The sequence below is a fragment of the Phoca vitulina genome, unplaced genomic scaffold (genome assembly GCF_004348235.1).
Source record: "Phoca vitulina isolate PV1807 unplaced genomic scaffold, GSC_HSeal_1.0 scaffold138, whole genome shotgun sequence".
Taxonomy (NCBI): domain Eukaryota; kingdom Metazoa; phylum Chordata; class Mammalia; order Carnivora; family Phocidae; genus Phoca; species Phoca vitulina.
The window spans coordinates 195,592-339,770 of record NW_022589841.1 but is presented as its reverse complement, the minus strand read 5'-3'; the positions used below and the strand labels follow the sequence as shown (position 1 = coordinate 339,770).

General features: G+C 39.9%; 3 protein-coding genes across 8 annotated transcripts in view; 2 read left to right on the top strand and 1 right to left on the bottom strand.

The window, feature by feature from the left end:
- The window catches only part of LDLRAD4 (low density lipoprotein receptor class A domain containing 4), a 130,962-nt gene extending 109,247 nt beyond the window's left edge, over nucleotides 1-21,715 (top strand). For all 6 annotated transcript variants that reach the window (XM_032399192.1, XM_032399190.1, XM_032399193.1 and 3 more), the window contains exons 2-4: nucleotides 262-416; nucleotides 18,415-18,468; nucleotides 19,928-21,715. In XM_032399192.1, coding sequence (XP_032255083.1) covers nucleotides 312-416; nucleotides 18,415-18,468; nucleotides 19,928-20,458 — 690 coding nt within the window. In that variant the 5' untranslated portion in view covers nucleotides 262-311 and the 3' untranslated portion in view covers nucleotides 20,459-21,715. The remainder of the gene's footprint in view (nucleotides 1-261; nucleotides 417-18,414; nucleotides 18,469-19,927) is intronic.
- A 23,495-nt stretch (nucleotides 21,716-45,210) lies between these two features.
- FAM210A (family with sequence similarity 210 member A) lies at nucleotides 45,211-85,419 on the bottom strand. Its single transcript, XM_032399187.1, has 4 exons — nucleotides 85,185-85,419; nucleotides 57,859-58,375; nucleotides 52,222-52,333; nucleotides 45,211-48,117 (listed from the first exon to the last, which is right to left on the bottom strand). The coding sequence occupies exons 2-4, from the start codon at nucleotides 58,332-58,334 to the stop codon at nucleotides 47,884-47,886; spliced, it is 822 nt and encodes a 273-aa protein (XP_032255078.1). The 5' UTR covers nucleotides 58,335-58,375; nucleotides 85,185-85,419; the 3' UTR covers nucleotides 45,211-47,883.
- Nucleotides 85,420-85,512: 93 nt separating this feature from the next.
- On the top strand, nucleotides 85,513-125,353 carry RNMT (RNA guanine-7 methyltransferase). Its single transcript, XM_032399186.1, has 11 exons — nucleotides 85,513-85,590; nucleotides 87,955-88,416; nucleotides 89,777-89,912; nucleotides 93,819-93,944; nucleotides 96,456-96,571; nucleotides 97,822-98,003; nucleotides 98,521-98,685; nucleotides 102,158-102,275; nucleotides 116,632-116,733; nucleotides 118,076-118,109; nucleotides 121,348-125,353. The coding sequence occupies exons 2-11, from the start codon at nucleotides 87,997-87,999 to the stop codon at nucleotides 121,383-121,385; spliced, it is 1,437 nt and encodes a 478-aa protein (XP_032255077.1). The 5' UTR covers nucleotides 85,513-85,590; nucleotides 87,955-87,996; the 3' UTR covers nucleotides 121,386-125,353.
- Nucleotides 125,354-144,179: the final 18,826 nt, after the last annotated feature.

Below are 144,179 nucleotides of genomic sequence, written 5' to 3'. Positions count from 1 at the left end.
CTGTGCATGGGCTGACCACCAGAGGTCTTCTGGAAAGAGCCCCATGCCAGGGGTTCTCTTTCTTCAGATGTTCTTCAACTTGCCTAAGTCTGGCAATGGCCTTGGGCAGCAGACCTGGGGAAAAATAGTTTCTCTTTCTTGAAGTCCTTGAGAGGACCAGGGGCTTGCCAGAAGCCCTGAGCACCTGGTAGTTGTGTTGCTCAGAGGGCTGGGATGGCACAAAGGGGCACATGGCTAACGGGCTTTCCCTTTCCATCACAGCGGAGCTGGAGTTTGCCCAGATCATCATTATCGTCGTGGTGGTCACGGTGATGGTCGTGGTCATCGTCTGCCTGCTAAATCACTACAAAGTCTCCACACGGTCCTTCATCAACCGCCCGAATCAGAGCAGAAGGCAGGAGGACGGGCTACAGCCGGTAAGTGTGGGCCTGAGCCTCTTGGTGCTGCCCAGGCCTCTGTCTCGGGCTCCAGAAGTGAGGCTTGGTGCCCACAAGGGCCACAAAGCAGGACACCCTCTTGAGTCAGCCCGCTGTGGCCCATCGGTATCGAAAACTCTATCGAAGGTTCCTATACTTCAAGAAAAGCCTGTGCATCATGAGCGTAAGGCTCAGTGAGTTCTCACAAACCGAAGACACCTGTGTCACCCCTACCCAGTCAGACAAGAGACGCGACCAGCCCCCAGAAGCCCACTTGGGCCTCCCTCCTAGCCATGCCGCTACAAGGTCGCCACTGCCTGGACCGCTGTCAGCACAGATTACTTGCACTTGCTTTTGAACAATATTTTTAACAAAAGAGTCCGCTGGTAGGTGCTCCTTTGTGTCAGGCTTCTTTCACTAAATCCCCCCATGCTGTTACATGGAGATGGTTTTTAAAAGCAGCCCTGGAGGTGTTGCGGTGACAGGAATGCACTTGTGCAGCCCCCCCCTGCATCCATGACAGGCTGCGGGGTTCGGCAGCACGGTGGGTGTGGGCGAGCTAGAAGGGCAGTGGGGGGGATAGCAGGAGCTCGGGGCCTCCTTAGGTGGATCAGGGTGAGTTGGGTTGTGTAGGGGGCTCACAAAACAGCCCATAGTAAGGCTCTTCATCGCACTCCTCTGGAAAATAAAACATGCTTTCAGTTAAACTGCTCTATGATCTGTACTTAGGGGACCAAAGGCCACTGGCACTTCCTGTTCTGAGCCCTTTTACAATCTGTGATTCTGGTGGCCTTAAGTGAGAGGCTTGGGAATGCGAGTTTCGGCAATTACAAATTCTTGGGTTTGGTGGTGGGCAAAAGAGGCAGAACTGCCTCGTGATACTTAGCCCCTCAGAGCATGTGTCAGGACCAGGGCGGTCTGGTAACTGGCTTCGGGAGGCCGTCACAGGTGTGGGGGTGCAGCTGTCCTGGCAGGTGTGGTGGAGTGGCTGCTGGGCCCAGGGCCCTGGGACCCCTAGGGAGGGCTGGGTCACACTTCATCAGGGCTGCAGAATTGCTCAGTGGCCCATTAGCTCTGCTGTCCGCATGGGCAACACTAAGGTTTGCTGGGTGCAGGCGGGGGGCGGGGAGAGGGAAGGGATGGGGCTGCTGGGAGCAGTCCTGAGAAAGAACCCCGTTCTCCTTCTTGCTTTCCCTCATCCTTGCAGTCCCCTACCTTTATCTCTCTGGGTCCCGGGTTGGGCACCTGAGCCTCCTCCAGCCCTGTTAACATGATTTTCATCACGCCACAGCAGTTTCCGTGTGGGCCCCGGGCCCTTGGTCGTCCCCGCAGTCTGGTACCCGAGGGGTCCAGGCTCACCGAACGCTGGCGTCTGGGCGCCTGTGGATTCCCCGCTGTTGTATAAGGACAGTTCTGTTACCTAAAGGAGAGAGCCAGTTCTTGCGAAGTTCTGAACACAGAATACACATAATTCCCCTGAGTTTAAAGAGAGAGGACAGAGAGAAAATCATATTCATAGCAACAGTTTCAGAACTGCGAAAGGATCAGCCATCACTGCTTTGCCTAAGCCTAATGCAAAGACCATAAGTGCTGACCCCCAGTCTTGGGGGAAAGAGGTAAAACCATCCTCACTCCTTGTCGTCAATAGGCAGCTCTCAAGTTTCCATGAAGTGCCTGCCATGAATTTACCCAAGTTCCCTGCCTTAGGCTTTCTGTTCCAATCCCCAGAGGATCTGGAGTCACTGCACACAGGGACTCAGACTGCTTTCTTATGTTTGGCCTGGGTCCCCACCTACCTCAGATTTCATTTGGGGATCACCTTGCTTCTACGTGACTCGCCTCGCATTGATGAGGTGGCTCCTTCCTCCACTCCTCAGTGCACACCTGGCCACGTCTGCTGTCACGCCTCCGTCCACTGTGGCCTAAGCACCGGCCCATGGGTCTGCTCCCCAGACTGGGAGCTCCATGACTCAGTCAGGTGATGGGACACATACACACACACAGTCACACACTTACCAGCAGGATAACAATTTTACAAAGGCAGAAAAGTGAAAATTTAAGTTTGTTTTTATGTAGAATGTGTCTTCTATTTCATTTGGGAATGGGTCTGTGTGGAGCCATCTTCCGGGGGGGGGGGCGGGGTGCTCGCCTGTGTCTCCCCTGCTCCAGGGGCTGCTGGGGAGCAGAGCCTCCATTTCTTGAAATTGAAACAGTAATTAGTAATTTTTGGATGTCTCTTCAGGGCAACACAGCAAATGAAGATAATCAATATCTAGTGATTATGTCCACAGAGGTCTTTATCCCACTATGTGCCTAATTTTGTTAATAAATGTCTGAAAGTTTTAGCTCTGAGAGCTGGACCGAGACGCAGGCTGCACACAGCTTGGGGTTTAATTCCTTTGCTGCTACTATACTACTTTTGTTTTCTTTGCGTGACCCAGTACTGAGTGCCGTTGCTTCTCAAAGCTTGAATTTTCCTTCTCAATAAAATGGGAATGGGGATATTGCACAGCTTAGCAATAGGCTCTGTTCAGTGTTTCACAAACTCAAGATGTATTTTTACACAGTGACTAGAGACGATTCAGGCCCAGACCGTAGCCCCATTTCATGACTAGGACAGCTGACCTGTGTATAATCCAAAGAGGGAAGAGAGAGGGTGAGAAAGAAACTTAACTTCTCTTCTAGACACAAATATGAATATAGCCAGCACTGTGGGCCACTTACAGTGTTCCTGGCTACCCAGGAGTGTGCTCCCAACCAGACTTCTTGCCTCCTTTTTGCCTACCTCTCCTCCCTAACGCCTTTCAAGAAATGCTGCTTCCCTTAGTACAGTACTAGGAGAGCAATTGATTAATTTACACTCATGGTTCCCCGATGGGGCGATTTTGCCCCCCTAGGGGACATTTGACAATGTTGGGAGACATTTTTAGTTGTTATAACTTGGGGATGCTACAGCGATGCTCTAAACACCCTGCAGTGCACAGGGCAGCCCCCACGACAAAAAAAAAAAAAAAACAACGATCTGACTCTAAATGTCAGTAGTGCCGAAGTGGAGAACCCCTGATCTCAGCAGGTGTTGAATGCCACCCTTTCTAGAGGCACTTCGCTGTTTGAAGAGGGGGCCTGTTAGTGTAAGTGGGTCTCTCATGACTGGCTCTGAGGCTTCAACAGAGTGAAGAGAACACTTCCCCACAGCATGGTGGAAAGTATTGGGGGTCCCTTGCATGATCAGAGGGTCCTGGCCTGAGACTCTGCCTCAGAATAGTTTCCCCCACCCGTTTCTGCCTTCTTTTGTTCATTCAGTCGTTCGCTGAGCAAAATAATGAAGAAACAGTGTGATGTTTCCTTGCCCCTGACCGTCCCTGCTACCATCAGCAACATCCAGCTGGCTAATTCTGTTTGGCATTTTAGCAGTCGTACTGGGACAGGCCAGGGGTCCCCAGTGGCCATTTGTGTAAACGGTAGGAGGGGTTTGGGATGGGGCATGAGGACTCAGAGTGAAAGTTTCAAGTTGCCCATCCAGGTGGCCCTCCCAACATCCCAAACTGACCGCCTGTGCCAACCAGCCTCCGCCCCTGAGGGGCGTAGATGGAACTTGACGTTGAGGATGGCCGGGCTCTTACTGACAGGGCCTGTTGCTGGTAGCCTCCCAGGTTCCCTGTGGTGTTGTGCATATTTGCGCTCCTTGGGGGAAAGGTGACTGGTGAAGCTGGGTGCACTTGTGGTTGCTGCTGTCCCTGTGGTTTCAGAGCCCCCCTGTCATCAGAGCACCTGAGGGGATCTGCTGCTGAAGCACCTGTCCGGACGTCAGCATCGAAATCCTGCCTTCCCTGGAGCCTGAGTGGCGGGGCTGCAGGAGCCAGCTAGCTGGCAGCTTGTGGGTGCAGGATGGCCCTGTCAGCCTCACCCTGGGTGAGCGTCTCATGGTTCTAAGCCTGTGCGCTGCTGAGAGACCCCCTCACTTCTGAGAGCCTTTTAGCCCATCTATTCTAGAACCACGTGAGGCCTGCTGCGCATGTTAGGAAAGATGTATTTATTTTAAACTTGTGTGAAAAGGGCTGTGCAATGCACAGGGCAGCCCCCACAACAAAAAAAGCGATCAGACCCTAAATGTAGTGCCAAAGTGGAGAACCCCTGATTTCAGCAGGTGAGACAGTAGTTGGGTTTTATTTTCAAGGAGGAGGTTGAACATGTAGATGTTCTGTTTTGACTGAGGAAACTTCACTGCCCTGATGTGAGCTGCCCCCTCTCCTCACTTAAGGGCTTTCCACTTGGACCAAAGGGAAGAGCAGAACTAAGGTTCATAAGATAGAGCCTTAATAGCTGTGAATATCCCTGGTTCTCAGGGACAGTCTTCTTCTGGAAAATGGTTGGTTGGACCAGTTGCCCCTTTGGGCCAAGTGTCAGGCTCACCCTGATTCCGGGAGGTTTGCTTTGTAAAGTCAAAGGTACCTTCCTCCATGACTCCACCACACACCTCCTTCCGCACATGGCCCCCCCTCCCAGGGACTCCCTCCCCAGCTCTAACAGTGTCTTTTGGAAGCACACACTTTCTGTGCCGGCTCCCTCTGGCGAAGGAAGCAATGGATGGCAATCTGCTTTGGCCTCGGCCAGTCAGCTTCCATCAGCACGGTATCTCTGAGACACCGGTCCATGGGAACCCAGGGACAGGACAGTCCTGGCCATGAATGTGGTGGAAGCCGCCATTTCTGGATGAAAATGAAAAATAGCAGCCTAGGCTTAAATTACAAGAAAAGTAAACGCTTAACTAATGGCAAAGAGCCGTGAGTGGCTTTGTGACAGAAACCTGTATGTATTCTTCCTGAGGTAGCCTCGGCTTATTTTTCAGAGCCTGGGTTTATGCGATTTCAGGGCTTTGAGACTGTCTAGATCTCTTTCCATCACCTTAGACTGCCAAGTAACAGGAAAACAATAAAGGGGCATAAATATTCCAGACACAGGCCTGAGAGGTATTTGCACACGTCACTGGAGCCTCTCTCACCAGGGCTCGCGGGGGGTGATGGGGGCACAAGCACCCTTCTCCGACAGCCTGTAGGGAACCCACCGGGACAGCCCAAGGTGCAGTGGACAGAGGAAAGAGGCGAGGTCCTCAGCCACTTACTGAGGAACAGCAGAGGGACAGAAACATTTGACTTAGTTTGAACTATATGAAATTGGGGCTCTTCAGCCATTCTGACCTATAAAAACAGCAATTTCAATTAAAAAATTAACAGAAGGAGGCCTGTCAAGCATTTCTTCCTTGCTAAGTGCTGCCGGGATTAAATCCCTTGTGAAAACACGGGTGCCTCGGCCTCCCCGAGGAGATGGACGGGGGAGGTGCAGGTGGGATGCTGGGAAGGACGCCGTTTGTTTTGTCTCCCATCTGTTGGGAGGGAGGACATGACTGCAGCGACGGGCTGTGTCAGTACAGAAATGTGGGTTCTGGAGCTGCAAAGTGTCCCGGGGTGCGGGAAGTCCACAGCCAAAGTCCCTTCCTGCAGATGCTGCAGCCTTGGCCTAAGGTGTGGCCAGGGCGTATGGCTTGCCCCACAGGGTGTTTTGACAAAACTTGATGGAGCGATAAACATTGGGAGATTTCACATAAAAACTAGAATTTACCTCTTCTCTTGAAAAGTCAGCATATCAGGCCACACTGGCCCCTAGTCTTGCCTGGCAGCCCCAAGATGGGGCCACTCTGAATGGACTAGTGCTCACCTTTTGACTGTGGACCCACCTTTCTATGGGGAACCCTCAGTTGTGGGTAGGGTGCCGTGGCCGTCTATTGCTTTGCACAGTGGTGGTTGTTTTTAGAGAAAATATATCCTGCACTCATGCCTCTATCACAAGGGTGAAAACAAAAGATAGACCAAGAGAGCCACTGGTTTCCAAAGAAATGGGAGAGAACGTCCTTATAGAAGCAGCTCAGGAATCCACCACACTGGGCTCAGAGCTCACGGTGCTTGCAAAGCCCACAGGCTGTATCCTGGGCCCAGTGAAGGGTGCGGGGAGTTGGGGTGTCACCACACACACAGCTCATTCCCACTCTGACTGGAGAGGTGGACTGCTGTGTACCTGCCTTTTCTCATTTCTACTAGGTTTAGAAAAGCATTTCGAAAAACATTTCTAAAATTATAGAAATGAACTATTTTAGTTAAGGTGCAAAAAAAAAAAGAACTAAAGAGCTTGATGGTGTAGTTATAATAGGCACGTCTCTAACGCCCCAGACTAAAGAGAAGAGAGCCACTGGCTTTATTCAGCATCAGACTGAGATGAAAGATGGCAGGGGACAGTTTCTCTGTGGGTGAGGCAGATTCTTGCTGCGCCGTAAGACCAGGGGTACTTGTTGTCAACTTTGTCCCAGAACAATTCATTATTTGATGAGCCTCTGAAACTACATTTCCTAACATCACAGGGATGGCAAGGGGCAGGTCAAACTGTTTCTCTCTGAATGAGTGAAGATGCAGTCCAGCCGCCAGACTGGTCATTTCAAAGGTTTTACACTTTGGTCTGTCTGAAGCATTAGAAGATAATTTTAACAGCTTCGGAATGAGGATGTCTCCCTTCAAGTAAGAGAAACAGGAGGTGAAGTTGCTAGCAAAAATTGGATAAGGTTGCTGGGACACACCATTACACAGCAGATTCTCATCTGAACAAAAGTAGAAAGGCCTTTTTAATAGCCAAGATTTGTCTTTAGAGCAATGTGAGTAGTGCAGATTGTCCGTCCACTGATGTTGCCAATGCTCAGAACAGTTTTGGAATTACCTTCAGAGCTTGCAGGTCATATTTTGGAGGTTTTTCAAGGGAAAAATATTTTTTTAGTATCTCAGTGATGGCAAATCTTCCTTTTTCTTATTTGTTCCCTGAGGATGGATTTGATTTTTGGTACCAGCCAAAATCCATTTAGAGCTAAATCTTACAAATGATGTGACTGATTAGGCTAAATGATCCAAGTTTGGTGCAAAACCAAGTGTGGCTCAATTAGTTAAGACTGATGTTGTCTGAGTTACAAACCGATGCTGTAGAGAAAGGGGAAAAACTCACAGCAAACCTGTGGCTTCCTCTGGGGAAGAGCTGGGATGGGAGAAGGTAGACAAAGAGAACCTGGTTTGTGGGTTAAAACTTTTTTGATAAGAATGTATTCATATGTTACTTTTGCAATTAAAAAACATCCTCTGCTCACATAAACTGATGATGAAGACAAGTCCAATAATGTTCTGAGCACCTATAGACTCCCAAGGTAACTCATCTGAGTTGAAGTATGGTTTGTATTATGACAAAAGCATCCTAAAATCAGATTTTTAAGTAAAATTGATGAAAATTTTAATAAAGTTTTAGTGATGTTTTAGATAGACCCTGGAGCATTAATAATCTAATGGTAAAGCCTGTTTTGTTTATTTTTAATTAGTCCTTAGAAATTGGTGTAAATTTGTTCTGGGGAAAGAAAAGTTCTCTAAATTATTCTCATTCTGTGGCCCTAGTTGAGTAGGCTCTCCAGGGCTATCAAAAGACGCCAAGGGAGGTAGCTGGGTTCGGGCTCTGTGTTAATCCCCTACCAGCTCTATGACCTTGGGAAAAGCACTGGCCCTGTCCCTAGGCTTAATCTCACAAAAGAGGAGGTGATTGTGCCTGCCTGGGCTGACAGCATGCAGTTCCACGTTTCTCTGTTGCCCTGAGCTTTCTAATTCCCAGGCTGGTTTGTCTCCAGATCTGATTGCTCACTCCTCCCCCAGCACCAAGCACAGGAGGGGCACCTTCGTGGTTCCTTTTCTGCTTGCTCCTCAGAGCCTATAGACCTCCCTGATCCCATTGCATTGTTCTGGAAATATAGAGGATTCCCTTTTCCTCCCAACGGATCTTCCTGGATGATTTGTCTTTCTCTTAAGGGATGTGCCCTAGATTGAGTAGAGTTGGGAAGGACATTTTAAGTCTTGAGAGTAAGTCTGATGGTGGATTCCTGAAGAGGAATAAAGGGGGAAGTGCTGGAGAAAACAGTCACTGATACCTGGAGGTCTCGCCTTTGCATCTAAGCTGTTACTGCCATCTAGGGTGGAAAGACAGTAATACTAAAGCATTTGGATGGTGAGAGACTGTGTGAGGAAAAGGAAGAAATGAAAGAAAATATGTTTTACCAGATGGTAAAGGTGTTGCTGAATATCCAAAGATGAGTTTTACCTGTGCTTTGAAGTTCTCGCCCTGACGTGGAGAGAAAATAGAGTTCCATATATTTGATGCCATACAATACATTTATTCACTGGGAGGTACCTTTGAAGGGTAGAAGACAAAATATCCAGCAACAGCCTTGCTTTACCACAAACTGGCTATCACTTCCAATGAGCAGTGTACCTTCTTTGGGCTCACCTTTCTCCCATCTAAAATGAGGGATAATTGGCTTTTAGATCAGAGGCCTTCAGATTGTTTTTGACCCTGAAGAACAGTAAAAAACACATTTTACATCATAATCCACAATACTCATTTACACAACTAAGGCAGAAGTTTTGCAAAACAATACTTACAGACAATGTACTCAGTCATTATCTGTTCTGTTTCAGTTTTTTGGAATGCTGGTTGTGACCCATTTAAATCGATTTTCCAGTTCTCTAAGAGGCTGCAACTCACAGTTTGAAAAACACCATATTAGGTGTTTACAGTCTCGCAGAGATCTGGTTGTTTACAGTCCTCAAATATGCTTCCTGTGGTCCTCTGTCTATGGAAAGGAGAGTTGAACTGAGAGCATAAAACAGAGAAGATTCAGGGCATGGGAGTGGCCTTACACATGGATACAGTGCACGTGGATGCAAGGCTTCAGCTGCAGGTCACAGCAGAAGCCCCAGTAAATCATGGTCATATATTACTCTCTTTTAATGCTATAAATGTTGTATACTTTAGATGGAAGAAGATCCAAAAGATACAGAAATAAAAAAGATTATAAGAGAGTACTATGAACAAGTCAAAATGGACAGATTCCTAGAAACACACCCTACTAAGGTTGACTCATAAAGAAATAGAAAATCTGAATAGATCTGTAAGTAGTAAGGAGATTGAATCAATATTCAAAAACCTCACAACAAAGAAAATAACCTAGACCAGATGCCTTCATTGTGAATTCTACCAAACATTTAAAGAAGAATTAATCCAATCCTTCTCAAACTCTTCCAAAAAATTTGAAGAGGGAACACTTTCTAACTCATTCTGTGAGGCTAGCATTTCCCGCAACCCAGACAAAGACACAACAGTAAAAGAAAACCAGTATCCCTTTGAATAGTGATATAAAAATCCTCAACAAAATACTTCAAACCGAATTCGGTAGCATACTAAAAGGATTATACACTATGACCAAATGAGGTTTATTTCTCTCATGCAAGGATGGTTCTACATATGAAAATCAATCTACTGTTCATTAATGTTCATAAAAACTAAATGATCATCTCATTGATGCAGAGAAAGAATTTGAAATTATTTAGTACTTTTTCATGATTAAAAACATTCAAGAATCCAGAATAGAATGAAACTACCTCAACATAATAAAAGGCCATTTATGAAAAGCCCATAGCTAACATATGCAGTGGTGAAGGACTGAAAACTTTTCCTCTAAGATCAGGAACAAGACAAGGATGCATGCTTTTACCATTTCTATTTCAACATAGTATTTATTGGAAGTTTTGGCCAGAGCAACTTGGCAAGAAGAAGAAATAAAAGGCATTCCAATTAGAAAGGAAAAATTAAAATTATCTCTGTTCAGAGATGACATGATCTTATATATAGAAAACCGTAAAGATTCCAACAAACAAACAAAAACCTGCTGGAACTAATAAACAGATTGATCAAAGTTGCAGGATACAAAAATCAGTTGCATTTTTTACACTAACAGTGAACAATCTGAACAGAAAATTAAGAAATCAGTTCAATTTACAAGTAACATCAAAAAGAAGAAAATACTTAGGAAGAAACTTAACCGAGGAGGTGAAAGATGTATACACTGAAAACTATACGACGTTGCTGAAAGAATTTAGACACAAATAAATGGAAAGACATTTATGTTCATGGATTGGAAGACTTGATATTCTTAAAATGTCAATACTACCCAACGCAATCTACAGATTCAGTGTAATTACTGTGAAAATCCCAATTATGGTTTTTTGCAGAAAAAGAAAAGTCCATCCTAAAATGCATATGCCATCTCCAGGGAGATAGTGGCCCCCACTGTAGCCAAAATAATATTGAAGAGGAATAACAAAGTTGGAAGTCTCATACTTCTTGATTTCAAAACTTACTGCAAAGCTACAGTAACAGAACAGTGTGGTGCTGGCATAAAGACAGACATAGAGTCCAATGGAATAGAATAGGGAGCCCAGAAATAAACTCTCACCTATATGGTCAAGTGATTTTTGACAAGGATGCCAAGACCATTTAAGGAGAAAGGACAGTGTTTGCAAAAATGGTGTTGGGAAAACTGGATGTCCACATGCAAAATAATGACATTGAACCATATCATCTAATACCATATACAAAAAATTAACTCAGCATGGTCCAAAAACCTAAACGTAAGAGCTAAAGCTATAAAACTCTTAAAGACAACAATGGGGAAAAACTTCATAAACTTGAGCTTGGCAATGATTTTTTGGATATGACACCAAAAGCACAGGCAACAAAAGAAAAAAATAGATAAATAGAATTCAGAAATTAAAAAGATGTCCAGAGAGTGAAAAGGCAACTCCCAAAATGGGAGAAAATATTTGCAAATCATATATCTGATAAGGGATTAATATCCAGAATATATTAAGAACTCCTACAATTCAACAACAAAATACTAGACAACCCAATTTTTTTTTTTTAAAGATTTTATTTATTTATTTGACAGAGAGAGAGACAGCTAGAGAGGGAACACAAGCAGGGAGAGTGGGAGAGGGAGAAGCAGGCTTCCTGCCGAGCAGGGAGCCCGATGCGGGGCTCGATCCAGCACCCAGGGATCATGACCCGAGCCGAAGGCAGACGCTTAATGACTGAGCCACCCAGGCGCCCCTAGACAACCCAAGTTAAAAATAGGCAAAGGACTTGAATAGACATTTCTCCAGAGAAGATACACAAATGGCCAATAAGCACATGAGAAAAGCTCAGTATCACTAATTGTGATGGTTAATTTTATGTGTCGACTTAACTGGGCTAAGCAATGCTAAGATAAGTAATAGAACATTATTTTTGGATGTGTCTGTGAGAGTAATTCTGGAAGAAATGAACATCTGACTCAGCTGACTGAGAAAAGAAAATCTGCCCTCCCCAGTGTGAGCTGGCATCATACAATCCTTGGAGGGCTTGAATAGAACAAAAAGGTGGAGGAAGGGTAGATTTTCTCTCTTTCTTCTTGAGCTGGGGGGTACATCTTCTGCCCTTGGATATCAGAACTCATGGTTCTCGGGCCTTTGGACACCAACACTTATATTTGTGCACCCTCCCCCACCCCACAGCTTCTCAGGCCATCAGACTCAGACTGGAATTATACCACGAGCTTTCCTGTTCTCCATCTTGCATATGGAAGGAGACTTCTCTGTCCCTATAACCATATAAGCCAATTCCTATAATATCCTATTATATATTTATCCTATTATATATATAATAGGATATACATTAAATTAAATTATATATATTAAATATATATGTATATTGTGTGTATGTGTGTGTGTGTGTATATATATATATAGTTATATATATATAGTTATATAGTTATATATATATATAACAATGTTCCCTATTGGTTTTGTTTCTCTGGAAAACCTTGACTTAATACACTAATCATACACAAATCAAAACCAAAATGAGACACCACATCACACCCATTAGGATGGCTGTTATCAGGAAAACCCAGGAAATAATGAATGTTGGTGAAGATGTGAAGAAATTGGAACCCTGTGCATTGCTGATGGGAATGTAAAATGGTACTGCTGCTAGGAAAACAGTATGGTTGGTTCCTCAAAAAATTAACCATAGAATTACCATATGATCCAGCAATTCCACTTGTGGTTTTAGACCCAAAATAATTAAAAGCAAAGATTCAAAGAGTTATTTATAAACCCCTGTTTATAGCGGCTTTATTCACAATAGCCAAAAGGTGGAAACAACCAAAATATCCATCAATGGATGAATGAATAAACAAAAAGTGACATATATCTACAATGGAAATTAGCCTTAAAAAGGAAGGGAATAGACACATGCTACAACATTGGTGAACCTTAAAGATATTATGCTAAGTGAAAACAGGATACAATATTGTATCTGTCCACAAAAGGGCAAATGTTGTATGATTCCAGTTATAAGAGGTACCTAGAATAGTCAAATTCATAGAGACAGAGAGTAGAATGGTGGTTGCCAGCAGGTCGGGGGGGCAAGGAATGGGAAGTTAGTGGTTAATGAGGCCAGTATTTCGATTTGAGAAGATGGAAAGGTTCTGGGAGATGGATGGTTGTGATAGTTGCACAACAATATGAATGTACTTAATGCCATAGAACACACTTTTAAATGATTAAGATGGCAAATTTCGTGTTATATACATTTTGCCACAATAAAAAAAATACAAAGAAGACAAGTTGGTTTTGATTTCTCACTCACCACCCACCCCCTAAAATGGACCAGATGGTCAGATTTAAAGGGAAAAAATGCAGTCACTGTGTTCCAGGTCTGCAAATAACACATCTTGATTGTTGGCATCATAAAGACAATCATTTGGAAGATAGGTGATCGTTTTTGTCTTTAATGCAGATGTTTTAGCGTCAAGCAGGTTCAACTTAACAGGAAATTTTTCTGTCAGTTTGGCTGTTCATTGACAATTGGGAAGGAGGAAAATACAAAGCGACTTCTCAAGTATAGAAGAGTCTGAAAATACCTGTCTTCAAGCCTGCAAGATTAAGAGCTGTCCTGTGGCCCTTTTCCCATAAGGCGTAGATTCAGTAGCACCTCTTGATGACCAGCCAGCACCCCCAGGGTGGTCCAAGGGGTTCAGGTTGCTTTTCTGTGGATCTGGGCTGATAGGCACTGCATTGAGGGAAGCCTCTCTCTTGGCATGTTTCCGCAGTCCAGGCTCTGCCCACAGCCTTGCAGATTGAGAAGAAATATATCACCCGACTCAGAGATGGTCAAACATGAGTGAGTGCTCCACAGTAACTGCATTAGCAGAAGAATGACAAATGGCGAAGGACTCATTCACAGGAAGGATTTCATTTTAGCAAGTAAAAGAAGATCTAAGAGATAAGCTCTTGTGATAAGCTCTTATTCTGTTTACTGCCTCCCTGCTTTCACCTCATGACATTGGAAGGAGCGGTGCACGGCCTAGGCAGCTTGGGCTGATGTCTGTACTTACCGGTGGTCCCCTCAGTGTACGGCTACTGTCAGCTGAGCGAATGACCGAAGAGCGCAGAGAGTCATCATGCAGCAGTGGGCCTTTCTTCTATGTAGCACCTGGGGTCTTGCTGGAACCCAGTAGTGGGAAGTTGTGGAGAAGACCTTGCTGTGAGGGGTCTCGTGGGTAAGGCCCCTTGTAGGAATCAGCTCCCGACCTTATGAGAAAGGTTCTGAAGAAATCGGAGGTAAATGCAACTTTGCTTAAGCCTTTCTGACGCTTCCAGTCTTTCCACTCAAAATGCCACCTTTGGTGACAGATGGTCACTACACTTTCGGTGAGCAGAGCCTAACATACAGAGACGTGGAATCCCTATGCTGTACACCTGAAACTCAGGTAACATTGTGTGTCAGCTAGACTCAGAAACAGTTTTTTTGAAAAAGGCAAAATGCCACCTTTAGAATAGTCTTGTAAATAAACAAATAAAGGAAATTTCAATGACTTTGTTATTTTAAAAGCGTAACTGAAAATTGTCCCCACTTTAGTTGTGTAAAACAGCAGGTAGCCATTACGTATAATGTTAAGAGCTACCATTTACTGAATACTTATGTGCAAGGCATGGACTAAGGAATTTACATACATTGCTATAATTGAGGCTCACAACAAGCTCTTTTACAAATAAGGAAACTGAGGCATGAAGAAACTAAACAAGCTTGCCTGAAGTCACAGATTGAAGAGTGGCAGGACCAGGATTCTGGCCAAGGGCTTTCCCGACTCAAGAGTTCACTTGCCCTTACAGATCCGCCTCTGTGTCAAGAGCTGTGTCGTCCGTCCGGGTAGTATTAAGTTGTCATCAGATAATCAGTCATTACCTTTCTTGTTACAGAGGCTTTGTTCCAGGCAGAAAACTAGAGAGTAAGAAACATACATGCAAGGCCGTGCACATACAGAGAGGGACCCAACTGAATGCCTTTCTCGTAAGCATCCTAGATCAGTGTGACAGTCCCCCATGTGTTGTCCTCAGTTTTAATGTGTGTCTTAAGTAACTGGGACTAATAATAGATACAACATGGGCGACTTGAGAATAATATACCTTAAAAAAAATGAACTAGAATTGATTCAAAGTGATCCTTAGAGTGATGTCACAACAAATCACATTCCATGCTTTCTTGAGTAGAACAAGGGGGAGAGGGGAGTGACAGCTTAACCTCAGGGGGTTGTCCAGACTCCCTGTTTCCCCCAACCCCCCATCCCATGGGGAGGTGTGGCACAGGGGCTATTCGGTTATGCACATCATCTCACGTGTTGGGATCAAGACCTCTTGTCAGGAAGTGTTCAGTAGATATATGATGAAGTAATGAACGAATGCTTCCCTTCCTTTTGGTGGGTATTCTAACAAGGAAACAGCTGTAAGGGAAGGAATTTGTTTAAGCCTGCATAAAAATATTAGCAAAATTTTATTCCTATTGCTCAAATTTCTATGAACTATTTTAAGTATTATCTTAATTCACAGCTTCTTCCAAGTATAATACCATGTAATAATATAAGCATTAGCCAGGAACAATGGAGACTTCTCTGTTGAGATAAAAATTGCTTCCATAATGAGGATCCAGAAATATTGCCATTTGAGTAAATCCCAGCTGTAGGATGAGCCCCTTCTCCCTGAAAATGTCACCACTAGTGTTTGGAGATGAAGAAACAGAGGGGTCTAGGCAAGAGGGCCCATGTCTTTGAGTTCAGCTAGCCACAGCTTTCTGAAAAGATAGTACAGGCCCCTTGGAGGACACTGGTCATGGGGTCAGATCATAGTCCAAGGACTTCACCTCACCTGGGGGGCAAGAATCATCGGGCTTCACCAGCAATGTGCAAGTTGGTGCTCCTGAGGACAGTCTGGTGATGGGCGGCATGGGACAGCCCCCGGGGTGTGGCCACTGCAGCTTATGGCATGAGGGCCTGAATGAGGCAGGTCCCCTAACCATCAAGTCGGCTGGGAGCCAGCCTTTCTAGAATTCTGGCCATCTTCTGGGTCTCAGTTCTCCATGTACCAGCACAGAACTAGAATGATAGCTTTTCTGGGCTGCTGACCCTAACTGTTCTCACCATGGCATCTTGTAGATCTCATAGTTTTCATGGTCTCCTGCGTACTGTGTGGGTGAAAGCCCTAAAAAATAAGTGTCCTGTAAAAACGAATGAATCAGGGGGCAGGGAGTTGTTAGTGGATGGTTAAATAAGCCATGTCGTTGTTAAAATATTAATGATGGAGGGGCGCCTGGGTGGCTCAGTTGGTTGGGCGTCTGCCTTCGGCTCAGGTCATGATCCCGGGGTCCTGGGATGGAACCCTGTGAGGGCTTCTTGCTCAGTGGGGAGCCTGCTTCTCCCCCTGCCTGTGCTCTCTCTCTGACAAATAAATAAATAAAATCTTTAAAAATAAATAAATTAATTAATTAATTAATTAAAATATTCATCATGGCAATGAGGGAGGTAGAGTGGGCCGAGGGGGCATGGTAAGAGGATGAGCCCCAGTGGCAGAGGAATATGAAGTTCCGGGAGAGGCTGATGAGCTCCCATGCAAACAGCTCGGTGCTGGGATTCTGTCGGAATCCAGGAGGCCCCCATAGCTGGGTACTGGAGCTCCCGGGAGGTGCAGTGGCATGGACCCATCCCCACGAGGATGGCCCTGCAAGGAGGGGGGCGGGAGGGAGTGGCCTAGGGAGCCCGCAGCGAGAGCAGACGTGCCCCAGGCGGGGTCTGAGGACCTCCTCACATTTTACCAAACGCAGAGCTGGAGGCACCGCCGAGCTTGGGGCCGCGTGGCACATACCGGGAAGGGAGGGTGGCGCCGAAGGCAGGAGAGCGGCCCCAGCGCTGCTTGGAGGAGGCCCGGTGAGAGGTCACAAAGCACCAGGTGGAACTGGCGACAGAAGGCGGGTATGACTTCGGTGAATGGAGGCTCAAGACCACAAGGCGTGGTCTTTTCCAGGCAGTGTCCCAGTTTGGCTCATTTCTAGGGAAGTAAAACCATTGAGGATGGCTATTTCCGTTTTCAGAAAATGTGCGAGCCCCTACTTCTGGGTCACCTCGCGTGGTGCTGTTATTTCTGGCCCTTAGGCAGCTCACTCTGCGTCAGCCTCCTGCTCTGGCTGTCGCCTGGTGCCAGGCCCCAGGGTCAGAGGGGTGGCCAGTGTGTGCAGGCGCAGGAGTGGCCCCAAGCTCACGTGATGGACACGAAGAGTTGCTGGGGCAGAATTACAAGTCAGAGAGCTATGCAAGGCTTCGTTTTCACGCTGTTTTCAATCTGAGAGTGGCGACAATCACCCAGAGGCATACTGATTGTTTCCCTTTGACCCCGAGGAAGCTGCGCCAGCTCCGTGCAGCTCTGGGCCTGGTGAAGGGCTGCCTGTGGGTGCGGGGCAGCTGCTTGATTAGATTCGACTTGGGGCCGTCTGTCACCTGTCGCCATGCCAGAGCCAAAACGGCCCATTACATGATTTCATAGTTAGACCCTAAGCCCCAACTTCCTCTAAGTGCAGCTGGGCCTGTTCATATTTTTGCCCCTGATTCCATGATGTCCTGCGGGTATCTTAGGAACAGGTTGTATGTACCAGACAAGCGCACTGTTTAGCTGTGAAGGGAGTGTTAGTATTAGAATTCTGGCCTACAAAAGGGAGCAAGAGAGGGTTGGCCTTCGTGTCCAAAGATGTAGGGGTGTTTTACCTGGCAGGTTGACTCGTGGGCGTTCTTAGACTTCAGGAGGCTCAGTGATGGCACAAGGTCATGTATGTATATTCCTAGGAATCCAAAAATACAGGCATCTCTCCCCACCACCACCACCACCACCACCACCAACCCAGCTGTTCTTACTCTCTTTCTTAGAATAACAGGCCTTAAGCTAATAAATAGCCCAACAGACGCTGGCTAATAGCCAACAATTTGGGTTCAAAAAGGGAGGACATATTGAAATGCCTTGTAAACAAATTTACGGAGTTAGAAATGACCCTTAATCACGTCTACTGTTTGCTCGTCACCTTGTGGGTCTGGTCAAACATTTTTGAAAAAGATATTAAACAACTAGATGTCCAGTTACATGTGCCTTATAAATATATAGACTCAAGAATAAACTCACTACAAGACACTCGAAGGGCGTTTGGGCTTTTGGAAACTCAGTTTGGGGTCTGAAAGCCAACCAGCGTGGCTAGCTAGTGTTTTCCTTCTAGTACTGCTGTTGCTTAGGTCAAAGCTGGTTGCAGTTCAGAAGGGTGTTGTCTGGCGCTCGGCCCCGTTCCGCTAGCACCCATTGTGTGGGCAGGCCTCCGAATAAGAGTTTGGATTCACCCAGACCCTATGCAGATCCGGGTGGTGATTGAATGTAGTTTTGAATGCAGTTTTGAGGACATTTTGAATGTATTGCAAAGACACAGGTGTATAGTTCGGAAGATACTTGATTTCAGATCTATTTCAAATCTATTATGGCTGAGACCAAAACCTCCTACCTTTTCCTTGTGGTCACAATTCTCTGTTTGGATGTTAGGTGTGAAAAAGGACCAGTTCTTTGTCACTCCATGTTTTAAACAGGTCTGCTTCTGTCAAAGAGGAATGTGATCCCTTGATTTTGGGTGCTGTTGTATGAAACTAATGATTTTCTTGTGATGTTTCTTGTCCTCCCACTGCCAGGAAGGGCGCCTGTGGCCTTCAGGCAGCTCCGGGCCTCGGCCAGGGGCCTCAGAGGTAAGGAGTTGGGCAGGGGTGGGGGGTGGGCCGCCGGAGGTAGCTGCTGCACCCATGTCAGGGGAGGGAGAAGGGGAAAAACCACTGCAGCAAAACTGGTGGAAAGCCTAAGTGTATTACAGCATAGATTAAGAAATAATGCATTTCCCTTAAGGTGTATGCTGTAACTTTGGGTTAAAAAGGTGAGGAGGAGTTTTGCCCTGGAATGTCCTAGAGATGATTCCTGCTAGTCTGAAGCTCCTTACAGAAACCAGGTTGAGAATCACTGATCTTTACATGGTCCCATAAGCTGCTAATAATGAGGCTTGGCAGATGTGGGCAGAGTGTATAAATACATCTCCAAGTTTAATAATATGATTTTTTTAAATAACATAATTTTTGCCTATAAGTTAAAAATATGGTGTGAGAGAAGTCAGTGGAGATATATATCTTTAGATCTGTATATATCTCTTTCCTCTAGAAGAAATTTGGATGGTGGAATAGGTGAGAGGATATGTAAGAAGAATAGTACTTGGATTCATTTTGGGAAAACAAATCTGTAATTATATTTACTTTGGAGTACAAAATATTTTTCATGTCAGTTACTAAAAATAACTACAGGAAACTTTTATCCAGAATGAAACAACTGGATAAGCCTAGAACCTAGAAGGAAAAAGAACTCACTTTTTCTGTATTTTCTTAAGTAATTGATAGATCAGCGTGCTCCTGTAAATAATTCATAAATTGACCCAGTGCCTTGTACCTACCCCAAGTACCATTGTGTGCAATTAAACTTACATTTACAATGAAAACTCTGAGGGCCCCCCTACTCTTCTGAATCATAGGTGAGAGAGCAGGGAGCATGGTCCTTCTGCTCCAGGTGAAGGGGTGGGGGCCCAGAACTGTCACCAGGTGGTCAGGACTGCAGCACCACCCGAACAGCGTTCTTCCACCCCGTCCCTGTTTACTGAACTCTGGAAATTGCTGTTGTATTCTACTGGAACCAGCAGAAAATGTGTACATAGCGTACACTGTAACTCCCATTAAACCAGTTAACCGCAGTCTCCACTGTTGAACCATCCTAGATGACCTGTAGTTTGGCAAGATGAGTGGTGTAAGTCACAGGGAATAAGAAAACGACTTTTTTTTTTTTTCCCTGAAATAGACTTTTCCTGTTGTTTCCTGTTTTGAGGACTGTTTGAGGGCGCTTGGGTGGTTCAGTCATTAAGCGTCTGCCTTCAGCTCTGCCTTCAGCCCCGCATGGGGCTCCCTGCTCGGCAGGAAGCCCGCTTCTCCCTCTCCCCCTGCTTGTGTTCCCTCTCTCGCTGTGTCTCTCTCTGTCAAATAAATAAAATCTTAAAAAAAAAAAAAAGTCTCCAAACTGCTGAGAACACAGACCAGGCGTGAACTTTCTTGATAACATCACATTCGTGGTCCTTGCGTCGCGGATGTCTTCAACCCTCTCCTCCTTCCCTTGCAGATCATGTATGCCCCGAGGTCCAGGGACAGGTTTACCGCCCCATCCTTTATCCAGAGGGACCGGTTCAGCCGTTTCCAGCCCACCTACCCCTACGTGCAGCACGAGATCGACCTTCCTCCCACCATCTCCCTGTCTGACGGGGAGGAGCCGCCTCCTTACCAGGGGCCCTGCGCCCTGCAGCTCAGGGACCCTGAACAGCAGAGGGAACTCAACCGAGAATCTGTGCGGGCCCCGCCCAACCGAACCATATTCGACAGCGATTTGATAGACATTTCCGTGTGCAGTGGGGGCCCGTGTCCGCCGAGCAGCAACTCGGGCATAAGTGCCAGCACCCGCAGCAGCAACGGGAGGATGGAGGGGCCGCCCCCGACGTACAGCGAGGTGATGGGCCACTACCCGGGCGCCTCCTTCTTCCATCACCAGCACAGCAGCGCGCAGCGGGCGAGCAGACTGCCGTTTCAGCAGGACAGCTCGGGGGGCACAGTGCTGACCCTCCAGGGCAAAGACAGGAAGCCCGGCAACCTCGTCTGACCCGCGCACGTGCACAGGAGGAGGAAGACGCCGAGCAGGGAGGAGGGCCGCGCCGCCTCCGCACCTCCGGCACGGTGGTGGTCCGTCTCACCTGCTACAACGAAGTAAAACCAAATGTGCAAACGTGGTCTTTGTTTCTGATTCCTTTCAGGGGAATTGCATGCAGACTAGACTGAAATAATACAAACTTCCATCCGGTCCGACCGCGAACAGTGTTTATCTGGGGACAGGCGTCAGGACGGGGTGGGGGTGGGGGGCTGGTTTTGGCAAAGGGCGGGCTTGGGAACACAGAGAAAGGGATGCTTGGAAGAGATCATGAAATAAAACCCACAGAGGTATTTGATTTATTTAATTATGAAAGGAGACTTTTCAGAAAAAGAGGCCAGAATGGCCCGTTTTATAACTAATTGATAAAGAAGGATGCATTATTATATATTATCATGGGGAAGTATCGGCCAGTTTGCTTTTTCTCCCAAGGTGTGGAACTTTTATTTTGTTTTAAAAACATGATTCAAAATTCCTGTTTTGTGTGCCAAGGTATAAAGTGAAGAAGTTAGATGAATGCAAGGAGTTAAATTTGTGTTGTGATGATGTGTTTTTAAAAAGTTGCACTATCTAAATGTTTATATATGAGGGGACTGTTCCATGTGAAGTTCTGTATGTTGTCTTCTCACCTGTGGATTATTATTAGGCCCGAGGAATACCTGGAGTGTTCCCCATAATCACGCGAGAAAAGATGTTTGGGGATGTAGCCTCACATACGCCAACTTACCTAAATCTGGAAGCCATTCCTGTTGCAGGAGTTTGCTTCACATAGCAGTGCGCCACTGAAGTATTTGGAGACTTTTGGATGGAAGATAGGAAATACTAAATCCCAGCATTTCTGACTTGTTGAGTTACTCTGCTAGTCTTAGGCTGCATATTTGATTAACTATGACCCCAACACATGCATTTATGTACCCGGTATCATGCAGTGCTGCCCATCCTCCCGCGGTGCAGTTTCTTCAGTAATTTAGAGGTTTTTTTCCACTGTAGCATGAAATATACTCAGATACATACATTATTTTATGCAATAAATTGTTTAAAATGCAAGGTGGTTATTTTTAATACTGTTGAACTATGTGACTTCTCAGTGTATTCCCCGTTTTCTCTCTCCTTTTCTAGATAGGTAGTTCAGTTCAGGCCTGGATCGCTGGTCAGGGCTCTGGAGGCTCTCCGCCGTGGCCCCCGAGGCGGCCTACCTGGCCACGGTGTGCAAGGCTTCTTCATGCGCAGGAGGCCCCTGGAGCGGATGAGAGCACGCCGAGGTGCCCCGCACCGGAACAAGCCCTTGCACGTCACTGCCCATGGCGCTGCGCTCTTGGAGGGATGCGGTGCTCAGAGCCCACCCCAGCTCCGGGGGGAGCGTCCTCGGCTCCCCAGACGGTTACCCAACAGTGCAGGGCGGGGAGCGACTAGAAGCGCACAGGATAAAAAGCACAACACGTAGTTCAATGCAACTAGAAGGCCAATTTTAAATATTGCTAGTCTTCGCTTTACTACTCCTGATATTTCCGAGCATTTGCTCTTCTGTAGAATAGATAACTTCCTCGTGTGGAAGCCAGCATCTGGCCCGTGTGACAGCCGTAGCCTGTGGGTTTGGCCGGCACCAGGCCTCGGGAGGGCTTGTCCCCTTTGGTCTCTGCATGTAAAACAGTGAATTTGGAATGATGACTCAGTGACTCTGATCTCTGCAGTTTTCCTGCCGAAGCGGCACACGTGTGTTCCTGTCTGTCTGTGGGTCTCCAGGGTGGTTTCTCAGGGAGGTGACTTGGTGCTGTGGGCTCAGAGCTGGAGAATGTCCTGTCCACTGCTCCTTTCTGCTACTTCTCTTGGTCAGGAGGTGGCTGGGTTTTGTTTTGTTTGGAGGCTCAGAATCTCCGTTGCACTCATCCGTTTCACACAGTAACCTCCACAGGACTAGTCACTCTTCAGAGAGAGAGAGAAAAGGTGGGGCAGAAGCTGCCACTCAGGCCTCAGAGCCTGTTTGGAGGCTTGTGTTCTGGGGGCTGCCTCTGGGATTCCGAGACCGGGCAGATCCCTGGGAGCCCGGACTCAGACCCAGAGACTGCCTCTCCCATGCCCCAGGCCCTCCCGCAGCTCCGCTTGCTGCCTGGGTCACAGGCCTGCGCTTAAGCAAGCTGGGCATCCCCTTGGCATGAAGCCTCACGTGGCCCCGCAGGGGAATGTTAGCACCTGACCCAGTCAGGACCCCCGTGGGGCTCAGGGTGGGCTAGGTGTCCTGTCAGATGCAAAAGGAGGTTAGTCATTATTCCAAACCTCACCTGCAATTTTGGTAAAGTGGTGAACCCGCCTTATATAGCTCTTGCTCAAAACGGTTTCACAGTCCTTTTCCTACCTGCTACCGGAATGAGCTATGGTTGGAAACTGGTAAATTCCCTAGTCACTTGGCAAGTTCATGAATGTTTTGCAGATGTCCACAATAATTGGCAAAGCAATTATTTAATTCAAATAACTTTAATCGTCCTTCAAAGGAGTTCCTCCCATTCGGCCACCCTAGAGAATTGCCCTTGGAGTTAAATAGTTATTTCAAGACACAGACCAATCAAACCATGACTTGATGGTCTTTGAGGCTGGACCTCTGTGATGAATTAGTTTGAAAGCTAAGGTCATGAATTTGAATTAATAGTCAATTCCCTTCGACATGGGGAAAAGGTGATTTAGATCCGTGACTTCTTGGAAGGTGTGGCTGCCCTGTTAGTACCACATTACTGGCCGGGTGAGGGACAAGAGGTGATGTGAGGAGGCAGCTTGTACGGGGGCCCAATGTTCAAGAAGCCCACGTGCTTAGGAGACCCGAGGGTCTGGCTTGGGAACCTGTGATGTAGGCAATCTGTGGTAGGTTTATTATTTCAGTAGAGAGTTAGGATAAAGGATTGCATTGTTCAAAGGAGCAGTGGGTGGGAACTGGTGCTCCCGGGCATCCGACTGCCATCCCCGGACTTCCAGAAGTAGGAAACCCAAGGCATGTTGAATCCCGTTTCTAGGAACACAGTCTTCAGGGGTGTATTTGCTTTTTCAGGAGGTCTGTGTTCTTCAGTCGCCAAAGCAGTCCTTAGTACAAATGAGATTTTGCTAAACAAACTGTGTAATTAAGTAAACATTGCTCCATTCTTTGTGTCCCTGACCAAAAGTTAGTGTTAAGGAGTTTGACAAGCATGCCTTCTGTCCTTCCCTGCCGCATAGGCACATGGACACACAGCCCACAAGAAATTTCAAGATAGCTGAAGAGAGTATTTAAAACTTGCAAAGACTTGTCCTGAAGAGGACTTCACGTGTATCTGCTGATTTTAGCTCAAACTCTTTGGAGAGGACAGGGGCTGGGAGGCCTTCAGAAGCACTGGCATAGGAATGTGGTGCACAGATGAGCATGCCTCGGGCTTCTGAACATCTTCATTTGATCTTCTTCACCTTTAGTCTACTTTCGTAAGAATGAGAAGGGCTCAAACGGCACGCACTGCTAGAAAGCTGCACTGACCTGGAAGAATCCGGTCAAATCACAGCCTTCCCTCAGAAGCAGAGTCACCCCCCTTGACAGGGCCCTCCTGCACCATCTGTCCAATTGCTTTTCTGACTAGGGGGTGCCTGTAGAAGGGTCCTGGTGGGGTCCTCTGGGGCAGGGCTGGGGGCCTCCCCCTGCCCTGTGCTCCCTGCCTGCAGCCTCCATCTGGTGTTGGCTGTGCCGGGGCTCCTGCGTGAGGTTCACTATGTAGAGCGGCACCGTTAACTGCATGTTGTCTCGTATGCCGTTCATTTCTCTTCAGATTTCCAAAGCTCAGCAGTGTGCAGAGGGGGTGGGGGGGAGGGAAACTGGGAAGGACACTTGGTTTTTAACTTTGCGGTTTTGTCTGCGGCTAAAACAAGACATATGCCCACGCTTGGCACCAAGCCTTTGTATGGTGACACGCCCCCCCAAGGCTGCCTCCCCTCTCTGCCAGGGCCCCCAATCCTAGCTGAAGGGTCCGACGTGGGCTCCATTCTGCTGACGCTCACCCAGATTACTTGGCCTTTGTGAACCTAAATGAAATGACATGATTGGGTGACAGGCTGGCGGGTCTCCCCTCCTCAGTGGGAGCCACACGGTATCCACCAGTGCCCACCAAAGTCACAGATGAAGAAACCGCTTTGGCCCCAGACCACAAAAGCTAGTCTCGGCAGCTTTGCCGCTCCCCTGACTGGCACCAGCTGCCAAGGCTGGCCAGGGGACCTTGCAAAATACTCGGGCCTCGCCATACCCTGCATTTTTCAGGACCCAAGATTTCAGCTGAGGTTATTTTACCACCCAAAGTACTGCGTCTTTCGCGTAGCTCGAGTTTGTGATTTACTGCCAGGCTTAGACGGTCGTTTGCGGCGGTGGCTTTCCAGGCCATCAGGACGCTGGGGTGTGTGAGTCAGAATGCCTTGCCAAGAAAGCGCGGCCTTCCTCTGATCCTCTTTCCTTCCTCGGCCTGTGCTTGTTTGTGTGCAGTGTGGTGGGGGTGCCGACGCCCTACCCGCATGTCGCGTCGCCCGTGGCGTTCCAAAGAGCTCTGCATGCCGGGGGCTCCTGCTGACTTCAGCAGGCCCAGGAACTGAGCCCCCCACCACCGCACTCTGCCCCCACCTTTGTTGTGCCTCACTTACAATGGTGCTTTTTCAGTTGTCTGTCTTCTCTTATGTTTTTATTTGTAAGGTGCTGTATATAACTTGAATATATTATGCACATATCCTACCCAATGGGTAGAACAAAAGATTGTTAATACTGTAATATAATGTATAGATACTGATTTTAACAGAAATGGCATAGAATTTGTGAATGCCTATGTGCTTTGTCCTCTTTTGTAAGGAAATTTGCAAATGGATGCATACAGATAAAAGTCTATGTAGTTTATTTTCCTATTAAATATCAATATTATAACACAAGGGAAAGAAGTCTGAACAAGCAAGCCACTGTTTATGACCAGCATATGTATAGCAATTGAGAGTTGCATCTTTGCTGTGAAAACCCTTTATTAAAAAAAATAATTTAAAAAGAATCCCACAGCTTTTTGGTTGCCACTAGATGCTTCTCATTTTCATCTCTTTAGTAAGGCTCAGTTGACCAGTGGTAGAGTCAGAAAAAAAAAGTTTTTTTCACCTTTGCTTTATGAAAAGATATCTCATGTTGTAGAATAGTGGAGACGTCAGGCCCCAGGGAGAAGCACGTACTTTGTTAAAATTGCAGAAATTATGTCCAAGTTCAGTAAATTGGCCAGCAGCAGAGGACTTTGTTCCGTACAGAGGCGTTGGCAGCCGTCTGTGTCCCTAGTCTCTCTGTGCCTTTTTCTTTGACAAACTGAAGCTGTGGAGCCAATGAACGAATGCGTGTGTAGGGCAAGAGTATCTCAGGAAAAACAAATCCACTTAGGAGAAGACCCCACTCTTAAAAAACTGTTTTGTTTTGGGTTATCATTCACAGATAATTAGCTATCAGCCAGTCAAGTGAAGAATCTTCTATCCATTCCTGTTGGTGTGTCGTGGTGATCTTGACAAGCTAGGTTTTGCCAGCAGTTAGGGACGACGTTTTCAGTCGCATGCTCTGTCACACCTCTTACGCAGCATCTATCCGTTCAGCTCAGTGTTGTGTCCGTTGTGACCTCTGCATTTATCTTCAAATATCCTAATACAAATACTAAAAAAGGAAAAAGCCTATCACGTGTTCACCAAAACCGCGGTTGAATCATGGGTGTGTGCCTCCTTTCCAGTGTCGTCCTTAAAGGCAGTCAGGGAAATTTCGCCCATCTGATCCATATTTCCACTCTATTCTGTCACCAGAAGATATTAATTCTAATAAAACCCATGTTTTTTATTTGCTCTGTGGCGTATGTTCTGATTTTGAAAATCACGAGAGAATCATGCCCTTATCCTCCAGAAAGCAGACTATTACAGATTCTCCTTACATTGAGAACACCTCTACAATGCGACTCTTGTTGCTGAAGGATGAAAAGTCAGCCCTTCTCGCACTGTCTGTTCTGAAAGGGCATGACAAGATAGCTATCTCCTGGGGGCTCTGTCCCGTCCAGCCCCCGTCTGCTTCCCTTGTGAACTGCAAGGGCTCCTTGTGGTTCTGGTTTGACATCAGGAGCCAAGGCCCTCTGCTGTCAGGAGCAACACTCCCACCCTTCCCGGTTCCTTCTCTTGGGAGAACTGTTGAGCATGAGTGTCATCAGAGAATGTTCTAGACTCAGAGGTACTAAAGTGTGTTACCACACCATTGCTTCCTTTCTACAGAACTAACTGAGGCTTACACTTTACTGTTAATGGTACTGGTTCATCTTAATGTGCTTGTTGGTATCTTGCTATTTTTCATTTCATGGCTTTCAAAGATCACATTTTCTAACTGACTTTGTCTAGTGGAAAGCTATTTTTAAATGTGTACAACACTATTCATAGCATTGAGTTCATTTAATTTTTATTATAAAGCAGCCAACTAAAAAAGTACAACTGTATTCACTTTTCAGTAGTTCCTGTGAGCTCTGATAACCAGAGTCATTAAAGTCTGCAACAGCCCTTTGTGCTTACTTTTCAACATGATTCCAAGTTATATACAGAGAAATATTTCCAACTGTTGTGTATCTGCCTCTTTTAACTGAGCAATGGTGATGTAGTTCTTAGACCTAAGGTCTGTAATTGCAATACTTTTAAAGAAAGATGTTGCTCTAAGTGCTGTTTGTTAGTTATGAAATCAGCTTTTTCTGCTTGTTCTTAATGCTGTGGTCAAACCATAGCACAAAATCATTAAAAATAATCAGTGACATACATGTGTCTCCTGCTTTTCTTTTTTGCAATCTTTCAAAAACAAAGCACGTATGTGTGTGGGTGGGGGAACTACATGCGTTTTAAAACCCAGTCTCAAAGAAACACTATTCTTATGGTTTCCCAGCTAACCTTTCCTCAAGCCCAGGTTCTACATAGAAATGTTCAGGGATTGCCCACAGATCTCATCATGGGAGGAGCCATTGAGAGTGGCTTCACCTGAGCTGAGGTGCCCAAGGGCTGTGTAGCTGTCTCCCAGTTTCAGGATGGCTGTCACAGAGAAACAAATCAGCTAAGCCCAAAACACGAACAAGATTTCTAGCAATGGGTCCACAATAGCCAAACTCTGGAAGGAGCCAAGATGCCCTTCAACAGATGAATGGATAAAGAAGATGTGGTTCATATGTACAATGGAATATTACTCAGCCATCAGAAAGGATGAATACCCACCATTGCATTGACATGGTTGGAACTGGAGGGGATTATGCTAAGTGAAATAAGTCAAGCAGAGAAAGACATCACATGGTTTCACTCATATGTGGAATATAAGAAACAGTGCAGAAGATCATAAGGAAAGGGAGGGAAAACTGGATGGGAAGAAATCAGAGAGAGAGACAAACATGAGAGAATCTTAACTATGGGAAACAAACTGAGGGTTGCTGAAGGGGAGGTGGGTGGGGGATGGGGTGCCCGGGTGATGGGCATTAAGGAGGGCACATGTGATGAGCACTGGGTGTTATACGCAACTAATGAATCATTGAACACTACATCAAAAACTAATGATGTGCTATATATGCTGGCTAACTGAACATAAAAAAAAAAAAAAAAGATTTCTAGCAATGGGAACTGTTCAACCCGGAGACAGATGCCTCAGAGGTTTAAGGTCCTTGGCACTAGAGGTTCTCAGTCTGTGACCACGTAGCAAAAGGACTCTAAATTTCCTTCACTGAGAGATTAGAATAATATCTTTAAGCTCTAATTACATACACAGATTCACAGATAACATAATTGTGTATGCACAAAACCTCAAACAATCTTCCAAATTACTAGAATAAGTGAATTGAACATGGTTGCAAAAAACACGATTATTTTTGCATGTCTATGTTAGTAATGAGCTTCGGAAACAAATGAACTTTGGAAACTGAAATCTTAAAAATGCCATGTAAATAATTTTTGGTAACACCCATTTTAGACTCTCAATTTTTTTCTTGAGAGAGTGAGAGAGAGAGAGAGATGGGGAGGGGCAGAGGGAGAGGGAGAATCTTAAGCAGGCTCCATGCCCGCCTGACATGAGGCTCTATCTCATGACCCTGAGATCATGACCTGAGCCGAAATGAAGAGTTGGATGCAAAACTGAGGCACTCAGGTGCCCCTGAATTAATTTCTTTAAAATTGTTTTGTAAAGGGGATTAAAAAGGTGTAAGGAGGAAAACAGCTATAAGAAAAGAATTTCTTTTCCTCAAAACAGCAAATAGTCATTGATAGATCATCCTATGCTCTGGAATAAATAATCTCTTATTTGGTAGATCATTCAAGAAATATTTAAAAATATCCCCCAAACTTGCTATCCCTGAGTGAAGCTAAGACTAGTATAAACTTTCCTCATGGAGAAACTTCTGCATAAGAATGAGGGGGTTCAGGGCTTGAGATGCCTCCTTGATCCTGTTCAGTAAACCCTGGGGTCTGCAAAGAAACAGCTCCCTACCCCCACTCCCCCTCTGCCACAAGGAATCTATACCAAGCGCCCCCTGGTAGCTGTGTCTATGTGGGGTTCCCTGAAAGCAAAAGCTGAGAAGAGGATCTCCATGCAGGTAGCTTGCCTGGGAGCTGTTCTCAGAGGACGAAGCAGGTAATGAGAGAGGAGACAGGCAAAGGTGTTCACACTGGTTTCCACTCTAGGCGATTGGGGCTCAAGATGGTGCCAAGAAGGAGGGGAGGCGGGGGCACCAATCTCCACTGTTGAGGGTTGCCCTTTGGGATTATCTTCCCAGACACCCTGGGTGGGAACAAACTGAAGACTTCTGGAGAAGCCCTGAGGCAGAAAAACCAAGACAACTGATGTCTGGAAGCTGCCAGCATGCGTAGCAGCTAACCCTCCCAGCTGGAGCTGAAATGACCGTGGCCAAGGAGCACAGGAGTGGAACTCGCACGCTTCTGCCATGGTGCACACCGCACTCAAGTAGGTCCTTGAAAGATCCAGGCACTGCTGGCAGGGGAGAGAAAGCCCCAGTTCTGGACCCGCCATTTTCCCAGAGAGGCTTACACTCAGCACAGGACATGAACGGAGCCCAACATCTCGCCTTCTTGATGATGACCTCTACTGCTGCCTGGGCTTCCTTGTGTCCCAACCTGGGGGGCACAGTACTTCAGTGCTGCCAAAACATGCCTGCTGAGACCCCAAACCCCTCCAATCTCTGGCTTCCTTTGATCAACTTATTCTGTTTATTAGCTTGTTTGTGAAACAGCAGGGCTGCTGGCTGCTAAGCAGAGCAACTAGTAATCACACTCCTCCGGCTGCCCGCTTCCTGCCCCCTTAGGAGAACATTTGGAAACACAGGGCATCCTCTTCCAGAGATCCACTCATAGTGAGCCTTGAAATAAAACACCGTATTTGTGACTCTCCATGCTGGTACTTGCACATAACATTCTGTAATGAGTCTGTTACTTAGAACATCATAATTAGATTGCTCGTTACGCTGTTTTGCTTTGGATTCTAATTCCGATGTTCGTTTTAAAATAGCAGCCCCAAAGTAAAAACTTTGCATTTGTGAAGTTCTTTGTTTTAACATCATGCTCTGTTCAGACTTCAGCTTTTACAAACCTCATTCGCCCTACTTTACACACTTTTCTAAAAAGTCAGAAATGGCAAAGCTACAGTTTTAATCATTTAAACACAGCATAGTGGTGACTGAAATGTAGACTTTCAAAAGGCCTTATCAGGAAGCCTGCATATATATTTACAGATAGCTGTATATAGTAGCTGCTGTACAACTTAACCTGTTTACAAAGCCATTTGCATTTAGAGTTGTATTGTGGCTTCTGTTACCATGCATCTCTAAGCACCAAAGGTTCTAGCAAGCCACACTAACAGAGGAAGCATGCTTTAAAGCCAGAGTACAAAGGTCAGTCTCCCCCACTGTGTGGGCCAGGTGACTCCAATGCCTCCTCACTTGCTGTCTTCCCTGAGTGAGGGCACTCCCATCTTTGGCATGGACTCTAAGGTGATTTGGCATCTGTCCCACTTCTGTAAGATTTCCTACTTACAATTAAAGGGCAGCACAGATTTTGGAGCCTATAGACCTGGGTGGTTCAAATATTAGCCTTATCTCAAATTAATGTGCCTGATGGGCTATCGCTTTTAAATGTTACCTGTCCAACAGGAACACCCATGGAAAGACTGGAGGACAGAGTGTGCTTGCCATGCAGGGCCCTCAATGAAAGGAGTTGCTATTTTTATAACATCCATATTCTAGATTTAATTTAAAAACATTTGCCCAATTACTATAGACGTGTAGACAGTACTTTACCTTAGAATGCTGTCTACACTCAACTACTACAGCTTAAAATGCCACTGAATGAAACAGGCACCAGAGTAATTTAAAAGGGGAAATAAAAATTTCTTGAGACAAACAAAAATGGAAACACAAAATATCAGAATCTATAGGATGCAGCAAAAGCAGTTCTTACAGGGACATTCATAGCAATAAACACCCACATTAACAAATAAACAATCTACCTCTATGCCTTAAGGAACTAGAGAAAGAACAAACTGAGCCCAAAGTTAGCTGAAAGAAGGAAATAATAAAAATCAGAGCAGAAATAATGAAACAGAAAAACAATAGAAAAGATTAACCAAACTAAGAGTTGGCTCTTTGAAGAGATAAACAAAATTCACAAACCAAGGAAAAAAGAGAAAGACCAAATCAACAAAATTACAGAATTATAAATGAGAAGGGAAACTGATACCACAGAAGTTCTAGATAAAATACTTAGGGGGTTGCCTGGGTGGCTCAATTGGTTGAACGTCTGCCTTTGGCTCGGGTCATGGTCCCAGGGTCCTGGGATTGAGCCCCATGTCGTCAGGCTCCTTGCTCAGTGGGGAGTCTGTTTCTCCCTCTCCCTCTGCCTGCCACTCCCCTGCTTGTACTCTCTCTTTCTGTGTCAAATGAATAAAGAAAATCTTTAAAAAAAAAAAAAAAAACAACCGAAAAAACAATAAAGTACTTGGGGATAAATTTAACCAAGGAGGTAAAAGATCTCTATTCTGAAAAACACAAGACATTGATAAATCAAGGAAGACACAAATAAATGGAATGGTATCCCATGTTCATGGATTGGAAAAATTAATATTGTTAAAATGTCAATACTACCAAAAGCCATCTATAGATTCACTGCAAACCTTATCAAAATTCCAATGGCATTTTTATAGAAATAGAAAAAAAAAAAACACCCCTAAAATCTATATGGAATCACACACACACACAAAAAACAAACAAACCCAAAGAGCCAAAGAAATCCTGGGAAAACACAGCAGGAGGTGTCACACCTGATTTCAAAACTACACTATAAAGCTACAGTCATTAAAACAGTATGGCCCTGGCATAAAAACAGGCCAATACACCAATGGAACAGAATCAAGAGCCCAGAAATAAACCCAAGCATATATGGTCAACTAGTATTTGACAAGGGAGTCAAGAATACACAATGAAGAAAAGACTGGCTTTTCAGTAAATGGTGCTGGGGAAACTGGATATTCACATGTGAAAGAATAAAACTTGACCTCTATCTTACACCACTCACAAAAATTAATTCAAAATCGATTAAAGACTTACAACCTAAAACCATGAAATTCTTAGAAGACCTAGGAATAAACCTCATTGGCAGGGGACTTAGTAAAATCACACCTAAAGTGCAAGCAAAACATAAGATATAAACAAGTGGGACTACATCAAACTAAAAAGTTTCAGCACAGCAAAAGAAAACCATCAACAAAATGAAAAGTCAACCTACTGAATGGGAGAAAATATTTACAAATCCTATATCTGGTAAGAGGTTAATATCCAAAATATATAAAGAATTCCTACAACTCAATAACAAAAAACAACCCAACTAGAAAATGGGCAAAGGACCTGAATAAACATTTCTCCAGAAAAGATATATGAAAGGCCAATGGGTACATGAGAAGATGCTCAACATCACTAGTCATCAGGGAAATGCAAATCAAAACCACAATGTGATATCACCTCACACCTGTTAGAATGGCTATCATAAAAAAGACAAGAGATAACATATGCTGACGAGGATGTGAAGAAAAGGGAAGCCTTGTGCACTGTTGGTGGGACTGAGAATTGGAGCAGCCACATGGAAAACTGTATGGAGGATCCTCAAAAATTTAAAAAGAGAATTATCATATGATCCAATAATTCCACTTCTGGGCAAATATCAAAGGAAACAAAAACACTAACTCAAAGATATGTGCACCCCCATGTTCACAGCAGCATTGTTTATAATAGCCAAGACATGGAAACAACCTAAGTGTCCATCCATGGGTGAATGAATAAAGATGGTGTTGGTGGTGGTGTGTATGTGTGGGCATGCACACACGATGAATGCTATTCAGCCATAAAAAAAATAAAATAAAATAAAATGAGGAAATCCTACCATATGCAACAATATGGATGGACCTCGAAGGTATTATGCTAATTCAAATAGGTCAGACAGAGAAAGACAAAAACTGTATGATCTTACTTATATGTGGGAATGTTAAAAACAAACCAACCAACAAAACCCTGCCAACGTCATAGGAAAAAAATCAGGTTTGTGGTTACCAGAAGTGGAGGAAGGTGGTCAAAAGGTACAAACTTCCAGGAGGAGGAAGATGGTGGAGGAGTAGGAGACCCTAGTTTTGTCTGGTCCCTGGGATTCAGCTAGATAGCTGTCAAATCATTCTGAAGACCTGCAAACTCAATTGGAGATCTAAGAAAAGAATTGCTGCCAACTCTACAAATAGAAAAGAGACCACTTTCTGCAAGGTAGGAGGTGTGAAGTGAATCCGAGGCGATATATGGGAAGATAGACTGTGGTGGGAGGGAGCCTCCAAAAGCCAGCTACTGGAAAGTAATAAGGCAGCAGAGCGCAAAATCAGAACTTTCAGAAGTCTGTTCCGGTGAGGGCCGTCCCTGCCTGAAAGACGCTCAGGTGGTGTAGTGGGGTGGAATCCTAGATGGGACAGTGTAGTCTCAGGATTCCCGGGATCACAGAAAGAAAGGGAGTGCCTGAGTGTGAGAGTTCCCAGGCATTGGAGCAGGGAAGCTGGCTGCAATCAGTGATCCCAGGAGTGGGCTTTCAATTCAGGGTTGCCATAAACCACGAACCACAGCACAGTCTAGAGACTGTTCTCTGAGCAGGGTACCAGCAAGCAGCAGAACTGCTGCAGGACCCCCCTCCCTCCCCTGGGAGGGGAGGTGCAAGTGGGAGCCACAGGAGTCTCTAAAGTTGGAGACTCCAAACGGGGTCAGGTGCCTGAGATAAAATGCTCGGTCACAGGCTGGGTGAACACAGAGTGCAGACGGAAACCAGGGAGACAAGAGTATTTGACTGCTTTCCCCTGAGGGCCCACTGGAGAGTGGGGGGCATGAATTTTCAGCTCCAGGGCTGGGGATCGAGGCACCACCATTTTCATTTTCATCCTCTAAGGCGGCATGGAAACCCTTCAGTGAACAAAAGCCACACAGAGCAGTTTGAAGCTGCTTATACCTAGCCTGGACCCCTGTCAAGGGGGGGTGTGATTCCGCCCAGGGTAAAGACACTTGAGAATCAGTGCAACAGGCCCCACCCCCAGAAGACCAGCAGGAACACCCAGCTAAGACCAAGTTTACCAATCACACAGAAATACAAAACTCCAGGGCTAGGGGAAAACAGTGTATAGAATTCATGTTTTTTTCCTTATGATTCTTCAGTCTTTCAGATTAAATATTCTTTTTTTCCTTTTCAACTAGTTTCTTATTTTATCAACTCTTTTTTAAAGTCTTTTTTAATTTTAATTTTTACATTTTAAATATATATTCTTCATTTTTGGCTTCCTTTCATTGTATTCAATTTTATTTTTGTATATATATGTTTTCTTTCTATACAATTTTGGCATCTAACTTCTCCTAACAAACAGACGAAAATACACCCAGGACTTAGTGTATTATTCTGTTCTGTCCACATGTTTGATTATATTCTTTTTTTCCTTCTTTTTTCTTTTTTGGTTTCTGATCTCTTCTGATTTTTTTTTTAGTGTATATTTTGCTGGGGTCGTGGTTGATATTTTTGTATTTGGTTCCCTCACTCATCTATTCTTATCTGGACAAAATGACAAGACAGAAAAACACCCCAGATAAAAGAACTAGAGGCAGTACTAACTGCCAGAGACTTAATCAATATGGACATAGGTTAGATATCAGAGCTAGAATTCAGAATAATGATTATAAAGATACTAGCTGGGCTTGAAAAGACATAGAAGACACTAGAGGATCTCTTTCTGGGGAAATAAAAGAACTAAAATCTAATCAGTTGAAATAAAAAAGGGTATTACTGAGATGCAATAAAAAATGTAGGCTCTAACTGCTAGGATAAATGAGGCAGAAGAGAGAATCAGTGATACAGAAAATTATGGAGAATAAAGAAAATGAGAAAAAGAGAGACAAAGAACTACTGGATCACCAGGGGAGGATTCAGGAGATTAGTGATACCATAAAGCAAAACAATAGCAGAATAATTGGGGTCCCAGAGGAAGAAGAAAGGAGGGGGGCAGAAGGTATATTTGAGCAAATTATAGCTGAGAAATTCCGTAATATGGGGAAGGAAACAGGCATTCAAGTACAGGAGGCACAGAGAACTCCCCCTCAAAATGAATAAAAGTAGGTCAGCACATCAGCATGTAATAGTGAAGCTTGCAAATTTTAGAGACAAAGAGAAAATCCTGAAAGCAGCTCGAGACAAGAGGTCCTTAACCTATAGAGGCAGAAACATAAGCTGACAGCAGACCTATCCCAGGAGACCTGGCAGGCCAGAAAGGCCTGGCATGATATATTCAGGGTGCTAATAGAGAAAAATATGCAGCCAAGAATACTTTATCCAGCAAGGCTGTCATTCAGAATAGAAGGAGTGAGAAAGAGCTTCCAAGACAAACAGAAACTAAAAGAATTTGTGATCACTAAACCAGCTTTGCAAGAAATATTAAAGGGGATCCCAAAGTAACATAGAACAGAAAGAAACAGACACAATCTACAGAAACAGGGACTTTATAGGTAATACAACGGCACTAAATTGATATCTTTCAATAGTTACTCTGAATGTAAATGGGCTAAATGCCCCAATCAAAAGACACAGGGTATCAGATTGGATAAAAAAGCAAAACCCATCCATATGCTGTTTACAAGAGACTCATTTAGACCCAAAGACACCTCCAGATGGATAGTGAGGGGGTGGAGAACCATTTATCATGCTAATGGACATCAAAAAAAACATAGGGTAGCAATCCTTATATAAGACAAAATAGATGTTAAACCAAAGACTGTAAAAAGAGATGAAGAAGGAGGGTGCCTGGGTGGCTCAGTCAGCTGAGCAGCTGCCTTTGGCCCCGGTCATGATCTCCGGGGGTCCTGGGATCGAGCCCCATGTCGGGCTTCCTGCTCAGCAGGGAGTCTGCTTCTCTCTCTCTGCCCCTCCCCACTGCTCGTTCTCTCTCTCTCTCAAATAAATAGAAATCTGCAAAAAAAAAAGATGGAGAAGATCACTATATCGTAATTAAAGGGTCTATCCAACAAGAAGTTCTAACAATTGTAAATATTTATGCCCCTAACTTGGGAGCAGCCAATTATATAACCCAATTAATAACAAAATTAAAGAAACACATTGATAAGAATAAAATAATAGGGGACTTGAACACCCCACTCACAGCAATGGACATATCATCTAACCAGATCAACAAGGGAACAAGGGCTTCAAATGACACAATGGACCAGATGGACTTCACAGATATATACAGAGCATTCCATCCTAAAGCAACAGAATACACATTCTTCTTGAGTGTACATGGAACATTCTCCAGAATACATCACATACTGGGTCACAAATCAGGTCTCAACCGGTACCAAAAAATTGGGATTATTCCTTGCATATTTTCAGACCACAGTGCTTTAAAACTTGAACTCAATCACAAGAGAAAATTTGGAAGGAAAACAAATGCATGGAGGTTAAAGAGCATCCTATTAAAGAATGAGTGGGTCAACCAGGAAATTAACGAATTTAAAAAATTCATGGAAAAAAATAAAAATGAAAACACAACTGTTCAAAACCCTTGGGATGGAGCAAAGGTGGTCCTAAGAGGGAAGTACACAGCAATACAAGGATTTCTCAAGATACAAGAAAAGTCTCAAATAGACAACCTAACATTACACCTAAGGGAGCTGGAGAAAGAACAGCAAATAAAGCCTAAACCCAGCAGGAGCAGAGAAATAATAAAGATTAGAGGAGAAATCTATGAAATAGAAATAAAAAAATAGAACAGATAAATGAAACTAGGAGCTGATTCTTTGAAAGAATTAATAAGATCGATAAACCCCTAGCCAGTCTTATCAAAAATATAAAGGAACCAAATTAATAAAATCATGAATGAAAGAAGAGAGATCACAACCAACACTGAAGAAATACAAATAATTATAAGAACATATTATTAGCAACTATATGCCAATAAATTAGGCAATCTGGAAGAAATGGATATATTCCTGGAAATTTATAAACTACCAAAACTGAAAGAGGAAGAAATAGAAAACTGGAACAGATCCATAACCAGCAAGGAAATTGAAACAGTAATCAAAAATCTCCCAACAAACAAGAGTCCAGGGCTGGATGGCTTCCCAGGGGAGTTCTACCAAACATTTAAGGAAGATGTAATACCTATTCTTCTGAAGCTGTTTTAAAAAATAGAAATGGAAGGAAAAATTCCAAACTCTTTCTATGTGGTCAGCATTACCTTGATTCCAAAATCAGACAAAGACCCTACCAAAAAGGAGAATTACAGACCAATATTGCTGTTAAACATGGATGCAAACATTCTCACCAAAATACTAGCCATAAGTATCCAACAATGTATTAAAAGGATTATTCATCAGGACCAAGTGGGATTTATTCCTGGGATGCAAGGGTGGTTCAACATCCACAAATCAATCAATGTGATACACTACATTAATAAAAGAGAAAACAAGAACCATATGATCTTCTCAATTGAAGTGGAAAAAGCTTTGACAAAATACAGCATCCTTTCTTGATTAAAACTCCACAGTGTAGGGATAGAGTGAACATACCTCAATATCATCAAGGCCATCTACAAAAAGCCCACAGCAAATTATCGTTCTCAATGGGAAAAAACTAGTAAGAGCTTTTCCCCTGTCAGGAACACAACAGAGATTTCCACTCTCGACACTGTTGTTCAACACAGCTAGAAGTCCTAGCCTCAGCAATCAAATAACAAAAAGAAATAAAAGGCATTCAAATTGGCAAAGAAGAAGTCAAACTCTCACTCTTCACAGATGACATGATACTCTATGTGGAAAGCCCAAAAGACTCCACCCCAAAATTGCTAGAACTCAGGAATTCAGCAATGTGGCAGGATATAAAATCAATGCACAGAAATCAGTTGCATTTCTATACACTAACAATGAGATGGAAGAAAGAGAAATTAAGGAATTGATCCCATTTGCAATTGCACCAAAAACCATAAGATACCCAGGAATAAACCTAACCAAAGAGGTAAAGGTTCTGTACTCTGAAAACTATAGAACACTCATGAAAGAAACTGAGGAAGACACAAAGAAATGGAAAAAACATTCCATGCTCATGGATTGGAAGAACAAATATTGTTAAAATGTCTATGCTACCTAGAGCAATCTATACATTCAATGCAATCCCTATCAAAATACCATCAACATTTTTCACAGAGCTGTTACAAATAATCCTAAAATTTATATAGAACCAGAAAAGACCCCAAATAGCCAGAGGAATGTTGAAAAAGAAAAACAAAGCTGGGGGCATCACAATGCCTGACTTCAGGTTATATTACCAAGCTGTAATCATCAAGACAGTATGGCACTGGCACAAAAACAGACACATAGATCAATGGAACAGAATAGAGAGCTCAGATATGGACCCTCAACCCTATGGTCAACTAATCTTCAACAAAGCAGGAAAAAATATCCAATGGAAAAAGGTTAGTCTCTTCAACAAATGGTGTTGGTAAAATTGGACAGCCACATGCAAAAGAATGAAACTGGACCATTCTCTAACACCATACACAAAGATAAACTCAAAATGGATGAAAGACCTCAATGTGAGACAGGAATCCATCACAGGCAGCAACCTCTAAGACCTTGGCTGTAGCAACTTCTTGCTAGATATGTCTCCAAAGGCAAGGAAAACAAAGGCAAAAACGAACTATGGGGACTTCATCAAGATAAAAAGCTTCTGCACAGCAAAGGAAACAGTCAACAAAACCAAAAGACAACTGACAGAATGGGAGAAGATATTTGCAAATGACATATCAGATAAAGGGTTAGTATCCAAAATCTATAAAGAACTTATCAAACTCAATACCCAAAAAACAAATAATCCGGTCAAGAAATGGGGGCAGAAGGAGGCGCCTGGGTGGCTCAGTTGGTTAAGTGTCTGCCTTCGGCTCAGGTTGTGATCCCAGGGTCCTGGGATTGAGTCCCAAATTGGGCTCCCTGCTCAGCGGGGAGCCTGCTTCTCCTTCTGCTCGTTGCTTCCTCTGCTTGGGCGTTCTCTCTCTCTCTGTGTCTTAAATTAATAAAATCTTAAAAAAAAAAAAAAAAAAAGAAATGGGTAGAAGACATGAACAGACACTTTTCCAAAGAAGACATACAAATGGCCAACAGACACATGAAAAAATGCTCCACATCACTTGTCATCAGGAAAATACAAATCAAAACCACATGAGATACCACCTCACATTGGTCAGAATGGCTAAAATTAACAAGACAGGAAACAACAAATGGTGAGGATGTGCAAGCTGGTGCAGTGGCTCTGGAAAACAGTATGGAGGTTCCTCAAAAAGTTAAAAATAGAGCTACCCTATGACTGTGCAATTGCACTACTAGGTACTTACCCCAAAGGTACAAATGTAGTGATCTGAAGGGGCACCTGCACCCCAATGTTTATGGCAGCAATGTCCACCATAGCCAAACTTGGAAAGAGCTGAAATGTCCATCGACAGATGAATGGATAAAGATGTGGTATTACACACACACATCTTTAGGCCTGGAATGGAATGGAATATTACTCAGCCATCAAAATGGAATGGAATATTACTCAGCCATCAAAAAAAAAAAAAGAATGACATGGATGGAACTAGAGGATATTATGCTAAGTGAAAAAAGTCAATCAGAGAAAGACAATTATATGATTTCACTCATATTTGGAATTTAAGAAACAAAACAGAGGAGCGTAGAGGAAGGGAGGGAAAAATAAAACAAGACGAAATCAGAGAGGGAGACAAACCATGAGACTCTTAACCATATGAAACAACTGAGGGTTGCTGGAGTTGAGGGAGGTGGGGGGGATGTGGTCGCTGGATGATGGGCATTAAGGAGGGCACGTGATGTAATACTGGGTGTTATATACAACTGATTAATCACTGAACTCTACCTCTGAAACTAATAATACACTACATGTTAATTAGTTGAATGTAAATAAAATAAAATAAAATATTTTAAAAAGGTACAAACTTCCAGTTATAAGATAAATAAGTACTAGGGATGTCTAGTAGCTAACCCTGCTGTGTAGCAAAGTTGTTAAGGGAGTAAATTGTAAAGGTTCTCATTACCAAGTTGTTTTTTGTTTTTTGTTTTTTTTAATATCTATATGAGAAGATGGATGTTAAATAAACCTCTTGTGGGGATCATTTCAAATATATGCAAGTCAAACCATCATGCTGTACACCTGAAACTTACACAGTGATGTATGTCAATTATTTCTCAATAAAACTGGAAAAAAATTGTCACAGATTTTAATGCTCCAGCAATTAGTACAACTTAGGGTTGAAGCATCCAATGTCAAGGTAAAGATTAAATCACCAGGCCTAAAACTTCCTTCCCATAGGTTTTAAGTAAAATACATGTTTCTTCATTATTGTTGCCATCTACAGGTGTTCTGGTTAATGAAACACATTACGGGGTGGGGAGCAGGCTGTGTGTGTGCGTCTTAGAAACAATGTGAAAATCCAAGAAGAGAATAGTTTAAAAAATAATTTCCCTCCTTGCCTTGCCCCCTTCACCTCACTCTTTTTCCTTCTCTGGCTTTCTTGTTATGTGGGAGAGCAACTAATGCTGATTTGAGCTCTGTTACTTAGCATTCTTACAACTTCCCCAGTTTCGTCCTGAAGGAGACCCTGGATGAGCATCAGGCCCCAAGTGCCAGGACCTTGCACTTCAGGCACCTCTGCCTTTCTGCATCTAGAACCCGTGCCATGTTCTTCATTTCTCTTTGCTAACACTGGCATGATCGCACTCTTCTGGAATGCTACCCATGAGGCTCAGGCTTTTCCCTTACTGTCAACCTCCTTTACACCTCAGATGGACACGTGTGTTCTCCATTTCTCACTCTGATGTTTCTTTTTCCATCAGCCAGTCTCTGCCTGCAGGTGTTTCAGCCAGGCACAGCTAGGGGAGACGAGGCAGGATGTAGACACCCACCCAGATGGAGGTGCTCTGCATTCAGACGGAGGGGCTGCTGCCCACGAACAGGAGCTTATTTTGTTCTCACCACCCTTGCTGATTGTGCATGCAAGCTACCTGAATGAGAGGCAAGGCAAATGCAGCAAAGCAAGTCTTAGCCTGTCAGGCCCACTAGACACGTCCCCCTGCACAGGTGTGTGGTAAGACGACACTGTGAAGAATACAGCTTTTCTCTGCGACACACCACCGTATCGTACAGCGGCTCACCAGGTGTGACGTGCTGGGGTTTAAGTTTGGTCATTTTCTTGGGACTCAGTGAAGCCAACCTTTGTCCTTTGGTGAAACCTGATAATCCTTAACCAGGGATATACTGAACTTCTCAGTGCTACAATTTTCCATAAATGCCAGCTTCTGATCGCTTCAGAGGTTTCCAGTGAGTGGCCTCAAGTAAATGGAAAATCCCAATCTGAGCCGGCTCCAAGTATGCCGCAGCTACAGGCTCCACACAGACGCAACGGGAAAACGCAAACTCCTCTTTTGCCAGGGAGGCAATGGAGAATTTCCCGAGATCAAATCCTCTTTGGATATATGAAATATTAAATGTGCAGATATATGAAGACTAGATCTAATTACCAAAGTTTTGATTATTTGCTCTCCAGTATGGATTTAGGGTTTGAAAATAGCTACTAACTGCTTTGCCAAGGTGAACCTGGATAGCAGGAAGACGCCAGCATTGACTGGCCCTGGGCAAACCTTCCTATGTCGCAGGCTGAGGGAAATGAAGCTGGAACATGAGAAATGAGGCAGTATCTCCGTTCTACAGCCATACCTGAAATCACAGGATAGCTGCTTTCTCCCCCCCTACTAAAGAGAAAAGGATGAAAATAGTAGACTGTAAACAAATTAAAGAAAAATTATAAGGTTAAAAGCCAAAAGAAGATGGAAGGCACCAGCAGAAGAGAGGCAAAGAATGTTAATAAACTGGCTTCAGCTCCAAAAATATAAAGAATTTCAAAAGACCCAAAGCTGGGACTTACTTTATTTTCATGCCTGGCACAAGAGGATAAATCAAATAGACTGGAAGTTGGGATCTGATTCCAGACCCAGCTCTCCTGTGCCTTTCTTCAACAAAAAATATTGGTTTCAGTTCTAAAATGATCCACTAAAGGCAAAATTCTATAGAAATTCTCTGCAAGCCTGGGGTATATGACTCAAAACTCCTATTAATCTAAAATGCTTCTAAAATAATGCAGTTACTAAATGGTCTAGATTCCTCAACAAAAGTTGCACTAGATTTTGTGGACAAAAGTGTCTGATGATATTTCCAACTTTTCAGGGAAACCACTGAGACTTGTTCCTTATTTCTGAACCAAAAGAAGTAATAATATGAATTATGACCCATCACATCCTGCATCCTCTTTAACAGGAGAACTAGAGGGGAGGGGGGTGGGAGGATGGGTTAGCCTGGTGATGGGTATTAAAAAGGGCACGTTCTGCATGAAGCACTGGGTCTTATGCACAAACAATGAATCATGGAACACTACATCAAAAACTAATGATGTAATGTATGGTGATTAACATAACAATAAGAAATTTTAGAAAATAAATAAATAAATAAAAATAAAAACATTGATGAACCCCCCGCCCCCCAAAAAAGTTTCCAGTTGGTGGAGTACCATGGTAACCAAGCCCTGCAATTCTATCTCCAGAGGTAGCTGAAGGGCAGGCAAAGCCATCCGTATTTGAGGACTTAACAGACCCCGCGTTTAGCACCCTTAGCGTAAGGGGAACGAAAGCAGCCACTGTTCTTAGAGAAGTAAAGCAATGGTGACAATTAAGTCACCATATTAAGTGTCCAAAGAAAATACTGACTCAGATTCATTAAAACACAAATTAAGTAAAATGTGCTTCAATCATTACAGAATCTTAAATCTAGTACTTAGAGGTCCATAAAAGGTAATTACAACTGAAATATTTGTGTATATAGAGAAAACGCTGTATGTTCTAGTTTTCAGGCGCTAAAACATCTAATTGGTAAAAGGGAAGATACAGATTTGCCATATTTCATATGTCATATGTTTAGAATAACATTTGCGGAGTTACCAAAATAGAGTAAAAGGCTTTCGACCACGTATTTGATTAAAGTCAGGGAACTGCGAGTTTACCGCCCCACTCTTTCTGAAGCTGGGCCGTGTGGACCTGCCCCCTAGAGGCAGAGAGGGAGAACTGGCCTGTACCACACAGAAGCAGGCAAGCTCGTGTGCACACTCCGTTTCCTTTCTCACAAGTTTTCTAACTTCTAAATTGATCAAAATTCAAAACAAAACAAAAAAAATGCTGGACAGAGGGAGGGAGAGGGAATGAAAGAAGAAAGGTTCTATGCAATCTGCACTTTCAGGAAGAATGAGGATATACTTTGGCAGCATGTGGAACATCTTTTAACTGTACTGAGGCTTCTGCCCTCATAGACCATGTTGTCCCAGAGAAAACTCAGTGTGAAAAGTGTTCTTTCGTATTACTCTTTGTGAGCACCCCATCTGTGAACAGAAACTACATGCTCTGAGAATGACTCCGGCTGCCTGTTGTCCGATCAAGTCATCAGAATAAAGAACAGGCTAAACATTATACTCTGCCCTGAAGGTTTCCAAAATCAAGATGCATTCTTCCTACTAAGATCATGCTTATGAAAATAGCCAGATAATTGCCACAAGATAATTATGATCTGTAATTATTATTGTTGGTGATTGTCAATGATGCACAGGGAAGAATACAGCTTGATTTTCAAAGCCTAACCCTGAAGAAGCAAGACAATCAAAAACTTGTTTTGACTAGTTAAAATGAACCAATGTGACACAGAAGTCACAAAAGAAAAATCTCACAGAGGGGAAAAATATATCCAATTGGCCTGAATCAGCTTTTCTCAAATATAAGTTACAAGCTCAAACTGCAGGATCTTTCAAGAATCAGAAGGCTAGGCCAAAATTCATGGCTGAAGATGGGTTCTGGAAAGGAGTGGGACCCTAGGCCATTCAAGTATCTAAGGGAGAATGAAATCTGGAGTCTGCTGTTCCTTCAGGTACATGGGACAGCATCTTATGGAATCCCATTTAATGTTAACTTGATACCACCTGACATACAGATAGACAACAGAGACTAGACAAAGGTCCTATTTGCAGTGAATAATTAAAAGTACCCACCTTTAGTTCTATAGATTTCTGGCTCAGGTTGTTCAATTCCAAGGCAGCAGAGAGGCTCATACTCTCCTATTTGAATGCTCCTGTGCTAATTCAGCTCTAGGCCAATATGATTTGATGCTGATTTTAGGCTATTGCACGGATAGTCAATTGCGTAGTTAGCATTTAATACGGAAAATACTTCAAACTAACTTTGGTAACATTTAACCTGTTTTCATTTAGGCCTTATAGGCCCAATTTTGGAAAATTTCAAATAAATGAAGATACCCATTTCAAAAAATGAATTGTAGCCAACAGAAGACATATGTGTTTACATTACCATGAAAAAAGTATTTTTCAGAAACATATCTCAGGGCGCCTGGATGGCGTAGTCGGTTGAGCGCCCAACTCTTGGTTTCGGCTCAGGTCATGATCTCAGTGTCCTGAGATCAAGCCCTGAGTCAGGCTCCGCATTCAGTGGGGAGTCTCCTTGAGATTCTCTCTCCCTCTCTCTCTGCCCCTCCTTCCTGCCCTCTCTCTTTCTCTCAAATAAATAAATCTTAAAAGAGAAATGTATATGTCACAAATACAATTTACAAAAATGGTATTTCAAAAATATCAGGAAAGATGCACTAACTTTTCCTGCCTCATTTGTTAAAACCACCTTCTGTCCATTTCATTACCATCACCATATTCCACCACACACAGGCCTTGTTTAAAATGTTTAAAAGAAATCCTGAGACTTGACCTGAACCCAGTGGAAAGAACACAGGGTAAAGCTAGATATGGTTTTCGCCCAACACATCTTCTGCCCAAACTATTAAGATCTTTCAAATTCCGAATTACCGTCTAAGATCACTAAAGTAGGACAATCAAATCAATAGCTCCACTTCCCCCTGGGGCATGAGGATTACAGTGGCGTCTTTCATTTGTAAATAAATGGGGGTATATTTTGTAACAAAAAAAATAAATAGAAGATTACATTTGAAGGCATAATTTTATTATGTTCAATACTGGGGGAAAGGGAATCTCAATATATCCATTCTTTTTCTCCTTTGTTGAAATCTAAACAGCACCCTGCTATATGCAAAAGATTCAGTAAAAGATTATTTCTGGTACATTAAAAGGCTGATTTTGCTATTATTCCTGAATAAACTAAGTCTCTTGCCTAACCTGTTTTTCATTTAAATTGTGAATTTGCTGAGCAAACCCTTTTCATCACTTTATGTAAGTTAAATCTCAGTCATAGCTCTCTTTACCCTATCAACACATCCTACTTAAAGACAGATATGCATCTCAGACTTGGGACACTGCTCTGACTCACTGCTCAGAGAAGGTAGGGCAAATTAATCCAAAGTGTAAGGTTGACTGTAAATGAAATGCAGTTTACTATATATAGCAAACTATATGTATTTACTGTGATATATGTATCACTGTGATATATATATATAGATAGATAGATAGATCGATCGATCTATGTATATATACCGGTAATTTATTTAACTTAATACACATTACTATATTCTGTTAGCCTGCTATTAATATTTCAAACAACATATTACAGGTGTCCCCTTTTAAGCCATTTGCAGCTTGCCTTAAAGACTAGGTCAGCAATATGCTAGCAACAGCATTTGATAAGATACAGATACTCCTGATGCCAAATAATGACAAAAACACTCACCTCTTCAGAGAACATTTTACTAGAGAATTTCAAAGCACTCATCAGCATCTCACTTTCTATAACTGGATAAACACAATAACAAAACTGGATGGCAACAAAACTCAAATGGTGGATAGTCAGAAAAAGTAAATTTTAGTTTCAGGATTATTAGTGACTTCTAAGAAACCAAATTTTATCCCTACTGGAAAATATGCCCTGTGTAATATGAAAAGTAAATTGTTTTAGAAGAGTCTCATGTAAGATGTTAAAACACAGGCATAGTCTCAAGTACTCAAAAAAAAAAAAAAAAGAAACAAGAAATTTGTTAATATCTTAGCATTTAATAATCTGCAAAAACGTGATTTAATAAGCGAACTAAAACATGGAAACAGTGTTTAGATTTGAAATGCACTGTCAATCTGAAATTACGTGTTCAGTTGTGTGTCAGGAGACCAAACCATTCTGCCTGATCAAGAGTGTGTGTGGCAGCGCCACAGTGGGCCCCGTCACTGCTCTGCCCTGCCCTCCCCCGAAAAAGGCAGAGAGAGATTCCAATCACAGCATATTAACTTACCAAGTGTTCCAATATAATGATTAGATGTATCAAATGCAAACATTTTTTCCTTTAAATTATTCCCCAAATTTGGCCAAACTAAATATTTAATACAAAAATCCTGCCCAACAGCAGTGGATCCCCACAGGATTGCTTCTGGAAGTCCCTCTGACATTCTCTTGCCTTATCACATCGCTCAAAACAATGACAGGTCTAGAAAGAGGCCATCCTGTCTTCTGAATATCAAGTCAAGAGTTAGAACTGAAGTAAAAGCAGTTAGAGCAAAACAGACACATACATCTTCGAACACACTCACACAATCATGGCAACTCTCATATCTGACAATGGCTGAACTTTATTCCAAGCAGATAATTTAATGATAGCTTTGCTATTAAAAAAAAATTCAAGTAAAATGCTCAAGCATATTTCAATATAAAGGGAAAAGCTCTATTTCAGTCTAAGGGAAAAAGCAGCTACAATTTAAAAATTCACTGCACAATGAAATCAACATTAACTCTGAAACAGACACTGAGAGTATTGGCCTGTGGAGACAAACCTGCCACGTGGCGGGGGGTGGGGGGGTCAGCTCTGGAACAACCTGATGGCACTTTCCATCCTCCTACACCTGTATCTGCTCAAGAACCACAAACTTGAGTCATGGCTTAAGAATATTTGATTTCAACAATAAACTTAAGGTATCATATTATTTTCACTTTTCCTCTGAAAAATAGTTGAAGAGAACACAAATGATTCAAAGTAGAGATTTATGTTTTAGGTGAAAAAGTCCCATAGCCATATATATTTGCTTTAAAAAAACTGACAAGCTTCAGGTAAAAATCATTTTTCAAGGGTCAATTTTTCATTTACATGTAACCAATACATCTTATTTACATATACAGGACTCCATTTTTATTCAAGTTCCTTCATATAAAATGTGTATTTTAACTGGTATATAACTGTTATATACTGTTTTTACAGAAACACTAAGTATCCTCTTATTCACTGGCAGGTTGACGGTAATATTGGTTTCCACATTAAGAGATGTATATAGTTAAAAGCTCAATGAATAACATCAAGATGAAAACCCAGTGTTAACACCCTGTCTAGGGCCACATCAGTTATCCAAGGAGTCAACTGCTTCATCTGCATAAATTATAGCTGCAACAAAACACAAAGCAAGTATGATTCTGAAGACCCTGAAAAAAGAGCTCTGACTTGAGAGACACTAACCAATGCTTCATGCTGCTATTCATGTTCAATTCTTATACTGGGTTCATTTTTTCTTTTCAAAAGACACTGATTTTTCTAGTAATATTTAACTTTAAAAAGGTATCTTAGGTCTTTAACCCTCAGAGAACTGGTATATTTAGGCAACTAACCAAAAAAATAATCAGGATCATGTATCTTTGTCCATAGTTTCCAAAGGGTTAAAGTGCAGAAATTGTCTATCACCTGTTACAGAAGGCTCCCTATTCCACTTTTTTCTTAAAAGAAACTTTTTCTTTGGTTTCTTGCAATTTTTCAGTGAGTCTATCCTTTGTTTCTTCCATTTTCCCTGTGAGAAGCTCCTTGGTCTCTTCCATCCTGTCTTGTAGATACTCCTTAACAGGAGGCGGTGTCGACATGTAGCCCCGGTTACGCAAGTACTTCACAGTGAAGGAGGTTCCTCCCAAAGTCACAGTATATCGCGCAGGTGTTGCAATCTGAGGAGAAAAGCAAACACAGGCAGATCAAGAGCTGATCATGACTATCATCTTAAGCAAAAACAATCTGAAGTTAAAATTTTTAGTAATAACCCGACAGTATAAATTACTTTATTGCTTCACCAGGCTAATGTAGTTACGGCCTCTATGGTTTTCCCTCCTCGCAAGGGATCTTCTTCTGTAAACGCATTTTACAAATATCTGTCACTCAGACACCGACCCATGGATTACAGACTATTCGCAGTAGAAGCGTGCTAGGGAACCTGCAGACAGGCACCCTGGGAGATGAGAAAGATGGCTCAGGACCAACAAACACGCACATGCTTCTATTCCCTAAAACCCTGCTAACCTGTGGACACTGTGTATCTAGAACTAAACCAGAACCAAACTACTTCAAATGGTGAGAGGTAAACACGGGCCAAGTGTTTATTCTTTACTGAATTTAGTTTAGTTTCACTTCCAAATCCCTTTGACTTTTCCAGGCCTTATGCTACCTTCTCGTTACAATCCACCCTGGGTCTGGAATCCCAACTGGGAACTTCCATGAGGCCAAAAAAACCCAGGCAGGCATGCACAGGCTTCACTCTGACCAGAGGTTTAAGGGCCGAAGCTGAATACTAGACGAACTGGTCACAGAGCCACACAGAAGCGGATGCCACCTGTATCACATCCTGACAGCTTCTGGGTTAAAATTCAGTACCAAAACTCTTTGAAAGAGCCGCCTATGCTCTCCATCTCCACCTTCCCTCTTCATTTTCTCTTGAATTTACTCTAAGCCTTCACCCCCACCTCTCATCATAGTCACTGAAGAGGCCTGTGAACCATCAGAACTATGGAGACAGCTTCCCCCTCTACTCCTTGGAGCACGTCCTGCCCTGGCTGCCAGGCCTCCACTTCCCTGGTTTCCTTCCACTTTGGAGGCTGCCCCTTTACAGTCCTTCCTGCCCATTCTTCTTCCTGTTGTCTCCCTCTGCACACTGTGGGGCAGCATTCAGTCCCTGCACGCCTTCTCCACCTACCTCCTTCCCTTGGTGGTCTTATCCAATTTCAAGTCCGTAGTGCCATCTGTACATTAATGATTCTTAGATTTCCAGACTGAGCCTTTTCCCTAAATTCCAGTATATACAACCTCTGACTTATTTCCACCTGCATGTCTAATAGGATCTCAAAATGTCATTTGTTCAAAACTGATCTCATGATGTTCAATGGTCCCACCCCAAACCTGCTTCTCTCAAAGCTGTCTGCATCTCAGGAAATGGCAACGCTATTCTTTTATTTATTTATTAGAGCATGAAGGGAGAGGGAGAGAGAGAATCCCAAGCAGACTCCCTGCTGAACAGGGAGCTCCACGTGGGGCCTGATCTCATGAGCCTGAGATCATGACCTGAGCTGCAGTTAGGAGTCAGACACTTAATGGACTGAGCCACCAGGGTGCAGAGCCTGATGTGGGGCTTGATCTCATGAGCCGAGATCATGACCTGAGCTGAAACCGAGAGTTGGAGGCTCAACCGACTAAGCTACCCAGGTGCCTCGCAACTCTTTAAGTTGCTTAAGCCAAAAACCTACACGATAGCTTCAACTCCTTTCTCTTGCATAATTTACGTTCAACCCATTAAGAAATTCCATCAGCTCCATCTTCAAAACACATCCAGAATCACCTACATCTTATGGGCTCTCCTGCTCCCACCTGAGTCCTGGCCACTACCAGCTCTTACCCATACCATTGCAATAACCCCTCCTGCTAGGTCTCTGGGCTTCTTACCTTGCCCAGCTATATGTAATAGACTGTTCTCAACAGAGCAGCCAAAATGATTTTGTTAAAACACAAGTCAGATACTCAAAACTGCCCAGTGGCTTTCCATCTCCTCTGAGTAAAAGCCAAAGTGCTCATAATGGCCCATAAGGCCACCCTGATCTGGCCACTCTGTTGCCTCTCTGCGTTCACTCATCCCAACCACAATGGCATCCTCCCTGTTCCCTCCAATACTCCAGGTATCCTGTAGCCTCAGGACCTTGCACTTGCATTTCCCCTCCTTGAATGCTCTTCTCCCCTACAACTGCCTATTAACTCCCTCACCTTCTGGCAACCCTCCCTCTAAAAAAAACAAAACAAAACCGAATACTAAAAAAAGCACTTCAACACAAACACATCCTCCCTTGCTGGTTTGTTCTTTCTTCTTAGCACTTAACATCATCTAAACACCACAGTGTGTGTGTGTGTGTGTGTGTGTGTGTGTGTGTTTTAACTTTACGTTCTTTACCTAAATGGCTGCCACCACTAGAATATAAGTTCCACGAGGGCATGTATTTTGTACGATTTTATTTAATTACAGTATTCCCAGTACCTAGAATGGCACCTGACACAGAGTAGGAGCTCAACAAGTTTTTGTCAATTCAAATGAAGGTTCACTTCCAGGACAGTGCTGGGGGCTGAGGAGTGTGTCCTACTCTGTGTCACAAGGTCACACTCAGGTGGCTTTTCTCTTGGCCACACCTCTTTTTTGAGGCTTTGCCATATTGAAGCAACAAATCTCAATGTTTGTCACTCCACCTGAGAAACTATGGGTTACAGAAAATACCCAGGAGAATCCCTGCACATTCCCCACCTCACAAAGGAACAGTGAGCGGGAAGGAGCACTGCTGACACTGACCTACCTGTGTGTACAGGTTCATGTTCAATTCCCACCCAACAAACATGCGCTGAGCACTGATGTGCCTACAAAGCACAGTATCAGGCACAGTGAAAACACAGAGAAAGAAGACAGGACTTTGAATTCCTAAACACTTAAAATCAAATGAAGAAACCAAATATTAAAAAATCAAAAAAGGGGTGCCTGGGTGGCTCAGTCGTTAAGCGTCTGCCTTCGGCTCAAGTCGTGGTCCCAGGGTCCTGGGATCGAGCCCCGCATCGGGCTCCCTGCTCCGCGGGAAGCCTGCTTCTCCCTCTCCCACTCTCCCTGCTTGTGTTCCCTCTCTTGCTGTGTCTCTCTCTGTCAAATAAATAAATAAAATCTTAAAAAAAACCAAAAAACCAAAAACAAAAAAGCCCCACAAAACTAACACCAGACCATGACATGAACTGTAAGAGCTACATACACGTTATGGGAGCATAGGATAAGGAGCAATTATAATTAGGGAAATGGCTTAAATCATCATGATACTTTGACTTATTAAGGTAAATTACACCCACTATAACTAGAAACTTGGTAATTTATGAGTTTATTAAGTTTTAATGTTTAAAAACTCAGCAATTAAGCTTTAGCCCTCTAGTCAAAATCATAATAAAAAAGGAAATCTCCCAAGAATTCAGAGGATTTTAATGAGGATGACAGAATAAAACGTCACCTGTACTACTATAAAACCATACTTCTAAGTATTTTTATTACAACAGAAGCAAAATAAAATAAAATCTAGTTTCCGAACGTTTTGTACCTGTTTTCTTTCTTAGGATGAAGATATATAGAACTTCATAATTATTTGTCAACTGAGAAAAATAAGATTATTATGGCTAAATTCCACAATTTACAGAGTCTCCTCTTCCAAAAGAAAGACCCATAGACATAGAAACTCAGCTTATAAAGATGTTGGTGTCTCAACTCCAGAGAACAGCTACAGATGACAAACTTCTAAAATGAAACGTATGTAACAGCTACTAAGTCTAAGGTTTATCCCATGAAACAAGCTGAACTAAACTTTACTATTTTACTTATCAAGTAGATGAACTATTATAAACAGTAAAATAAATGCTAAATATAACAAGTCAGGTGGCACATGGATCTCTGAAAAAGGAAAATTAATATACCGTAAGTGGGAGAAATGTCAAAAAGATGACTTCCGGAAATTCAGAAAGTCTCACATTTGTCTGATCACAGCAGGTTAGGAATGATCTACCTATTTTCAAGTCACTTCTTCCTAAACCATCATTTTATTTATACTTAAAAGTTAAACTTAAAAAAATATAAACTTTAGCCATTAGACTATGGTCTTGTATATGGTATTTTAAGTTACAAAAAATAACTACTGGGAACTAACATGGAGTTTTATGAGGAACTGAGCAGGTTATTGGTTAAGTGTGAAGAGCAACTCATTTATAACAGTACTTACCTTAAACAAGGCATATGCTGTTAGTGCATTTCCACTTTGGGAATTTTTCAGAATGTTTACTATGCTGTCCGGTAACCCAATGAGTTCTAGAAAAGGAATGACATTCACGCCTCTAGGAAAGAAACAAAATGATTTCTATATATATGTCACTCCTCTAAGGAACAAAGTAACATATATATACACACACACATTTATGTATGTATACACACAAACTTTAAGGGGTAAATATTTTCAAAATTTTTCTGAAAACACCAAAACCAAATTTTGTTTAAAAATCACTTATGCATTGTCAAGAACTGTGATTTAACTCTAGAACAGAAACATTAGTGTTATACTGTATCTTACTGTTTGCAGCTTCTGCTTTGCTTCTGCACATGGACATACATCCCTAATTACCATATTTTAAAAAATAGAAGGATCTAGCAGAGTAAAATTAATAGCTTTAAATGACTTAAGAGAGAAGGAACGATCAGAATCATTTACTTGGTCTTAGTTTCCCCAACCAAACACTACTTCTTCAGAATGCTCTTATTCAGACTTCAAGACCTAAGCTTTTCACCTCTAAAATTACATGTCAAACTATATTGTTGTAAAAGCAACATTATAACAGTACTTATTGTGTTATTATGCAAAGAATAAATGATTCCATGGGTTTGATGAAAACTTCAATTATTCTAAATGGATGCCTCTATTCTATTAGCAGGCTTAGAAGGCAGGTGAAGAAGCAATTACCATAAATTACAACAAATTTTTGGACGGAGGGAGAGAAGGCAGAAAGTCTCTAATACAAGCTGTTAAGCCCTAATTTATTTTAGTTTCCATGATTATCAACACTTAGCTTTACTGGCATGTGCTCTCTCACGCTCTCTCCCTTTCTGTGTGTTGTTTTACAGACACTGTAACCCTTTGCCCCTCATTCAGAACAAGGTTCTTGTTCTGTGCTTTTCCTACATAAACATAACTATCATATTCAGGAATTTTTTTTACAGATTTATTTATTGATTTTGAGAGAGAGAGAGAGAATGTCGGGGAGAAGGGCAGAGGGAGAGGGAAAAGGTCTTAAGTAATTCTGTACTGAGCGTGGAGCCCGATGTGGGGCTCAATCTCATGACCCTGAGATCACAACCTGAGCCGAAACCAAGAGTCAGATGCTTAACTGATGGCGCCACGCAGGCGCCGCCATCTTCAGGAAATTTAACATACACAAGAGTATATAGTTAATACACAATATATTATTTAATATTAAAATTTCCTGAATTGTTCCCGTATGTCCCTTGTCACTATCTTGTCACTTCTCTCTGGTCTCCTTCCTCTAGAAGTGATCCTCAGAACTTTTTTGAGAAGGAGGGCAGGATGTCTTTGACACGGAGATTTTTGAAGCTTCCAGACCAGTTAGCATGGGAGAATACCCCTCCATTTGGATTTGTCTGTTTTTTTTCCTCCTGATCAGGTTCAGGTTAAACATTTTTCAACAGGAAAACTGTACAGTTAATTCTGTCTCAGTACATCACAACAGAAGCCCCATGACATCAGTTTGTCTCACTGCTGGTGTATGGGTGACTCTTGGTTAGCACAGGGTCTACAGGGTACTTTTCTGTACAGGTACTCTTTCTCTTTGTAATTAAGAAAGGGAATTGCCTAGAGCCATTATTATTATAGCTAGCTGTATTCTGTATAACATATAATAGCTAGCAAACTAATTTATTCTTAATATTAAAATATATTTGGTTAATTGGGGAAGTTGTCCCTCCATGATTTCACTATAATACTCTGAAATCAGGGACTACTCTCAAGAACATATGGCTGGTCATCATCAAGGAAAATTACCTATCACCCACAAGAGGAAAGCAGATAACTGAAGGATCTTTAAAAAGTTAAATTACAAAATTGACTGTAAGTCCAACCTGGTTTCTTCTTTCTCCACCATCAGTTCCTTTTCAAGTCTCTTAGATAAAAACAGAATCCCATTAAAGCAAAACTTAGTACTACAAGGCCTTAGCTATTCTATGGATCTAATCAAGTCACTTTGCACCATTAATATCTTACCATGATATGCTAATTATATCTTCTAGAACCAATACAATTATAAAATTATTTTATCAATCATATCCTAGCCCAGTATGTAAAATCTACATATTTAACAGCAGTCATGAAGGGGAAACAAAAGACAAACATTTGGCCAAAAATAAGACAAAATTGAGTGATTAAAAAAAAAGACACTATCATAAAGATCAAATAATTACCTCAGACACCTTGCACAAGTATCTTTTATAAAATAAAGAAGCAAACAACTGGTTCTAGTTCTTTCTTTATTTTGAAGATTTATTTATTTGAGAGAGAGAGAGTGTGTGTGTGCCGGGGGGAAGGGGCAGAGGAGAAGAATCTCAGGCAGATTCACCACTGAGCATGGAGCCCCATGTGGGGCTCTCTCTCACAACCCTGAGATCATGACCTGAGCTGAAATCAAGAGTCAGACGCTTAGCCAACTGAGCCACCCAGGCGCCCCTGGTTCTATTTATTTCTAAAATACCGATTTGATTATTTTAAAGTAAAAATAACTTTCATTTCCTTTGGAATTGCTAAAAATGAAATACTAGTGAGGGACTGATTGACTGATTCCAACTGTAATACCCACTTGTCACTTTTTACTCTGAAGCTTCCACGACCTGACAGAAATCTGTGCTTTTCAAACTGCCAGCTTTATGGATGTTTCAACTGATGCAGAAATACACAAGGGCAAAAGGACATTCACAGTAAGGATAAAATGCAGTAAAAGTCAGGTAGGATTTTGCCTCAGAATGGATCTGTAACTTTAGAAACTTGAGGCCTAAAACCAAGGATCTAACTGTAGGAACAGAACCATCATCACAAAGCTACAATTATCAAACAGCACTTCTGGTTAGATGTAAGATCTCTGCAAGGTTTTGCCAGATAGAAGGGGCAACAAAGCTTAGTTTAAAATAAAATCTATTAACATGTACAATTCAGATCTTCCCTGAGATAAAATGTTTCAAAAGCCGAGATCTTTATCACTGAGTTAAATAAATACAGTACGGCGTTCTGTTCTATCATGTCTAGAAAGGCAGTAATGCTAGTTGTCAGAGTGACTAAAACAAACACTGGTCACTAATGCAGTGTGATGTCAAATGCCCATCTTTCAAGTTACAAACTATTTTTTTCTCTTTCTTTTAATAGTTAAATAGGTAACAAATAACAGAGAGCTTTGCCCAGCTAAAAACAAAATAAAATAAAGCTAGCCTCTTGTCAGTTCAATTGAAAACCTGTATTTAATACAATCAACTCCAATTTGATAATAAAACCACATCGCAGTGATACACTGCCATTAGAACAAATCCTCCTTACTCTGTAAGTATTACTTGTGATAAGATCTTTACTTAGAACAAATCAACTTTCTGAAGGGATAGGATTTAATAAAAACATTAAGAAGAACTGTTTCTGGGAAGCAACACATCCTACATAATATAAATTAGCTGTGTGATACCATAACAGAACTGGCCCAGTCATCACGGCTGGGCAGGGGTGGTGGGTGTGGCAACCAAAGTCCCGTGCTGACAAAAAGCCAATAGGCAAATTGTGATGGATAAAGGGACATGACTTTAAGTGGATAGTCTTACTACCATGTTTACACACAAGTATTCTCCAGAAAAAGAGGGGGAAGAATAAAATAAGGGTGCATTCCACAGGGGATGGCAGAATGTCACCACAACTGCCTTAGGTGCCAGACAGACTGAAAAAATCTTAAGTATAATTCATATCACTAGGTCACTTGGGGTCTGCTTTTTCAGTTACAGAACTCTTACTTAAGAAGGCAAGGGAAAGTAAAAGGAACAAAGATGCTCTTTTTAACAGACCAAATGAGAATTTCATATTAAATTAATTAAAAACTTAGATTTCTCCCTCCAAGGCCTTCTGGCCAAATGCTTATAAAGGGCAAACTAAGGAGGGCAGAACTATCAGTCATATCATTTTCACAGTATTCCATCAGAAAATCCTCAATAGCTCAAAAAAGAACATTTGACATATAGATAGCCATTAATTAGAGCTGAAGGCCAATAATAATTTTTATTCGAAATGGCACAGGATTTTATGCTCTATTAAAAACTAAGGGCAGTTTTGAAGACTTCTATAAATATTATACATGTCCAGAAAAATGTCATTAATGAAAAAGATAATTCCATAAAGTGTACATACAAGGATTTTCTATAAAGAAAGGGACAATTCTTAAAGGATAATGATACATAACGAAGAAGGATATAACTGAATATTAGGAAGATAATGGAGAAAAAGATGTGAAGAGAATCAGAACAGTATCAACTACACAAAGTAAAAAAATCCTTTCAGAACTTTTGTAAAGAAACACTTCTAATCCTGTGTTAGAAGAGTAAGTCTTCATTTCATTATCTTTTAATTTAGTAAAAAATAACCTTTATCCCAAGGAGTGAGCTTTACATACAAAACTGACATATCTTATTAATACCTTACTATTGAGCCATTAAATATAACCAAACACTGAAAATCGATGGACTTCTGGAAAGAATAAAATAATTCTAGCCCCATAAGGATTGAGTTTACTAAAACTCAAAGTGGGGTCCATTGTGCCATTTCATTGCCCTCAGGATGGTGAGCTCATTCAGCTCTGCCATGCCCAGGCTAATATAAAAAAAGCCCACACAGCACATTCAAAGGAATAGGCACAAGTCAGAACGCCTTAGTTGCTAGTGGCAGAAACAAACTGGAAATCATTGGGATCTGCTTCAATGTGTACCCTGCTCCTAAAACATTGTAAATAATATAACTTAACTTAAAAGAAAGGAAGAGTATTTAACAAAAAAGGGTGCATTTAGATATCTGTGTTTTACAATACCTGCAGGCTAGGGCCACCAAATTAACTTTATTTAGAAGTTTTAGTTGTGGTAAGAACACCTATCATGAGATCTACACTCAATTTTTTAAGTGCACAAAAAATTAACTTCTGATCAGAACAATAGACCTTACCTTGACACATATCAGATGTGGGTAACACTAAAACATAAGCCTGCAATTTGTTAATTTTTGTATCTGTAACAGATATTAGCCAGGCTTTGGCAAAAACATCATACTAATTTCCCACCAAAATCATACACATGGCAAAATAACAGATATATTTTTACATTTGTGAACACTTTAAGAAATATATAAGTATAGAACTCAATAGTGCTGCCAAATTTCCAAAATCTCTTATTTTATTTCTGTGCCATGCTAAATGTTGATAGATGAGCATAGTGATAAAGAGCAGGGGCTTTGAAATAAGACTCCAAAATATTTGGGAAAAAGCTGTTATTTTGACTTATTCTTCCTTAATTTCATTAATATAATGGGAATAATTACACTACCTACTTCATAGAGTTGTGAGGATTAAATGAGATGATACAGTTTAGAATTTTCGTATAATGCCTGCTATACATGGTAAGCGAATTTAGCTATGAAAATGTCAAAAACAGCTATGAAAAGCAGTCACACTCAACAGTTAAAGACATTAAAGCATTTAAAAAACTATTTAAGGCTTTGATTAGTACAATTAAGAAGATTAACATTCTGATAAAGCAGGGAAAGGTGCTCAACGAAGCAAAAACTTACTTTATGGCTGCATAATAAAATGTTCCAAACCAAACACCAGAAGTTATTAGATGCACTGGAATCAAAACTTTTCCATATTGTCTAAATGTTTTCTTAAATCGTTGATAAAGACTAATAGATTTGTCTTGTAAAGGATCAGGTTCTTCCTTTTTCTCCGAAGGCGTTCCAGGGGATGTGGCATTGGATGACATAACCCTCTTGGATAAAATATCTTGCTCCCACTGTTTATGGTGAAGGACCCCTGGTTGGGGTGGATGAGCAGTGAATGGCTTCCTTTCCTTTGCAACACACTGGACAGCAGATAAATGTAGCCATTGTTTTTGAGGGCCCTGTACCAAAACTACTCTGGATTCAGCTTTATACAAAAGTAATGGTCCCTTTATGTTTTGACAGTGTCCAAAAAGATTGGCTTTATGTGGTTCCATGCATGTCCTATGTGCCAGTCGGAATACAGACCTTGGTACATTCCATTGCATTTTGAAGAACAGTGATTGATGGATTTCAGCTTCTACAGAGACTAGATAAAAAAAAAAATTAGATTATAGTGATTTCCATTTTAAACCAATCCACTTAAAAATAAATCATTAACTGTTAGGAAGTAAAGGACAGACGTTGCTACCAAATCCATACAAATTAATGTTAAGGTATATAGTTTGAACATACCACAATTTTAAAATGTTAATAAAATATATTTAAATCTGATATAGTAAACCAGTCTAACAGATATCACGAAGGGTAATGTTTTGAGGTTATTTTATTGCTACAAAAGGGATGTTTGTAGGGCTTCTGTTATTCTACAAGGAAGCTGTGTAGCATAATGGAAAAATAATAAGATCTAGAAGCCAAAAAACTGGGCCCTCATGTAATTGCCTTTTAGACTTCAAGCCCAAGTCTACTAGTAAAATGATTACTTCACAGGACTGTTACATAAATTACATGAAATTTCTGATGTAAAAGTGCTTTTGTAAACTAACAAGTGTCAAGTAAGTTATTATTACAACTGTTAAGGTCTGATAAATAGTTGATACAAGTATCAATTTTTCTATAATGCCTTTCGACTAAATTATATAAAATTTTAAATCACATATATTTTTGGCTGGTGAGGAGACAGACTTTTCCAGATATCTAAACTTCTTGTGAAAAGACAGTATTTTATTTTATTTTATTTGTGACAACATAAATAACATACTTTAATGGAAAAAAATAACTACGTTTCCCAACAGAAAAATTTTTACTGAGAAAAGTGGGACTGTTATACCTCTTTGTAAATCTCTTTAATGTTTGGCTTCATGGAAGACAGCTGGATTCTCATATCTGCTTCTGCATTCAACCTGTTACAGTATGTCTTTTGGGGCAAGGATATGAAGGAAATCCAGCCACACCCTTTTAGGTCACTGTGGACCATTTTCTTTGACTCTTCACTAAAACTAAACAAGTGGTAGTTTCTATAGTAAGTCTCAATGTGCAATATTAATTAATAACTTTTGTTCTGAACCATAACAAGAACTCTTGGTTCTCTGTTACAATAAAATCCATGGATCTACTTTATTTTCAATGGATAGTTTACCCATGCACAATTTTCTCATGATGGGCCATTTCAAAAATACTGATGCACTGTGGGGCACCTGGGTGGCTCAGTAGGTTAAGCATCTGACTCTTGATTTCGGCTCAGGTCATGATCTCAGGGTCATGAGATTGAGCCCTGCATTGGGCTCCGAGCTGGGCATGGAGAAAAGACAGTATTTTAAAAGAATACAGACTTTGGAATAAGAAAGACCCAACTGAGCTAACAGTGGTATTATTTTGAGCAAATTACTTAGCTTCTCTAGACGTGGGTTTCCCCACTAGTAAAACAGAATTATAGTATGCATTACTGTATAGGAAATCAGTTCCCTTCCCTCAGTACCAGGCAGTGCCACTAATCACGATCTCCACCCCTACCCCACATCAGCGACCTTACTACTTCTACTACATTGTGAATAGATGATTTTGTTTTTTAAACTGTACACTAAGTAAGAGTCAACAGCATATGAGTTAGCACCCCAATAAATTAGCAACCCAATAAATACAGGTACTCCATTTTACATGAATATTTGTTATCTGGGGTACAAAGTTGTCTGTCATTATATAAAAATATCCATTCATGAATTGTCCCCATATAAAATTAATCCCCTGACTCATCCCTCTCTGATTAACAGTTAACATCAGCTCTTACCAGGCTCTCACAAATAATCCAACAACACAATGCAAACAAATTATGAAAAGAAACTGCACATCTTGCAAATAATAGGCTCCCAGGAAACCTTTAAAGGTGATACTGGAAATTGCTGCAATGAAAAGCAAAGTCAATGACTGGTCTGAAGAATCAGACCAGTTAACAACCAAAAAGAAAAACCACAGGAATGGTAACAGGTGCTTCATATAACGACTTAAATATTAAACAACTAAGAAAGGCCATAGAGAAAAATGATTAAGTCCTTTATTATTTTTACAAAACTGACTTATTTGTTGTGAAAGTCAAACATTAAGTAAAGGAGGTCTTATTGTGCTTTCTTACAACCCATACAATTTCCTACAAATCTATGCTATGTCTATTCCAAGGGGAAAAAAAAACATCAATTGGTTATTTATTCTAAGAATTAGCTGAGTTGGAATTATAACCTAAGATTTGTCAAATATAACATTTGGCTTGAATTTTTACAAAAAATTCCTTTCGAGTATTTTACTATGAATCTTTGGTCTCTATTTTAGTTGGATGTATTTTGAGGATTTTCTCCAGGACCATTATCTTTGTTTTTTGGGGTTTTTTTTTTTTGTTTTTTTTTAGGACCATTATCTTTGAATTATTCCTGTCCATGGCTTTAATGCAGGTTTTCTGAACTCAAAGGTTTTTTTTTTTTTTTCTTTTAAACATATTTCCTTTACAAGGCGGTTTTCCAGGAGTTGAAGTTCCCAGAAGGCTTTCAGATAATTAAATTATTATGTTTGTGTTTGTGAATAAAATAAAGGAAAAAAAAAAGATTAAAAAAAAAAAAAAACCTCTTCCAAGCATCCAGTTTGCACCCTTTCCCCTGGTTTCCCCAACTACCCACTCCCATTAAAAAAAAAAAAATTTATCCTCTCTCACTTATTGACTATTTTTAAAAATATCCTTATTGAAATATAATGAACATACATTTCACTCATTTAAGCTGTAGAATTCAATGACTTATAGTATATTTACAGTTGTGAAACTATCCCCACAGTCTTAGCTTAGACCATTTTCATCACCCCAGAAAGAAATCCCATATCCATGAGCAGTCACTCATCATTCCCTCCCCCTCCTAGCCCCAGGTAACCACTACACTATTTTCTGTCTCTCTATATTTGTCTATTCTGAACATTTCATTTAAATGGAATCACAGTATGTGGTCTCTTGTGACTGGCTTCTTTCACTTCACATAATGTTTACAAGTCACCCCTGTATTACGTCTTGAGCTAATATTTACTTTGGTTCCCTCAGAAACCAATCTCTGGGCTAGTGGTTTCCAAAACTGGCTATGCATCAGAATCATGGCAGGTTGCGGATATTGAGGGAAAGGAGAGGTGGTTTGAAAAACCAGATTCCTGGTCTCCATCCAGACCTAATAAATCAGAATCTTCTATAGCCAGGTCACACCTGACAATATGAATTTGGGGGTCATTTCTCTAGGCGAAGCAAATGGCTTCAGTGCCAGAGGCACTGTTCATTCCAGAATATGTATGATACTACTCAGTCTGTACTTGCCATCTACTTTTTCATCTGAAGTAGGTTTGTTCCTTGAAATCTAACGAGTCTTACTGTGTATGTCATCAGTATTGTGACTGATTACCTTTGGAAGTCTAGAGTGGTAGCAATGCTGTTATCCATCATCATCATCATCATCATCATCATCATCATTGTAAGATGTTTTTTAGCCCCTACTATGTGGTAGGTGTTATAAACACTTTACATATATTAACTCATACTATTCCCATAACAATCTAATGAAGGAGGGACTACTGTCACCATTTCACAGTTGAGGACACTGAAACACAGAGAGGAAATACACTCAACTGGTGAGTGGAGAAGCTGGGATTCAAACTTAGTCACTAAGCTATATGGCCACTTCCAGAAGAAACAAACAGTGCCAATTTTCTTTTTTTTTTTTTTTCAAGATTTTATTTATTTATTTGACAGAGAGAGACACAGCGAGAGAGGGAACACAAGCAGGGGGAGTGGAAGAGGGAGAAGCAGACTCCCCGCTGAGCAAGGAGCCCGACGTGGGGCTCGATCCCAGGATCCTGGGATCATGACCTGAGCTGAAGGCAGATGCTTAACAACTGAGCCACCCAGGCGCCCCAACAGTGCCAATTTTCAGTAGACTAAGATACATGAGACACATAAGACACATGATAAAAGTGCCCTAAGGAAACATAAGGCCCAAGAAATTAACTTTTAACTTAAAATTAACTTTTAAATTAAAAGTAAAAATCAAAACTAACTTAAATAACAACATATGGGCAATGGCTACAATATTTGACAGTGTAACTCTAGAATTCCAAAGGTAATCAATTACAATACTAATGACATACACAGTAAGACTCATTAGATTTCAAGGAACAAACCTACTTCAGATGAATACAAGTAAAAGTAGATGGCAAGTACAGACTGAGTAGTATCATACATATTCTGGAATGAACAGGCTTCAGGAATAATAAAACCTAGGCAAGATAGAAGTTATCTTGTCTCACAGCTAGCATTGTGTATAATGGCCTCAGCTCACTGGCAGCTTCCATTTCTGGATTTTATTAGTCTGCTCATCTTCTCAATGAAAGATAAAAGTTTTTGGTTATTGGTAAATGGTGGAGGTGTCATTCCTCATAAACTCTACTTAGATTGGATTATATGTGGACAGGATGAGTGGACCTGAAGAAGCTGTGAATGAACAGGCCTCTATTTCTGATATAAATGGAGACCTGGAGTGATGAACAAATTAAACCTGAGTTTCTTCCAGTGAAATACAGTAATTTCAGTAATACATTTTTTAAATCATGAGACTTAGCTTATACCAAGTTGCCTGTTATTTTCCTGCCTCGGCAGTATGAAATTTTCATAGGTATATATGAAGCAGTGTTCTAAACTGCTTATTGTTTCAGTTATGGAAATAAATGATGAAGTGCATTATTAGACCCAAGTGAAGTGACAAGATTACATTGCTTGTTGTGGCTATCCTTTTCCACTTTAGAATTACGTCATAAAGGCCTTTAACACTTCAAGTGGTTGGCATATAGTTAATGGTACCTAATTCTGAGTATACAACCCTACCCTGTATGGTAGGGGCATCACGAATAATTTCTAAGTAAAGCCTGATTCTGTCATGAATAATTTTCATGAGCAGGCAGAATTTAACAACTGAGAGCCTGGAATCCAAGGTCAGACTGACCAAGTTCACATCCTGAAAATGCTATAAACTATGTACCATTTGGACAAGTTAATTAGCTCCCCCAATCCCTGTGCCTTGGTTTCCAATTTGTAAAATGGGGTTAATAATAGCACCTACTTCATAAGATTGTTATGAGATTAAAATAAATACATGTAAAATGTTCAGAAAATGATGAGTATGTAGCAAGTGCTCAGAAAATGTTACAAGTTATTATTGCAAGTGTGTAAGTAAACAAAGTAGTCTGTTGCCCTTATTCACAGTGAAACAGCCTAAGGATCAGTGCCTGAGCTGAAAGGAGATTACACAGGATAAACAGTTGTCTAGGATGGCTCTGGCACAAAACTTGAAAAACTACATGAAACTGTACCTAATCAATCCAATAATATCCAGCCCAAGACCAGGCATGAAAAAGCAGTTAACACACATATGTGAGAGTTAGGAGCCTCTCCACAGCAATTCTAAGGCAAAGAGAAGGTGAAGACATAGTGGTCAAGAGTAAAGCATAAGTATAACTGGTATAAGACTTGCAGTTGTGGAATGAATAAGTCACGGGAATAAAAGGCACAGCATAAGGAATACAGTCAATGATATGGTAATACTTGGTATGGTGACAGATGATAGCTACACTTGTGTTGAGCCTAGCATAATGTATAAACTTGTCAAATCACTACCTTGTACACCTGAAACGAATGTAACATTGTGTGTCAACTATACTCAATTTAAAAAAAAAAGAAAGAAAAAAGTAAAGGTATAAGGAAGCAGTGGGAACCAAAAGAAGAGAAGCCAAATTAAAGGAATGACAGAGAGGGAAGAGGGATTGGAACAAATGTCATTGAGAAACCACAAACGTTAAAATGCTGTTGGAATTATAGAGAAGCTATATCCTAAATTTCCAGTTCTATGAGGCAAATGAATTAGTTCATGAGATTCCTTTCCTCCCTCTATATCCTAACCAAACCCACACTCCTCAAGATTATATGAACACGTTTCTGTTCCTCACAAACTGGAAGCCTAAGACATTCAAGCCGCACTAGAAATACAATAGCTGAGTGTACATGGAATTAATTAATTTATATGCCATTCTTATAAAAGAAATAAAAACACACTAACTAAAAAGAGAGTTGAAACAACAAATTACAACAGCAAGATTTAGTTCTCTATTGTACGAATCCAAAAAACTCTTCTCAAACAAAATCTAATTTGGAAGTTCAATAAAAATAAATAAAAGCAAAGTTGCTCAGGTTAAAGCAGGATTAAAAGAGGAATAAAGTCTTCTGGCTTATCCTCACCTCCTCCAGCCCATGGGCCACTGTGCCACAGATGCCCTAACTATGAAAACAAAATCACAAAGTGGACAAATTCTCTATAAATAATGGTCCTACTTCAACTGCCATTTTCCTGCAAGTTACATCACAGGCACTAATTCCTTCTGAAGTCCCTGGGCCCTGCAAGCTAGAGAAGAAACTCCACTGAAAACACAGATATTGGAATCTTCTTTTTCTTTGTGGACTCTATGTTCCTGGAGAGCAAGGAGTCTGTGTTAATTCCCAGTAGGTACAGGGACTAGCACAAAACCTGACATCTAGTGGGTGTTCAATCTAATTCAGTTCCATGAATGTCAACAACTTGTTAGTTTTTAAAAGACTCAATTTATCTCTAATAAATGACTTCTAAAATCAATGTAGCATCTTCAGCTTGGGAAGTTTTGAGGACTTAAAAATTAACCCTTAATATGTTAAAAGTTTGAATGGGAAAAGTAAACAACACAGAATGTAAGCAGAATGGAAATTCTAAGAATCAAAAGGAAATGCTACAAAACAAAAACACTCTAACAGAAATGAAGAATGCCTTTAAGGAACTCATAATCCACAGAGCCAAGGAAAGAATTGGTGAGCTCAAAGGGAGGCCAACAGAAACTTCCTAAACTGAAATGCAAAGAGGAAAAAAAAATGAACCCTTCTCCCTCAACACACATATAAAAATACCAGAATAAAACATCCAAGCATATGGGACTTCAACTTCAAAAGGTATAACACACACGTGATAGGAATGCCAGAAGGAGAACAGAGAAAGAAGTATAAAAGAGAATTTTCCAAAATTCCTAACAAGCACCAAACCACAGGTCCAGGAAGCTCTGAGAACCAAGTAGGATAATTATCTAAAACCCTTATCTGAGCATATCATATTCAAGTTGCAGAAAATCAAAGACAAAAAGAAAATCTTGAAAGAAGCTGGGGGGAACCCCCCCCCCCAAAACAAACACCTTACCTAGAGGGGAACAAGGATAAAGGTAGAGGCAATTTCTCAACAGAAACCAGGCACACAAGAGAATAAAGCGAATATTTAAAGTGTGTACAGAAAAACCATCAAACTTGAATTCTATATGCAACAAAATTATCTACCAAAAGAAGAAATAAAGGTTCTATCAAACAAAAAAATGGAAGGAACTCACTGCCAGTAGACTTGACCTTCAAGAAGGAAATAACATAGAAAAAGAAGGACTGAGGTTAGAAATTGCAGGAGGAGGAGGCAAGATGGTGGTAGAGTAGGGGACCTTGTTCCATCTGGTCCCTTGAATTTAGCTAGATAACTATCAAACCATTCTGAACACCATGAATTCAGCTGGAGATGTAAGAAAAAATACCTGGAACTCTACAAGTAGAAAAGTGACTGCTTTTTGCAAGGTAGGAGGTGTGGAGAAGTGAATCTGAGGGCAGATATTGGAAGATAAATGGAGAGGGGAGGGAGCCTCCATAAGCCTGCTACGGGAAAGTGATATAGCCCCAGAAGGCAAAATTGGAACTCTCAGAAATCTGCTCCAGTGAGAGACATCCCTGCCTGAAAGGTGCTCAGGGGATGAAAGGGGCAGAATTCTAAGTGGGTCAGTGTGATCTCAGGATTCCAGGAGTTACAGAACTAATGGGGGTGTCTGAGCCAGTAGAGTACTCAAGCAGTGAAATGAGGAAACTGGTTTACGGTCAGGGAGCCCAGAAGGGGGTTCTCAGCTCTGGTTGCCATAAACTGCAACCCGGGCCTGATCGGGTGACCGCTCTCTGCCTGGGGACCATGCAACAGACTGGAATGCGGGGACCATCTGCCATTCCCTGGGAGGAGCAGAATGGGTGCGCCCACAACCTGGAAACAGCTCTCAGGGTGGTGGCCCCAAACGGACAGTATGGTGACACTTAGCTGTCCCCCAGGAGGGGTGGAGCAGGTCCACGCATGATCCCTTGACCACTCTCAGCAGCAGGACCCCACAAAGGGCAGTAACTGGGGACCCTCGGACAGCCCCCAGGAGGATCACTGTCAACACACACCGCAGGAGTCTGCAGAGTTTGGCACACACAAAAGTGAAGACCATTTATCCCAGAGGGTTTACTGAAGAGAGGGGACCGTGATCTTTTGGCTCTGGGGCTGGAGATCAGGGCACGGCCATTTTTATTTTGCTCCTCTAAAGAGGCACAGAGAGCCTTCAGGGAACAAAAGCCCACTGAGGACCACTAACACTGAGCCCAGCCCCCTCGCAAGAGGCAGGGCAACTCCACCCAGGTACAGACACCTGAGAAGCAGCACAGCAGGCCCCTCCCCCAGAAGACCAACTGGAAGAACAAGTGCACAAGGTTATAGATCCCACAAGACTGTAAAACTCTAGCACTAGGAGGAAATAGTATATAGAACTCAAGGTTTTTTCTCATGATTTGTTTATCTTTCAGTCTAAAATTTCCCATTTCTTTTTTTTCTTTTTTCCCTTTTCAACTAGTTTCTTAATCAACACTTTGTTTTTAAGTCGCTTTTTTAACTTTTTACACCTACATTTTATAGATATATGCTTCATTATTGGCCTTTTTTTCACTCTTCTATTTTATTTTTGTATATATACAAGTTTTGCTTTCTTTGCAATTTTGGGATTTAGTGTCTTCCAACACACAGACCAAAATTCTCTCAGGAACAAGTGGATCACCCTGTTTTGTCCACCCTGTGATATTAGATTCTACCCCCCCTTTTTGTTTTGTTTTTGTTTGCTTTTCTGTTTTGGTTTCTGATCTCTTCGGATTTGTCTAGTGTGTATTTTGATTGGGTTGTGGTGAATATTTTTGATTCTGCTCATTTGCTCATCCATTCTTCTCTGGGCAAAATGACTAGAAGGAGAAATTCACAACAAAACAAAGAACCAGAAGTAATGTTCTCTGCTGCAGATCTAATTGATATGGATAAAAGTAAGATGTCAGAGCTGGAATTCAGGATAACCATTATAAAGTTAATAACTGGGCCAAAAAAAAGCATAAAAGACACTAGAGGATCTCTTAGTGCAGAAATGAGACCTAATCAGGCCAAAATTAAAAATGCTATAACTGAGATGCAGTCTAAATTGTATGCTCTAACAGGCAGGGTAAATGAGGCAGAAGAGAGAGTAAGTGATCTAGAAGACAGGTTGATGGAAAGGAAGGAAGCTGAAGAAAAGAGAAAAATGACTAATAGTGCAGGAAGACAGGCTTCGAGAAATCACTGATGCCATGAAACATACCAATATCAGAATTATAGAGAGAAATGCCCAGAAGGTCTATTTGGGCAAATCACAGCTGAGAACTTCCCTAATCTGGGGAAGGAAACAAGCATTCATGTCCAAGAGGTAGACAGGACTGCTCCCAAAATCAATAAAAATAGATCAACACCCCAAAATATAATACTGAAGCTTGCAAATTTCAGAGAAAAAGAGAAAATCCTGAAAGCAGCTCGAGACAAGAGACTCCTAACCTACAGAGGGAGGAATATCAGATTAACATCAGACCTAGCCACAGAAACCTGGCGGGCCAGAAAGGGCTAGCATGGTATATTCAGGGTACTAAATGAGAAAAACATGCAGCCAAGAATTCTTTATCCAGCAAGACTGTCGTTCAGAATGGAAGAAGAGAGAAAGAGCTTCCAGGACAGACAGAAACTAAAGGAATTTGTGACCACTAAATCAGCTCTGCAAGAAATATTAAAGGGGAACCTTTAAGTGAAGAGAGAGCCCAAAAGTAACAGAGATCAGAAAGAAACAGAGACAGTCTACAGAAACAGAGACTTTACAGGTAATTCAATGGCACTAAATTCATACCTTCCAGTAGTTACTCTGAATGTAAATTGGCTAAATGCTCCAATCAAAACACACAGAGTATCAGATTGGATAAAAAAGCAAGACCCATCCATATATTGTCTACAAGAGACTCATTTTAGACCTAAAGACACTTCCTTGAAAGTGAGGGAGAACCATTTCTCATGCTAATGGACCTCAAAAGAAAGCTGGGGAAGCAATCCTCCTATCACACAAATTAGCTTTTAAACCAAAGACTGTAGTAAGGGATGAAGAGGAACACTACGTCATACTTAAAGAGTCTATCCAAAAAGAAAATCTAACAATTACAAATATTTATACTCCTAACTTCGGAGCAACCAATTATATAAACCAATTAATAATCAAATTAAAGAAACACATTGATAACAGAATAATAGCAGGGAACTTTAACACCCCACTCACAGCAATGGACAGATCATCTAAGCAGAGAATCAACAAAGAAACAAGAGCTTTGAATGACACATTGGGCCAGATGGGACTTCGTAGATCTGTACAGAACATTCCATGCTAAAACAACAGAATATACATTCTTCTCGAGTGCACATGGCACATTCTCCAGAATAGATCACATACTGGGTCACAAATCAGATCTCAACCAGTACCAAAAGACTGGTATTATTCCCTGCATATTTTCAGAACACAATGCTTTAAAACTTGAACTCAATCACAAGAGGAAATTTGGAAGGAACTCAAACACTTGGAGGTTAGAGAGCATCCTACTAAAGAATGAATGGGTCAACCAGGAAATTACAGAAGAATTTAAAAAAATCATGGAAACAAATGAAAATGAAAACATAAATGTTCAAAACCTTTGGGATACAGGAAAGGCAGTCCTAAGAGGGAAGTACATAGCAAAAGAAACCTTTCTCAAAAAATTAGGTAAGTCCTACATACATAAGCTAAACTTACAACTAAAGGAGTTGAAGAACAGCAAATAAAGGCTAAACCAAGCAGAAGAAGAGAAATAGTAAAGATTAGAGTAGAAATCAAAGAAATAGAAACCAAAAGAACAGGAGAACAGATCAATGAACTTAAAATCTCCTTCTTTGAAAGAATTAATAAGACCAATAAACATCTAGCCAGACTTATCAAAAAGAAAAGAGAAAGGACCCAAATTAATAAAATCATGAATGAAATGGAGAGATCAAGACCACCACTAAGGAAATACAAACAATTTAAGAACACATTATGAGCAACTATATGCCATAAAATTAATCAATCTGGAAGAAATGGATGCATCCCTGGAACCTCATAAACTACCAAAACTGAAAAAGGAAGAAATAGAAAACCTGAACAGAACAATAACCAGCAAAGAAACTGAAGCAGTAATCAAAAATCTCCCAACAAACAAGAGTCTAGGGCCAGATGGCTTCTCAGGGGAATTCTACCAAACATTTAAAGAAGAACTATTACATATTCTTTTGAAGCTGTTTCAAAACATAGAAATGGAAGGAAAAATTCCAAACTCATTCTCTGAAGCCAGCATTCCCTTGAACCCCAAACCAGGCAAAGACCCCATCAGAAAGAATTACAGACCAACATCCCTGAGGAACATGGCTGACAAATTTCTCACCAAGATACTAGCCAATAGGGTCCAACAGTACATTAAAAGGATTATTCACCACGGCCATGTAGGATTTCTTCCTGGGTTGCAAGGGTGGTTCACATTCGCAAATCAATCAATGTGAGACATTAATAAAAGAAAGGACAAGAACCCTATGATCCTCTCAATTGATGCAGAAAAAGCATCTGACAAAATACAGCATCCTCTCTTGATTAAAACTCTCCACAGTGTAGGGATGGAGGGAACACACCTCAATATCATCAAAGCCATCTACAAAAAGTCCACAGCAAATATCATTCTCAATGGGGAAAAACTGAGAGCTTTTTCCCTAAGGTCACAAACGTGACAGGGATGCCCACTCTCACCACTGTTGTTCAACATAGTACTAGAAGTCCTGGCCTCAGCAATCAAACAACAAAAAGAAATAAAAGGCATTCAAATTGGCAAAGAAGAAGTCAAACTCTCACTCTTCACAGATAACATTATACTTATGTGGAAAACCCAAAAGACTCTACCCCAAAATTGATAGAACTCAAACAGCAATTCAGCAACGTGGCAGGATACAAAATCAATGCACAGAAATCAGTTGCATTTCTATACACTGTAACAATGTGACTGAAGAAAGAGAAATTAAGGAATCGATCCCATTTACAATTACACCGAAAACCATAAGATACCTAGGAATAAACCTAACCAAAAAGGTAAAGGATCCATAGTCTAAAAGCTATAGAACATTTATGAAAAGAAATTAAAGAAGACACAAAAAGATGGAAAAACATTCCATGCTCATGGATTGGAAGAATAAATATTGTTAAACTATCTATGCTACTCAGAGCAACCTACACATTCAATGCAACTCCTATCAAAATACCACTGTCATTTTTCACAGAGCTGAAACAAACAATCCTAAAATTTGTATGGAACCACAGAAGACCCCATTTAGCCAGAGGAATGTTGAAAAAGAAAAACAAAGCTGGGGGCATCACAATGCCTGACTTCAGGTTATATTACAAAGCTGTGATCATCAAGACAGCATGGTACTGGCACAAAAACAGACACAGAGATCAATGGAACAGAACAGAAAGCCCAGAAATGTACCCTCAACTCTATGTTCAACTAATCTTTGACAAAGTGGGGAAGAATATCCAATGGAAAAAAGACAGTCTCTTCAATAAATGGTTTGGGAAAACTGGACAGCCACATGCGAAAGAATGAAACTGGACCATTCTTTACACCATACACAAAGATAAACTCAAAATGGATGAAAGGCCTAAATATAAGACAGGAATCCATCAAAATCCTAGAGAACACAGGCAGCAACCTCTTTGACCTCGGCTGCAGCAACTTCTTGCAAGACAGGTCTCTAAAGGCAAGGGACAAAAGCAAAAATGAACTATTGGGACTTCATCAAGATAAAAAGCTTCTGCACAGATAAGGAAACAGTCAACAAAACCAAAAAACAACCTACAGAATGGGAGAAGATATTTGCAAACGACATATCAGATAGAGGGGTGGTATCCAAGATCTATAAAGAACTTATAAAACTCAACACCCAAAAAACAAATAATCCAGTCAAGAAATGGGCAGAAGACATGAACAAACACTTCTCCAAAGAAGACATACAAATGACCAACAGACACATAAAAAATGCTCCACATCACTTGCTATCAGGGAAATACAAATCAAAACCACAATGATACCACTTCACACCAGTCAGAATGATGAAAATTAACAAGACAGGAAAAAACAAATGTTGGCGAGGATGTGGAAAAGGGAAACCTTACAGTACTGGTGGGAATGCAAGGTGGTACAGCCACTCTGGAAAACAGTATGGAGGTTCCTCAAAAAGTTAAAAATAGAGCTACCCTATGACCCAGCAATTGCACTACTGGGTATTTACCCCAAAGATACAGATGTAGTAAAATGAAGGGGCACCTGCACCCCAATGTTCATAGCAGCAATGTCCACTATAGCTAAACTGCGGAAAGAGCTGAGATGTCCTTCAACAGATGAATGGATAAAGAAGATGTGGTTCATAGATACAATAGAATATTACTCAGCCATCAGAAAGGATGAATACCTACCATTTACATCAACATGGATGGAGCAATTATCATATGCTTTCACTCATATGTGGAACATAAGGAATAGCGTGGAGGGCCATAGGGGAAAGGAGGGAAAACTGAATGGGAAGAAATCAGAGAGGGAGACAATCCATGAGAGACTCTGGATTCTGGGAAACAAACTGAGGGTTACAGAAGGGGAGTTGGAGGGGATGGGGCAACTGAGTGACGGGCATTAAGGAGGGCACAAGATGTGATGAGCACTGGGTGTTATAAGCAACTGATGAATCACTGAACACTAAATCTGAAACTAATGATGTACTACTATATGTTGGCTAATTGAATTTAAATTAAAAAAAAAAAAACCCAAAAGATTGACAGGGAAGGCTCAACAAAGATAAGATCTTTTTAAATTATTAATTGATCTAGAATTAACTGTTTAATAAAACTAGTAACATTACATTAAGTGAATAACAGCACTGTTACAAGGAGTTGAGAATACTCTATGATAATACTCCATGGTAAGGTACTTCCAACTACATATGAAATATTTTAGTATCATTTGAAGGTGGTTTAGATGAGATAAAAGTGTATTACGAAATTTAGGGAAACCACTAAATATTTATTTAAAAAATGCAATTGAGGGGCGCCTGGGTAGTGCAGTCAGTTAAGCATCAGACTCTTGGTTTCAGCTCAGGTCATGATCTCAGGATCCTTAAGCCTTTTCTCCCTCTGCCCCCTTCCCACCACACTTGAGCACATGCTCTCTCTCTCAAATAATTTTTTTTTTAAAGTGCAACTGATACACTGAAAGAGGAGATAAAATAGAATCATATAAAATTCTCAGTTAAAGCCACAGAAGACAAAAAAAGGGAAAAAGAACAAATGGCAATGAATAAAAAACATTTGCAAACATGGTAAGTTATTAAGCCAATTAAAAGACAAATTGTCAGAGAATAAAAAAAAAGCCAACTACATTTTGTCTAAAAAACACACACTTTAAATATAAAGACTCAGGTTAAGTTACAAGTCAAGGGATGGAGAAAAACATACCATATTAACACTGATTTTTTTTTTTAAAGATGGAGTAGCTATATTAATTTCAGACAAAGCAGACTTTGCAAATTTCTTGTTTATCGGTGAAAAAGAGGGGTATTTAATAATAAATAATAATGCAATGATAACATAAGGAAAACATAACAATCGTAAACATGTATACGTCTGATAAAAGAAGATTGAAGTACAGGGCAAAAACTGACAGAACTGAACATAGAAACAGACATTTCCATTATTATAATTGGAAACTTCAACACTCCTCTCTCAGTATTTGATAGATCCAGCGGCCAGAAAATCACTAAGGATATAGTTGAACTAAAAACTATTAATCAACTTTATCTAATTGACATTTATAGAATACTCCATTCAACAAGAGCAGAATATACATTCTACTCAAGCTTATTACATGAAACATTCAACAAAATAGACCACATTCTGAGCCATAAAAGACCCCTTAACATATTTAAAAGAATAAAAATCATGCAAAATATATTCTCAGGCCATAAGGGAATTAAACTAGAAATCACTAACAGAAAGACAGCTGGAAAACCCCTGGAAATTAAACAACATACTTCTAAATAATCCATAGGTCAAAAAAGTCTAAAAATAAGTTTGAAAATATTTTGAATTAAAAATGGAAATACAACTTATTGAAATTTGTGGGATGCAGTAAAGCAGGCTTACAGAGAAATTTATAGCACTGAATGCACATATTAGAAAAAACAAATGATGTAAACTTAGTAAGATAAGCTTTCACTTTAGGAAACTAGAAAGAGAAGAGGAATATAAAACTAAAGCAAGCAGACATCACCACCAACATCATCATAGCAACAATCAATGAAACTGAAAAGGAAAACAACAGAAAATATAACAAAACCAAAATCTGGTTCTCTGAAAAATATCTCCCTAGGTTTCCCAAGGGAGAAAACACAAATTACTAATATCAGAAATGAAACAGGAGTCTTTTGACTACTGACCCACAGACATTTAGAAAGTGATAAGGAATACTGTAAACAACTTTATGCCCACCAATATGGTAACTTAGCTGTAATGGAGCCAGTCCTTGAAAAATACAAACTACCAAAACTCATACAAGAAGAAAAAGATGGGGGCGCCTGGGTGGCTCAGTTGGTTAAGCGACTGCCTTTGGCTCAGGTCATGATCTCAGGGTCCTGGGATCGAGCCCCGCATCGGGCTCCCTGCTCGGCGGGAAGCCTGCTTCTCCCTCTCCCACTCCCCCTGCTTGTGTTCCCTCTCTCGCTGTCTCTCTCTCTGTCAAATAAATAAATAAAAAAAATCTTTAAAAAAAAAAAAAAAAGAAGAAGAAAAAGATGACCAGAATAGTCCTGTATCTTTTAAAGAAATTGAATCAATAAGAATTAAGCTTTCAAAAAAAGAGAGCACCAGGCCCAGGTGTTTTTACTAGTGAATTCTATCAAATATTTATGGCAGAAACAATGTCAATTCTCCACAATCTCTTCCAGAAAATGGAAGGAGAAGAGAGACTTCCTAACTCATTTTATGAGGCCAACATTAGCCTATGACCAAAACCAGATGAAGATATCCAAGTAAGGAAAACTATAAACCAATATCTCTCGTTAATACACATGTAAAAATCTTCAACAAAATATTAACAAATCCAATCCATCAATGTTTAAAAACAATTATACACCAAACCAAGTGAAATTAGTCCAGACACTCAAGAATGATTGAACAGTTAAAATCAATGTAATGCATCATATCAACAAGCTAAAGAAAAATCATATGATCATAAGGATCGATCCAGCAAAACCATTTGACAAAATCCAGCACCCATTCATGATTTTTTAAACTCTGAGCAAACTAAGAGTACAGGGGAACTTCCTCAATCTGATGAAGAACACCTACAACAAATCCATGGCTAATGTGATACTTGAGGAAAGAGACTGGGCACTTTCCTCCTAAGACCAGGAACAAGGCAAGGATGTCCTCTCTCACCACTCTTACTCAACATTGTACTGCAATTCCTAGCTAGTGCAATAAGACCAAAAAAAAAAAAAAAAAAAAAATCACTGATACACTACTCAATTTTAAGACTTATTATAAAGCTACAATAACCAAGACAGTGTAGTGTTGGAGAAAGCAAAGACACAGACCAACAGAACAGAGTCCAGAAAGAGATGCACACATATATAGTCAACTGAGCTTTGACAAAGGCTCAAAAGAGATTCAATGGAGAAAGGATAGTTTTTCCAACAAATGGTACTGCAACCAGATGTCCACATGCAAAAAGTGAACATAGACACAGACCTTAAACCTTTCACAAAATTTAAGTCAAAATGCATCATAGGCCTAAATGTAAAATGTGAAACTATAACATTTCTAGAAGAAAACATAGAATAAAGTCTAAGTGACTTTGAGTTTGGCAATGACTTGCTGGATACACCACCAAAAGCAGGATCCATTAAAAAAAAAAAAAAAGGTAAGTTGGACTTTATTAAAATTAAAAACTGCTCTAATGAAAGACACTATTAAGAGAATAAAAAGACAAACCACAAATGGGGAGAAAATATTTGCAAAGCACATACCAGATAAAAGTCTTGTATCTAAAATCCAAAAATAATTCCTTAAACTCAACAATTACAAAATGAGCTGAAGATATGAACAGACATCTCACTAAAGAAGACACACAGCAAATAAACATCTGAAAAGATGTTCAATCACCTCATACCTGTGAGAATGGCTATTATTTAAAAAAAAAAAAGAAAAACAAGTGTTGGCGAGAATGTGGAAAAAAGTGCTGTGCATTGTTGGTGGGGATGTAAATTGGTGTAGCCACAACAGGAAACAGTATAGAAGTTCCTCAAAAAATAGAACTACCATATGATCCAGCAATTCCACTTCTGGGTATTTATCCAAAGAAAAAAAAACACTAACTCAAATAGATATATGCACCTCCATGTTCACTGCAGCATTATTTACAATAGCCAAGACACAGAAACCACCTATGTGTCCATCAGTGGATGAATGGATTAAAAAAATGTGGTATACAAATACAATGGAAAATTATTCAGCCATAAAAAGAATAAAATTTTGCCATTTGCAACAGCATGGATGGATCTTAATGGCATTATATTAAATGAAATGTCAGACAGAGAAAGATAAATACTATGTGATCTCACTTATATGTGGAATCTTAAAAAAAAAAAAGAAATCTGAACTCACCGGTATAGAGAACAGACTGATGGTTGCCAGAGGCTGGGGAGAAAGACACATGTGGTGATAGATGTTGAATCATTATGTTGTATGCTTGAAAATAATGTTATATGTCATTATATCTCAATTAAAAAAAAGATGCTCAACATCATTTGTCACTGGGGAATTGCAAATTAAAACAATAATGAGATACCACTACACACCTATTAGAATAACTAGTATCCAAAACACTAACAAACACCAAATGCTGTTGGGGACGTGGAACAGGAACTCTCATTCATTGTTAGTGGGAATGCAAAATGGTAATAGGCAACGTGAAAGACAGTTTGGCAGTTTCAAAGAGAGCTAAACATAGGCTTACTGTATGTGCCAGCAATAGCACTCCTAGGTACTTACCCAAGTAAGTTGAAAAGTCTACACAAAAACCTGCACACAAACATTTATAGCAGCTTTATCCATAACTGCCCCCACCTGGAAACAACCAAGAAGTCTTTGAATAGGTGAATGGATAAGCACACTGAGGTACCACCATACAAAGGAATATTATTTAGTGATAAAAATAAATGATCTATGAAACCATGAAAAAACATGGAGGGAAACATGTTGCTAAGTGAAAGAAGTCAGTCTGAAAGGGCTATATACTGCATTATTCCAACTATATGACATTCTGGAAATGACAAAACTATAGAGACAGTAAAAATAGCAGTGGTTTCCAGAGGCTGCAGGGTAGGGGAGGGAAGAGATGATTAAGTGGAGCACCGGGCCTTTTTAGGGCAGCAAAACATTCTACATGATCCTGTAATGGTGGATAAATGTCATCATACATTTGTCAAAACCCATAGAACGAACTGTACAACACAAAGAGCGAACTCTAATGTAAACTATGTACACTAATAATGTATCAATACCAGTACTTCAATTCTAACAAGTGTGCAACACTATTACCAGATGTTAACAGCAGGGGAAACTGGGGGTAGGGGTGGATAATACGGGAATTCTCCGTACTATCTCTGTTCCATGTTTCTGTAAACCTAAACTTCTCTAAAAAATAAAATCCATTAACTTTTTTTTTTTAAGTACACTGTGGCCTTGCCAAATACAACTGATATTTAATATAGCTTTACCTCGAATCACAGGTATGAGGAAGGGATAAATTGTAGAACTCATTAGGTTGGAACATAATAAAAGGGACAAATGAAGAAAAGAATTGCCTCTAGTTATATAAACTCTCAATTACCACCAAATTTTCTTCTTTCAACAGATTAAATATTCTAATTTATTCATTTCAATCTGCCTTAATCACACCTTGACTGATGCTTAGAAAAAGTAAACGCATGCAAGTTCGTAGTACTGCATTTTCCTACTCAATGAATTTGATACCTTCAATTTAATTTCTGTTATATAATCCACCTCCTTCAACGTCCTTCAACCTATTCTGCTTTTGCGCTTTCTAATACAAGAATTGAGCAACATATATATACAAGCTGTGGCAATGATGGAGCCATTGTTAAATTCTTAATCTTCAGGAAAGGTTAAGTTATGCCCCCTAGTGAATTCCCAAGGAATTTCATTAATAATTCACTGATTCCAGAGCAGTCTTAAATGTCAAATGTATCATTTATTTTATATAGAAAATCGATGATTTTTCCAAAATTACTACATAAATATGTTCATTTACACGAAATGTTTATGTCTTTTTGTCTTTTCAGAGGATCTAAATTTCCTAAGGCAAGCCAGGGTGATCTCTAATGGTAACACTGGTCCAGAATCTACATGGTTCCACTTCCATTCCCTTCTTTTCTGGGTCTGGCAGGTGTTATTACACTGCAATGGGAAAAACGCAGGCTTTGCAGTCAGAAAGATCTGAGTTCCAGCCCTTTCTGGCATTACTTTATTTAGCTTTTTCCTTCATCCTTAAAGTGGGGTTAATTACACTTTTATACTATGATATTTATGATGATGAAATAAGATAAAATATGTTAAGTATCTAGCATTTAGTATGTTATAACAATAATTAGTTCTAGTTTTCCTTCTTTACCTTCTCATCTGTTGACCTGGCCAAACCAAATTCATATTCTTCCTTCATCTAAAGTTTTATCATTACTCCACTTGGGTGACCCAGGCAAAATTCCAGCTTCTTTAGCAATGCATTCCACCTTGAAGTCATCTGATATTTTTCCACAACTGAAATCCTGAAACCATGCTATCCCACCCTCTGCAGCCTCTTCTACTTACAGTCTTCACTCCCTTACTCTCTGGGCTCTAGTTCCAGGGCCTTACTCCACCTTACCTTCCTTTTTCTTTAAAATCTAACAGCTCCTCCTGGTTTCATTCAGAAGTCTTTAACCAGCCTCAATTCTCCAGTGCATTACCTGAATTACTACTTTGTCCATCTGCAAATACCAGCCCACAAAATCTAATCTTGAGCTAGTCCATCTGTTTTTCCTACAACTATATCTCGTAGCTGAGCACTAACAAAAATCACACAATTGAATATATTAGTACCCAACATATATTGAGGGTACATCTTATTTCAGAAAGGCTGTGAATGTTATGTGACAACTCACAGTGGTTCCTGATCCAATAAGCTTCCTCTCCCTTTCCTTTCAATGACCATTCCATACCTTTCCCAATGTCCTCAAATCTCTTATACTTTATTTTCAGGCCATGACAAAATATAAAAGATACATAAAATCGTGTCTCTCCTGTTTAAAATTCTCCAATTTCTCTTAGAGTAAAAGCTTAAGTCTGTAATTACAATCATCTACAATACCCCACATATCTCTTCCCTTTTCTTCTCTGAATGCGTTGCCTACTGTCTTTTTCTCTGCTCCAGCCACACTGGCCCCCCTTTGCAGCTCTTCCAACATGTTAAAAAAGCCACTGCAAGAATTTTGCACTAGCTATTCCCTCTGCTTGGAATAGTCTTTCTCCAGATGTCTGCATGGCTTAGTCTTTCACTTCCTATGAGTCTTTTTTCAAATGGCATTGACTACCCTATTTAAAATCACAATACCACTTCCAATCCTCCCTTCCCAACATCCCAGTCTTCCTGATCTTGCTCTATATGTTTCTTTTTTCATAGCAGTTATCTTCTAACATCCTATATAATTCACTGATTTATTGTTTACTACTTAGTAAAGACAGACTTGTAAGTAAAGACTTACAAGACAGATGAACCTATCCCCCTCTTCCCTTGAAAAATGAGCCAAAGTTATTAGGGGTGAATTTTCTCAACTTAAGCCTTCCCACTTCCAAAGTTACCTGCATCCACACCCATTTCATAATCCCTTAACTCCTTCCTCAGAAAAGAAACTCAGTCCTCCACCTGTGTTCTAGATCTAACCTCTTTCTGTCTTTTCCAAGACTCTGCTCAACCACATTTTCCTTGTATTTTTCTACTGCTATTCTCCTTCCCTCCTCTGGCTTCTTTCCTCCAGCATATAAGATATGCCATTAAGAAAATAGGTCTCTCTGTAATGTCTGCTCAATTTCCCATTATCCTCACTGTATTTAAGGATCCCTAGTTCAGTGGCAGCAGTTTCTGCTGTAATTTCTGACCCAGAGAAGAGCAATCACAAAGTTCTTCATGGATGCTGGGGCTCCCCTCATAAATTTATTTCTCACCGTCATGGTGAAAGGCATCTCCTCTAGACCCTCCCAGAGTGGGTGAGCTCGGCTTACATGATAAATCCACTCTACCATTCCAATCCCCCTACGCCTTTGGATCCCTTCCTCTATAGTATACCAAGGCAGGTCTGGTATTTTAACTTCATGAAGCGTGGGTCACCTTTTGGTCCAAGCTTCAGCCAACCAATCAAACTGTCAGAAGCCCTTCCTAATCCCTCAAGCTGTAACAGTGAATCCAGAAACTTTGCTTAGTGGTTCCTAGATCAGTAAATTTGGCCTGGTCCAACTTTATGTTCCTTCCACCATTATCCCACACCTTTAATATCCAACCCCACAAACATTTCCCAGATTTCTATGTGTATAAATAAAAAAAAAAAAAATCATGTGGCCTTTAGAGTGCAGCACACCTCCGCATGGGACACACTTTGTAGCTGCCCTTTGAGGGCCTGCTAGGACTTCCTTTCTGAGGAAGGAGTTAAGGGATTCTGAAATGGGTGTGGATGCAGGTAACTTTGGAAGTGGGAAGGCTGAAGTTGAGAAAATTCACCCCTAATAACTTTGGCTCATTTTTCAAGGGAAGAGGGAGATAGGTTCATCCGTCTTGTGGGACACTAAGTAGTAAACACAATAAATAAGTAAATTACATAGGATGTTAGAAGATAACTGCTATGAAAAAAGAAACATAGAGCGGCAAAGAAGGGTAGTAGGGATAGTTCCTAAGGAGAATCAGCTATGTCTTACAAGGCAAATACCTCTGGGAAGGCCATTATAGGTACTTCACACAAAGCACGGTTAAATTCTCAAAGAGGAGTGGAAGGGCTGCTTTTGCTGGCAAAGACAATGGATTAAAATTTAGGGGCTCACAAGATGTCCATCAACAGATGAATGGATAAAGAAGATGTGGTATATATAGGGAATATTATGCAACCATCAAAAAAACGAAATCTTGCCATTTTCAATGACGAGGATGGAACTGGAGGGTGTTATGCTGAGCAAAATAAGTCAATCAGAGAAAGACATGTATCATATGATCTCACTGATATGAGGAATTCTTAATCTCAGGAAACAAACTGAGGGTTGCTCGAGTGGTGGGGGGTGGGAAAGATGTGGTGGCTGGGTGATAAGACATTGGGGAGGGTATGTGCTATGGTGAGCACTGTGAATTGTGTAAGACTGATCAATCACAGACCTGTATCTCTGAAACAAATAATACATTATATGTTAAAAAAAAAAGTAGGAAGGGAGAAATGAAGTGGGGGGAAATTGGTGGGGGAGATGAACGATGACAGAGACTATGGACTCTGAGAAACAAACTGAGGGTTCTAGAGGGGAGGGGGGTGAGGGGATGGGTTAGCCTGGTGATGGGTATTAAAGAGGGCACGTACTGAATGGAGCAGTGGGTGTTATACGCAAAAATGAATCATGGAACACTACATCAAAAACTAATGGTGTAATGTTATGGTGATTAACATAACATAATAAAATTTAAAAAATTTAGGGGCTCCGTACCCCATTCCAAATTTGAGGTTTGCATTCCTTCTCAATCAATGTCCTTATTTTAACAGCAGATACTCTGTTAGATGGGGAATTCATTTTGCATTGTAATTCAACCATTTTGCAGGATGAGACTCTGGGTTTGGTTTTCAGCAATCTCAGCTCTGCATCTACAGGAGATGAGTTTCTTTAGGGCAGACATAAAGACTTTCAGGTTATTTACGCAGAGCTTGAGCTGGGAATCTGAAGACCTGAGCTCATCCTTTTCTTTCCCCCTTCTCCAGCATAGTTAGCAGCGAGCAGTCAGCAACCAGTCAGTCTAATTACACTTGTTAATTCGACAAAATGTTTTAAGTCATCAAATATGTGATCATCCCATCAAGAACCTTATCTTTTATAAATACTTGGCATAAGATGGTAATGTTCTGCATTTTGCATATCTCTATTGCCACATCATATCATGGGCTATCAGTGCCCTTTTCGCCACTGGAAATAGTCATTAATTAGTGCCTTTAAATCTAATCTGATTAGGGAACCAATTCCAAGAACACCATAACCAATTCAGAAAACTAATCTTTAAGAATCTGTTCCTCTAGAACCACTCTGAGCACCAAACTCTGAATCAGACAAGTTTCTTCAGAGATACAAAGCCAACAGGAAAAAATATATACATATATCTCAATCTGTCTTTAGGTTGATCTATATTTAGGTAAATGGATATTTATTTCTATGTATTAGAAATCTATTATTTGATTACTTATCTAAATAGATACAGATTTATTTTAAGGAGTTGGCTCACAAAATCATGGGGGCCAGCAACTCTGAAATGTGTAGGGCAGATTTGCAGGTTAGAAACTGGCAGAAATCAACACTATAGGCTTGAGGATTTTTTCTTCTTGAGACACTTCAGTTTAAAATTCAGGCCTTCAATTGATTGCATGAGGCCCACTCACATTATTGAGGGTAATCTGCATTACTTAAAGCAAACTGATTGCAGATGTTAACCACATCTTATAACATCATCACAACACCTAGATTAGTGTTTGATTAAATAGCTACGCAGTATAGCCTAGTCCAGTTGACATATAAAACTAACCATCACACATAATGAAGTTAGATTTCTCCACTAAACCTTACTTTCAACTATACCAAAAACTTTTTGACCAAGAATACCTTATGTGCTCCAAAAAGGCAGTAAAATTCCAGTAGGACCACTTTGGTGAGTGGACTGGAGGAACTGTCCTTCCTCCAAGACTGGAGAAACAAACCTTCCATAAACCACCTCTCCTACCTCCAAGAATACCATCATGCTTAGGAAGCTGTAAGATTGTATCTACATTTAAAAAATTTTTATGTTTAAAAAATGTGATTTTCAACTGCACAACAGAAATCACACTTTAAAATTACACTTCTGAGTGCTGTCACTTTAGAAACTAATGACTTAAAAAGAGGGATGGTGTCTACTGATTCTGTTGCTTATCTTTACTTTAACTAGAAAACTTGCAAGTTACTACTCCATTTTCTCTCACTGACAAAAGTATAATCCAAACCAGGAGAATCCAAAGCAGGCTGGGTGAATAATGAGCCATATAATCAAAACAGTGCATAAAGAAATCTTATAAATGGATTGAAATAAATTCTCTATGTCCTTTAAAAAAAAAAAAAAGAATTTTTAAAACTTTTCTTGGCAATTCATTCATTAAGCACCCAGGTATCCCAGGCTCTGTTCAAGGCACTCACTGAACAAAATGATGATCCTTGCCTTGTTGGAACTCACATTCTAGCACGGTATCATCTTTATCGAGTTATTTTCTCTCTGAACATAATAACCCAAGCATCAGGAAGTATCAAGAAATTTTCTGAAAATCTATTATATGGCAGCCAACTTCCAGTTCTGAGGCTGGTCTTGAGCAGGCACTATTTCATTATTAGCATAGATTCTGGTCTCTGGAGTCAGCCTGCCTTGGTCCAAATCCTAGTTCACTACTTCCCAGCTGCTTGACTTTGGCCAAGTTACTTAACCCTCATCTTTAAAATAATAATAATAATAATAATAATAATAATAATAATAATAAAATAATAATAATAATAGCAATGACCCCACTGGATTACATAAGAATTAAATGAGTTCCAATATGTAAAGCACTTACTCTGGCACATAGAAGGTACCAAAATATTAGCTATTATTTTAATTCAATTTTCAGAAAACCAGATATTACTCAAGGAATAATGGGGAAAAATAACATCAACAGTAATTTTAAAACAATTTTATCTGGCCCATTCACTCCTTCCATTACTACTACATTCAAGAGTTCTTCTATTCTCAACTCAAATTGCATGACTTTCAGTTAAGTTTGATAAAAATCATAAGATGTGATCTCTATATATCTCATGCATGATATTAATTCATGGTGGAGTTTATATAAACACATAGTTAAGAAGCTTTTAATTTAATGAAAAAAATTTCTTAAAAAGTCAAAATTAGATTCATTTTTCCTAAAATTACCACAGCAGTTATCTCAAGAAACTTTAGCATCAGAACCAGCAAATATGTGCTATGTCATTGCTTAGTTCTAGTGGATAGATATGTATATAGTACATTCAATCTCTAGGACCTATACCTTTGCAGTTGTCAATATTCATGAACTGAAATTAATTCTCAACACAGCTCATTGCATTTAATAAAAAGTACAGGCACAGTCATCTGAAATTGATGGCTCATCCTCATTTGTTAAAAATAGGCCTCATTCTTGGTCCAAAGTTATAAAGGGTCAAGAACCTCAGAAAGGTTAATCCCCACAATTTGGAAGTGACTTGATTGTAAACTACAGGCTGCAAATGTTGCCATTCCCAACGCGAAGTCGCATTAATATAACTACCTACTGAGAAGTAGGAAGGCCAGTAAAACACGTTTTCAAAACTGCTTTTAATGGGATCAATTTTGGTAAAGATTTCAAAATGAAACTGTAAATCTAATCACGCTGTTTTTACGCCATGAAGGTGGAGAGGCGCTGAGGCACAACAACGTTAAAATGTACACTCATCAATAACCTTAGTTCAGATACAGTTCTGACCCTATGTCTCGCGATGAAAGGCCTGAACTATGGAGCTTCCGAGTTTCAGTACACTAAACGCCTTGGACTCTCTAGTGGAAATCTGAGGGGATGGACAAAGTGCGTTTTCTCCCCCAACCATCCCATACCAAAGTCCAGCCAACACAGAATAATAATACTATAGCGTTTCTCAAGAATAGTGATGGGCTGCCCCCTCTCTCCAGAATCTGATAGATGAGAATGGCCTTCTTGAAGGGAGGAATGGCAGGGATTCCCAAATACAGCAATAAAGAATGACCTGCCAGTTCCTAAGAAGTAAGATGTTGCTCAATTTTAAAACTCCCAGGGCAGGGGCTCCCAGGACCCTCCTCAGCCATCTTCTGACGTAGGGAAGAGCAGAGGGTGAAGGGCTACAAAGCAGAAAGCTGAAAAACAGTCCCCCAAACAGTATTTGCCGAGCCACAGGCCTGCCAGAGAAGGGCGGGGGTGACCTCTTTCGGCTGCCAGGGGTGGCGGGCGGGCGAGTGTGGAGAACCCCAGCCCCGCAGACGGATTCCCCGGCGTAGCCTGAGCAGCGGTGGGCGCGGGGCATGTGTCGGGTTCGCGCCCTGGTTCTGCTCCCCAACGTGTACCGGGTTGAAGGTGCCCTCTCGACTCCTCCACCCCCTCTCCCCCCCGCGCAGTTCCTTAGAGGTCTTGGGCCTTCGCTACCTCTTAGGAAATCGAGGCCACGCCGTTTCTCGCCGCACAGGCCGAAAGACAGCTCTTCTGATGCTCACTCAGCAGAGTGACCTGATCGAGCGTGGGTCAGGGTGCCGGAACTCACGGGGCTCAGGCGAACGCTCGCTGCCCCCCGCCACCGCCGGCACCCCCGGGCCCGCCAGCCGCGCCCACTAACAACGTGCTTGCCACTGCCCGTGCGGCTCCGCGCGTCCCTCAGCGGGCCCCCCGCGCGCAGCACGACGGGACTCGTAGTTCCGGCGCGAAGGTCGAGAGACCTTCCACTCGCAGCCGAGAGTGGAGTCACGTGACCCGTCCACTCCCCGGAAGTGGCGTAACAACACACGCGTGGCGCCGACCGCCGCTTCCGCAAACAGAACCGTGGATGGCTGTGTCGGTAAGTGTGGAGTCTGGAACTCTGGCCATTCTTCTTTGTCTTTAGCCCCTCCGTCGCCGTCGTGATAGAAGGGGAACTCCAACTCCTATCATGGGCTCACTTCGCGCTAGTCCTGTTCCTTCAGTACCGGTCGCTCGAGGTTTATTGTGCACCCAACCCGAAGCTAAGTGGGCAGTACTTGTGGGAGTCGGCGGGCTCTGTTGCTCATTCAGACCGAGCGAGCCGGGGTCTGGAGCAGCCCTAAGAGCTGTCTCAGGCCGCACCTCAGCGGTGCTGAGAAGGCAGGCTGGGGGAGGGATTGTCGGATCCGAAGAAGCGTCTGTGTTGTCTTGAGTGTTGAGTGGCGGATCGGAAACGTGAGCCGGAGGTTTAGTAAGAGCTAGGCCGCGCCAATGACGGAAGAGGGTGATCTTGGCTGAAGATTTCCCTTCTCGCCTCTGTTGCGTCTTCTTAGGCCTCCCGAGTTGACCCCTGTTTAGCTGGCGGGTCAGGGTGTAGAGGTTATCCTGCTTGAGGTTAAGCCTGGGGGTCCTAGGGGCTCGGTCGTTCTTTGAGAAACTGAAATGGAGACGGGGCCTGCCTCAGAGGTGTGACTGGAAAGCCAGGTCGACATGCCTATTTGGATATTTAATGTATTACCATCTCTGTGTCAGTTTAATCACTACCCTAAGCTCCTTCCTCGAGGATTCTGAGGGGCAACTTTCTTTAGTTTGGAGTTCTTCATTATTGCACTTTGATGCCCAGTTTTTATCCTTGTTACCCATTTCTGCGGTCCTTTGAAATTCTGTGAGGTTTATTCTGAGAATCGGTTATGTTTTTTATGACATCCCATCTGTGGTAATAGAGTTGTCTAGACATTTGATAATTCGGTGGCCAGTATTATTACGTAATCATTTTAAACTGTTATTCTGAAAATTAAATTTCTGGGTCCCCCCCCCCCCGATTCAGTTCTTCCTAGTTTGGCACGTCTTGGTATTTTGTTACCTACACCTTGGGTAGTGAAAGCTAATATCCCTTGAAACTCTTCCTGGTTTATAGTGACTTGTTTTTACCCATTCCCTTAAGCAACTTCATTTCTTATTCTATTTCTTCACTCAAAAGACTCCCCCACCTCTTCATAAGTTTCAGGTTTTGAATTTGCTGAATCTCACCAATTTTTGGACTTTTGCTCTCCCTTCTCCATTTGGTTTGACTAATACAGCCTAACATTTTAGAAGTGGTATATAGATTGTAAGCTTCTTGAAGACTAACCACATAGTGCCTTATTGAGATCCTCTGTAGTAGTATAGTAAAATTGTCAAACGACTTAATAAATTCCTGTCCCATAGTTCACTTATTTCTCTCTCCCTTCCGTTTTACACATAGGCCTATGAACATTTGAAGGAGACTTAATAGTCATTAAGTTGCAGACTGGGTCTTGAAACTTCTTGTCCAAAGCTGTTTCTACTGTCTTCACTTTCTAATTCTGGCTCATTATGAAGTAAGGATTCCAGAAGTTAACTGTAGGTTCCCAGACTTCTCCTGTTCTTGGTGCCCTTAGTCTCTGAATTTTTTTTTTTTTCAAGCATCATTAGGTCAGAAGAAATACCCAACAGGTTCCACTTAATAGTTTAGTCCAAAGAATTTAGTAGTTATGTCTTAATAACTTTATTTAAAAAATAATACACAAGTTGAAAGGAAAAAATAATGTTTGTGTTTAATTCTTAGTTAACCATGAGGGCTTGCTAATGGGAGGTGTACACCTGTTGGGTACTGTACAATTTCTCAAGCTTTGAAATCAGATTTGAAGTTGCCAACTTAATTTCCTGTTTCACACTGATTTCCTGTGGTGCCACCAAAATCTCAGCTTTGCAAAGTTCTGGTATCATTGAAAGGAATGTAATGTAATCTACTCAGTTGAAACTGTGCTCTATTTGAAGCTGTATTTGTGATATCTTCCAGATGTCAGATATCAGGGTTTCCCTTAAAATTTTAAAATATCCTGCTGTGCCTGTACAAGTTTGTTATGGTGTCCAGCTCACAATCTGGGAACCAAGGCTATGAAGTAAGGGTCAGAATAGAAATGGAACTAGTGCTAGTGTAATACCCCCCCCCCCACCTCATCTGTCAGTTTCAACGCCAGTAATGACTTTTATGGATAGGATCGCTATGTGTGTTTAGGGATTATAATTAGTACTTCCATATTAGCATATTCAGAGATTCATCTGTAATGTATGCAGTTAATGTTTTCAGTATTCTCTCTATAATGAGATTTTTTTAAACTCCTAGTTGATTACTGAAATTAAATGGCTAGCTTCTGGTTAAAATTGTTTTGAAGTTTCAGCATTAGTGTTTACAAGTAACATCAAATTTTTGCCATTCCAGTGTTAGTTCATGAAGTTTTACCATCTATTTAAGTAATCAAAAATGGAAAATTCTGCAAAAGCAGAGGAGTGTGAAAAGATCACTCTTGAAGAGGCAAAAGCATCAATAGATTTGGAAACAGAGTCTTCATTCAGTATTAATGAAAACACAACCACTCCTGGGACTGGGCTTTCTGAAAAGGCTCCTATCTGTGGACAAGTAGACACACCAAAAAAGAGAAAAATGGAATTTGAAGATGATCTTATAAAGGAAAGTTCTAGTTGTGGGGAGGATACTCCAACCAAGAAAAGAAAACTTGATGCTGAAATTGTCTCAGAGGAAAAAGGTTCTGGTGATGATGAAGGCATTTCAAGGAAAAGAAGAATGGAAACTGATGATTTTCCAAAAGATGAACCTTCTACTGGAGATGGCACACAGAAAAAGAGAAAAATAGAACTTGAAGATGTTCCTGAAAAGCAAAAAGTATGTTGAGTGTATCTTTTTTATTCCTAATGGAATGTGTCGTTGAAATGTGGAGCAGTTGTGAAATAATGTTTTTTACGTAATCTTAAACCTTAAGAATGTTCTATTTGTAATAGATAATGTCTTAAGATAGAGTAGGCTTTTAACTCTTGCAATTTAGTTGCTTTTATTTAGGTGAAACTTCTGCTAATCGAGATAATTTTTATTTAAGAACTCTTATTTGACTAGAAACTTGAAAGCTAGTTTTTATAGTTTGCTTTTCTTCAGTGTTTTAAAAACAACAGGTGTAAGTTCCAGTTGATATACTTTTTTCCTTTTTTTTATGTGTTCATCACTTTCTTGTGTCAGAAATAATAGAGATTATGACTTCAAAGATAAATTTCAACATTACACCCAGCTTTAATGTGATTCCTTTAACTATATTGTTTCCAGTTTCTCATTGGGGTAGTTACATACAATTTTAAGCCTGATATTTAGGATAGAGAGTACAGAACAAGGGACAGCAAGTTATTTTCATCTGGCGATACCATATTATGAAGGAATCTGAGGCAGAATATGAATTTGGATAGAAGGAGTACTTAAGTGAATGAGTAAAAATTCTGGCATCAGTCCTGAAGAGTAAAGTGTTAGGCCAGGCTTTTGTCATTGGTAGGGTGTGAATCCTTATAACAGAGAGGAGCTTGTATTATACACACAGTTTCAAACTTTACTAGCAGCAGAACCCTTTTTTCCAAATAAAAATATTAAACCTGATGTGTAAGATAGGTAAAAGATGAAGCACTTAGGTTGAACAGAGAAGTGTGGGAATTTGAAGCCCTTTACCTACTGTGGCATTTTTGCAGAATGCTTGGTGTCTTAGGTCGGTAGCACAAATGGAAACTGTTGGAATAGATTAAAAGAAAAAACAAAACAAAAAACATTGACCCTGACCATACCTTAATGAGTTCTAATTCCTTTGTGTGTGTTTTCTCATTTAATGCTTACATCAATTTTATATAATAATATAACTTACTCCTATTTTATTGTCTTGTAGGAACCCAGTGCACTGACTGACATTTATTGAATTGAATAAATCAGAACTCTGGAAGAGTACTGGTTTTATTAAGACATTGACACCAAAATTATACAGATGAAAGATTGAGATGAAAATTTTAAACCAAGAGATGTTTTTAAAAATAGGGAACAGGGAGAACAAATCTTACATGTGATTATAATTAGTAGGATTTCTGTCATCAATGCCATTCCTTATTAAAGTTTACCGATTTCATTAGTATCTTATCCTTATATAGGTCAGATGCTCTTTTAGGCTTATTTTTGCCATGTTCTGATCCTTAATTTTGTTCCATTCTCTTATTTTCAGAACTTAGAAGAGGGACATAGTTCAGCAGTGGCTGCCCACTATAATGAACTACAAGAAGTTGGTTTGGAGAAGCGTAGCCAAAGTCGTATTTTTTACCTAAGAAACTTTAATAATTGGATGAAAAGCGTCCTCATTGGTATGATTGATTGATTTTTGATTTATAGTTTGGAGTTTTTTGTTTCAGCTTATGTTTCATTTTTTTTCCCCCAAATGATTATTCATATGTTAAACTATTAAGTCTTTAATTCCTATTCACTTAATTATCAAGTCTTGACTTCGTAAAACTGGAGCAAAAATTAAAACTAGACCTTTGAGATAATTCTTTTCATATTTACTTTTGGACTACATAAGATATTTATGAGAGTTTAATTGATATTAAGTTCATAAGTTAATTAGGCTTTCAAAAGGCAGTATGCTCCTTTTATACTTAAGATTATCTAGTGCTATTAAGTAATTATTCTATTTTACTCTAATAGTTTTGGAACAGTGACATAATGTTGGATTAAGTATTCAGCTTCTATTAAGTCAAGAAAATGGGCAGTGTCATGATTTTTCATCTCTAGGCCTTAAATGAGTCAAAAGGTCATGTGGTGATTTTTCATTGAACTTGTTTTTCTTGTAAAGTGTCTAGGGAGAAATAAAAGTTTACTTTGAGGCTTGATGAAGACATTCAACTTTTTGGAGGCAACATTTTATTTATGGAAACTCATCTTTAAAATTAAAATGGAAGTCAGTGGTGGAAATATGATTCAGAATATATTTATTGCTGTGTATATCTAGTATATTAAGTAGTCGGATTCCTTATGTGAGTTTAGAGAATTTTTCTTTTTTTTTTTTTAGATTCTATTTATTTGTCAGAGAAAGAGCACAAGCAGGGGGAGCGGCAGGCAGAGGGAGAAGCAGGCTCCTCACTGAGCATGGAGCCCCTTGTGGGACCTGAGCGGAAGGCAGATGCTTAACGACTGAGCCACCCAGGCGTCCCGAGTTGAGAGAATTTTTAAAAGCCAGTGGGTTTTGAAGTTTTTCACAGTAAGATTTTGGGTTGTTTTGTTTTTTTAAAAGTCAGCCTCAGAATAAGTGAGAATGCTTTTGGGATTACACTAGAAAGAATAAAGTGCTAGTTATGGGTACTTTCTACTAGTTTTGATGATAATTTACTAATTTTTATTTTACTTATTTTTTTTAAAGGTTTTTAAAAAATAATCTCTACACCCAATATAGGGCTTGAACTTAAAACCCCGAAATGAAGAGTCACATGCTCTGCAGACTGAGCCAGCCAGGCGCCCTAATAATTTGCCTTTTTTTTTTTTTTAAGATTTATTTATTTATTTATTTTAGAGCAAGAGTGAGAGAAAAGAGAGAGCACAAATGGGAGGGGCAGAGGGAAAGAGAATCTCAAGCAGACTCCCTGCTGAGTGCAGAGCCTCACACAGGGCTTGATCCCTCAACCCTGAGACCATGACCTGAGCTGAAATCGAGTTGGATGCCTAATTGACTGAGCCACCCAGGCGCCCCAATAATTGACTAATTTTTAAAGATACATTATTCATTCTGAATAGTATTGGGAGCGGGAACTAGGCTCATTATTTCGAACACATATTAATATTTTCTGTCTCACTTTTTAATATTCATGTTTTATTACAGAAATATGATTTATTTGTCTCTGCTAGTTTTCAGCTAGGGTAATTGAATGTTGGCTTGTCAACCCCTCCCCTTTTACTTTTAAGGGTTAGTATTATGGCATTTTTAGTCTATACTTCTTAGGTAATCTGTGGACCCTAGTCCTAATTTCTTTTTGTTTTTTTCTTTTCCTCATCATCCTCAGTAATACAGATAACTTCTAGGGTGTTTTTTCTGATGGGTCATTTATTCATGTGTTTATTCATTGAATAAATATTTTAAGTTCAACCATATTTTTCACATCATTAGTTGTATTATTTTTATAATCAGGGTAACAGGTCAATTTTAAAAAGTCTTAAGTCAGACTTAGCAAAAAATTTTTCTCTCCACATATTTGTGCTATTCTTTCCTCCTTCAGCTGTTCCAGCAACTCTCTTAATGGGTGCTTTGCTATCTGCACCTGTCTTTCTGGTCCTCGTGTAATCGGTGTGGTCTGTGCCAGCCTCCCTCTCTGGCTTTTTTTCCCTTTCTCTTCTCAGTGCCCATTCTTTGTCATTCATTTTCTCTTTCTTGTTGGTACTTACAGCTTAGTAACTACTTGAGTACTATTCTTGAATGTGATAAAAGATATCTTTGAATAATGTTTCATGATTTTCCCTCTTACTAATCTTACTGTGTGGAAATAAAGAGATTTTACAGTGTTTTTTTACTCCATATCATTTGTTATGCTGTTTTTTTTTTTTAAAGATTTATTTATTTTAGAAAGAGAGTACATGCGTGTGCGCTTACATGGGTGGGGGGAGGGGCAGAGGGAGAGAATCCTCAAGAGATCCCCCACTGAGCATGGAGACTGACGTGGGGCTCGATTCTAGGACCCTAGATTATGACCTGAGCCGAAATCAGGAGTTGGCCACTTAACCAACTGAGCCACCTGGGAACTTCGGTTATACTGTTTTTTTTTAAGATTCATAGCAGAATGTTAAATATAGAACACTTGTGCTTCTGTTGAAATTACTTTAAGATCCTATGGATAGTGAAAGGCATCTCTCACCGTGTCTCTCTCTGTCATCTCCCCCTGCTTGTGTTCGCTCTCTCACTGTGTCTCTCTCTGTCAAGTAAATAAATAAAATCTTTAAAAAAAAAAAAAAAAAAAAAGATCCTATGGATAGTGAAAGGCAGAAATAGTCATACAGAATTTTTTTTTTTTTTAGATTTTATTTATTTTAAGAGAGAAAAGAGAGCATGAGTCGGGGCGGGGGTGGAGGGCAGAGGGAGAGGGAGAAGCAGACTTCCCGCTAAGCAGGAAGCTCGACGCAGATCTGGATCCCAAGACCCCAAGATCATGACCTGAGCCGAAGGCAGACGTTTAACTAACTGAGCCACCCAGGCTCACTGTGAATATTTTAGCAGTCAAAATAGTACACACATGAAATAGGAAGTGTTAAACTCAGAGTAATAAAGACGGGAAGAGTAGATCTACGATTCAGTATTGTATCAGGTTTTAGAATTGCTGAATACTTCAATTGTCTAAGAATACTAATACGCCTTTAACTAATATTTGAACCATTTGGCTATTGATGTATGGGGTCCTATGATACTATTCATTGCTTATTAATGTGATTGTTAGATTGGGATGAAAGATTTCATTCTTTATTTTAGAGTGTTTAAGAATTTTGGTCACAGTAAAATTAAGAGGTATGTATATTTTTTGGACCAGTTCTTGTATTGGTTTTGGTGGTAAGCCTGACATGTTTTATAAAAGTCAAGCAATCTTATGATCCCATAATTATTTTGATTTAGTTAGGTATATTATAAGCTAAATGTTTAGTTTTTAGAAAGAGAAAACTACGAAAATTATGAGTAATTTTTTTTTCTTATGAACAAGTGTTGAATCTTCTTGTATTAATTAGAATTTAAAATGTCTGCTATTCAGTGTTGAGTCAGATTCTATTTTTTTTTTTTTTTAAAGATTTTATTTATTTATTTGAGAGAGAGAATGAGATACAGAGAGCATGAAAGGGGGGAGGGTCAGAGGGAGAAGCAGACTCCCTGCTGAGCAGGGAGCCCGATGTGGGACTCGATCCCGGGACTCCAGGATCATGACCTGAGCCGAAGGCAGTCACTTAACCAACTGAGCCACCCAGGCGCCCTTGAGTCAGATTCTAAAAGTAACCTTCAAAAACCTGTCTGAACTTTCTAAAATATCAGACATATACTCTTTAATCTATAATGCTAGAGGATCAGGTCAACTAACTCTTAGTCATATTTTGAAATGTTCACCAAAAGTTATGAATTAATTACATAAATGAACATGTAATAGTTTATAGGAAGTGTCAGACAGGTGTCAGTAGGTTATTAGGTATAACAGTTTATGCTATAGTAAAAATGGAGAAATAGTAATTTATTATTATATTTCTTTTAGGGGAATTTTTAGAAAAGGTACGACAGAAAAAAAAACGTGATATCACTGTTTTGGACCTGGGATGTGGTAAAGGTGGAGATTTGCTCAAGTGGAAAAAGGGAAGAATTAACAAGCTAGTTTGTACAGGTAAGATAAATAATGACATGGGCAAGAATAATTTGTGATCAATCAGGTAGTTGGAAAATAACAGAATCTCAGTATCACATGACACTAAAATATCTTATAAGAAGGTATCTGGGGCTATGTGTGAGATTTGTGTGTTTTTTTTAATGAGTTTTGAGACTTTACTGATGGTATTACATAAAATAGTTAATAAGCCTGGGATGACTTGTCCTCCCTAAAAGGAAGGAAGTAATCAAAGATAAAGTCATGTCTAAAGCACAACCTTGAAACTTCCACTGGCCAAAGATAGGACAGTTTCATTATGAAAAAGAATAGTGATTTCAGTGGATTGAAACATATCAAATAAAGGAAAAAAACTCATTGTTCACCCTTGGAGGTTGCTAGGAAACTTACTCGTCATTCTGAAATTCATAAATTAAGGATTGGGGTATCTTCCTTACCCTATGTGAACTGTACTTCAAGGTGACCAAATGGTTAAAAAGGGAAATTCCACTCTATTAAAAAATCAAAATGAATAAATGCAGTAGGAATGATGAAAATCACTATTTTCCGCCCATGATGAAATAATAGATCTAAGCAACAATCATAAAAAGTTGCTAAAACTATTAGGTGAGAAAGGTTGATAGGAATTTAGTAACTGAATGAATCAAGCACCTGAACCCACTGGTCAGCCTTAACACTAAAGTGGGACAAGCAGATGTTATATTCTTCCAGTGAGGTGAAGTGCATAGCACCACCTGTGAAGTGACCTAAATTAGCACTTCTCAAATTTTTTGGTTTTATGAACACTGTATACCCTTATTTTTAAGATTGAGGATCACAGAAATCTATTGTGTATGCGGCTATAGCTATTGATTATAGAAATTGAGAATTAAAAAAATATTTTTATTCATTAAATAAAGTTTAGCGAGAAGACTGGCACTTGAAAAATATTTTTCCAAATACCTTTAGATTGTGGAATAATAGGAGACAACTGGGTTTTCACACCTGTTTCTGCATTCACTGTGTTGAGATGTGTTATTTGATGAGTAGTTGTAAAATGAAGGTCTATTTTAACAGTCCTTTTGGATAATTGTGCAGATTCATCTTTCATACTGTATCCAAACTCAACAGGTGGTAGTTCCTTAACAGTAGTTATAGTGTGGCATCTGAATCTGTGTCAATGAAATTTTTGTATTTTGTTATATTTAAATCCATTGGTCTGTCTTGTGCTTTAAATGGATCTTTTGCCCTGCAAGATTTTGTAATATTTGGAAAATAACTTTCACTAAAGTTATGCAGATCTTCTAAATGTTGACATCAAGAAATCACATTTTTTTAATGTTACCACCAATCAGAAAAGTTTTAAGTATTGGGAAGATGCCCAGCCCATGGTGGTAGATGCAAGTGTTTCAAATTATAATTCTCACTGGAAATCTCAAGTTTTATCATTGGTAACAAATACTGTCTTTTATTTTTCTTGAAGTGAGAGGCTCACTTTGTTCATTTTCAGGAAAATGTCTGCCAAATTATGAAGTCTGAATAACCAGTTTGTCAGTCGTTCTTTCAAGTGAAAACACTTGTCTGTGAACAAAAGTGGCTAGTACAGCTCACAACACAGTCACACCAGTCCTGTTTAGACTTTGTTAGGTAGCACAGATGTTCTGTTACTTTCCATTTCATTACACAGAATATTGAAAAAAAGGCAAGAGTTAATAAAATCAAGTTTTACTGCTTTATCAAGAACATTTTTAAATGAAATTGGGTTCTTTTTTTTTTCCCCATGCTAGTTTATAATGGTGAAGAAGATATCAAGTATTACCTGTATCATTTGGTGCACTACTACCTTGTATTCATGATAAGGTGCCAGTTTTACTTTCCGTTGCTTTTGTATCGTCATTGCAAATGTCAACACAGGAAAAAGCAGATAACTTTTTATTAAGAAAAAATAAACTTGATATTTTCAAAGTTGGGCCTCGATATTTTCAAAGTTGGGCGTATAGTTTAAGTTTTTTTGTTTTTTTGTTTTTTAAATTTTTATTTATTTGACAGAGAGAGACACAGTGAGAGAGGGAACACAAGCAGGGGGAGTGGGAGAGGGAGAAGAAGGCTTCCCGCGGAGCAGGGAGCCCGATGTGGGGCTCGATCCCAGGACCCCGGGACCATGACCTGAGCCGAAGGCAGACGCTTAATGACTGAGCCACCCAGGCGCCCTAGTTTAAGTTTTATAATTCAAATTGGAGTCTAAACTTTCTGCTTTTAACTTGGAATAAGCATTTAAAAATCATGATAGAACTTTTCTGTTATCAGTACCTATTGAGAAAGCTTTTAATCCTTTTGAAAAATAATAAGGCATTTGCATTGGAACAGATACTTTCTTTTGAAGGAAATAGAACCTTTTTGCTTTTACTAAGGATAGATTTCATGCTAAAGTTTATCAGTTAGGATTATTGTCTAGATTTGAGCCATCTTTGCATTTACATTTTATCTCTGTGGGTCTTTGTTGCCAGTTACTAACTCCTGTCCCCCTTCCAGATATTGCTGATGTTTCTGTCAAACAGTGTCAGCAACGGTATGAGGACATGAAAAATCGTTGTCGTGATAACGAATATATTTTCAATGCAGAATTTGTAACTGCTGATTGTTCAAAGGTACAGAATTTTTTTCAGTTTGTCAATTTATGTTTAATATTTTTAGTGCGGGTGAATAATGCATTTTAAAAACCAGTTAGTTCTTTTAAAATGTACGTTGAAACACTAAAAATCTCAGGACATGCACTTTGAGTTTCAGCTAGAAATTCTATTAATGATAAATTTCCTTAAATGACCCACTGAGTACTTCTGGGAGTTTTTTGTTTTTAATAATTTGAACTTTATAAATCATTTGTTGCTTTTCTGTTCAGACAAGATTTATTTTCCAGTATTTTAAAATAGAACTGAATTTACATTTTGTTTACCTTGTAATTTATTAGGATTTGATATTTTGTACTTTCCACTTGTTTCTGAATTTCTTAACAACTATGAAGTTAAAGAACTACGGAGGCACTTAATAATGAAAATCTCACCTTAAACTTTAATGCTCTGTCTGACTCATTAGCTCATTAAACTATTTAGGGATATCTTTAATCCTACACATTTTGTTTGTAGTTGTGAAAGTGAGACGGAAAAGTGGTAGTATACTGCTAGAATGTTGGAAACCTTTAAAAACACTTTTGCACTTTTAAAAAGTGTCCCAAAGGCCAGCTTTGTGTTTTTTTTTTTTTAAATTTTTTTATTGTTATGTTAATCCCCATACATTACATCATTAGTTTTAGATATAGTGTTCCATGATTCATTGTTTGTGCATAACACCCAGTGCTCCATGCAGAACGTGCCCTCCTCAATACCCATCACCAGGCTAACCCATCCTCCCACCCCCCTCCCCTCTAGAACCCTCAGTTTGTTTTTCAGAGTCCATTGTCTCTCATGGTTCTTCTCCCCCTCTGATTTCCCCCCCTTCATTCTTCCCCTCCTGCTACATTCTTCTTCTTCTTCTTTTCTTTTGTGTTTTTTTTTTAATCAAAGTTATTTTTCGACAACATTTTACTTTAGCTTTGAAGTAAAGCCAAATAAAAGCATCAGCTCTTTTAAATGTCATATTTGGTTGATAGATTTTGAAACATGATTTCATCCTAGTTTTTAAATTATTGTGAAAATGGAAATCAAATTCTGTTGAACCAGAAAGAAAAGATCATTTCATTGTGGACCTCATTATACATAATGAGAGAAAGGATAGGTGGTTGGGAAGGCATGTCTACTTTTATTTTAAGGACCCTAATTCTAGAAATTAACTTAGTAAAAAGTTTTTATATTGCAGTTAACTTCAAAATCTTGACCCTTTTTAATATTTAATTTTGTTTCAGGAACTTTTGATTAACAAATTTCGTGACTCAGAAATGTGCTTTGACATCTGCAGTTGTCAGTTTGTCTGTCATTATTCATTTGAATCCTATGAGCAGGCTGACATGATGCTCAGAAATGCTTGTGAGAGACTGAGCCCTGGAGGCTATTTTATTGGTACCACTCCCAATAGCTTTGAACTGATGTAAGTGCTTTTAATATATTGTGGTTTATAAGATACTCAGAATTAAGCTTATTTTAAAGTAGCAAATGTTTATCAGAAATAGAGTTTATAAAACATGTCATGTTGATCTTATAAGGGCTGAAGTACTTTGATAATATATTTGAGTAGATATTCAACATTTAAGGTCAAAAGATAGATTTACAGATGAATCTTTAAAACATTTTTACTGGTAAATTGGAGACCGATGCTATATCCAGCCAGAGGTTATAGTGCTACACAAACTCCAGATCAGATACTCAAAGACTTAGCCAGTAGTCATGATAGTGAAACCTATTTCCAGCCTAATTTTAGTTGGGAGATTGTTAATGATCTGTTAATGTACTGCTTCTTAAAAGTAGCTCAAATCCAGTTAAAAAGCTGATCAGGTATCTTTTAAAAATTGCATCCTGTAGTTTTTTCACATGCATAATCTGATCAGAATAAGTCTGAGCTAATAACTTTAATCTTTTTATTTTGGTTTGGGGATAACCTTTAATAGAAGACGCCTTGAAGCTTCGGAAACAGAATCATTTGGGAATGAGATATATACTGTGAAGTTTCAGAAGAAAGGAGATTATCCTTTATTTGGCTGCAAATATGACTTCAACTTGGAAGGTGTTGTGGATGTCCCTGAATTCTTGGTCTATTTTCCATTGCTAAATGAGTAAGAATGTCATTAATCTGTTACTCTTCTCTTTATGCCTTAAGAGAAATAAAGAAAAAAAATTAGTATTTCTGCTCATTCCTTATTTTAAATGGAACCCAAAGGAAAAGTATAGCCTTGTGAAAAGAAAAAAAAAAAGACTAACCTCAAATTCAGGCTTATGCCATAGCCTCTTACAGCCTTGCTTGGTTAGTTTTCTTTCATCCTTGGAATTACTTTATCCTGTAGGTAAGAAAGGGAGTCTGTTGCCTTCATCTTGTGGCAGAAAATAGCTGACATTGCAAATAGTGAAAGTTTTTTTTTTTTAAGGAGTTAATAACTTTGGTAATACAAAATGAGTCTTCATAAAGCAAAGCTCCTCCTTTGATGAGGATAGGTATTAAAAGTTGTTTTACATTTCACTGTAGCTTTGAACTTGCCTATGTCTCATAGGCAGTGTTGATAATAAAATCCTGATTCAAAAAGAATGTATTCACTCATGCACCTGGTTCTAGGTGTCCTAGTAGACTACAGACACAGGGAAAGTTGGGATACCAGGCTTCATCAGATAAGGCTCCAAGGCCTCATGAGACCCCTGGGTCTTAGGGTTTCCCTGAGAGGGAAAATGGAAGAGTCGTAAGGCCATGTCACAGTTGACCAAATTTGATTTCTTACTTTTAAAAACAAGTCTTTTGTTAACTGAGGAAAGAGAAGAGCTTTATTTGCTGCTTATTTTGAGTTTGTGATTATTTGAATTGTGCCTCAGTCAGGTTATAAAATTATAGATAAAAGACTTATAGGATTCTACAGTATATAAAAATTTTATACAATAAACTATAAAATTTAAAAATTTAAATCATTTTTCCCCTTAACATTAGTAAACTCTTATGAAATGTTTCTGCTCTTTACCTTTGTAAAAGGAGAAATTAAATGTTTTTAGTATGTCATTACATGTGTTTAGTATGTTAGCTTGGTGTTTTTGGTTAACAAAGTTGGTAATTTGAGTAGGCCCAAAAAGATAAAGGATATAATGAAAGTTTTTTTTTTTTTTGAAGATTTATTTATTGGCGGGGGTGGGGAGGAGGGGCAGAGTGAGAGAGAATCTCAAGCAGGTTCCCTGCTGAGTACGGACCCTGAGATCATGACCTGAGCCAAAATCAGGAGTTGGACATTTAACCAACTGAACCACTCAGGTGCCCCATAATGCAAGTTTTTTTATTTTTTTTTTATTTTTTTTTTTAAAGATTTTATTTATTTATTTGAGACAGAGAGAATGAGAGAGAGAGAGCACATGAGAGGGGAGAGGGTCAGAGGGAGAAGCAGGCTCCTTGCCGAGCAGGGAGCCCGATGTGGGACTCGATCCAGGGACTCCAGGATCATGACCTGAGCCGAAGGCAGTCGCTTAACCAACTGAGCCACCCAGGTGCCCCAATGCAAGTTTTTTTAAATGCTAGGAAGCACTAGCAATCTTTTCTACTTAATTTGCCTAATGGTGATGCACATGTAAAGTTACAAGTCATCACTATAATATCTAAATTTTTTAAAGAATTATTTAGTAAGACAGTTATACGTTCAATGAGACAGGATCTGAAAATGCATAGGATTTTGAGATGCCCTTTTGCATTTTTATTAAGAAACTGAACAAATAATTAACTTTCATGTGGCAAACCTATTCAAATTGGTCAAATTGAGTCTTAGTTCTTTGTAATTATTATATTTCTCAGGTGTAAAACTTGATTTTATTTCTGAAGGCTTATTTTGGAGACTTATGGTAGAAAATGAACTGCCTAGAGTAAAAGAGACTCTTTACTCATGTTGTCTTTCCAAGAAGGGCTAATTCAAATCATGGGGAGCACTGCCTTACATATGCCTCTTACATACATATCCCAGTGGCTCTCAGATATCTTCTTTTTCATTGTCCTTTCCCCATTATCACCTCATAGGCCTTCTCATCTACCCTTTCAGAGTTATTTTCCCTTCATCTCCTCCTTTACCTGCTACCTAAGATCATCCGCAGCCCCCTTATGTTGTCAACAGATACAGATACTATAAACTTTGGCAAATGCAGTAGGAAAAAAAAAACCAGTATAACAGGGAGAGCTAATATAACTGAGTATTTAAGGAATCCATCTGTGAAGAAGTGATGTTTAAACCAACATCTAAAGGATGAAAAGAAGTTCACCAATTGGAGACTAGAAGGGAGAATGTTCCAGGTATAGGGGCAGTATATGTGAATGAGCTGAAGGAAAACCATTGTGTGGGTTGTAAGGAATCAGGGCCCAAGTGGCTCAAGATGAGGCAGCATTATTATTATTATTATTATTTTATTATTAAGCTCTATGCCCAGTGTGGGGCTTGAACTCATGATCTGGAGATCAAGTCACATGCTGTATGGTTGTATGGACAGCCAGCCAGGCGCTTCAAGGAACCATTTCTTTATAGATGACTGCATTAGAGGCCATGCAAAAGGCTTTTGAATTGTGTCCTATTAAGTGTGCTAGAAAGCCAGTGAAGGGTGTAGATGAGGGAAGTGACATGTATGTATTTTTTGAAAGCTCAGTCCGGCTGCAGTTGGAAAATTCGTTGAGGGAGAATAAGAATGAAAGTAGGGAAACAAGCGAAGTAGTATAGCTGAGTGGTGGTGGTAATTAAAGCAAGATGGTGGCCAACGAAGGGTTAAGAAGAACTATTTGAAGAACATTTTTAGGTAAACAGAGGACGTAGTGGTATGTGGAACATTGGGAAGAGGATGGTGGCATGGAGAACTCTGAGGTTTCTGGCATGAATCATTAGATAGATTTACTGAAATAGCAAAGATTGGCAGAACAATCTAGTGGGGTTCAGCCTTGATTTGGAAAGGTAGAGAATAGCTGTGACACATCCTGGTGGAGATTTCTAGGAAGCAGTGGAGTAAATGAGTGTGACGAGAGAGCTGAGCTACAGATAGCTGTTGGCATGCTGTGTGAAGTCAGGGAAGGGAAAATGAGTAATGCTCTGGGCTGAACTCTTCAGAATATTAAAATTTAGAAGTTGGGTAAAAGAAATTTGTAAAATTGTGAAGAAGCAGCCCAAGATGTGGTATAAAAATAGTGTATCTTGCCAGAAAACCCAAGAGATGAAAGAGAATATTTTAAGAAGGAATGGCAGTTGTTTTTAATGCCACTGTGAGGGATCAAGTTAAATAAAATGGAATTAATAGAAAAGTGTTCCTTATAGCTATTCATCCCCATCTCATAGCCTTTCATTTTACTTCCTGACCTATTTGTTACAGTAATAGAGTTTCCTGTGACTCATTGAGATTTAGGATGCATGTTATGTATAGATGTAATTACTGGTATGTTACTCTTCATTCATTTTGTATCATCCTGTTGTGAATTTATAATGATAGCTTTTTTGGTGATGCCCAGACATTGTCACTGTTGTGTGAAAGTAAACTTTAGAGGAATTATAAATATTTTGGAAATGTTTTCATTAAGTAATCTGTTTTGGACAGAATGGCGAAGAAGTACAATATGAAACTAGTCTACAAAAAAACATTTCTGGAATTCTATGAAGAAAAGATTAAGAACAACGAAAATAAAATGCTGTTAAAACGAATGCAGGCCCTGGAGGTGGGTATTTAGAAAAGGTATAAATATTCCACATCTTCGTAAACTTGCTTGACTGTTTCTGAGATTCCTTTTAAGGCTGTATAGATGCTAAATATTTATATAAATCACACAGATTATTTTGAACCACTCTAGACTCTTCAGCACCTAGGACAGAGCTCATTACAGAACCTTTCCTTGGTGGGTACTCAGGAAGTACTTGAATGAATGAATGAATGAATGAGTGGTGCTATCATCAAATTCTATTTTCTAGATAGTACGGCTTTTTAATAGGATTTCTTAACCTCAGGACTGTTGGCATTTGGGACTTTAATTTTTTTGTTGTGAGGGGGTGTTCTATTCACACTAGGATGTTCAACAACATCTCTGTCCTCTGTGCACTAGATTTTAGTAGCACCCCTGCCCCCAGTTGTGATAGCCAAAAATGACTCCTGACAGTATTACCAAATGTCCCCTGGGGTACATAATTGCACTACTTCTTCACAATATTGCCCTTTCTTTACACATTAGTAATTTAAAATCTTCCTGGCCAGAGTCTAAGATGAGCTCATACCATGACTAATTTTGTTCTTTGCTGACTATCTAGCAAGATTCTGGTCTTTTAGACCATATTGTTGCTGGGACCTGCTTCTGGACTCCTTCCTGCTTTCCCTAATTGCAGCAATGACAGCTTCTATACAAGTTTTAAATATAGTAGATAGCCATTGACTAGTTTGTTTTCCTTATGTCCATTTTCAGTATTTAATTAGGTCTAAAATAGTGAACATTTTTATTCTTGATCAACAGGGTCATATTAATCAAATGATCATTAAACTTCTTTAGAGAGTTCATTCAACTTAGAATATTTTTTAAACTACTTTAAGCATATTCTTATTTATTTTGCTAATTACCCCACAAAGTAGGCAAAACAGTCACCTTCCATATTTTAAAATGGGAAGTATGAGGCCCAGAGAGGATACATGACTTGCTCAAGGTCACAAAGCTATTAACCTTCATATTTTCTTTAGTTTTTATAGGTGGTTTTTAAACAAAAATCTCCTGCTGTAGTTGCATCCATACAACTTTCCCAATTTGGACTGGAGGGGTCCTTTTTAAATCCTAAATTATCTTTTGAAACCACTAAAATGTTACATTCCTCATTGATTGTATTTCCTGTATTTTAGAATTAAGAATATTTGTATTTGCTTTATATTAGCAGGAGAAGCTTGTTTTTATTTTGAGGGAGAAGAAAAAACTAGAAAAAGTGTGTGTACAAATCACCACACACACACGCCTGTAGGTTGTCATCCTTGGTGCTTTGCATGTACAAAAACATGTACTTAAACAGCAAACAGCTAAATTTCTAATATCTGAGCTTACTGTAGGATACATATAAAGCAAGAAAAAAGAGAAGATAGTGAAGTAGACATTTCTGGATCATTTTCTTAAAAATTCATCAGGAAGATCTAGGTTTAAAGTGGTTCCTTGCTAGCTGGTTTGCTGTAAAAAGACAAAGGAATTGCAAAGAACATATAACCTTTGTAAAGTGGATGGTTGTTAAAAATATTGAGTATTCTATGTAATTCATTCTGTTTTGATTTACATGTATTACAAAGCAGGGTACTTCATAGATAAGGGGATGCTACTTGAAATGGATTAAAAGTAGTGCTTGAGGGCGCCTGGGTGGCTCAGTTGGTTAAGCGACTGCCTTCGGCTTAGGTCATGATCCTGGAGTCCCTGGATCGAGTCCCGCATCAGGCTCCCTGCTCGGCAGGGAGCCTGCTTCTCCCTCTGACCCTCCCCCCTCTCATGTGCTCTCTCTCTCTCTCTCATTCTGTCTCAAATAAATAAATAAAATCTTTAAAAAAAAAAAAAAATTGGTTAAAAGTAGTGCTTGAGGTAATCTGAATAAACATTTGGCCAACATAGCCTTAAAAACAAAGCTCTGTGTGTATGTGTGTGTGTGTGTGAGAGTGTGAAAAATATGGAGATTGCCCATAATTTGGAGGCTAGATTATTTTCCTTATCTTTTTTTTATGTTATGTTAATCACCATACATTACATCATTAGTTTTTGATGTAGTGTTTGATGACTCACCGCTTGTGTACAACACCCAGTGCTCCATGCAGAACGTGCCCTCTTCAATAGCCATCACCAGGCCAACCCGTCCTCCCACTGCCCTCCCCTCTAGAACCCTCAGTTTGTTTTTCAGAGTCCATAGTCTCTCATGGTTCGTCTCCCCCTCCGATTTCCCCCCCTTCATTCTTCCCCTCCTGCTATCTTCTTTTTTTTTCTTAACATGTAATGTATTATTTGTTTCAGAGGCACAGGTCTCTGATTCAACAGTCTTACACACTTCTCAGTGCTCACCATAGCACATACACTCCCCAATGTCTATCACCCAGCCACCCCTTCCCTCCCACCCCCACCGCTCCACCAACCTTTAGTTTGTTTCCTGAGATTAAGAATTCCTCATATCAGTGACGTCATATGATACATGTCTTTCTCTGTTTGACTTATTTCGCTCAGCATAACACCCTCCACTTCCATCCACGTCATTGTAAATGGCAAGATTTCATTCCTTTTGATGCCTGCAATATATTCCATTGTATATATATACCACATCTTCTTTATCCATTCATCTGTCGATGGACATATGGGCTCTTTCCACAGTTTGGCTATTGTGGACATTGCTGCTATAAACATCAGGGTGCACGTACTCCTTCAAATCCCTACATTTGTATCTTTGGGGTAAATACCAAGTAGTGCAATTGCTGGATCGTATGGTAGCTCTATTTTCAACTTGAGGAACCTACATACTCTTTTCCAAAGTGGCTCCACCAGCTTGCATTCCCACCAACAGTGTAGGAGGGTTCCTCCTCCTCCACATCCCCGCCAACATCTGTCATTTCCTGACTTGTTAATTTTAGCCATTCTGACTGGTGTGAGGTGATACCTCATTGAGGTTTTGATTTGGATTTCCCTGATGCCGAGCGATGTTGAGCACTTTTTCATGTGTCTGTGGCCATTTGGATGTCTTCTTTGGAAACATGTCTGTTCATGTCTTCTGCCCATTTCTTGATTGGATTCTTTGTTCTTTGGGTGTTGAGTTTGATAAGTTCTTTATAGATTTTGGGTACTAGCCCTTTATCTGATATGTCAGTTGCAAATATCTTCTCCCATTCTGTCGGTTGTCTTTCAGTTTTGTTGACTGTTTCTTTTGCTGTGCAAAAGCTTTTTATCTTGATGAAATCCCAATAGTTCATTTTTGCCCTTGCTTCCCTTGCCTTTGGCGATGTTTCTAGGAAGACGTTGCTGCGGCTGAGGTCGAAGAGGTTGCTGCCTAAGTTCTCCTTTAGGATTTTGATGGACTCCTGTCTCACATTGAGGTCTTTCAACCATTTGGAGTCTATTTTGGTGTGTGGTGTAAGGAAATGGTCCAGTTTCATTCTTCTGCATGTGGCTGTCCAATTTTCCCAACACCATTTGTTGAAGAGACTGTCTTTTTTCCATTGGACATTCTTTCCTGCTTTGTCAAAGATTAGTTGACCATAGAGTTGAGGGTCCATTTCTGGGCTCTCTATTCTGTTCCATTGATCTATGTGTCTGTTTTTCTGCCAGTACCATATTGTCTTGATGACAGCTTTGTAATAGAGCTGGAAGTCCAGAATTGTGATGCCACCAGCTTTGCTTTTCTTTTTCAACATTCCTCTGGCTATTCGGGGTCTTTTCTGGTTCCATACAAATTTTAGGATTATTTGTTCCATTTCTTTGAAAAAAGTGGATGGTATTTTGATGGGGATTGCATTGAATGTGTAGATTGCTCTAGGTAGCATTGACATCTTCACAATATTTGTTCTTCCAATCCATGAACATGGAACGTTTTTCCATTTCTTTGTGTCTGCCTCAATTTCTTTCATGAGTATTTTATACGTTTCCGAGTACAGATTCTTTGCCTCTTTGGTTAGATTTCTTTGTAGGTATCTTATGGTTTTGGGTGCAGTTGTAAATGGGATCGACTCCTTCATTTCTCTTTCTTCTGTCTTGTTGTTGGTGTATAGGAATGCCACTGATTTCTGTGCATTGATTTTATATCCTGCCACTTTACTGAATTCCTGTATGAGTTCTAGCAGTTTTGGGGTGGAGTCTTTTGGGTTTTCCACATAAAGTATCATATCATCTGCAAACAGAGTTTGACTTCTTCTTTGCCGATTTGGATGGTTTTGATTTCTTTCTGTTGTCTGATTGCTGTGGCTAGGAGTTCAATACTATGTTGAATAGCAGTGGTGATAGTGGACATCCCTGCCGTGTTCCTGACCTTAGGGGGAAAGCTCTCAGTTTTTCCCCATTGAGAATGATATTCGCTGTGGGTTTTCATAGATGACTTTTATGATATTGAGGTATGTACCCTCTATCCCTATACTCTGAAGAGTTTTCATCAAGAAAGGATGCTGTACTTTGTCAAATGTTTTTTCTGCATCTATTGAGAGGATCATATGGTTTTTGTTCTTTCTTTTATTAATGTAATGTATCACATTGATTGATTTGCGGATGTTGAACCAACCTTGCAGCCCAGGGATAAATCCCACTTGGTCGTGGTCAATAATCCTTTTAATGTACTGTTGGATCCTATTGGCTAGTATTTTGGTGAGAATTTTTGCATCCATGTTCATCAAGGATATTGGTCTGTAATTCTCCTTTTTGATGGGTCTTTGTCTGGTTTGGGGATCAAGATGATGGTGGCCTCATAAAACAGGTTTGGAAGTTTACCTTCCATTTCTATTTTCTGGAACAGTTTCAGAAGAATAGGTATTAATTCTTGTTTAAATGTTTGGTAGAATTCCCCTGGGAAGCCATCTGGACCTGGGCTTTTGTTTGTTGGGAGATTTCTGCTGACTGCTTCAATTTCCTTAGTGGTTATAAGTCTGTTCAGGTTTTCTCTTTTTTCCTGGTTCAGTTTTGGTAGTTGATACATCTCTAGGAATGCATCCATTTCTTCCAAGTTATCTGATTTGCTGGCATAGAGTTGCTCATAATATGTTCTTATAATTGTTTGTATTTCTTTGGTGTTGGTTGTGATCTCTCCTCTTTCATTCATGATTTTGTTGATTTGGGTCATTTCTCTTTTTGGTAAGTCTGGCCAGGGGTTTATCAATCTTGTTAATTCTTTCAAAGAACCAGCTCCTAGTTTCGTTGATGTGTTCTACTGTTCTTTTGGTTTCTATTTCCTTGATTTCTGCTCTGATCTTTATTATTTCTCTTCTCCTGCTGGGTTTAGGCTTCATTTGCTGTTCTTCCTCCAGCTCCTTTAGGTGTAGGGTTAGGTTGTGTATTTGAGACCTTTCTTGTTTTTTGAGAAAGGCTTGTATTGCTATATACTTTCCTCTCAGGACTGCCTTTGCTACATCCCAAAGATTTTGAACAGTTGTGTTTTCATTTTCATTGGTTTCCATGAATTTTTTAATTCTTCTTAAATTCCTGGTTGACCCATTCATTCTTTAATAGGATGCTCTTTAGCCTCCATGTATTTGAGTTCTTTCCGACTTTCCTCTTGTGATTGAGTTCTAGTTTCAAAGCATTGTGGTCTGAAAATAGGCAGGGAATGATCCCAGTCTTTTGGTACCAGTTGAGACCTGATTTATGACCTAGGATGTGATCGATTCTGGAGAATGTTCCATGGGCACTAGAGAAGAATGTGTATTCCGTTGCTTTGGGATGGAATGTTCTGAATATGTCTGAAGTCCATTTGGTACACTGTGTCATTTAAAGTCTTTATTTCCTTGTTCACCTTTTGCTTAGATGATCTGTCCATTTCAGTGAGGGGGGTGTTAAAGTCCCCCACTATTATTGTATTGTTGTCGATGTGTTTCTCTGCTTTTGTTATTAATTGGCTTATATAACTGGCTGCACCCATGTTAGGGGCATAGATATTTACGATTGTTAGATCTTCTTGTTGGATAGACCCTTTAAGTAGGATATAGTGTCCTTCCTCATCTCTTATTACAGTCTTTGGTTTAAAAATCTAATTTCTCTGATATAAGGATTGCCACCCCAGCTTTCTTTTGGTGTCCATTAGCATGGTAAATGGTTTTCCACCCCCTCACTTTCAATCTGGGGGTGTCTTTGGGTCTAAAATGAGTCTCTTGCAGACAGCATATCGATGGGTCTTGTTTTTTTATCCAGTCTGATAGCCTGTGTCTTTTGATTGGGGCATTTAGCCCATTTACATTCAGGGTAACTATGGAAAGGTATGAATTTAGTGCCATTGTATTGCCTGTAAGGTGACTGTTACTGTATATTGTCTGTGTTCCTTTCTGGTCTATGTTGCTTTTAAGCTCTCTCTTTGTTTAGAGGACCCCTTTCAAGATGTCTTGTAGGGCTGGTTTCGTGTTTGCAAATTCCTTTAGTTTTTGTTTGTCCTGGAAGCTTTTTATCTCTCCATCTATTTTCAATGACAGCCTAGCTGGATATACTATTCTTGGCTGCATATTTTTCTCGTTTAGTGCTCTGAATATATCCTGCCAGTCGTTTCTGGCCTGCCAGGTCTCTGTGGATAGGTCTGTTGCCAATCTAATGTTTCTGCCATTGTAGGTTACAGATCTCTTCTCCCGAGCTGCTTTCAGGATTTTCTCTTTGTCTCTGAGACTCGTAAGTTTTACTATTAGATGTCGGGGTGTTGACCTATTTTTATTGATTTTGAGAGGGGTTCTCTGTGCTTCCTGGATTTTGATGCCTGTTTGCTTTCCCAAATTAGGGAAGTTCTCTGCTATAATTTGCTCCATTATACCTTCTGCCCCTCTCTCTCTTCTTCTTCTGGGATCCCAATTATTCTAATGTTGTTTCGTCTTATGGTATCGCTTCTCTCTCGAATTCTGCCCTCGTGATCCAGTAGTCGTTTATCTTGCTTTTTCTCAGCTTCTTTTTTTCCATAATTTGGTCTTCTATGTCACTAGTTCTCTCTTCTGCCTCATTTATCCTAGCAGTTAGAGCCCCCATTTTTGATTGTACCTCATTAATAGCCTTTTTGATTTCGACTTGGTTAGATTTTAGTTCTTTTATTTCTCCAGAAAGCGTTTCTCTAATAACTTCCATGCTTTTTTCAAGCCCCGCTAGTTTGTTTAAAATCATCATTAAACTCTAGTTCCAACATCTTACTAATGTCCGTATTGGTTAGGTCCCTGACAGTCAGTACTGCCTCTTGTTCTTTTTTTTGAGGTTTTTTTTTCCATCTTGTCATTTTGTCCAGCAGAGAATAGATGAATGAGAGAACAAAATGCTATCAGGGTAACAACATCCCCAGAAAATATACACTAAACAAATCAGAAAAGACCTGAAACCGGGGGAAAAGGAAGGGAAGGAAAGAAAACAGAAAAAGAAAATGATAAAAAACAAAAAACAAAACAAAAAAGAATATGATCAAATATGATCAGGCTGGTGCATAGATCAGTGCCACACACTAGATTTTGGGCATATTTTGGTCTGTTAGAAGAAGGCGTCTCCCGAAATTTTAAAGAAAAACTCATATATGCACAACAATAAGGGTTAATATGATGAACGGATGGAATATGATTGTAAAGATGAAAATTATAAAAGATTTTATAAAATGAATTGATAAGTTGGTTGAAAAATGAAAGAAGAGGAATTAACAAATAAAAAAGGAGTGAATGTGATCAGGCAGGAGACTAGAACAAAGCCTTACACTAGAGATTTAGGGTATATTTTGGTCTGTTAGAAGAAACTGTATCCCAGAATTTTAAAGAGAGAACAACTTTATATATATATATATATATATATATATACACACCAAAAATAAGGGTAACTACTATGAAAGGATAGAATATGACTCTAAAAATGAAAAATAAAAAATATTTTTTAAAAAAGAGATTGATACTGGTTGAAAAAGGGAAAAAGAAAAATTTAAAAAAAAAGACAGTTAAAAAAAATTAACTTTGAAAGACTAGAGGATCATGGGAAGAAAGCCATGGATTCTACGTGCAGTATTCCCCTAGTGCTGGAGTTCTGCCGTTCTCATTGATTGGTAAACTTGGTCTTGGCTGGCTGTTCTCACTGATCTTCTGGGGGTGGGGCCTGTTGCCAGAGGCAGAATTGCCCCACTCTTGCCGGGGTCCAGCTGAGTAATCTGCTCTGGTTTGCTCTTGGGAGCTTTTGTTCCCTGCAAGCTTTCCTTACAGCTTTGGAGGACGAGAGTGAAAATGGCGGCCTCCCAGTCTCCGCCCTGGAGGAGCTGAGGACTAGGGTTCCCGCTCCTCAGTGAGCCCCCAGAGAAAAGCAGTCAATCACTCCCGTTTCTGGTTTCTGGCCGCACTCTGTGCTCACCCGGCCTGTGACTGAGCGTTTCTATCTCTGGCACCCGGCCCCGTGTGGAGTCTCCAAACCCAACAGAGTCCTCCCGCGCCACTCCTCCTGGGGGAGGAAGGGGAGTCTCCCCAGATCTGCCGCTTGTTGGGTCCCTGCTGGAAGAGCAGTGGCCCGACTGTGCCGAGCGTCACAGTTTATGGCAACTCCGAGGTGAGAGTCCACTCCTCGGCTCTGTCTCTGCAGCCGGCTTCCCTGCTCCGATACCTGGGAAATTTGCGCACTTAGGCACCCCCGGTCTTTCTGTGACCCAGAGGGTCCTGAGACCACACTGTCCAAGCGAGGGTTCCACCCCCTGCTTAGCCACTGGAGCAACATCCCTCAGCGGAGCCAACTTCTAAAAGTTCCAATTTTGTGCTCTGCTGCTTTATCACTTGACAGAAGCGGCCGACGGAGGCCCCCTCCCCCACCGTCTATCCTCCCGAATATCGCCTCGGATTCACTTCTCGGCACGTCCTACCTTCCAGAAAGTGGTTGCTTTTCTGTTCAGAGAGTTGTTGCTGCTATTTTCTTCAATCTCCTGTTGAGTTTGTAGGTGTTCAGAATGGTTTGATCCCTATCCAGCTGAATTCCTGGTACCAAACGAAATCCAGGTCTCCTACTCCTCCGCCATCTTGCTCCTCTCTTATTTTCCATATCTTCTTGAACTCACAGGGTTCTCTTTTGGCTCAAGTTTTTCATCTGTACTTTTTTTTTTTTTAAGTTTTCATTTTAATCACTGAGTGCTCATTAGGACAAGTGCACTCCTTAATCCCTATCCATTGTTTTACCCATCCTGCCCACCCACCTCCCCTCTGGTAACCATCCATTTGTTTTCTATAATTAAAAGTCTGTTTCTTGTTTTACTTCTTCCTTAGTGATTTGGATGCCTTTTATTTCTTTTTGTTGTCTGATTGCTGTGGCTAGGAATTATAGTACTATGCTGAATAAAAATGGTGAGAGTGGACATCCTTGTTTTGTTCCTGAGCTCTGAGGGGAAAGGCTTTCAGTTTTCCCCATTAAGGATGGTGTTGGCTTTGGGTTTTCATATATGACCTTTATTCTGTTGAGGTAGGTTCCCTCTAAACCTACTTCGTTGAGGGTTTTTAGCATGAGTGGATGTTGTAGTTTGTCAGATGCGTTTCCTGCATCTATTGAAATGATCATATGTTTCTTATCCTTTCACTTATTGATGTAATGTATCAGAACTGATTCAGGAATATTGAACCACCCTTACAGCCCAGGAATAAATCCCACTTGATCCTGGTGAATGGTTTTTTTAAATGTACTGTTGAACTTGGTTTGCCTGTATTTTGTTGAGGATTTTTTCATCTATGTTCATCAGAGATACCAGCCTGTAGTTCTTTTTTTTTTTTTTTTTTTTTTGTGGTATCTTTATCTGGTTTTGGTATCAGGGCAATGCAGGCCTCGTAGAATGAATTTGGAAGTTTTCCTTCCTTTTCTGTTTTTTGGAATAGTTTAAGAAGAATAGATATAACTCTTCTTTAAATGTTTAATAGAATTTGCATGGAAGCCATCTATCCTGGACTTTTGTTTGTTGGGAGTTTTTTGATTACTGATTCAGTTTCTTTGCAGGTTATCAGTCTGTTCAAATTTTCTGTTTCTTCCTTTTTCAGTTTTGGTAGGTTGTATGTTTCTAGGAATTTATCCATTTCTTCTGAGTTGTCCAATTTGTTGGCATATAGTTTTTCATAATGTTCTCTTATAATTGTTTGTATTTCTATGGTGTTTGTTGTTATTTTTTGCCTTTCTTATTTGTGATTCTATTTATTTGGGTCCTCTTTCTTTCTTTTCTTTCTATTTATTTGGGTCATGAGTCTGGCTAGAGGTTTATCAATTTTATTGATTTTTTTCAAGGAACCAACTAGTTTCATTGCTTTTTGTTCATTTGGTTTTTTTAGTTTCTACATCATTTATTTCTGCTCTGATCTTTATTATTTCCTTCCTTCTGCTGATTTTACGTTTCTTTGTTGTTCTTTCTCTAGGTCCTTTAGGTGTAAGGTTGGGTTGTTTATTTGAGATTTTTCTTCTTGAGGTAGGCCTGTATTGCTATAAGCTTCCCTCTTAGAACCGCTTTTGCTGCATTCCAAAGGTTTTGGACTATTGTATGTTCATTTTCATTTGTTTCCATGTACTTTTTTTATTTCTTCTTTTATTTCCTGGTTGACCCATTCATTGTTTAGTAGCAGGTTATTTAACTTCCCTGTATTTGTGGTCTTTCCAGAGTTTTTCTTGTGGTTGACTTCTGGTTTCATAGCATTGTGGTCAGAAAAGATGCATAGTATGACTTTGATCTTTTTAAATTTGTTGAGGCTTGTTTTGTGGCCTAATGTGTGGTCTATTCTGGAGAATGTTTCATGTACACTTGAAGAGAATGTGTATTCTGCTGTTTTAGGATAGAATGTTCTGAGTATATCTGTTAAATCCATCTGGTCCAGTGTGTTATTCATAGCCATTGTTTCCTTGTTGATTTTCTGTTTAGATGATCTGTCCATTGATATAAGTGGGGTGTTAAAGTAACCTATTATTGTATTATTATCAATGAGTTCCTTTATGTTTGTTACTGTTTTATGTATTTGGGTGCGCCCATGTTGGGGGCCTAAATATTTACAATTGTTATAACTTCTTGTTGGATTATCCCCTTTATTATTATCTACTGCCCTTCTTGGTCTCTTGTTACAGTCTTTGTTTTAAAATGTATTTTGTGCAATATAAGTACTGTTATTACCCTCACTGTCTTTTGACATCCATTTGCATGATAAAAGTTTCTCTATCTCCTCACTTTTTATTTTTTAAGATCTATTCATTTATTTACTGAGAGAGAGAGAGAATGAGCGACAGGGAGGGGCAAAGGGAGAGGGAGAGAGAATCCCAAGCAGACTCCATGCTGAGTGTGGATCCTGATGCGGGGCTTGGTCCCAGGACCCCAAGATCATGACCTGAGCCGAAACCAAGAGTCAGACGCTCAATGGACTGTGCCACCCAGATGCCCTCCATCCTCTCATTTTCAATCTGTAGGTGTTCTTAGGTCTAAAATGAATCTCTTGTATGTGGCATATAGATGGGTCTTGTTTTTTATCCGTTCTGTCACCCTATGGCTTTTGATTGGAATGTTTAGTCCATTTCCATTCAAAGTAATTATTGATAGATAGGTATTTATTGCCATTTTATTACTTGTTTTGTGGTTGTTTCAGATTTTCCCTGATCCTTTCTTCTCCTTCTTTCATGGTTTGCTGGTTTTCTTTAGTGATATATTTGGATTTCTTTCTCTTTATTCCTTGCATGTTAGTGGTTTTTGATTTGTGGTTACCACTAGGTGTGTATATAACATCTTCTGCATATAGGGTCTGTATTAATTTGATGGTTGTTTAAGTTTGAACCCATTCTTTACTCCTCTTCTCCCCAGGTTTTAGGTATCTTGTGTCCTATTTCATATCCTTTTATTTTGTGAGTTCCTTGACTGAGTTTTTACAGAAACATTCATTTTTATTGCTTTTGTGTTTTCTACTTTCATTCTTTCATTTTTGGTCTTTCCTTTCCAACTCCAAGAGTCCCCTTTAATATTTCTTGTAAGGCTGGTTTAGTGGTCACAGACTCCTTTAGTTTTGTTTGTCTGGGAGACTCTCTAATCTCTCCTTCTGTTCTTAATGATAGCCTTGCTGGGTAGAGTATTCTTGGCTGCCGATTTTTCCCATTTAGTACTTTCAGTATGTCATTCCACTCCCTTCTGGCTTGCAAAGTTTCTGTTGAAAAATCTCCCGCTAGCCTTATGGGTTTTCCCTTGTAAGTTAATGACTTCATTTGTCTTGCTGCTTTTAATATTTTTTCTTTATTACTGTATTTTGCAAATGTAATTACAGCATGTCTTGGTGTGGATCTGCTTTTGTTGATTTTGATGGAGATTCTCCATGCCTCCTGGATCTGCATATCTGCTTCCTTCCCCAGAGTAGGGAAGTTTTCAGCTATTATTTCTTCAGATAAATTATCTGCCCCATTTCCTGTCCTGGGACTCCTATAATATGAATGTTATGTTTGATGGGGTCACTGAGTTCCCTAAGTTTATTCTTTTTTTATATATTTCTTTTTTTTCCTCTTTTGTTCAGCTCGATTATTTTCCATTACTCTGTCTTCTGGTCATTAATTTGTTCCTCTGCTTCTTTCAGCCTGCTGTTCATTCCATCAAGCATGTTTCTCATTTCATTTTTTAAGCCCTTTATCTCTGTGTTATTCCTTATCTGTGTTAATGGTCTCACTGATGTCCTCCATTCTTTTCTCAAGTCAAGTGACTATCCTTATGATCATTACTTTAAATTCTCCATCAAGTGTGTACTTATATCTGTTTCTCTTAGATCTCCAGCCATGGCCTTGTCCTGTTCTTTCATTTGGGACAAATTCCTCTGTCTTCTCATTTTGTTTTTGTCTCTGTGTGTTAGGAAAGTTAGCTACATCTCCTGTTCTTGAGGAAATGGCTATATGAAGAGAGGTCCTGTAGTACTCTGCCATGTAGTGCCCCTTGGTCCCCAGGGCCTGGTGTGTCCAGGAGTGTCTGTGTGCTTTGTGTGCTCTGCTGTTGTGATCTGGTCTCTCTGTCCTTTAGGCGAGTCATCTGTAGAGGCTCTCTTTTCCTGTTGTGAGCAGTGTTTGTTCCCTGGCTTGAATGTGTATTTTATCAAGGTGTGCTCTTGTCTGCTTGTGAAATGGGACTTCTTGCCACTGCTGCCTGAACTGAAGCCCTGCAAAACTCCTAGGTAGGGAGATGTGGTGTGGATAGGGGTTTGGGCCCATCTTCTGTGGAAGGGGGCCCACCACACTGGGACTGAGGCAAGGGTGCCCGGGAAGGGCCATTCCACCAGAGTGTAGGCAGGGTCAGGATTGTCTTAAGCAATTTAGGTAGTGTTTACGAGCACTGGTTCCTGCAGATGGCTGGTGTTTATGCTGAGGAACCATGAAGGGAAATGGTGCCAGCCAGTTCCTGTATTCTTGGAGGGGATCTCTGATCGCTGTCTCTCTGGGGCATGCTCCAAGATGAGCAACTAACCTTCCCACTATGTGCCCCAGGCATTCTTCAGATTGCTGTTTCCATGTTATATGTCTGCAGGCTGTTTGCCCTGCCTTTTCTCCATTAGCAGCCCGAATGTCCTCCTCCGAGTGCTCTCCTAGAGCCACGCACACTGACCAGGCTTTAAGCCCCATTGGTTGCAGGAACTCATGAAATTCAGGCCCTCTCACTTTCCAAGCCAAATACTATGAGGATTTGTTTTCCCTGTATGCTACCCTGTGTGTTGGTGTGTTTCTCACCCTTCTCAGCGACTACAGCTCCCTCCCCACCAGAGTGGCCACAATCTGTTTTTCCCAAACCATGTCTCTGCATTTCCTACCTTCTTCAGTGTGGCCTTTTCTCTACCTTTAGTTGTAGAGTTTGTTTTACCAGTCTTCAGATCGATTTCTGGGGTATTTAGGATGATTTGATAGTTACTTTGTTGAATTCATGGGATGAGGTGAGCCTCTGGGCCTCTTACTCTTACACCACCATCTTCCCCCAGGCTTTTGAGTTTTTCATTTGTATTATTTTTAATTTCTTCTCATGCTTCTGATGGCTAATATGTCACCATAATGTTTAAGTTAATATTTAGCTCTTTTGATAATAACTTCCTTCAGCTTTGTGTTATAACAGAAAAAGTCTTTCACTGGGAGCCAGGGAGATGCAAGTGTTTGCTGCTAAGTGGTCCTTGGAGGTGATTAAATAAATGGTACAGTTTTGTGCAACTGTAAATATTCTATGATTATCATCAAAGTTGAGTATCGATAACAGCTACTTTGTTAGGAGAGGATCCCTGTCTCCCATTTTTTTTTCATATTTCAAAAGTATGTATAGTTTATATTCCTGAAATAATACTTAAGGATTATTTTCTTAATTATTTTATTTTAGTGACTTAAGTGTTTTTAATTCTGAATTACAAGTTTCATTTAATTTTCTAACTAGGAATTTCATTTGCTTCCCTAGCCGTATCCAGCAAACGAGAATTCCAAACTTGCCTCCGAGAAGGTGGATGACTATGAACATGCAGTAGAGTACATGAAGAACAGTCAAGTAAGGTTACCTTTGGTAAGTTTTCGTGTATAGCATGTTTTATAGAAAACAAAAGGAAAGCTTATATGGAAACTTACGAAATTATTTCATTGGTTTACAAATCAGATACATGTTAGTCTTTTTCCCCTTTTTAGAACCATAGAATAGAAAATAAAATATTTCAATACTGAAAATGGAGTGCTATATCTGAGGCAGTAAGGATGGGGAGAAAGTTACAAGCTTGGATGGAGAGGTTTTGCCTATATTATTATATCTTAACCTAGGCACTGCTGACTCATCGTGTTCCATAGATAAAATTCACGGGCTCATGAACTTACATGAAGAAAAATTACATCTCCATTTTCACTGACTTCTGCATGGAAGTTCACACTTTCTTTAATTAAGAGTGCAATAGTACCACAATGGTATTAGATATAGCTGGGACTTTGTTATCAATAGAAATTACAGATACTTATATGACACATTTCTGCTGACATCTTAGACTATCATTTACATTCATCACTTCTTCAAAATTACATTAGTTACTCTATCTTGTTAGTGCATGTGCAAAGCAGCATATATATGACTATGTCAATATGTTTTTTAATATTTTGGTAACTATTTTAAACATAATTTATTTCCTTTGAATGATACGGATTTTGTGATTCCTTTGTAAAAACACAAAAATCTTATTCCTTCCTATAATGCTATTGGATGTTTCAAGATAGGCTTTTTTATTTTTTCATTTTCCAAGTTAAAAATATATGATAGATGCTTTTTCCCATTACAGACATGCACAAATACCCTCTTTACACAAATTCTCCCTTTGGTTGAGAATCAGTGGTTTAGAGAATTAGGCAGGAGAGCAGAATTCAGAGGATGACATTAAAATCTCATTGATTTCTTTTACATATTTAGGTCACAATAATATTAACAGTAAATTGTGTGTATAGTTGACCCTTGGACAGTGTGGGGGTGACTCCCCATGCAGTCAAAAGTAAGCCTATAACTTTTGACTCCCCGAAAACTTAATTACTAATAGCCAGATGTTGACCAGAAGCCTTCTGATAACATGATCAGTTAATTAATACATATTTTGTATATGTATTTCATACTGTATTCTTACAAAAATGTAAGCTAGAGAAATGTTACTAAGAAAATCATAAGGAAGAGAAAACACATTTACAGTATTGTGTTTGTTGAAAAAAAATACACATATAAGTATACCTGCACAGTTCAAACCTGTGTTGTTCAAGGGTCAACTTATATTTATGGTGAAGTAGGGGTGTTTGGGCACTTGTGTCCAGTATTGAAAAATACGCATTTATGTACTTCCATATTCAATCTAAAATGTTCTTTTTTTTTTTTTAAATTTCAGGGAACCTTAAGTAAGTCAGAGTGGGAAGCCACAAGTGAGTATATCATCAGTATAGATTTACTGACATTTTCAAAGATCGTTTCAGAGTGATGGTTATAATTTGAAAACTCTCAAATTTTTCCAACACATATTGGGGTGTATGTGTTTATGTTTACGTAGAATCCCTATGTATGTCTAATGCCCCCTTTCTTGCACAGCTGTTTAGTGCCAAGAGAAAATATATGCAGAATGTTCCTTAATATAAACTATCATGAGCATTCTTAAACATTTTCATTGCCTACTCATTACTATGTAGCCATCTGTATTTGCTATCTTTACCTCAGATTTCTGTTGGAAATTTTGGCTTATAGAACACTACCATGTATTTTGTTTTGAGCCACTCTGATGTTGACAACAAAGACATAATTAATAAGTACTGGACCATTTAGTGAAGCAGCCATGAGCAGGATATTTTAGAGGGATGTGTGGTTGGGAAGGGCCTGGTACGGAGACATTCTGAAGTGAGGTGCCTGTCTTTGGAAGAGAAGTCAGAGGCCTGGCAAATCTGTGAAGTCCGTGGATGTTGAGGAAGTGAAAGCCCAGACCCTCAGTGTTAAGATGACGATAATACCCTTATATGGCTGCCCTGAGGACATAAAAGGTAGTTCCCCCTGTTCATTTAAGTATTTGTTGATTATGTTGAAGGCGTAAGTGGTAATCAGGGATGATCCATTTGATGAGTATTGACTTATGTAAAGTTCTGTGAAAGGCTTTGGGGGATAAAAAAAGTAAACAGTTGTAATCTCTACTTTCCAGATGTATACTGTCTAATGGAAGAAACAGACACAAATAAGTGTGGTACTAGGCAAACTGTTTTAAGTGCTAAAGTTTCTATAATGGGGAAAAAAGATGAAGGAGAGCCTAAGGAAAAGTAGTAAAAATCTGGAAAATAGTAATACTTGATATAATTGAGTATTTAACATGTGCTCAAGCATGACTGGAGACTTTTAATATGTTCTAACTCATTTAATCCTCACAAATTTAGGGGTAGACTACTTTTTCTAATATCTCCTTTTCACAGATGAGAAAGCACTTCAATAACTTGTCTGAGGTCACAGAGCTAACCCAGGTGATTCATACTAGTAACCGTGGCCTCATGTGTGAAAAGATTGTTCTTAGGACTTGCCGAATTGGAGAGAGAGGAAAAGGAAAGAACACAAATAGAGCCAACATGTTGAGCCCATTTGTCTCAGAATATTGCTACCCTTAGTGGAAATGGGATTAGAGGACCAACAGACTGGGAAATGTGTGCCTAAACCTGTACATTTCATTACTTTTCCTAGACTGGAGATGGGACAGTTAGATTAGATAGCCTGCCAGTCCCAAAGTATGATGTAAGGAAAACAGCTTTGGTCACAGGTAGTGATGGTGGTACTAGCTATAGTTTAGAACTGTATTTCTGTACCTTAGTGTGGACTTAGTGATAGCATGCTGATGATGAATTAGATGCCCCCCACACCATGGAGGGAGATGGGTTAATGATGTGAAAAGCAGTAGGAAAGGAACAGTGGTCACATTGCAGCCAGGATCTAGCATGTCTGGATCAGTGTGTTCTTTGATGAATTACACTATTCTAAACTGGAGGACTCTGTGGACTGGAGAGTATCTTGCCTGCTGTCACACACAGTCTAGTAAGTTCAAGAAGCTATACTTCAAACTCCTACTGGTCTAATCATTAAGCTCCTATTACCAGAACCTGCTGTTCGTCTAGAAGATTCTTTAAATGTGAAAGGAAAGGAGAGAATTGTTGCCGATTTGCTTTTAGAAGTGGTTCAAGATTTATTTCTTTAAATCCCAGTTGATATGCCTGCACGGAAGGCATTTTATACGAGTGAGACATTCAGAATGTTTGAGTTAGAAAGGAAAGAAAGTTATTTATTGCTGATCTGAATTCAAACATTGCATCTTAGTGGTTTTAAATGACCCTAGATTTAGGGCAGGTGAGGACTGCTGGGTTGTTTGCAGTAGGTACCAATGTGTTTGGGTTGGGTTTGCCAGGGTTAGACTGCGGAAGGATCGCTTGGAGTGTGGGCCAAGCTAAATAATGCTGGCTGTTCCTAAGTCTTGTAACATACTTGTGAATGTCTTGGACTGCTTTGCTTTCTTGTCTTGTAGAAGAATCTACCGTGTTGATATCACCCAGACTGTTCTCTGTTCATCTATCTACTCTACTGCCAGCAATGTTTCATTTCTCCTAAAAGAAATTGGGAACTGGTAGATAAGGAACAGACAATAGCATTACCAAAGTAACATTTTGGAAGGACTGGTGTGATACTCCTGGACAGGTTGAGGAAAAAGCTAGAGGATTGGGAGGTTTTTACAGGGTCTGCAGTCATTCATCTGTACCCCGTTCAAAAGTTAACTCAAGAAGGGAGGACACAGAGGTACATGGCCTACTATCTTGACTCGCTGACTGAATGTCCTAGCGTACACACTGAACATCCTTGTGATGTTTTGAGGATTTGTCATTTTTTCAGGTGTTTGCTTACCGTAAAATCTATTAGTGTCTTATTAGAAGATGTAATAGGTTTGAACTTCAGTGTGATCCAGAATGAGGAACCATAGATGCACTTAGATGTCTTTGCGTGAACACATGCCAAAGCAGGAAATCATATTTAAGGGAGAGTATTCTTAGGAATGCAATGTCACTGTTGGGGCCAGATAAATATCTCTAAGCAACAATTATCATTAGCTTTTGGCTCACTTTCCTTATCAGTCCTTACAATACAACAGTTGGATAATTGGATGAATTTTAACTTGCGCATTGTATATGTTCCTTAGAATTCTTACTAGTTTTTTTCCCCCCCGAATAGAAAATCTAGATAACCAATGCCAGAAGTAATCATGGTAGTGCAGTTATTCTACCTGTCTTGCTCCAGATAAAAAGAATTAAGTTATAAGATTTTTTAGTTTTAATTTTCTTTGCCTTTATACTTTTAATTTTTCTTATCTCAAACTGTTTTTAGAGAGTTTTAGAGCTGTTAAATTGGTTTTCTCAAGAGCTGTAATGTCACTGAGTATTATAGTAAGTGGATGTTTGTTTTCAGATAAACAGCTATGACCCCATATCTGCTTAAGTATGACTCAAAATAATTGAGAACTCTTAGAAATAATGGGATTTTTCCCTTCAGAAGCTTGAGAATTTTCACCAAATTCCAAACAGGACTGAAATTGTTCTGTTTCGCCTATGGATATGAGAAACCAAACTCTAATTTTTATTATTTTCTTTTTAGGTATTTACTTGGTTTTTGCATTTGAGAAGCAGCAGTGAGCCACATACGCACCAGGACAGCTGTGTCCCGTCCTGTACAGATTTGAGTGATCCATCCTAGATTTGACAACTTTCTGTTTGTTTGTTTTAATTATTCTAAATGTGCAGGATGCTGCCGGAAGCTCCAGTGTATAAATTCAACATTCGCTGTCTGTGACAGATGAACTTTTGTGTGTGTATATAAGAATGAGTTGGGACCTTTGTCTTTAAAAATCTATTTTTAAGTAATGTTCTAAGAATTCCATTTGCCGCACTACTCTCTTAGTGCATAAAAATTATAGTATGACTTGTTAGAGCTGCTGAACTCTTTCCACAGTGCTCTGATTTGTTCAGTGTTTGTTTACAGTATTAAATTCATTGCAGTTGTAGAATTGATGAGGGAGCATACTGGTTTGTGGGGGTTTGTGCTCATTTCTGTAGTTTTGTCATATAGTATTTTTCAAGATTAAATGGATTGTGTTCTGTACAATTGAATGTGTTCAATATATATCACTAAAGTTGTAAGTTTAAAACAAAATTTTATGATTAAAACAAAATTTTAGATGGCCATGAAAGTTATTTACCTAGAATTTTAGCCAGTTACTACATTTCATTATAAATACTGACTACTTTATTTGCTAATATGATCTAATTCTGGAACTGGTTAGAATGTTTTATATGCCAGCATAAAATTGTTTTGGATTTTAGGGGCTTTATCTTAAGAATTTCCTTCCATAGCAATTAATGTTTCTGGTTATCAAGAATGTAATTAGGCAGATTTCCCTTTCTTCATTGAACAAAAATGCCATAGTTGTTTTTCCACGATTTAATGAAAACCTGTCCCATGCCAACCTGTTGCACATTTTCCTCAGATACATGTATGGAACTGCAACAGGAGGATGAGACTAAAGGAAGCTGAAAAGCAGACTTCAGATGAATTCTCCCTGACATTAGATAGAGCTTACTGGCACTGTGTGCTGTGTAAATCCTTTACTCCCCTTCAGCCCCGAGAGAAGCAGTTCCTGCTCTTCTATTACAACATCATACTTTGTGCAGTAGGATGCCGCATCTCATCACCACTCAGAATTTGTATTTGCCATTTCAGAACTGTTAACCGTTTTTCAGCCCTGGCTTCTTGCTTGACTCCTCTTCCAAAACTGACACCTAGGTGAACTGTTGTTGTCCTTACTTTACATTACTGTTTAAAACACTTGCCAGTGTTTAGGTGTAGTGAAAAACTTACAAAGAACAAAGCAGAGCAATTATTGCATAGTCTTCTAAAAATCATTTATTTATGCATGGATTTAAAAGACATTACTTTCTGTAATTATCCAGAGTATTTGTTTAAAACATGAGGTTTCTTAATTTGTTTATATATGTTGATTATTCATGGTGTTAGAATAATAGACCTTTTAACAAGAGAACACGGGTTACCTAATTTCTGTTTCTTGTGCAACTTGTCAATCTCCAAACTGTTACCAGTTTACAAAAATTAAGTCTTTTTGCCTTAGTGGTGGTTTGTCATATGTCATTTGGGGAAATAAATAGTAGTATTTCTGACTATGGTGGCTGCCATTAGCTAACAAAGGTTTGGTAATGGTGCTGGGCGGTAGGAATGGTGAGCTCTTAGTATTACAAACACAACCAGGTTAATTTTAATTCTGGGAGAAGTTCCAGAAAGTATTTTGATAGTTTGATAGAGGATGTGGCTTCTTTATTATTTCCTATCATCATTTTCATTTAATGGTCTTAGCCAATTTTAAGCAACTAATAAAACATTTTTAGACTCTTGCTCTTTCCACTCCATGGATGATTTGTGGGAGAGAAGGATCCCCTGAAGGATGGAGTGATTAGTGGTAATACAGAGCAGAAAAGGAAGGTGGAGTCCCCCGGGGCCTTCACTGAAGGGGTAGAAAGGAGTAAAGGAAACCCAAGTGGACTGAGCCAATGTCTTCGCTCGCAGCGAGCGAAGCTGTTGTGTGTACAGAAGGCACATGGAGCTGCACCCAGAGGATGCAGAGTTCTGGCATTGCCCTTGTGCTTGAGCTTTATTGTTCTCTTAGCCACCGCTGTTCTTCACTCCCGGATGCCTTCCTGCTGCAGCTAAGTGTCTGGGCAGTGACTCAGGAAGAACTTTTAGGAAAAGGTGGATCCTGCCCATCACCAAGGTAAAAGCTGGGAGGATACACACTCCCCCCCCCCCCCCCCACCACCACACCCACAGTCTCAATGTTTGGGAATTTTCCATTCAAGACTTATAACTGTTATGAAGGGGGCATGGCTCTTCACTATCAGGTCAGTGATGTGAAGTTTGTGGAAGTGAGTACAGGCACTCCAGTTTGTCCTCCGAGGATGAAAGTGAAGTGAAGATCAAACCAGCCATTTGTGGAGAGGACACAACCTGCGGATTGGGAGGATTGGTCTGGGGACATGGCTGGATTGTGGTATAACAAAGAACACTCAAGTTGAATTCTTTGGGCCTAGAATACACTAAAGGAGAGGCACCATGTAGCCATCATGTTCAGGGAGACAAACTGGCATCCAAAGGGGAGGTGTCCTAACCTGCACACCACGGCTGTCTGCGGGTAATGACTGTTCTTCCAGTGCTCCCTGAGCCTCTGGTTCCAGTGTGACTCCCCAGAGAAATTTGCCTTCAGGAAGAGAAGGCATTGATTAGAGACTTTGACTTCTGTTAACTAATGTGCATAATGACTCTGAAAGGTAGATTAACGTAGAGTTTCCTAGCTGACCCTATCCCCAAACTTGAAAATTGAGATGTGATTGCTGCCTAAATTCATGTTAATAGCATTAATAGGGCATCAGAGGTGTGCAAAGTGATGGGGTTTGAGGCAGTGTGCAATGTTGGTCAGCAGTGGAGAAGTAGAAAAAGCATTGTCAGCTATCAGAGGTCCAGATCTCCAGTCACATTAGCTCTTATGGGGATGTATTCTTCAGTCTGTCTTAGCTTAACTGATACTATGTTATTTTGCTAAGTCTTCAAGTATCCTAGTGAAGATGTGGCTTCTTGTGTAGGTCTGCCAGTGTGAATATTCTAGCTACTGAGTATTATTTTTCACTGTTGATAACTTGACTTTTTGTTGTCTACTTCAGGCTTTGTATGTATTGTGAGCCAGTTACTGCCAACGTCTCTGGGTCTTCAAAGTAAGGCCAGATCCAGGGACCAGGGCCCTATAATAATTGTACCGAAATGCCTGTGGTATTTACTGGCCCTTTGGTCAAATAGAAAGCATAGGTATATGATGTTACCTCCCTAGATGGTGTTATGTCAAATACTACATAACTGATGTTTCTTCATTTCTTGCCCTCTGACGGAGCAACATTCCTGATTCCTTGAAGGCAGTTGGTGTAGTGGCTCTTACACTTATTTATTTAGTGATATATGTGACTAGGCTGGGGGACAGCCAGCTCTTCACCTTCTCAATTTCTCTTCTGCTTCCATGTAATCCTGAAGCATGGGCTCCTGTTCCTCACTGCAATACTAAGCAAGTGTGGGACACCCAAAAGTAACCCTCCTCAATTTGGGAGACTTTTGGGTTAGCCCCACAGCCCTCTGCTCCCTAGATTTATCCTGGGCCATGGTTCCTTGGGGACAGCATACCTTGGATAAAGCCAGATTGACAACATTTATTAAGCTCCTTAGATCAGTTATTTTCCTAAATCTTTTATATGCATTAATTCATTTTGATCCTTATAACTATATGAGCTAAGCACTGTTATCCCTGTTTTAATAATGGAGCTGAGCACAGAGAGAGTACAAAGTTGCCCAAGGCAGGGCCAAGATTTGAATACCCATATCCCACAAGTTAGGCCTGCAATCCAATCTCGTGTTATACCCCTCTTCTACTCACAACTTGATATGTTAACTGGTTGGTGCTCCAACCTTCTGATTCAAACTTTTGATACTTATTTTGGGGCGCCTGGGTGACTCATTCAGTTAAGTGTCTCCCTTCAGCTCAAATCATGGTCCTGGGGTCCTGGGATTGAGCCCCGTGTTGGGCTCCCCGCTCAGAGGGGAGCCTGCTTCTCCCTCTGCCCCCCCCCCCCACCCCGCTTATGTACATGCGTGTTCTCTCTCTCAAATAAAATCTTAAAAAAAAACCAAAACAACCTTTGATACTTAAGTGTCCCCCGAGAGGAGCATTTATCCTGCATAAGAGGCTTTGGGGCAGAGAGAGCAAAAGGACATCTGAGTGTACTTAGGGACCAAGGGTAAAAAGTATCAACAGGCAGAAGGGCAAAGATAGACCTGGACTTCACATTTTGGTAGACCTGCTCCTTTAGCAACCAGTCCTATAGCAAATCTAGTTTAGTCTGCATCTTAGGGGGTGGGGGATGGTTCTTTTCCCACCCTCACCATTGGGAAGTACCAAGAGGTGGGAGCACAAGTGTGACTATAGCCAAAGGGAGAGGCCAAGAGAAGGAATCATTTCTTCAGTCTGAGTTGATTACCCAGGCAGAGGCAAATCATTTTGTTTTAACTTTTAATTGAAGTATAACACGCACAGGTTGGTTTTTAACAAATGGAACACAAATACAGTCATCACTGCAATCAACAAACTATTACCACCCCCTGCAGGAGCCCCCCTCATGTTCCCTTCCACTTACTACCTCCCCAAGGGTAACCACTGTCTGACTTCTAAGAACATAGATTAGTTTTGTCTGGTTTTGGACATAATATAAATGGAATCAAATAGTATGTATTCTCTTGTATCTGGCTTATTTGCTGTACATTATGTTTGTAAGATGTTTGTTGCATGTATTTGTACGTGGTTCCTTCTCATGGCTGTATAGTATTCCATTGCAGAAATAAACCATATATTTATCACATGGATGTTTGGTTCATTCCCAGTTTGGGAACTGTTAATAGTACTGCCTCAGATATTCTAGTACATGAATTTTGGTGCACATAGGTACTCATTTCTGCCTAGCAGTGGAATTGCAGGGTTATAGTATGTACCTATGTTCCACTTTACTGGATGCTGCAGTTTTCCAAAGTTACAGTTGCCCTACACTCAGTAGTGTCTTGTCTTTTTCATTTTATTTTGGCAGGCATGTAGTGGTATCTCATTGTGGCTTTAGTTTTCGTTTTACTGATTATTAATGAAATCAAGCACTTTACATATGATTATTGCCTTTTGACTATCCTCTTGTTACATGTCTGTTTAGGTTTTTGCCCACTTTTCTATTGGACGGACTATCTTTTGTATCGACTTGTGGTTTTCAAAAATATATCTGTTCTGGATGCATGTCATTTGTTGAGTGTATTGAGAGAATGTATTGAAATATATATATATATATATGTATATATATATATATATAATATATATGAAAAGAAGCTATTTTAATATAGTATACCAATATTCTCTTTCATAGTTGGCATGTTTTGCTTAACAAATATTTGTCTATTCCAAGATCATGAAGATGTTCTATGTTTTCTTTTAAAATCTTTTGTGTTTCACTGTTCACTTTTAAATCTGAAATCATACTGATTTTTTTTGTTTTTGTTAATAGTGTGAGGTAGGGTTTAAAGTAGAAGTTTTCCCTTTATGGATTTCCAGCTCTCCCAGCACCATTTACTGAGAAAAAACATCTTTTCGTCCTAAACCACAGTTTTTCACCTTTGTCACATTTAAGGTGATCATACATGTTTGCATTTGTTTCTGAATTCTGTTCTGTTCCACGGGTCACCTTATTTATCCATGCATCAATACCACATTAATTATCTTCGTAATGGATCTTGATATCAGTAACAGGAGACAAAGGTAGTTTTAGCTTGTTAATTAGGTTGAACAAAGTGAAGAATGATAAATGATGAATGCATAGAGATAGGCAGGAGTGGGAAGAAACCTGGATATTCTAAAGTCAGTGGAAAGCCACAAGAGGATTATATCAATGTGGTTATTTTATGTTTTTAAAAGAGAACCCTGATAAAGATAGAAAAGATTTGAACAGCCCTATTAACCAACTTAACCTAAATGTTATCTATAAAACACTTCACACAACAACAGCAAAATATACATTCTTTTTAGGCATAAATGAAATATTCTCCAGAGTAGACCATAGAACAAATGTCAATAAAATTAAAAGGATTAAAATCATACAAAACATTTTTTCTGACCACAGTAGAATTACATTAGAAATCAACAGCAGAAGCAAATTTGGGAAATCCCCAAATATTTGGAAACTAAACCAAAAAACATTCTAAATAGCCCAGCTCAAAAAAGAAATGACAAGGAAAATCAGAAAATATTTTGAGCTGAATGAAAACACATCAGGATGTATGGGATGAAGCTAAAGCAGTACTTAGAGGGAAATGTATAGCTATAAAAACCTATATTGGGGGGGGAAAGATGGCAGAAGAGTAGGGGACCCTATTTCAACTGGTCCCCGGAATTGAGCTGGATATCTACCAGACCACTCTGAGCACCCACGAAACCAGCCTGAGATGTAAGAAGATCTGGATCTCTACAAACAGAATATCGCAGGCAGTTGGTTTTGAGGTACAAAGCGGAGAGCCGTGATTCTGCGGGCAGATATTGGAGGATAAACCGTGGCGGGAGGGTGCCTGGCCATGGGGATCCTACACCGCCGGTGAGTGACAGCCTCGTGCGCTGCGGACAGGGCACAGACTCGCAGACCGGTAGCATCAGGAAAGAACTTTAGGGCAGCCCCCGGGGTGGAAAACCAGACCGGCGGGGTCGCGCGCACGCAAACCGCAGGCCCCCCCGGACAGAAACCGGAGCGACGGTCACGTGCACGCGAACTGCAGCCTCTGAGACGGAAACCCGGTGCGCCGGGGTTGCGCAGGTGAACTGCAACCCCCGGGAGTGGAAACCACGAGCGGCGGAGTCGCGTGTGCGCAAACTGGGAGCGGCTGGCAGTTTTAGAAGCACAAAGGGCAGAGATGGGCCCCGACCTGGAGGCAGGACTGGGAGCGCCGCAGAGGGGCGCACAACCCAGGATGCTGCAGTTTATAGCAGCACGGACAGAAATGGAGACAGTGTGGCCTGGAGAGCTCACTGAAGAACAGACTGCGGTCTCTCTGCTCTGAGGCAGAGGGTTGGAAAAGGTGTCTTCTGCTCTGACTCGCGGAAGAGACGCGGAAAGCTGCCAGGGAAAGACGCCAGAGAACAGAAGTCCCAAAGACTGATTCCCACTGAGCCCATCCCCTGCCACTGGGGCGCAGGGCAACTCCGCCCAAACAGGGTTGCCTGAGTAACAGCGTGGCAGGCCCCTCCCGCAGAAGACAGACTGGAAAAACAAAAGGAGGGCAACCCAAAATCCCTATAAAACAGGTGCATCTTGCTTGGGCTGTGGTTAATACTTTGGACTCTGTACATTCCCTCAAAACCACCCCTCAAGAGAATGACTAAGAGGAGGAACGCCCAACAAAGAAAAGAATCAGAGACTGTGGCCTCTGCCACAGACCTAATGGATACGGATATAAGCAAGATGTCAGAAATAGACTTCAGAGTAACAATTATGAAGTCGATATCTAGGCTTGAGAAAAATATTAGTGACAATATAGAATCTCTAAGGGCAGAAATGAGATCTAATCAGGCTGAACTTAAAAATGCTATGAATGAAATGCAGTCTAAACTGGATACTCTGACTGCCAGGGTAAACGAGGCAGAAGAACGAATTAGTGAGCTAGAAGATAAGATGATAGAAAGAAGGAACTGAGGGGAAATGGGGAAAAACAAATTAAAGCCCAAGGGATCAGACTGAGAGAGATTAATGACTCAATGAAATGTTGACAATCTGAATAGACCAAGAACCAGTAACGAAATAGAATCAGTAATCAAAAACCTCCCAAAAAACAAGGGCCTGATGGATTCCCAGGGGAATTCTACCAAACATTCAAAGAAGAAATAATACCTATTCTACTGAAGCTGTTTCAAAAAACAGAAACAGAAGGAAAACTTCCAAACTCATTCTATGAGGCCAGCATTACCTTGATCCCCAAACCAGGCAAAGACCCCATCAAAAAGGAAAATTTCAGACCAATATCCCTGATGAATATGGATGCCAAAATTCTCAACAAGATCCTAGCTAATTGGATACAACAGTACATTAAAAGGATTATCCATCACGACCAGGTGGAATTTATCCCTGGGATACAAGGGTGGTTCAACATTTGCAAATCAATGTGCTAGAACACATTAATAAGAGAAGAGACAAGAGTGATATGATCCTCTCAATTGATGTAGAGAGACCATTTGACAAAATACAGCATCCTTTCCTGATTAAAACTTCAGAGTGTAGGGATTGAGGGAACATTCCTCAATTTCATAAAAACCATCTATGAAAAGCCCACAGCAAATATCATTCTCAATGGGGAAAAGCTGAGAGCATTTCCCTTAAGATCAGGAACAGGACAGGGATGCCCACTCTCACCACTATTGTTCAACATAGTATTAGAAGTCCTAGCAACAGCAATCAGACAACAAAAAGAAACAAAACATATTCAAATTGGCAAAGAAGAAGTCAACTTCTCTCTTTTTGCAGACGACATGATACTTTATGTGGAAAACCCAAAAGACTCCACCCCCAAATTACTAGAACTCATCCAGCAATTCAGTAATGTGGCAGGATACAAAATCAATGCACAGAAATCAGTTGCTTTCTTATACACCAACAATGTAACTGTAGAAAGAGAAATTAGAGAATCGATTCCATTTACAATAGCACCAAAAACCATAAGATACCTCGGAATAAACCTAACCAAAGAGGTAAAGGATCTATACTCTAGAAACTACAGAACACTTATGAAAGAAATCGAAAAAGATACAAAAAGATGGAAAAATATTCCATGCTCATGGATCAGAAGAATAAACATTGTTAAAATGTCTATGCTGCCCAGAGCAATCTATTCTTTCAATGCCATCCCAATCAAAATACCAATGGCATTTTTCAAGGTGCTGGAACAAACAATCCTAAAATTTGTGTGGAACCAGAAAAGACCCGAAATTGCCAAGGAAATGTTGAAAAAGAAAAACAAAGCTTGGGGCATCTCGTTCCCTGATTTAAGCTATATTACAAAGCTGTGATCGCCAGGACAGCATGGTATTGACACAAAAACAGACACATAGATCAATGGAACAGAATACAGAGCCCAGATATGGACCCTCAAGTCTATGGTCAACTAATCTTTGACAAAGCAGGAAAAAATATGCAATGAAAAAAAGCCAGTCTCTTCAATAAATAGTGCTGGGAAAATTGGACAGCTATATACAGAAGAATGAAACTTGATCATTCTCTTACACCATACACAAAGATAAACTCAAAGTGGATGAAAGACCTCAATGTGAGACAGGAATCCATCAAAATCCTAGAGGAGAACATAGGCAGTAACCTCTTTGACATTGCCCACAGCAACGTCTTTCAAGATACATCTCCAAACGCTAGTGAAACAAAAGCAAAAATGAACTTTTGGGACTTCATCAAGATACAAAGCTTCTGCACAGCAAAAGAAACAGTCAACAAAACAAAGAGGCAACCCACGGAATAGGAGAAGATATTTGCAAATGACACTACAGATAAAGGGCTGGTATCCAAGGTCTATAAAGAACTTCTCAAACTCAACACCCAAAAAACAAATAATCAAGTCAAAAAGTGGGCAGAAGACATGAACAGACACTTCTCTGAAGAAAACATACAAGTGGCTAACAGACACATGAAAAAATGTTCAACATCATTAGCCATCAGGGAAATTCAAATCTAAACCATATTGAGATACCACCTTACACCAGTTAGAATGGCAAAACTGGAGAGGGAAAGAAACAACAAATGTTGGTAAGGGTGTGGAGAAAGGGGAACCCTCTTACACTGTTGGTGGGAATGCAAGCTGGACAGCCACTTTGGAAAACAGTGCGGAGGTTCCTCAAGAAGTTAAAAATAGAGCTACCCTATGACCCAGCAATTGCACTACTGGGTATTTACCCCAAAGATACCGATGTAGTGAAAAGAAGGGGTACCTGCACCCCAATGTTTATAGCAGCAATGTCCACAACAGCCAAACTGTGGAAGGACCCGAGATGCCCTTCAGGAGAAGAATGGATGAAGAAGATATAGTCCATATATGTAATGGAATATTACTCAGCCATCAGAAAAGATGAATACCCACTATTTGCTTGGACATGGATTGGACTGGAGGAGATTATGCTAAGTGAAATAAGTCAAACAGAGAAAGAGAATTATCATATGGTTTCACTTATGTGTGGAACATAAGGAATAGCATGGAGGACATTAGGAGAAGGAAGGGAAAAATGAAGGGGATGGAATCAGAGGGGGAAATGAACCATGAGATACCATGGACTCTGAGAAACAAACTGAGGGTTTTAGAGGGGAGTGGGGTGGGGGGGTGGGTTAGCCCAGTGATGAGTACTAAGGAGGGCACGTATTGCATGGAGCACTGAGTGTTATAAGAAAACAATGGATCGTGGATCACTACATCAAAAACTAATGATGTACTGTATGGTGATTAACATAACATAATAATAAAAAAAAAATAGATAGCCTAGCAAAGGTATATTGTATCCCTTCAGAGGTGAAGGCAAACTGCAGCTGAGAGGCTTTTGAAATAAGCACTGAACACAATATATTAACCAAATCTATAAGAGCAAAATATTTATAGGTTGTTGATTGGATAGCATTAGTAATTTTAATAATACTGTCTATTGAGTATGGGGGCTTTAAGGGCTAGGAACCACAGCACTCATGTTGTAGTCCTCCACCATGAGGCACCATTTATTTTTTTCCAGGCTTAACAACAGGCACAATTGGGCTGTCACATAGCAGTGGGGATGATCGCCCTTTTTTTAATGATTAAGGATCAAGGATTAAGTGTGAATACTTGAAGGCCTTGTTTTCTCAAACAACTCCTTTACTTTGGGTCATATTAACTATTTTAACTTGGTTGGGGGAGCAATCCATACTATACATATGGGAAATTTAGACAATGCTGTGAGGTATACCTATTTTTCCCTCTATTTTATATTTAGCTACTTTCCTAAGATTATATGTGAAACAAAATTTAAATTTCATGGGATTCACAGGTATAATTATAATTTGAACCCCAGGATTGATTTGAGTTTATGAGGTTCTTTCAATTGGTACATTGTAGCAAATGTTAGAATTAATTTAGAATCTATGTTGTAGAGGCACAAAAGCCAATCAGTGGCCTTTTAATCTTCTATGTAAATTATTTTAGTACATAAATTTTGGTTTCCAATTGAGTCAAATTATGCACCTTTGTTTTAATTATTTTATTATATTTATATTTACATATAATTTATTTAATTACCTTCTTTCCCGTCCACCTCCCATATTTAGGATTTTGTGTGTGTGTGTGTTTCAGCCACCTGAAGCCTCAGTTTTTAGTTTCTGTCTCTGGCTGATAGGAGGAAAAGGGGTGGGGTGCGGCAGCAGGCTCTCCCTGGGAGAGAGAGGCCCTTGTCTCAGAATAATCATTTCAGTCCCTCCACCCCTTCTCTTTTCCTCTTAATCAAATCTCTTAGAATGGTTTATTCTAGGTGGTAAAACTTTTCCTTCTTTTTTGCCTCCTGTCTGTCCCCAAACATTTCATCTCCTTTTCTTCTCTTGGGTATTTACAGGATGAGCTCCTGGTGGGGATGAGTGACCTCTGCTGTGAACAGCAGCCTCCCTTTTTAGGGTGTCCCACTCAACCTGGGCTTTACATCCAAGACAGCGATGGTGGTGTCAGCTTTATCACTCAAATATTTTGTTTTGAGCATGAGACCCTTTGCTGTTGATAAGTAGCAGCTCTCAAAAGAGCCCATTAACACTGATTGAGTGTTTGGCAATCTTTTATTAATTGGACCACCTCTTTGGGGGTTTTTTAGGGAGCGGGATTCTGATACTCTTTTCCTTTCCCCTTTGTCATTAAACGTTGAGCCACTGGTCTTCAGGGGTGAGACCTCTTGTATCCCACTGGGTCAGGGAAAGAATCTCCATACCAGCAAACAGACAACAGCAGAGAAGTTTGTGACCTGAACAAATAACATTTGTAGGGTGCCACGAGGAGGCCTCACACTAACCCCACAGATGCCCAAGACACATGAATGAGCATTTAGGTGGAGCACTCTCCCACTATTCTGCAAACAGGTCTAATTATGGCTCAGCAAACTCAGAGGGAAAGAGGGAAGTGATTTATTGAGTGCTCCTAGTTATAATGTCAGCATATAATATCCTGGATACTAGACAATCTCATCTGAATGACTCAGGTGCCCAATTGCTTGTCAGTGCCCTGTCAGTGGATCAGACTTGTCCCATGACACTAGGAGGATAGTTAGTCCTCATCCCCTTTGGACAAACCTATTTCAGAAATGAACGTTGCCAGTTACCTATACACACCAGGTACTCTGTCCTGGATCCTGAGTGCTCTACCAACGTGGAGAAAAGTGGAGAAATGTGTTGAATGCCCCTGAGTACTCAGTCCCAGATACTTGACACTCCAGCCTGTGTGACAACTAGAAGAGGACTCAGCTTTTGGAGCTCCTCAAATTTAGGGTTAGGAATTGATGGCAATATCTGACAATAAACGCCAGCACAGCGCAGTTGCCATCAGGCAGCAAGCACCCCAACGAACAGTGGTGCCTTCCTATATTTAAGGGTGTTTCAATCTTGCTCTTGTGACAATTGGAATAGCGTGAGCACCTTGTACAATACAATATACATGGGCAACTTACAACCTCTGCTTATGAATACTTTTCAGTATAGGCATTCTCTAATTTTCATCAACAAATTCTCTCCAAAAAAATCACTTGAAGTGTATGAAAAATGCAAATTCCTAGGCCCTATCCTTGACAAATCCACTCAAAGTGTATTGGAATAGGTCCCCATGTACACTAAAATTTGAAAAACATTGATTTAATTTTTCATACCCCTAGCAAATAAAAAAGAATGTTTTCCTTTATGCTATTTACCTTAAATGAGGATTATCTAATCTTTAGACATATAGATCACTAAATTAGAGGTTTGGAGGCAGTTGAATTATTTTTAGTCATTATTCTCTGATATTTCAACACAATTAGTTAAATTGTTGTGAGCAATCCATGGCAGTTGTTGAGTGGCTCTTCATTACATGGGTGTTTTTTCAGGAACATGAATGTTTGTGTGTGTTCATGCATGTTTTTTACCACTGGTTTTAAGAAATTTGATTATGATGTTTTCTTCATGTTTCTTGTGCTTGAAGTTCATTGGGCTTCTTGGATGTGTGAATTTATTGTCTTATCAAATTTGGAAAACTTTAATTTATTATTTCTTCAAAAGGTTTTTCAGTCTCCCCAGTCTCTTGTTTCTTTTGGAGACTCCAATTATATATATGACCTGATATTGTCCTACAGCTCACTGAGGTTCTGTTCATTTGTTTTCATTCTTTTCTTTTTCTGCATTCCATTTTGGATAGTATCTATAGCTATATCTTCAAGTTCACTAATTTTTCTTCTGTAATGTCTAATTTGTCATTAATTTCATCTAGTACATACTTCAGAGATTCTGTGGGTTCAGTTCCAGAATGCTGTAATAAAATGAATATCACAATAAAGTGAGTCAAATGAATTTTTTGGTTTCCCTGTACATATAAAATTTATGTATACAATATACTATAGTATATTAAGTGTGCAATAGCATTATGTATAAAAAAATTTTACATACCCTAATAAAAAATACTTTATTGATAAAAAGTGTTAACCATCATCTGAGCTTTCAGTGAGTCTAACCTTTTTGCTAGTGGAGGGTCTTGCCTCAATGTTGATGGCGGCTAACTTATCAGGGTGGTGGCTGCTGAAGGTTGGGGTGGCTGTGGCAATTTCTTAAAATAAGACAACCAAGAAGGTTGCCTCGTTGACTCTTCCTTTCATAGATGATTTCTCTGTAGCATGTGATGCTGTTTCATAGCATTTTACCCATAGCGGAACTTTCTTCCAAATTGCAGTCAGTTGTCTCAAAACCTGCCACTGCTTTATCAACTAAGTTTATGCAATATTCTAAATCCATTGTTGTCATTTCAACAGCCTTTGCCAGAAGAAGATTCCATCTCAAGAAACCACATTCTTTACTTGTCCATAAGAAGCAGCTCCTCATCTATTAAAGTTTTATCATGATATAACAATTCAGTCACATCTTTAGGCCCCACTTCTAATTCTAGTTCTCTTTCTCTTTCCACCACATCTGCAGTTACTTCCTCCACTGAAGTCCTCCATGAAGGTTGGAATCAACTTCTTCCAAATTCCTGTTCATGTTGATATTTTGACCTCTTCCCATGAATAACAAATGTTCTTAATGACATCTAGAATGGTGAATCTTTTCCAGATTTTCAGCTTGCTTTGACCAGATCCATTAGATGAACTACTGTTGCAGCTATAGTCTTATGAAATGTATTTTTTAAATAGCAAGACTTAAAAGTCAAAATTACTCCTGATCCATGGGTTGCAGAATGAATGCTGTGTTTGTAGGCATAGAAACCACATTAATCTCATACATCTCCATCAGAGCTCTTGGGTGACCAGGGCATTATCAATGCGAAGTAATATTTTGACGGAAATCCTTTTTTTCCCTGAGCAGTAGGTCTCAATAGTGGCTTAAAATATTCAGTCAACCATGTTGTAAACAGATGTGCTGTCATTCTGGCTTTGTTGTTCCATTGATAGAGCATGGGCAGAGTAGATTTAGCATAATTCTTAAGGGCCCTAGGATTTTCAGAATGGCAAATGAACATTAGCTGAAACACGCCAGCTGCATCAGTCCCTAACAGGAGAGTCAAACTGAACTTTGAAGCTTTGAAGTCAGGCGGTTTAGCTCTGAAAGTCCAACATAACATCTTCTAATATAAGACTGTTTGGTCTACATTGAAAATCTGTTCTTTTGTGTAGCCACTTTCATGAATTATCTTAACTAGAATTTCTGGATAAATTGCTGCAGCTCCTACATCACTTTTTATTTTTCTTCCCCTTTTACTTTTATGTTATGAAGATGACTTCTTTCCTTAAACTTCATGGACCAGCCTTTTCTTGTTTCAAACTTTTCTTCTGCAGCTTCCTCACCTCTCTCAGCTTCTTAAAGTTGAAGAGAGTAAGGACCTTGCTCTGGATTAGATTTAGTTTGCTAATATTTTGTTTATGATTTTTGCATCTTTGTTCATGCATGTGACTGATTTGTAATTTTCCTTTCTTGTAACACCTATCAGGTTTGGTATCAAGGATATACTGGCTCACAGGGAAGTTTTCTTTCTTTTCCTATTTGGTAGAAAGATTTGTGAGAGATTGGTATCATCCTTAAGATTTATGCATGATTGGCATTATATCTTCCTTAAATGTGTGACAGAATTTCCTGGAAGCCATCTAGGCTTGGTGTGTGTGTGCGCACACCTGCATGTGAATGGACATGTACATTTTGAGTTGTTATATCTTTTCCATGAATTAAAACTTTATAATTATAAAATAAATTTCTCTATCTCTAGTAATGCTTTTTGCCTTAAAGTATTCTTTGTTTGAAATGAATACAGTTACTATAGGCCAGCTCTTTTAGTTTACATGGTATAACTTGTTCCATCCTTTCAACCTTCCTGTGTCCTTATATTTAAGGTGAGTCTCTTCTGAGCAGTATATCATATTTTAAAAATCTTGTCTGACATTCTTAGCCTTTAACTGGAGCATTTGCTCTATTTACATTTAACATATTTCCTATGTAAATCTATGTCTGATAATTCCACTATTGGATCCCATGTGTACTGTTTATATTATGTGCTGCTCATTTTTGATTGAGTGCTGGACATTGTGTATGAAAATTATGGAGATAATTCAAGGCACCTGCTGATGTTATCTTCCTCCAAGGGGAAATTTTTTTTCTTCTGGTGGTCTGTTTGGCTAGAGACACTAAGTATTCAAAATCATCTTTTTTTTAAAGATTTTATTTATTTATTTATTTGACAGAGAGAGACACAGCGAGAGGGAACACAAGCAGAGGGAGTGGGAGTGGGAAGCAGGCTTCCCGCCGAGCAGGGAACCTGATGCGGGGCTCGATCCCAGGACCCCGGGATCATGACCTGAGCTGAAGGCAGACGCCTAACTGACTGAGCCACCCAGGCGCCCCTCAAAATAATCTTTATCTGAGTAGGATTTGAGATAATTTGGGTCTGAATTTAAGATTTTGCTTGTCTATTTCTTTCTAGTTTACCCTTATTCCTAGGATGTAGCTCTTCAGGGTACTAATGCAAAGTGGGGAGTAGTTGGCTACCTAACACTCATTTTTGGATGGCCCTAAACTCCAGTTTCCTCCAAGCCCTGTGAATCTTTGAAAGTTCTGCTCAGGTTTTCAGCCTCTCAGTGGCCTATTCCAGAATTTCCAAGTGCTCTGGGGCAAAAGCTATTCTAAATGCAGGGTTTACTTCTCTGTATTTCCTCCTTCTCTCATGTCTTGGATCCATAACTTTCCTATGGTTCAGACATTTAAAAAAAAATTTGTCCAGCTTTCCTAGTTCTCTGTAGAAGAATTGTGCTGAATCTCCTAGTCTGGCATGGTACATAGAATTCTTCCATCACATTTTATGTGAGATAACAAATCCCTTATTTTTTAATCTATATCTCTTTGGCTTGTCTGTTACTTGCTACAAAACACACCCCAATACACACAAATGCCCTTTGAAGAAAGTACTCTCAGTTTAATAAGTTTGAGAAATACTATGTATTCAATTCTCCATTTAGAAATTCATAATATACATTACATATTAAAAATCAATGAAAGAAAGTTTGTTTAATCCTCTGCTTAAAGAAATTATATGAAGAAACAATCTTTTAAATAAAATCACCTACTAAATCCCATGGAATTAAGATTGCCTTACATTGGCTTGTTAACTACCTTTTTTTTTAAGCATAAAAGTTAACTCTTTCTGGGGAATTAATCTGACTTCTCATTCAGAGACTAAACTCCATCTTAGTACTCATGGAACTATATATGATTTTTTCGTGTTTGTTTTTGTTTACTTGTTTGTCTTTCTCATTAGACTAGTGTCCTTGAGGGATTTGGTGGGGGTGCACCTTATTTAGTGTGGATCCAGTGTCTGGCATTTTAATTTGACATTTAATAATTCTTGACAAATGAATGAATCAGAATAGTTATGGGACACAATAGCTCTTTAGACAGATGAACTACAGGGATGTGTTTGAGGTCAATCCTAAAAGAGAGGTTCTTAAATCTGTAAATCCATGGAGAAACTTCCCCTTGGTCTGTGACCCTCCTCAAATTGCAAGCAGAATTTTTTGTGAATAGGCTATTTGGTCTGCAGGGCCCTTCTCCATCCATATGGCCCTTCATCACTTTCTTCATTTGGATTTCTATAATAAAGTGGAACCCCACCTCCTCTCTTTAACCTCCTTACCCTTCTCCTGCTTCAGCATTCTTCTGAGATTTATCACTGTATGGCACTGATAATGGTCTCACCAGCATGAGAGTTTCACAGGGATGAGAACTCTTATTTATTTTACTACTATGCCTATAACAATGCCCTAAATGTATTTTAGTGCCTAGAACAATACCTACATGATCAACACATTTGTGCTATTTTCCCCCACAGAGGAGAGGCCTGCCTGGACCTGACCTTGTGCTGAGTTTACTGTGCAGACCTGAACCAGTAGCATAAATGAATTAGTCTGGAGAGGAGGGTGCTTTTCTATCTTAAATGTTTTACCAATTCTATGGAGATTTTTAAGCTGTATAAATCTGTTTATTTCTGTTTTGAATATACAAATCTTTGAACAGAGAAACCTTGCTCCACACATGTTTTTTCAGGACTTTTGGAAATTTTTGCCTACCACAGGAGAGATGGATATTTTATATCTAGTCAAATGAAAAATAAATATGATTTATCCAGGTGTCTCTCCCTTGCCCAAGTTCTCTCTGATTTTCATGGAATAATCTGGTCAGCACGCCACTTATTGGTTTTTTGGAGGTAGGAAAGACTCTACATATTTAAACCATTGCACGTGTCCAAAAGGAGAGGAATAGGGGAATATTTACATCAGTTATGTGGATACTGTCCAATTAACTATAGCAGAGACTGCATTTTGAAGCACTATGCCCTTGAAGCTGCATAAATATGTTTCTAATAATGTAGAGGCAAGCAGATAGCTTCAGGGTTGCAGACAGGAGAATTTTAGTCTTTTTGCAGTGATTTGCTTTTAAAGAGTCAGGGGGCCACAAAAGGACAGGGAAGATATTTCCCTACACAGGAAAGAGGGGATTTTAAAAAGTCAGGGGGCCACAAAAAGACAGGGAAGATATTTTCCTACACAGGAAAGTGGGGGGTTCTATCAGCACACTAGACAATAGCCAGATATGAGGGACCTGTCCTTTTCCAATCACAGAATACATATACTCTTGTGGAAGCTGATCTGCACGCTGGTGCCAGTGAAGGAGGGGAGAAAATGTGAGTGACTCCTGAATTCACAGGGGAATTCACCAAGGAGCCCTGGAACTGGACAGGCACAACCAGGGGTGACAAAAGTATTCTTTATCTAACAGTGGTCAGAGAGCGTTGCATCCACAAGGGGGGCTCTTTGGTGACAAAAGTAGTTTTATTCAAGGATAGCATGATTCATATTATTTTCAGGGAAAAGGAAGTTGTCTATGCCAGGTTGGTAGAACACCTAGCTAACATTTTTCATTTTTTTCAGAGAGGTTGTTTTTGTTTGCTTTTTGTTTTGTTTTTGAAATTTCACCTTTACTTTCCCAATCCCTGTCCCATCAGATTAATGGTTATCCTTTCAGAATATTTTTTATTTAAATTCAATTAGCCAACAGATAGTACATCATTAGTTTCAGACGTAGTGTTCAATAATTCATCTGTTCCACATAACACCCAGTGCTAATCACATCACCCAAGGTCCATCACCCAATTACCCCATGCCCCCACCGACCTCCCCTCCAGAAACCCTGTTTGTTTCCTATAGTTAAGAATTTCTCATGGTTTTTCTCCCTCGCTAATGACTTCGCATTCAGTTTTCCCTCCCTTCCCCTATGATCCTCTGCACTGTTTCTTATGTTCCACATATGAGTGAAACCATATGATAATTGTGTTTCTCTGATTGACTTATTGAACTTAGTATAATACCCTCTAGTTCCATCCACATCATTGCAAATGACAAGATTTCATTCTTTTTGATGGCTGAGTAATATTCCATTATATATATATGCACATTTTCTTTAGCCATTCATCTGTTGATGGACATCTGAGATCTTTCCATATTTTGGCTATTGTGGACATTGCTGCTATAAACATTGGGATTCATATGTCTCTTCAAATTACCATGTTCGTGTCCTTTGGATAAATACCTACTGGTGCAAATGCTGTGTCATAGGGTAGCTCTATTTTTAACGTTTTGAGGAACCTCCATACGTCTTCCAGAGTGGCTGTACCAGTTTGCATTACCACCGACAATGTAAGAGGGTTCCCCTATCTCCACATCCTCTCCAACATCTGTTGTTTCCTGAGCTGTTAATTTTAGCCATTCTGATTTGTGTAAGGTGGTATCTCAATGTGGTTTTGATTTGTATTTCCCTGATGCCAAGTGATGTTGAGCACTTTTTCATGTGTCTGTTAGCCATTTGTATGTCTTCTTGGAAAAGTGTCTGTTCATGTCTTCTGCCCATTTATTGACTTGATTATTTGGTTTTTGGGTGTTGAGCTTGATAAGTTCTTTATAGATCGTGGATACTAGCCCTCTATCTGATATGTCATTCGCAAATATCTTCTCCCATTCTGTAGGTTGCCTTTTAGTTTTGATGACTGTTTCTTTTGCTATGCAAAAGCTTTTTATCTTGATGAAGTCCCAAAAGTTCATTTTTGCTTTTGTTTCCCTTGCCTTTGGAGACATGTCTAGCAAGAAGGTGCTATGGCTGATGTTGAAGAGGTTGCTACCTGTGTTCTCTTCTAGGATTTTGATGGATTCCTGTCTCACATTGAGGTCTTTCATTCATTTTGAGTTTATCTTTGTGTATGGTGTAAGAAAATGGTCCAGTATCATTCTTCTACATGTGACTGTCCAATTCTCTGAGCACCATTTTCTAAGAGACTGTCCTTATTCCATTAGATAGTCTTTCCTGTTAGTTGACCATAGAATTGAGGGTCCATTTCAGTGTTCTCTATTTTGTTCCACTGATTGATATGTCTGTTTTTGTGCCAGTACCATGCTGTCTTGATGATCACAGCTTTGTAATATAGCTTGAACTCAGGTATTGTGACGGCCCCAGCTTTGGTTTTCTTTCTCGACATTCCTCTGGCTATTTGGGGTCTTTTCTAATTCCATACAAATTTTAGGATTATTTGTTCCAGCTCTGTGAAAAATGCCAATGGTATTTTGATAGGGATTGAACTGAATATATAGATTGCTCTGGGCAGCATAGACATTTTAACAATATTTATTCTTCCAACCCACTAGCATGGATTATTTTCCATCTTTGTGTCTTAGTCAATTTCTTTCATAAGTGTTCTGTAATTTTTCAAGTACAGATCCTTTGCCTCTTTGGTTAGGTTTATTCCTAGCTTTTTTATGGGTTTTGGTGAAATTGTACATGGGATCAATTCCTTAATTTCTCTTTCTTCTGTCTCATTATTAGCGTATAGAAATGGAAATTTTATTTCTTTTTGTTGTCTGATTGCTGTTGCTAGGACTTCTAGTATTATGTTGAACAATAGTGGAGAGAGTGGGCATTCTTGTCGTGTTCCTGATCTTAAGTAAAGGCTCTCAGCTTTTCCCCACTGAGAATTATACTCGCTATGGGCTTTTCATAGATGGTTTTTATGAAATTGAGGAAGTTTCCCTCTATCCCTATACTCTGAAGAGTTTTAATCAGAAAAGATGCTGTATTTTGTCCAATGCTTTTTCTGCATCAATTGAGAGAACCACATCATTCTTCTCTCTCCTCTTATTAATGTGTTCTATCACATTGATTGATTTGTGAATGCTGAACCACCCTTGCATCCCAGGGATACATCCCACTTGGTCGTGGTGGATGATCCTTTTAATGTATTGTTGGATCCTGTTAGCTAAGATTTTGTTGAGAATTTTGGAGTCCCTATTCATCAAGTATATTAGTCTGAAATTCTCCTTTTTTGAAGGGGTCTTTGCCTGGTTCGGGGATTAAGGTAATGCTGGCCTCATAGAATGAGTTTGGAAGTTTTCCTTCTGTTTCTATTTTTTGAAACAGCTTCAGTAGAATAGGTATTATTTCTTTTCTTTTTTTTTTAATTTTTTATTGTTATGTTAATCCCCATACATTACATCATTAGTTTTAGATGTAGTGTTCCATGATTCATTGTTTGTGCATAACACCCAATGCTCCATGCAGAACGTGCCCTCTTTAATACCCATCACCAGGCTAACCCATCCTCCCACCCCCTCCCCTCTAGAACCCTCAGTTTGTTTCTCAAAGTCCATCGTCTCTCATGGTTCGTCTCCCCCTCCAATTTCCCCCCTTCATTCTTCCCCTCCTGCTATCTTTTTCTTTTTTTTTTCATAACATATATTGCATTATTTGTTTCAGAGGTACAGATCTGAGATTCAACAGTCTTCCACAATTCACAGCGCTTACCAGAGCACATACCCTCCCCTGTGTCTATCACCCAGTCATCCCATCCCTCCCACCCCAACCCCCACTCCAGCAACCCTCAGGTTGTTTCCTGAGATTAAGAAATCCTCATATCAGTGAGATCATATGATACATGTCTTTCTCTGATTGACTTATTTTGCTCAGCATAATACCCTCCAGTTCCATCCACGTCATTGCAAATGGCAAGATCTCATTCCTTTTGATGGCTCCATAATATTCCATTGTATTTGTATACCACTTCTTCTTTATCCATTCATCTGTCGATGGACATCTTGGCTCTTTCCACAGTTTGGCTATTGTGGACATTGCTGCTATAAACATCGGGGTGCACATACCCCTTCGGATCCCTACCTTTGTATCTTTGGGGTAAATACCCAGTAGTGCAATTGCTGGGTCATATGGTAGCTCTATTTTCAACTTTTTGAGGAACCTCCATACTGTTTTCCAGAGTGGCTGCACCAGCTTGCATTTCCACCAACAGTGTAGAAGTGTTCCCCTTTCTCCGCATCCCCGCCAACATCTGTCATTTCCTGACTTGTTAATTTTAGCCATTCTGACTGGTGTGAGGTGGTATCTTATTGAGGTTTTGATTTGGATTTCCCTGATGCCGAGGAATGTTGAGCACTTTTTCATGTGTCTGTTGGCCGTTTGGATGTCTTCTCTGGAAACATGTCTGCTCATGTCTTCTGCCCATTTCTTGATTGGATTCTTTGTTCTTTGGGTGTTGAGTTTGATAAGTTCTTTATAGATTTTGGATATTAGCCCTTTATCTGATATGTCATTTGCAAATATCTTCTCCCATTCTGTCGGTTGTCTTTCGGTTTTGTTGACTGTTTCCTTTGCTTTGCAAAAGCTTTTTATCTTGAAGAAGTGCCAATAGTTCATTTTTGCCCTTGCTTCCCTTGCCTTTGGCAATGTTTCTAGGAAGAAGTTGCTGCGGCTGAGGTCGAAGAGGTTGCTGCCTGTGTTCTCCTTTAGGATTTTGATGGACTCCTGTCTCACATTGAGGTCTTTCAACCATTTGGAGTCTATTTTTGTGTGTGGTGTAAGGAAATGGTCCAGTTTCATTCTTCTGCATGTGGCTGTCCAATTTTACCAACACCTTTTGTTGAAGAGACTGTCTTTTCCCCATTGGACATTCTTTCTTGCTTTGTCGAAGATTAGTTG

Bases quoted from the DNA above. Each gene is read 5' to 3' on its own strand.
- FAM210A (XM_032399187.1), bottom strand. From the start codon at position 58,334: ATGCAATGGAATGTACCAAGGTCTGTATTCCGACTGGCACATAGGACA. The intron at 52,334-57,858 runs GTAAGTTTTTGC...TTTCTTTCCTAG, and splicing joins TTTTATTATGCAGCCATAAA to AGGCGTGAATGTCATTCCTT. The intron at 48,118-52,221 runs GTAAGTACTGTT...TTTTCTCCTCAG, and splicing joins CAGCATATGCCTTGTTTAAG to ATTGCAACACCTGCGCGATA.
- RNMT (XM_032399186.1), top strand. From the start codon at position 87,997: ATGGAAAATTCTGCAAAAGCAGAGGAGTGTGAAAAGATCACTCTTGAA. The intron at 93,945-96,455 runs GTAAGATAAATA...TCCCCCTTCCAG, and splicing joins TAACAAGCTAGTTTGTACAG to ATATTGCTGATGTTTCTGTC. The intron at 102,276-116,631 runs GTGGGTATTTAG...TTGCTTCCCTAG, and splicing joins AACGAATGCAGGCCCTGGAG to CCGTATCCAGCAAACGAGAA.